General features: G+C 43.1%; 3 protein-coding genes across 9 annotated transcripts in view; 1 reads left to right on the top strand and 2 right to left on the bottom strand.

Annotated features, from left to right (window-relative positions):
- The window catches only part of GAL (galanin and GMAP prepropeptide), an 8,156-nt gene extending 4,173 nt beyond the window's left edge, over positions 1-3,983 (top strand). For all 3 annotated transcript variants that reach the window (XM_009950598.1, XM_086472298.1, XM_086472296.1), the window contains 2 exons: positions 1,552-1,629; positions 3,931-3,983. In XM_009950598.1, coding sequence (XP_009948900.1) covers positions 1,552-1,629; positions 3,931-3,983 — 131 coding nt within the window. The remainder of the gene's footprint in view (positions 1-1,551; positions 1,630-3,930) is intronic.
- Positions 3,984-39,042: 35,059 nt separating this feature from the next.
- Positions 39,043-52,855, bottom strand: TESMIN (testis expressed metallothionein like protein). The gene is made up of 12 exons (XM_009952339.2): positions 52,373-52,855; positions 50,343-50,373; positions 49,470-49,528; positions 48,008-48,166; positions 47,288-47,408; positions 45,737-45,813; positions 44,352-44,443; positions 43,639-43,710; positions 42,949-43,051; positions 41,318-41,464; positions 40,642-40,817; positions 39,043-39,235 (listed from the first exon to the last, which is right to left on the bottom strand). Exons 1-12 carry the CDS (start codon positions 52,853-52,855, stop codon positions 39,043-39,045), a joined length of 1,713 nt encoding a protein of 570 aa, XP_009950641.2.
- A 2,837-nt stretch (positions 52,856-55,692) lies between these two features.
- CPT1A (carnitine palmitoyltransferase 1A) lies at positions 55,693-89,070 on the bottom strand. 5 transcript variants are annotated; one of them, XM_086472345.1, is made up of 18 exons: positions 88,930-89,070; positions 87,683-87,822; positions 87,109-87,280; positions 83,833-83,934; positions 82,980-83,117; positions 82,040-82,117; positions 81,268-81,375; positions 80,112-80,199; positions 75,839-76,034; positions 74,529-74,717; positions 73,393-73,498; positions 71,444-71,560; positions 70,412-70,576; positions 68,285-68,419; positions 64,395-64,547; positions 61,717-61,821; positions 60,033-60,125; positions 55,693-58,780 (listed from the first exon to the last, which is right to left on the bottom strand). In XM_086472345.1, exons 1-18 carry the CDS (start codon positions 89,068-89,070, stop codon positions 58,694-58,696), a joined length of 2,313 nt encoding a protein of 770 aa, XP_086328471.1. In that variant the 3' UTR covers positions 55,693-58,693. The 5 variants fall into 5 exon arrangements, with proteins under 5 accessions (XP_086328471.1, XP_086328467.1, XP_086328469.1 ...); XM_086472341.1 differs by lacking the exon at positions 60,033-60,125; XM_086472343.1 differs by lacking the exon at positions 64,395-64,547.
- Positions 89,071-144,179: the final 55,109 nt, after the last annotated feature.

Here is a 144,179-nt window from a genome sequence, read left to right as displayed (position 1 = left end):
AATCCATGCAAAGGACTGCACTTGCTCCTTGAAGGAATGCTGCAAAATTGGCAAGTTCTCCAGATAACCTAGGACTTGCAAGCTGTATCTGTTACATAACACTGGGTCCAGGGGAAAAAAAGTCTATGAGCATAATCAGAAAAATCTTTAAATTCCAAGAGCATCACTGTCTCTTTACTAGAGTGTGCAAGTAACTGCCTATTCAGAATTAAGATCAATAGCAGAGCATATAGAAATATGTATGTACAATATGCTGAAGTCACTAAAGAAAAGTATTTATCCAATAAATATTACATTTGTAATAAAATCTGGGTCAATACACTACTAATATAATAATGATTAGTCATAAGAGAAATCCATACCAGCTTAGGAGGGAATAAAAATTAAATTAAGGAAAACTGCAAATACAAATATTATCAATATAAGTAATAAAAGCATGTTTGTCAGTTCAAAGACTGGAAGACAGGACTTTCAGATGCATTCTTAAATGCTGACTTTCTTTATGCCAGAAACCCCTGTGTCCCTTACAACTCCCCATCGATGTTTTTTTTTAGTTGTGCCACAGAGCTCAGTCTGCCTTCTGACCTGTTTGTCCCTGGAGGCCTAGATCTTCTCTTCTATTGTGGAAAAACTCCACCAACACTTACCTGCTGCAAAGTCAGTCTTCCAGGATATTTTCTGAGATTAAACACATCCCCTATGATACCATTAAGTGACAGTATTCTCAGTGATGTAATAATGGACTGTCAGTCAGATACTGGTACCCATCTGTTCTGTTGGCAGAGAACTAAAACTTGGGGAAATTACCTACCATTTGTTCTCTACTATCTCTAATATAGAACAGTTCTCCATCCTGTTGATAAAAAGCAAGATGTCCCCCTTTTTCTTTTCTTTTTTTTTTTTTTAATAGACACAGAGAGCGCACTTCTCAACCTCCCAAGTGCACTAACAAGCTCCCAGGGAGGTTGATAAATTGGGCCATTTACAAAGCATCAGGAGGCCTATTTCCCCCAGATCAAAGAGGAGTGTATCGTATTAGATACACATGCAAAATGTGCCTTTCTGAGCTTTTAGTGAAGTCCACGACCTAGCTTTTGGGCTACAAATCGCTTCTGTATCACTTGAGTGGCTTATTGGGAGCAAAGTCAGACTACATGAAGAACTCTACTGTTTTGCAAAGCTGATGAATTTGTTTGCAGAACTTACCTTTCCCTTCAATCTGGTGGACACAAAGGAGAGAGTTGAGAACAGGTAACTCTTTTCTGCAACAGAACTCCTAAGGCCTTAAAGACCACAACCACTGAGGTGTCAAAGCATCTCTTGTGCAGCACTAGCATGCAAGGCTGGGCAATTTGGATTCTGGGAGCTTCAGTTGCCTACCTTAAGGTGGCTTTGCTCTTCATGAAATGAGGTTTTCCATTAATGATTTTAAGGAAAAAGAAATTTCAAGTAGCTTTTTTTTTCACAGAACTCATAAACCTAGACACAATTTCACATAAAATAGATCTTTATACCATGTTAATATTAAATAACAATCACCTTGTTTTATAGGGAGTCTTGGAAGACCGCTGGCTGATGAAAACATTGTGCGCACAGTAATTGAATTTTTGACGTACTTGCATCTTAAAGGTTAGTGAATACCACTTCAGTCTTTCACGCTGCCTGGTGTGAAGTTTACTGTGCAGACAAGACTACCCTTGAATGTAAAAGGCCGCTGCCAATTTGAGTGTGCAAGACCTCGAACATCATCTCTGGCTGGGGAGAGGAACTGTCAATTCCATCTTAGTGCACACAGGAACAGGCCTGGTTTAGAGAGTGCAGGCAGTCCTGCCAGACTGCAGGTCACTGAGTATCCGGCACAGCAGGGTTCTCATACTGTTTGATTACTCTGGGCACTGTGGAAATAATAACAGCTGCTACTAAAATTGTGTGGATCCAGCTTTAGAAGAGTTGAAACATCAGATTACATCGGAGTTAGTATAAAACAATTCAATAACAAATTAAAATAAGACCTGAGTTTAATGTCAAGAAAAGTTGGTTGAAATTCTGAAACACTTGTTAGTGACAGAAGAAATACATCTCCCTTTCTGCATGTGTTCAACAATAAAGTCACATCATCAAATTGCAACAACACTAAGCTCAAAATGCTGCTAGTAAAAATTCTGTGGGGTCTCAAAATGGTGACCACAATTGTAAAGCTGAGCTTACATCTGGTTCTATAAGAACGGTAACTATATTATAGCATTTGGTGAAGAAGAAATCTGTCTGCTTCTCAGTTTTTATTAGTTTTGCTTTTGAAAAACCGCCACAATTCTGAGCTTTTAAAAACCTTCTTTAATCAGCCCTTCTAGAAGTGTCTACAAAATGTTTAAAACTATAGTAGTTTTATAATAATGTGAAGAAAACAACAGGAAGGAATAAACTTATTTTTACTACAGATGTTTGAGAAATCCTCTGTCTCAGCACGCAGCTTAATAAATCTGTGACTTCTGTATTCTTACCTTTGTGTACAATAAATTATAAGCAATTTTGTGGCAAGTCTACGCTGTAGAATAGTAACAAAGGACTGTGTGTTACATTTATATTTTAGTTTCATTATTAAAAGAGACTTTCAAGATCTGTTCATTTTCTGTGTATCTAGGAAACAAAATTCTAGACCTCTGGCATAATTATCTAAATCATTTGTATCCACCCTAGCAAAATGATTCTCACTACTGAAAATATCAACCCAATGTTTACTGAATCAACTTTGCATTTGAAACAAAACTCTTTATGGTTAGGGGCCTGAGATAATTCAAAGTAGATTATTAGCATGTGTATTTACTGTGGACAAAGCAGTGGCTTGTTTGTTGTGCCACTGTGAAGAAGGAGGAGCCCTAAGCACTCCTTTACCCTGCTGTGTGAGCCTGGGAAGTAAAACCAGTACCTGGATACAGCAGAAAGGCTGTGAAACACGTTGAGCTCCAGCATGCCCTCCCTGAGCAGGCTAAGAAAATAAAATGCATCTCCTAGAAATACAAATTACTTCTTCCCCGGGACTGATGAGAAAAAAATGCTGTATTGTAACTCTAACAATTCCGTGTTTGGGATAGTGATGACAAACAGCTGTTTTTATTCAGAAAAGATGGTATTATCATCTGTCCTCCTAAACCCAGGAATCTCCAGATCATATGAAATAGCTTTTCCCTGAGATAGTTCTTGAGTTCCCAGGTTTCAAGAGACACGATGTTATCGTATTATCCCTTAACCAGATTTATTGGCACAAACTTTTACACAAAATCAGAATTGTAGCTTCAGGAGGTAAAAAACAGACATTATTACGGTACACACACTTTAACATTTTTGCTCCAGTGAAACTTTTTTACATTAAATATACTGCTTTAGATATGTTCCTTTGAGGGGACTGGGGAAACTCCCACTCATGGGATTCAGGTTCAGGGAATGGTTATTCAGATTAGCCTTATGTTTCGATCTGCAAGATAAAGTGAAAACTTTAACCGGTAATCTTGGCACTAACTGAAAGTGGCCTTTGGTGCTCTGTCTTGAAAATTGCTCCCTCCAGCTTTAAAGGCTTCCCATGTAGGGCAGGCTGTAAGATGGCAGCCATCATTGGATAATTTTAAAACTTTTGAGATGCTGGGATCCAGCAATATCAATTAACATTATAAAATTGATACAATTTCATTGTCATTCTGTCACTGCTGTTTCTAAAAAGGTGAAATTATAGCAGGAAGATATTATTAATATTCAAAAGAAAAAACAAAACGTTTATAAATTAAAATATCAAAAGCTCCAGGATTTGCCTCTTGTAGTTAAGAAAAGAAAAATCTAAAAGTGTATACTACTAAATTTGGATGTTGTTACTTAATTGCTAAGATTAACATGCATGCATACTTACGTACTAATTTTTTTTTTTTTTCTTTTTTGCAGAGGTGGGAGCGCTTGACAAACTACCTTCATCAGAGGAAACAAATCAGTCTTGAAGAAGAATGCATTTTTATTTTGTGGTAGTGTGGATTTAGAGTGAACTCCAACCAAAAGGTCCAAATGATCTGAAGATGAGAAGTATTGTTTGCATTAATCTGATAAATGCATTCTGCCCTTTATTTGTTTGTTTGTAGGTTTTTTTGTTTGCCTTTTTTTTCCCTCTCCTGTGATGTCATAGTGTAAAATTTTGCCTTGGTAAAAATTTTCAGTAGGTAAATGATAAAATAAAAATAAAGAGCAACTGCATTGTTCCATTTTAAAGTTAAATACATACCAGCACACAATATGTCATGTACAAAGCCCAAGTTAAATGGTAAGATTACACTGCACTTGTACTCTGCTAAACTACAGTAAAATAAAACATAAATAGCACATATTGGGTACTTCAGCTAACAGAAAAAGAACAGTGACTTCAAGCTGCTGCCTCGCAGAGCCTTTTATGTCACAAAGACTGTACTTCTGTGCTTCATGGAAGCCTTACTTCTCGCTCATGTTTTCATAGATGTAAAATAAACTCATGTTCAGTTGAAATGTCATATTATAAGCCTCTAATACACCTGCCCATTGCCTGAAGCATACCTTCACCCACATTTAACTGTTCTGTAGGTAACAGGTTTACACAAATGCTGCGTGTAGGATTCCTGTTCCTATGTTGTCAAGACTACTGGATCTGTAGTCTTTAATGAAGAAACTCTCCTGCCCACTCCAAGATTAAAAAAGTATTTTATTTTAGGAGATGCGTTAGTCTGAGTCCAGCAAAACACTTGAATATGTGCTTAACCCCCATGAAAGAGCTTTGATGTACTGGGACCTGAATGCCAGGCCCGTACACAACAAATGTTGTACCGAGAATGACAAAAGGTTTGAGAGGATACAGCATCTGAGAGAGGCTTTTCACATTTGGGTGACTTTCACTCCCTACAGGCGCAATGAAGTATCATCCTTTCAAAAGGCTGCTGCACACTAGAGTGCGCAGACTGACAGCAATTCTGCAGAACATTACAACAGAGTATCTGTTCCGCTTTCAGCACAGCAGAATACCCTCCAATGCCAAGCCACTGGTGCTGAAGTTGAACCCATAAGGTTATCTCACCTTGTCAATCAGCCTCTGCTCTTCCTCTGATAATCATTCAGCCCCTGATCTCATGTCTGGTGGTCGCTTCCTGAAGTGTACAAAGTACATTTTTTATCAGCTCCAAAGAGCTTTTGAGCAAGCCCTTCAGACAATGGTTTACTGTTTGATTTTTTTTTTGAAAGCATAATAAAAAAGCATACACTGTTGGTATACATGCTGCTGGTTCAACATTATTTGGTAAATTTATGGGCTTCCAAAAGCTGCGAAAAAAATGAATAAAGTGAAATTTAACTTCTGTACATTAGTAGAGTTCAGTAATTCCAAACTCTCATTTTCACCAGTAATGTGCACGTTTCCCATCCCAGACTTGAAAGAAAGCTCACAAAAACCAAGAGGCATTCGTTTCACCTACTTCCCTGGACCTTGGTTCCTTGACTGCCAAGAACCAGTGTCCATTTCCTGAACTCAGCCACGAGCCATCTTTTTGTGGCAGAGCAGACAAATCTGTGATCAAATGAAAAGAACATAACCTTAGCCTTGAATTTCTTTCCTTTTGAAATAGGATATCGAGTTTAAAATTAGAAAACAGTTACTACTTAAATCAAATTAGCATACTGTGAGCTCATTAAAGATGGAGTGATCTTATTGGAATATTTGTTTGAAATTCTGACATTTGGGATTATTTGAAATACTGAAAAACTCATAGGATCAAGTTCCTTGGAAGACTTTCACACCACTGTCTGAGCACGGAGGCTACAAGTTCTTACTCATTGAGCTGCACTGCTCTATGCATGTATTATAAAAATGACAAAGGCTCGTTGTAATTTAACTACCTGAAGCAGTCCACGTACTTTCACTTAATAATTACTGCATTCAAACCCATACTGGTAATATCCCAAAATACAGAGAGAGGTAAAATTTTCAGACTGTTCCTTCATCCTTTACAGCTCTTATCTTTGCAAAATCAAAGAGGCAAAAAAACCCAATAAACGGGCATTCTTCTGGATCAATTTCAGTAGTGTTATCACTTAATTAACTTTCTTATTTTATTTAAAGCTGGTCTTACATCTCAGATCTAAATTTTTCAGATATTTGAACTAACATCTCCAAAATCAGCCTCTCAGGCAAATGCCTGATAAAAGATGGCCTTAAAACTACAATTTGAAAGTAATTAGTTTCAACAGAACAAAGAGACAATAAAAAAAGTGACAAGTTTCAGTACAAAATTAAAAAAAAAAATCCCTAACCATGTCCTCCTCATTCATTTGCTCATTTGCATACATTGTATTCCACTTTTGTGTAGGATTAGATCAAACACATATCTGCACTAAAGACAAAAACCAAAGTCTAGAAAAGTGACTAAAACTTGGTTATAATGTTTGCCAGTGATATGAAATTACCCAACAAGCAAATTTAACTGACAATGAGCAGAAGGTTTGCATGATGCTCCTTGACTGGAAAATAAAATGGCAGATGAAATTATATGCTGATGCAAGCAATGTAACATACACAGAGAAAAACAATTCTAATTTTGCATACACGTAATGATGGTCTGAATTATCTCTGGAAAAATAGCTTAGACTCATGCTTAGAGATGTCCTCTAAAAACATCATTTTTAAACCACAGCAGCAGTTAGAAAGGCAAATGGAATGTTAGGAATTATAATGAAAGTAGCCAAAACCAAAGCAGAAAACATCATTATGCTGCCATTTCCAACTTTGTCATCAGCTGCATTTCTAGTCAGCTTATCGCAAAAAAAAAAAAAAAAAAAAGCGCACTGTAGAACCAGAAAAGCTATAGACAAAAGTGACGGATATATTCAGCATCAGGGAACAACTTTTGTACAGAGAGAGACTAAATAGGTCGTGACTTTGGCTAGAGAAAGAGGCCGATAAGAAGAGAGATGACAGACTCTCAAACGTCATGGCAAAAGTGGTTAGTGAATTCACTTCTTGTAACACAGCCTTTAATGATTACCTGATAAAATGACCAAGTAACATTTTTAAACCCCACCCCCAGTAAAAGGAGTCCTTTTCCATAGATCTCATGATGCAGTTGTGGCACTGACAGGCATAGGGCACTGTGGAGGCCACAGGTTCTGAGTTGAAGCGGTTCTATTCACGGAAGAAAAGTCCTTCAAGGTCCAAATGAAACAGTACCTCAAAAAGGCTAATTAAATTGTTTCTTAGCATAAATCACACCCATGTGTGCACAGAGCCATAAACCAGCCCTTAGAACTTGGTCCATAATTCAGGAATTAATTAAACAAGGCCTCTTCCTCTGCACAGCATCTGATGCCAACTTACAAAAGAAACATGGAAATTGCACATTTTTGGCTAAAAGTGCTGAAGAGAGGAATACTACCTGTAACCAAAAAGATACCATTTTATACAGTGCTTTGCCTGTCAGGCAGTCTCCCTAAGACTTGTTTAAATGCAGATCAGCTCAGTGGGACTCTCTGGTGGCACGCTGACATAAAGCAGTATATCTGGCCTCGGAAGTCGTTAGGCACCTGACGGGACATGTGTATTTTCCCACCTGCCTACTCATGGAAAGGTCAGGCTGCAAAATTAGCATAAAGAAATTAGGTAGGACTCAGGATACTGAGGATGCTTGATGAGCTTGATACTGGGGTTGACATAATTCTGCTCTCATGTTTAATGTTACCATAGTGCAAACCAAACTACAGCCATTTTTGCCTGCCTTAGAGCATTGACTTCCTAACGTAACGGAGAGCCTTGGTGTGAGTTAGTTTATAACAGATTCTGACAATTTCTGTTGTTCTTTTTCTGTTTCAATATGAGACTATTTGTGAAGAAACACATAGAAGAAAACAACTCAGAGAAAAAGTGATGAAAGTATTTTAAAATATTTCAGAATATGTAATAAAAAAAGCAACGACTTAGAAACGGACACCAGGAAATACTTTGTAATTTGTCCAGGATAAAAGTTACCTCGGGAGATTTCTAAGGCAGATATGAGGATTAAAAGCAAGTTTAGAGCTGAGTGTCGTTTGCAGAACAAATGATTTTTCACCAATAAATTACATTAACAGACCGCTATTTTGTTCTGTAATTTATTTTTAAATCCATGCAAACAATAATTCTGGTACTTAATTTTGTGAGGACTAAGAATGACATGAGCCAGTCATAGAAAACTGCACATCACTGATTGCCCTGCTGCTCTGGTTCAGTAGCTGGGAGTACAAATGTCGGTTGCTGAGATTTTTAACACCTCGGAGCACAGGCTGTTTGTCAGTTCATGTGCAACGCTCAGCGCCCCCACAAACGAGCTTTAAAAAGACAGAGCTCAACTGCAGAGGAGAATTATTTTCTCTCCTTGCTTGTAAAGCACTGTATTATTCCCAAATACTTAATGAAATTCCCTTGAAATACAACTCATATATGTTCCATCATCTGTGGTATTTCTAACTGAATTGATCACAGATTTTCCACTAAGTTAGTACATATAAATGATACAGTCTTTCTGAGAGCAGGGAGACATGAGTGTCATATGGAATGTCTGTCTGAGTGAAAATTCTAAAATACCAAAAAACTATCTTAGATCAGGATAAAATGTCACCATTCAGTTTGCAAAATGGGGTGGTTTTTTGCCTTTGGTAGAGTTTCTAAAGTAAATGTTGATTATTTATCACTTACAAACACTAAAATAATTAATTCAGGATTGATAGCTTCTAAATTTCCTTTTCAGAATGTTTATAAGATCATGTTTCCTTGAAATGATCCTATTTAATTAAAAAATATTCTATCAGAAAATAATTGATCTGATTTGTGAACAGCATGGCTATTGTTTACATTCATCAATATTAAAGGTGGCATTTTCTGACAAGGTTTAGAGCTGCGGTTCTGATTATTTACATCAACACAAGTTCCTGTGTCATATTTGGAGAACATTCTTTGCTTACTATTTATTTAGATACTAATGTAGGGGCATCACACTCTACTCCCCTAAGGTCTTTCTTCATTTCATAGGGTTGTACTGTCCCTCTTGAACAGGATATAGGTCGATAGTAGATTAAGGAACCATCAGTGTTCTGGTGGTTTTCCCCTCTACTGTTCTCTGCAGCTGTTCAACCCCTACTCAAAGTCGTCTCCAAAGTTTTGTGTGAGAATTTTATGCACCTTTTCTGAAAATCAGTGTTTGGGGACACCTGTATTGGGTAACTTCTTTTAGGACTCTTCACAGGAGCTTTAGACACTTGAACTGAAGAGGGCAGACGACCTTCTGCTCTGTGCTAGCTGGAGAGCGAGACCTGCCTCTGAACCCAGAGTGATCCTTTAAATTAGGCATCGCGGTTTGCTTCTTCAAAATAAGCAGAATGAGCCCAGGCCCAAAGACTTAGAGAACGAGTAGGAGCAGACAGGAAAAATAACCATGTTTTTACAGCTAAGTGTTACTTTTTTGCACCACTTTTCAAAACACAGTTTTGCAAATTGTGCCTGCTTGGTTTTCATGCTGGTTACCTGCTTGGTCCCTGTTTAGAAATACAGCTCTTCGAAGACAACATATGAGGGCCAAATCCTAACCTATGAAACTCAATATAGTGGTACTGATGATCTTGAAAGTAGGTTTATTTGTATCAGTTAAGACCTGACTTTATCCGGTGCAGCATTATAAAAAAAATTCATTTTAATAAATCTCAGATCTTATGCTGAATATGATTTCAGAAATGAAAGCTATAGTCACCCTCATTCCATCAACAATACTCCTCCTTCCCACGTGCTGCAAAGCACATTGTTCACGAAATCCTTCTGTTACTTTGGGCCTTCAGAACCATCTACTGATTCTAGCCATTAAATAAATGATCCCGTGTCTGTGTATTGTTTAGAAACAACCCCGCATCTGTGAAATCTTGATTAATTTTATGTCGCTCAAACTAGATAATACTTTTCTTTTTTTTCCAAATAGTTACATTTTTTTCTGCCTTTTGGTCCCTTTTCGTTTGAATTCCTTTTTCAGTGTACATTACAGGCACCATTTTATCTCTCACCACAGCCCCCAAACATCTGTTTCCAAAACTCAGTTTGATTAAAAATAATAGTTTTGTGGTGTTAATCATTATTTTGTTATTCTTCTCCCCACTCTGGCTATCTATCAACATAAACCATGGTAATTACCAATTGTATTGTGACAGTGTTGACAAGCCAGATATTCCTGGCTGGGTAAAGGGAAGAAGATGTAACAGATTTTTTCCTTCTATGACCTGTACTAGGTATTATGCATATGCATTATCCTTCGCCTCAGCCAAATAGGATGGATGTTTTTCTTTGTGGGGAAAAAAAAATAATCCTTTTTACCACACTACCTTTTGTGAATTCAGAGTGGAATTACATACGTGGACAGACTTGAGGTGTATTTTTCAGAAAAAATGAAGCAGTAAAGGATTCTATTCTCCTGTTTTCAAAAGTGATGTAAGGACAGGTTTTTGGAGGCATCAATTTATTTTGAGATGAAAACCACGCTTGACTGGATTTATGGGAGCATGCAAGGAGGTCAGGTGTTGAACTACCAATAAGATTTGAAATTTTAATTGTTTATATGCAATCTGAACCATTATTAAAGCAAGAACTTGTGTACAAGTTATAAAATCGAACTTGATACTAATCTGAATCTTAGGATGTTAAAATACATTCTAAAACCTGATCCTTTATAGGTGAAAGCCTGGAGAACATTACTAACTTATGCTATCAAATGCTGGTCTTTGTTACTATTGGTTTACAGACATCTAAACACAAACATGACGTTTGCCAGCAAATAAAATGATCTCACCAACATCACAAGGCCAAAAAACTGCCAGCAAATTGTCAAGGTAAATCCACAACAATGTTATGCTCTGACAGTGCCAGGGTCCCTGCAGCTGAAACGTGACAGAGGCTTGGCCAGATGGAGTTTATGATGCAGACATCACGTACGTTTCCTTAGTAAGGTTGTAAGAATTTGGCACCACAATGCTTAAAATTGTGCTAGAAATTTGGACTTATATCTCTTTCTGCAAACTGTACCCTTAAGCTATGCAATCTGGGAAAATGTGTTCCAGAAAGCCTAATTCAGTTTAGAATTAATAATACTAAAATCACATAAAAACTTAAAAACATGACAAAAGCCAGAAAACTCTGTAGGCACAACCCTGTATATGTGAACTCTTAATCATTACCTGCTATCACAGCACTTCCCTTCCGAGCTCCCTGGTGCCACTTCCCAGCAAAATCACAACCAGAGAGGACATGTACTGTATTTTCCTGAGATTGTTTTCTATTCAGTTGTGCCAGCCCTGAATTCGTATCAGGAATTAGGGTTCTAATTCAGCCATGAATTGCGTAAGCAAACTCAATAGCATTGCAGTGTACAGAACTTTAAAACTTTTGATGACTGCATTGTATTTGTTGACTTTCTAAATTTGGAAACACTAACTGTAAAAGAGCTTGGTAGAACAGAATTATAGAATACTATAAAATCTCAAGTTGGAAGGGACCCATAAGGATCATCAAGTCCAACTCCCTGCTCTACTCGCAGGACTACTGAAAACTAAACCATACAACTAAGAGCATTGTCCAGACACTCTTAGATCTCTGACAGGTTTGATGCCCTGACTGCTTTCCTGGGGACCCTGTTCCAGTGGCCAACCAACCTCTCAGTGAAGAACCTTTTCCAAATGTCCAGTCCGAACCTCTCATAATGCAGCTTCATTCCATTTCCTCATCACTGGTCACTAGACAGGGGAGATCAGCACCTGCCCCTCTGCTGTCCCCCTTGAGGAAGCTGTAGACTGCCATGAGGGCACTCCTCAGCCTTCTCTTCTCCAAGGGGAACAATCCTAGTGACTTCATCCACTCCTTATAAGTCTTGCCCTCAAGACCTTTCGTCATCTGGGAAATCTCCTCAATAGGAGAGGAGGTCATCCTGCAAAAAAAAATGCACACAGTACTTGAGGTGGGGCTGCACCAGTGTGGTGTAGAGTGGGACCCCCACCTCCCTCGGCTGGCTGGCAATGCTGTGCTTCATGCACCCCAAGGCACGGCTGGCCCTTCTGGCTGCCGGGGCACCCTGCTGACTCCTAGTCGACTTGCCATTGACCAAAACCCCCAGATCTCTTTCTGTGGGGCTGCTCTCCAGCCTCTTGTCCCCCAGTTTGTATGTAACCCCCAGGGGCAGAGTCTGGCACTTGCTCTTGTTAAATTTCATACCTTTGGTGACTGCCCAGCTCTTTAGGCTATGCAGGTCTCTCTGTAAGGCCTCTCTAACCTTGAGGGAGTCCACAGCTCCTCCTAGTTTAGGATAAGCAGCAAACTTACTTAATGTACATTCTATTCCTGTGGCCAGATCCTTTACAAAAACATTAAATTGTGGTGGCCCCAAAATTGAGCCCCGCTGGTGACTGGCTGCCAGCCTGGTTTAACCCCAGTTGTTATATAACACTTTGAGCCTGACCCATCAGCCCGTTGTTCACCCAAAGAATTATGGGCTTGTCTAGCTGTGTGCTGGACATTTTGTCCAGAGGGATACTGTGACAGACAGTTATCAAAAGCTTTGTTAAAATTCAAAAAAATCCCATGTCTGCTGGCTTCCCTTGGCCAACTAGATGGGTGACCTTGTCACCAAAGGAAACAAATTTAGTCAAACAGGGCTGTGACCTCGTGTTGGCTGTGACCAATGACTGCGTGGTCTCTCAATTGTTTTTCAGTGTCTCCCAGAATGACCATCTCCATGATTTTACCAGGCACTGAATTGAGACCGACAGGCCCGTAATGACCAGGGTCTGCCTCCTCGCCCTTCTTGAAAATTGGGGCAGCATTTGCTAGCTTTGTTGACTGAGACCTCTCCAGATTCCCCAGATCATTGAAAAATAATGGAGAGAGGTTCCGTGATAACATCAGCCAGCTCTTTCAGTACCCTGGGATGAATCCCACTGGCCCTCATTGACTTATGTGCCTCCAGCCGGAGCAGCAGATCTCAAACAAGTTCAGAGTCAGCTGGGAGTTTGTCATCCCTCCAGTCACAGCCTTCCAGGGCAGCGCTCCGGGGGTCCCAGGGCCATTCATCAGTGTTAAAGACAGAGGCAAAGAAGGCATTAAACACCTCTGCTTTGTCTGTGTCCGTATTTGTTAGGTGACCAACCTCACCAAGTAACGGATCCATGTTATCATCTCTGATCCTCTTCCTCCTTTTGCTGTTAACATATTTTAAAGAGCCCTTTTTTTTTGTCTTTCACAGTGCTGGCCAGCTTGAACTCTAATCAAGCTTTTGGCTGCATGAATTTTCTCCCTACAGTGGCAAACAGCACCTCTCTAGTCCTCCTGTGTCACCTGTCCTCCTGTGTCACCTGTCCTCCCATGTACCCTTTCCTTTTCAACCAAGTTCTAGAAGAAGATCCTGCCCAGCAAAGCAGGCCTTGCACCCTGCTTGCCTGGTGGCTTACTGCTGCTGAGCTAGAACATCAAAGGCTGGAAGGGTACAAACTGAAATGATTTGTTGATTTCTGGGAAACAACATGGATTTATACCAGTTGAACAGCCAGTCTGAAGAGATAATGTAAGAGTGGACATTTGTTCAAAAAACTGTTAAACAGGATGACTTCACGTTGCTACCCGGATTATTTGTCTCTTTTTGATTTTATTCTAAACAGAGGCAAGCTGCTACAGCTGAAATCGGAAGCTGTGCTGTGCTGCCAGGATTCAAGAATCAACAACCGTAGGTGGCCATGCCTGTGGCTTCTGGATATTTTCTTCAAAGTCGAAGCTACCATCTTTGCAGTATTTGGAAGTGTGTATCAGCAAGACCTTAATGTTATGCTGACAATTTTTTTTTTGGTGAGCAAAAGAGAAATCTTGAAGATTGATGCAGGTGTTGGAGAGGGATAGTGCAGCTACTAAAGTTGTATCTAGAAATAATTTCTGTGACGAACACAAGCACGAAAATGGCCTGTGGTAACTCTTTCATAGCTGTAGCTTTATTAATTTATACAATGATAATCTATGTAGAAATTCTAGACCTTTTTCTTTATTCGGAAGCCAGTTCTTACATGACAAGAAATTGTTCTGTCATCACATCATTTCCTAACATAAATAACAAACCAATCAAGCCAACCAATCTACCAAGGAAATGCCAGGAATTCCTCACAGAGGGATTTCTTTTCCCACTTTCAAGTCCAATAATTCTTCAGCTCTTAAAGTTGTTGGACAGGAAAGAAATGCTAGAGGTCATCTAAATCAATTTCTAGTTCACAGCAAGATCATCTGCTCATAAATCATGTCTGAACAGTGCCTGGTTTTAAGACCTGCAGTGTTAAAGTCTCCACAATCCCTCCAACAAACTAGTCAGTGAGTGCTTCACTGCCCTTTACTATTATAGAGCGTTTCCTGATGTAGAATTGAAATTTTCTTTCTGCCTTTTCTACCAAGCTCTTATTTTACTGACCATGGACACGGGAATAATTTTTCCGTTCGCTGTTGCTACTTCAGTACATTTCAAGAAAATAATTATGCCCCTCTCACAACCCTTTGGGGTTCCTTTCCTAAAGGCAAACAACAACTTGCTAATGTTGAGAGACACATGGTGCGGGTTTCCAGAAGAAACGGTTCAAGTATTTGCAGGATCAAGGATTATAGCTTTTTTTTTTTCTTTTAAAGAGATAGTTTTTATTTTAAAATAATACACAGAACATGTTAGAGTGGTTTGCTCTTAATGCTGATTTTTGCGCAGCCAGGTGAAAGAAAAGGACAACTATAAAGCAGAGCAGGCTGCCAGTTTAGAAGACTGCTGTATATTAATGTCCTGTTCTTCTGAGCATAATAATGGATGGCCAGAAGGTGGTAATAGTGCTCTACATGAAAAAGCTCAAGCTCGTTTAACTGAACAGGTTAATCAATACAAAAGTCTGATTTACCTAGAATTGCAATTACAAAGAACCGAGGTGTCTTTAGAAACAAAGAAGTGGTAACAACTGAAAAAACACAGCGTGCTGGCTAACAGAGGGAAAGGCAGTGGCTAAGTGACACATATTTACTGGAAACTGCTATTTAAAAACTGTCCTTGTATTAGCATGACAAAAAATAAGAACATCATTGGACTAGAGTCAGATAATAAAATCCACAAGAGTCTTGTGCAGTGGTTGTGTGGATGCTTTACCAAAATTTTGGTAAGAAATAATGAGGAAAAAATACTCATAATTTTTACACTGTGAATAGGGAAGATTGCAGTATAGTCCCTTCTTTGGAAACCAATCTTGTCAAGAAGTTACAGGGCAGTTTCCAAAGTAAGGCTTTCTGTTACTGTGAATCTCACATTGCAAGTAAGCTTTTTTCTAAATCCTTCATCAATGGACTGCAAAAAAATATTCCTTTATATTAATTATCTGAGGGACCTATAATATCTTGCTATCAGAGCACCAGCTTAAATACAGAAAAAGAAATTGCATAAGGAAAATAAAAATTATTCCTTTCCTGGATTTGAAAAGCATCACCCTAAGTGAATGTGATCATTATTGATGTTGAGATGGTTGTAACAGCATGGAGTTGTAAATGCTGATATCACTTGGGAGGCAATTGCCCATTTGGATGTGGGCTCCTTTGAAATGGTCAGTGCAAAATCTTGTATGTGGAGCTTTAGGGCTTGCTGTCATGACTGCTACCAGGGAAGAAATAACTGCTCGAGGACATACAACTCCCAGGTCCGTGCTGAAGCAAGATTTCAACAGAGGAATTCAACACTGAAACTGTTTTTGTATTTCATTCAAAATAAAAAAAAAAAAAAAGTACGGTACATAGCAGAGAGCAGTCACAACCCTCCAAAGTGATCAGTGAGCATTGCCTGGGGAGGAAGGCAAAAACTTGCAGCTGCTTTCTGCTTCTGTGTTTCTTACGACTTGGTCAGCTACACGCAACCAAACATTCTTTAGAGCCAAATAGCATCCTATCAACTTCTGTGCCAACTCATCTGAACAGCTCTGGGGTCCCTCTCTTTCTGAAGATGCTGAGAGCTCAGCCAACAATCCCAGGCTCCATCTGAGCAGGACAGTCTACCAGCAGCAGAATGTGGGGTTAGTGATTTGGATGAGATAGAGAAACAATGGATTTAGGCATAACATTTTACAACAGTCATACCTTTGGCATTTCTCTCTGGATTCTGCAACTTACTGTCCTCCACACTAAGGATTCCCAGGTTCACTTTTACGGACTAACAACACAGACTGACAGAAGTTCAAAGCTGAGTGTGTGCAATAAAAGGTTCAGGTTCAGGGACCCAGTCTGCACCTATCGCTCTCTGGTAACCACTGGTCTGCAAGAAGACCTGGGCATGGGGACAGATTTCAAAAGGGAAATATAGGAATATTCAAAGCATACTGAGCTAAATAAAACAAATGACCACTGATTGCATGTGCTGTTTATGACTGCAAAACAAGTTAGGACTGCTCATTGTATGTATAGAATTACAGTCACTGCTGCCATGAATAGTTGTCAGAAAAGGCAATCTTAGCACAGAGTTCAAAGAAGAACTGGGGATCAGGACGTCCTTGCTGACTCTAACAGATGATCCTGCAGGTCCCATTTGTGAATCTGGAAGCTGCATGATGGCAATCAGTGCCAGGAAATTACAAGGCGAAGATGCCAGGCTTTAGCTTTTGTTCTGAGGTCGCCCCTTTCTGGCTGTGTCTTAAGGTGTTACAAACCCTCTAATTTAGGGATTAAGACACGATGTGACTGTAGGATTCAGACAGAACACAGATCATAACTAGAGAGAACAACAAGATAAAGACCATCCTGTCTGCTTGTTCACCACAGCCTAATGTTTTAGGGACATCCTGGTGACTCCGAGTTGCCTCACTTGGAACAAGCACACTCTCTGAGAGGCCTCAAACCTGAAATGCAGGGTATCAGACATGGATCACCTGAAAATCTGATGGACCCTGCAATGGGTCTGCGTGGCAAGGGTTTGGTAGCGGGAGGGTTACATGGGTGGCTTCTGTACGAAGTTGCTAGAAGTTTCCCCTATGTCAGATATAGCCAATGCCAGCTGACTTTAAGACGGACCCACCGCTGGCCAAGGCCGAGCCCATCAGCAACAATGTGATAATGTATGTAAGAGAGTGAAAAAGTTGTTGCGCAGCAGGAATTGCAGTGAGTAAGAGGAGTGAGAATATGTGAGAGAAACATCCTGCAGACACCCAGGTCAGTGAAGAAGGGGAGAAGGAGATGCTCCAGGCACCAGAGCAGCGATTTCCCTGCGGCCTGCGGTGAAGATCACAGTGAGGCAGGTTGTCCCCCTGCAGCCCATGGGTGGTGGAGCAGATGACTGCCTACACCCCGTGGAGGGCCCCCACGCCGGAGTAGGTGGATACCTGAAGGAGGCTGTGAACCCGTGGGAAGCCTGCACCTGAGCAGGCTCCTGGCAGGACCTGTGGCCCGTGGAAAGAGAGAAGCCCACGCTGGAGCAGATTTGCTGCTGGTGACCCCGTGACGGGGGCTCATGCTGGAGCAGTCGGTTCCTGAAGGACTGCACCCCATGGAGGGGACCCATGCTGGAACAGTTCATGAAGAACTGAACTCGTGGGAAGACTCACGCTGGAGAAGTCATGGAGGACTTTCTCCCTTGAGGGGGACCCCACATTGGAGCAGGGGAAACGTGTGAGAAGTCCTCCCCCTGAGGAGGAAGAAGCAGCAGAAAACAGTGTGATGAACTGACCCCAACCCCCTTTCCCTGTTTTCCCCCTGTGCCACTGGGGAGGGAGAGAAATCGGGATCAAAGTTATGCCCGGGAAAGGAGGGAGAGGTGGGGGGAGGTGTTTTAAGATTTGGTTTTATTTCTCATTACTGCTCTCTGAGTTAATTGGTAATAAATTACATTTTCCTTTAGTCGAGTCTGTTTTGCCCGTGACGGTAGATGTTGAGTGATCTCCCTACCTTATCTCAACCTCACAAGCCTGTTGTTGGTTTTTTCCTCTCCCCTGTCCAGTTAAAGAGGGGGAGTGATAGAGTGGCTTTGGTGAGCACCTGGCATTTTGGCCAGGGTGAACACACCACAGTCTTTTTGGTGCCCAACATGTCTGCCACACAGAGCCATTACAGACCTAAAGCAGTGAAAGGCTTCTGAAGAGTCATTTTTCTGTGCTTCAAATCACACAAGGTTACTGACCCCCAAAGATATGGTAGAAGAGTGGAAGAATGACAACCGGGAATTCATCAGGAGTGAATTAAGCCAATCACAATCGGAGTTATTGGTAAAAGAGGCAGATAGGCTTAGTTACAACTGTGATTTTTTACATGTAAGGGAAGAACCATCTAGAGCAAACTCTGTTCCTGACTAAGATTTCATTCTAGTTGCTAGTGCACCTCATCCAAAGAAAAGAGAAATTAATTAGTTGTTGTTGAGTGAGATCATTAACACAGAGTTACTTTCTCTCATCTGAGGAAGAACCAACCCATCAGTTCTACATCTGCTATGGTTACCTATCCCAGCCAGGTAACACTAGGTAGTAGCCTTTGATTCAAGGCTGCTGCTTATGTCACCCACCAAGTGAAAGGGCAAAGGAAAGCAAAGCCTGAACAGCCATTTCATTCTGAAAAAAATAGTCACTCTTTGGAATTGTATTGCCATATCTCGAGGGGACACCACTTTTTCCAGATCTGTGGGTTGCTACCATTATTTTTGTTGTCTCTAGAGTTCTGGTCCTGAAGTCATATGACAATGTGAGAATTTCATCCTTTAATAATACAAAATGCTAAACTTGTGTAATCTTAGCGGTCACAAGGAAAAAAGCATACTTTCAGTGTTCAAAAGCATTAGAAAAAAATCCAATTTATATATTTTTTATTTTAAGCAAATGTATTAATTTAGAGAATCATAAATTTGGAGATTTGGGTTTGGAGAGAGTATGTCAGTCCCAGGAATAAGTCAATTGTCTGATCATGTAGGTAAATCAGCAGAAATGTGTTTCTAGAACATTGTGTATGTCTGTGGACTCTAAAGAACACATTGGTGTTGAAGCTACATGGAAAAAAGGAATTTCCAGGAGATGGAGCTGTGTTATATTCACGCAAAATAAAGGCTATGACACATGCAAAGTGACACTTCATTTCTAACCGTGCAGCTTAGCAATTATAATGTTGGGAAACACTTTTATTACTAGGTTTTACTGACTATAAATTGAAACTTGAAAAACAATATTGCAATTTAAAATTTACTTCGGACCAGTAGAAGCAACCATGTGGGAACTGGGATCTGTAATTCTCCCATTCCACTCAAACACTGCTAGCCATGGCAGACTTCACAGTATACAGTGTTGTACATCAGCTGTTCTGTCTGAAACAAAAGGAAAATCATGGATTTAAACTTCACCAGAGTGAATAATTCGTCACTTCTGAGTCCAGACTTGGAAATCATGCCCTGTGAAGTGAAGGCACTACTTGCACAATTAGAGGTTACCTCCACTAAAAGGATAAGAATCAGACCTTTTATCCTTGACCAAGCGAAGCAGAATGATTGCATCACTTGTCTGTGTGTCATGGTTTAAACTGAAACCAGGACACTGGTAACTAGCTGATTGAATCATGTGAGAAATAGTTCACTCATCTTCTAGCTGTCTAATTCATGGTGGGCTAATGAGTGCTCTTCATGCACTCTTCACCTTAAGGACTCAACTCATGAATCACTCCTTATTCATGTGGGAGTTCATTTCAGTCCGAAGAAACAGACTGTGTAATGATGTGATTTTGATGCTTGTCATCTCTTTAGAAGGTAGCAGGTCAGCAGAAAAAAAATAAAAATCACGGTACCTTGCCCCACAGCAATTTGCTTTTGTCTTGGTTAAAAGACATTCTCACTGAAGCATATAACAGGAAAGCAGCTTGTCTACTTTTTCACAAGGCTTTGTTTTTTTCTTCTCTTCTACTTAAAAAGAGCTCACATTCACTGTTTCTCTTCAATCATATTTTTCTCTCTGAGGATTTAATTATCATTCTGTAACTTTGTTGTTTCCCTTCTCCTGACCTCATTGACCCATTTAAAGATCTTGGTTTTAACCACTCTAAGGTTTACAATACCCCTTCCTCTAAAAGAGGCAACAATGCCATAGCCTTTAAGCAGGTGAACAGGGAGACGCGATATTACTATGGGGTGCCCAACACACGGATTTGAGCTCCAAGACTGATTCTCAGAGCAACGGCCTCTAGTTCTCACCAGAGCCCATTGCAGCAAGAATAAACAACTTTCAGGTAGGCCAGGGCGGATTCAGACATCAGTTCTGGGCAATGAGCACGCAGAACTGCACGGCAAGGCTAAAGGGTTTACTTTCAGAGATTGCAGAAAACACAAGCCTCTTGGTCCTCCGAGTTCAGTCCTTTGCTAATGTTGGCAATCAGTTTATGTAAATCCTTTCATACACGGCAAAATGTCAGGTGTTTCTTAATAAGACAGACTTTTTTCCTAGCACATGGAGACACTATCAGGGTAGGTAAAATCTTGTCTTGCAAAACCATCCCTTTCCAAGAGCTCTGTGGCAGGGAGCAGTGAGGGCAGGCTACCCCTCAGGGGAAACCAGCTGGGAGCTGAGGGTGGCAAGGTGACAGGCAGAGGCAGGGTAAGCCCGGGAAAGGGCATGGTCCCACCATACCTGAGCGAGAAGGGCAGGGGAGAATAGCGATGGCAACCAGGTCCAGCCAGCAGACCATATTGCCAGAGGAGCTCAGGACAAAGCAGGTCTGAGACCCAGAGAGGAAGATCATGTGTCGAAGGCAGGGTCTGTAGCAGCCAGGCACAGGTGAACAGTTACTCCTGAGCAAAGATTCCCATACCATATTTAAGATGCCTTCATCCCAAATGGCTGAATCCACAGGAGGGGTGGGGGGGTGTGCACACTGAGCGCTGACACTCTGAAACAGGCTTGCCCTCCTGTTGTTTCACAGGTCTATCCGCACTATGCAGTGCAGGGCTGTGCAGAGACACACCTGTTCCTCACAGGTGAACTCGCCCTGCTTCTCAGCCCAAAGTTTCCAGCATGCCAAGGAGCAATAAGCAGAATTAGCTATAGAATTAGCTATGCCCCCAGGATATGGCGCTGGACACAGATGAATGTAAAACCTAAACGGACAGAGGTGCCTACATATTATTCCTCACTATAGAATAGAATCATAGAATGGTTTGGGTTCAAAGGGACCTTTAGAGGCCATCTAGTCCACCCCCCCCTGCAATAAGCAGGGACATCTTCAACTACTTCAGAGCCCCGTCCATCATGACTTTGAATGTTTCCAGGGTGCGGTTTCTACCACCTCACTGGGCAGCCTGTGCCAGTGTTTCCCCACCCTCATTGTTAAAAATTCTTCCTTACATCCAGTCTAAATCTGCCTTCTTTTAGTTTAAAACCATTACCCTTTGTCTTATCACAACAGGCCCTGCTAAAAAGATTGCCCGCACCTTTCCTGGAGCCCCCTTTAAGCACTGGAAGGTCACTATAACGTCTCCCCAGAGCCTTCTCCTCTCCAGGCTGAACAACCCCGACTCTCTCAGCCTGTTCTCATGGGATTCCAGCCCCATGATCCTCTTCATGGACCTATGGCTACACATATTCCAAGATAGGCTACCTGGAAAAGGTTAAATCAAACAACAGCTCTGCAGAATTCATTCAAGATATGACATATCTGACAGACATTAAAGGGGATGTGGGTGCTCTCAGCTCTTTCCTTATAAAAGCATATACTACATAGTCAAATGCTTCATCATTCTTCTGCACAGTGAATACTGGTATTGTGTTACATTATGTTATTAGAGTTCTCATTGTCCGGAATGGTCATGACCATACAGATGTTCTGAAATAGCTAGGTCACAGAAACCAATCTAAAATTACATCTTCCTATATCGGAACTGAATTGATGTTCCTTTTGTATTCAATAAAAAAAAGACAACAAAAATCCTTTCAATCCAGCATTAAGAGTATCAAAAAAGGACTAAACTGAATAAGGCAGAAAAGAAATTATGAGTGGGTGCCGGAGAAAATCCTGCCAATTCCCTTTAACAATTAGGCTAGTATTCGTGTGTGGGGTGGATGTGAATGGGATTAAACTTTTAATAAATTATCCAAGCTATGACTGAAATGGCATTTTGGGGGCAGTAGCTACAGTTTGCTTAGGAAAAGGTGGGAAAGAAAAAAGGAGGAGCTTTTTGACTGGTTGTAACAACAGCGTATCTATGCCATCCTGAACCTCAAGAGGAGGTGAGTGGAAAGCTTGTTTAAAACATGAACAGGAAGATTGTAATGGGTCTGCATGGCAAGGGGGGGGGGGGTGTTGTTACGTGGGTGGCTTCTGTATGAAGTTCCTAGAAGTTTCCCCTATGTCAGATATAGCCAATGCCAGCTGACTTTAAGACGGACCCACCGCTGGCCAAGGCCGAGCCCATCAGCGACAGCGTTTTTCGCCTCTGTGATAATGTATTTAAGAGAGTGAAAAAGTTGTTGCACAGCAGTAATTGCAGTGAGTGAGAGGAGTGAGAATATGTAAGAGAAACATCCTGCAGACACCCAGGTCAGTGAAGAAGGGGAGAAGGAGATGTTCCAGACGCCGGAGCAGCAATTCCCCTGCAGCCTGCGGTGAAGACCACGGTGAGGCAGGCTGTCCCCCTGCAGCCCATGGGTGGTGGAGCAGATGACTGCCTACACCCCGTGGAAGACCCCCACGCCGGAGTAGGTGGATACGTGAAGGAGGCTGTGACCCCATGGGAAACCTGCACCAGAGCAGGCTCCTGGCAGGACCTGTGGCCCGTGGAAAGAGAGAAGCCCACACTGGAGCAGGTTTGCTGCTAGAGACCCCGTGAGGGGGGCTCATGCTGGAGCAGTCAGTTCCTGAAGGACTGCACCCCATGGAGGGGACCCATGCTGGAACAGTTCATGAAGAACTGAACTCGTGGGAAGACTCACGCTGGAGAAGTCATGGAGGACTTTCTCCCTTGAGGGGGACCCCACATTGGAGCAGGGGAAACGTGTGAGAAGTCCTCCCCCTGAGGAGGAAGAAGCAGCAGAAAACAGTGTGATGAACTGACCCCAACCCCCATTCCCTGTTTTCCCCCTGTGCCACTGGGGAGGGAGAGAAATCGGGATCAAAGTTAAGCCCGGGAAAGGAGGAGGGGGTGGGGGGAGGTGTTTTAAGATTTGGGTTTATTTCTCATTACTGCTCTCTGAGTTAATTGGAAATAAATTACATTTTCCTTTAGTCGAGTCTGTTTTGCCCGTGACGGTAGATGTTGAGTGATCTCCCTGTCCTTATCTCAACCCCATAAGCCTGTTGTTATTTTTTTTTTCCTCTCCTCTCTCCTGTCCAGTTAAGGAGGGGCAGTGACAGAGCGGCTTTGGTGGGCACCTGGCATTTTGGCCAGGGTCAACCCACCACAAAGATAAAACAAGCAGTGATATAATAGGATACCTATTCAAAAACCCTTGGTCAGGGAGAGGGGCTTTTCTGCAGTACCGTACTGGTGGGTTGACCCTGGCTGGCTGCTGGTGCCCACTAAGCTGCTCTGTTCTTTCCCCTTCTCATAGGACAGGAGCAGAAGGATGAGGAATTTGATCTATTTAGTCTAACTAATTGCCTGGGCATTGCAAATCTCAGCTCAGGGTTACTGCAGACCTTCAGGTCAGCTGAGCCAGGACCAGAGCCTTGCCTCTAAGTCAGCACCGCAATTCTGTAGCAAGCAGCTGCACAATTATTCCTCTGCCCAGATCCAGTTTCCCTCTTACATACACGTACACTAATTCCTGTTGCCTTGAACTAAACACTGTGTTGATGGAATAGTTTTCCTGAACTGTCTGTTTCTCTCTCTGATTTTTACTAGATGGCAGGAGATATGCTTCTGACAGTGATGGACAGTATTACAAACTTAATCTGGACTTCAGTGCATTTTTTAAAAGGAATCTTAAAAGAAAAAATATACATCATTTACCAGTATACTAGCTACAGAGAAATAACTGTTGCTTTTTATCATATTAAAAGCAAAATCCTTTTTTGCTAGTGTAAGCAGTTCTAACTCCATGGGATTATTCACACTACAGAGGATCCATTCCTTGGTTTGGTACACCAGCTGAAATCTAAGGGGAAACAGATGGAGACCAGGATTTTTCAAAGTGGTCAAAGTTATTCCATCTCTGCTGCCTGTGACAATTTGAATTATCTAAGAGCAGAACTAATCAAGCACACAGCACTGCCCTCCCTCCAAAACCACAGGTATTCTAAGAATTCAATTATTTCTTGGAAAAAAAAACACATCAGAAGTTTGGTGATTTTTCTGTAGGTCTGGAGTTGAGAAAATGCCAGCAGCAGTTTATTGCATTTGCACACCTGAAAGAACTGCAACAGGAGGAGAGCAGGGAAGAGGAGCAGCCCTGAGAAGAGAACGATGCAGTGAAGAGTGCAAGTACCACACACAGACAGTGTGAGATGACGCCAGGTGGCAGAAATTTCAGCGTTATGGCAAGTAGAACTTCTTCAGTGCTTATGACACTACCGTCCCTCTCCATGAGTACAGAGCAGAGTTCTACTGTTGGGAAGTGGCTGCTTGGAGGTGCAGCACCACTGTCTCACAATGCCACAGCACCAACTGAAGATTTCACTTTTTCTGGAGCAGGGCCACATGGGTTACATTCCCGCTATTTTAATGGGGCAAAAATCAATTTGGAGTAGTCCTAAGAAAGAGACCTGGAAGTCTTCAGCATAACCCCTAGTTCTTCAGTTGTGTCTGAGAAACATCAGAAATCTGTAGCATTATATTTACAAATTGGGTCAGCAGTTTAGGGGAAACATTCTTGTACAAGAAAGGTGATCAGGCACATATATAGTAGACATGGACTTTAAATACATGCTCCAGAATGCTCCTAGAATAGTGCTGGTAGAAGTAATCATTCCCAGAAGATTAATGGCAGAAACTAAGCTTTAAATGGGAAAGTAAAGGATGTTCGCCACGCTGGTTGAGCCAGCCCCAGAAAAGGAGTGCTTCGTATTGGTTGCACTGACTTGGCCCATAGGGCTGCTCCTGGCAGGTTAAAAGGAAACAGACCACAGCAATGGGAAAGCAATTCTCTTGTGTGGGCAACCTCTGTCTTACACCTTGGCTGCTGTTGTGGAAAGAAAGTGATGCAGTTCAGCTGGGCCCATGCAGAACGTCCAAGGCTAAGCTTTCCGTTCCTAGTACAGGACCAGCTGAGTTCATGCTTTCAAGGCTGGATCAGCAAGAACAATATTCCAGGCTTGTGAGACAGTCAGATACACGTCTGCAGAAGCTGCTGTACAGATGTAAGACCCAAATCCAACACCTGCTTATGTCAGAGAAAAGATCTTGTCCACAGTGCAGCTAGAATAGGTTATGGAAATTCATCATAGATACCAAGCACTGCTTTCTGCAGAATGCCCAGAGACATTTTTGGGTTTTTTTCTTTACTTTTAGGCTGAGTTCAGCACCAATGAACTTTCTGAGCATCAAAAGATTTACTGCCCAAAATACGGATATCAGCTGCTTTAAGTAAAACAAATATTTCCTGCTGTTTGCTGCAAACAGCTCCTAGTGTTGAACAATAATAAAAATTGTTAACTGGAAGGTTGTAAACGGATGTAATGACTGTGAATATCACAGTGTCTCTTTAAAGACCAGAAAGTGTTAAATCAGTTATATCTCATCAAAGTTAAATCTCAAAATCATGAAAGCTAAAGGCTTACTAATATGGCTCATTTTTTTTCCTTTCATTATGCATAAGAGACAATGTAAGTAAATGAAAAGCTCATAATTCCCCTTATAATTTTCATAATTGTCTGTGGGAAGCAGCAGTATTCAAAACATCAGATAAACATGTCTTTGCTGTCCTCAAAGAGCTTCTTTCCAAAACCTGTCATATGCGATGATACAATATTCATCCAACTTCACAAATTACATTCAGCTTCTCTCTGTGCCTGGGCCTATCACTGCCACATGCCAGGTTGCTAAGGAGAATGAGGTGTCTCCATGTAGACAGTCTTTGTGATTCTCACAACACAGAAGACGCCAAATATCTCCCACAACACAACATGTGCAAGTGATCACGTTATCTTTAAAAAAAATTGGACAGTAGCGTGTCTGTCCTTCACTCAGGTAATTGCCAGAAACATTAATAAGCAGATAAATATCTCAGCTGTTACTATTTCATATATTAAATGTACAGTGTTTTCTTTCTTCTCCAACTTCACTACAACAAAGCTCAGAAATCTGAACAGATATTTAATGGATGTTGTTGCTGCCAGTTTCATGAGCCTTCCTGAAAAATATGCTGGATTCCTGAATAACATCTAGAAAAAATAACAACGTCTCACAAGAAGCTGCTTCTGATCTTTTCTGTGCAAATGTTAGATTTTGTTAATTACCCACTGAAAAGCTGCCTTAGCTGCTCGCCCATCAGTGACACAGGACAGCTGCTACCTTCACGTCCATAAACCAGATCAAATTATTTACATTGCTGTGATCTGGCAAACAGTTGTGGTCTGCGTTTGCATAGGAAGGTAAGTTCCAAACATTGACCCAAGCTCTGCTCTCTCTGTGACATTGCACCATTGCTCTACTGCAGTGTTGACAACAGTTTACAGCGTTCTTTCATCAGCTCTGCATGGTTTAGTTTTTAAATTATTATGATGGGATTTTGATGCAATTCCAGCCATTGAACAGAGTCCTCGTCCCACTCCATTACAAGGGTCCTAGGCACAATGGTAACATAAATGAGTAAAAGTGAAATCCAGGTGTCCTAGTCTAAGTTTAATATTAGGATTGTAATAAATTATGATAATTTTCACCATTTCTGCCTAGTTTATAGTTGAAAGAATCACCTAGGCTCACATAGCCTGCTGTTGCTTCCTGATAAATACCAAAGAGCGCCTTGGCTCAGTTCTGCGTTCAGGGAAGTTTGCTGCCCCTGTTACCATAGATCTGCTCTATCTCCTATGCTCTAGCAAAGCAGGAACAATTACCGGACTTGATTTTTCACTATTTCTTGTAGCAGAGTCTAAGGAAACAGTGAATGACACTGCATATATACAAGATTTTTTCACCAAAAGACACCGAGCTACGTGTGAGTCAGATGTAAAGGCAGAAGCAGCGTATAGGCAAGTCCACGTATCAGACCACTGCCTTTCATAACTGACTGAAGGCAAGGGAAAGGCTTCTACTGATTTCACTGACTGGTCAATCCTGCCCCTGCATCAGAAAGGAAAATCTTTCCTTGTTGCCTGTCCCAGTACTATAACGCAGAAGAGAACATACTCAAGATGGCCCATTTGGCTATGAAAATCCACTGGCAGCGCCAATTGCAAGGACAGCTCCTGAGGGAGAAATGTTTTCAATGCTCCGTATCTCTTGTTCCAATAAAGGACACAGCTGTTCTTCATGTGCTCATACCCACTGGGAGCAAACTGAAGTCATTTGTATGTCATAAAACTGAAGAAAGCGATTCTACAAGACAGATTCCCAGTAAAACAGTGTGAAGCTCAAAAAAATTTCCTTTCCTAAATGAAGCAAACATGTTAAAACATAGAAGTGTCAAAAAAAGGATGAATGCCTACTCATTTCTACTGAAGCAAAAAAAATAAGTGTGGCGTGTACATACACACATATTCACTTCCAGTGAGGAAGCCTATTCTGTATTCACCTGCCTACCTCAAATATTCTCAGGACTTAGTAAGTGCATAATCAGGAAACCACAAAACTGGGCTTCTCAGGGTCATTCTGTGAAACCACACACGGTCAGACAGTCATGGCGCTAAACTGAAAGGTTGCTTGAAACTTCAGAACTTACCAGTCTGAAAAAATAGATCTCATAACATTTGTTTTCACTTACTTGCCATTTATAGCAGTGAGCTAGACTGTGCTCTTTACAGGGAGATTTTCTCTTGCTGCATTGGTACAACAGTCCCAAATTTGATGTGCACTGTTACTTAAACACTGCTGTGACTGGACAGTGATCAAAAATGATCAATTACACAAACTTACTCCCAGGGACAGAGGAGCAGTGCTGCATTCCACTTGATTAAAAACAGACAGCCAAACAACAAAACAGATAAATTTAAATACTAATGGTTTTGCTGCAGCTCTTCTAATTTTTCAAGTAGTAGCGCCTAACTAAGCTCTATTAACAATTCAGATATGATTACTAGACTCTGACACTGTATCAGTTCTACCTTTCCCATAATTGTATGTGCACTAACATTGACAGCTTCCAAATCATGGCAGGCCTGCAGCAATCTCTGATGATTATCATTATTGTTGTTATACTCACTGTCATCAGCGTTTCTCCTGAGGACTGCCTGTTACCGCTTTTGACAGTATGTACATCTTAATAGGCTTCTTAAAAACACACAAGAGAAAAGATATGCAATGAAACAAGGCTAGATTAATTATATGAAAATATAGAAAAAAATGTAGATTTGGACAGCTTCCTACTGAAGCTGCTTTCCATTGTCTCCAGTCCTGTTGGTGTGTAACAAAAAAATACAGCATTTTCTTCCATAATTTCTCATCTTGCAAAAAAGTTTTTTTTAAAGCTGTTACTGTGATCCCATAACATTTCTCATTTCTAGACATTTTAAAGGAGCCACTTCATTCACCATAAATATTATTAATAAATGGCAACTATATACAATATCTGTTAAGATCCTTGAATCAAAGGAATTTAGCTTAACCTGACACTTGACTTTCTCATATTCTGCTACGTTGATTGAACAACCCATATTCATTTGCTAGGCTTTACCTTTGTAATCAGAGCAATTTGGAGCACCATGTCATTCTTAGTAGTTTTGTATATCATATATTGCAAGAAATATTCCACGATTGAATATTTCTTTTCTGCTCCGGGGCCAGCAGCTTGCACTCAGCAATTCAAACATGGCACATGAATCCAACCGCAAGTAAAACCTGCAAGGAGTCCTTTGACCGTGCAACACGCATTCATCAGCCCACACCCAAACACAAACCGTCACCCACAAACGGCCCAGCAGCACCCTTTGCCTATGACTTTGGGCACCGCATAACACCTGTGAAGAGACTGGCTTGTCAGTACCTCCTCTAGACCCTTTAGGATTGAATTACTTCACTGAGCTTACAGGGAATGGCCTGCCTGTTCTTCCTCAGCTGTTCTATTAAACACCTAATATTGTATTAAAGAAAATGTGAGATGTCAGGTGTCCCTCAAAGACATGCAGAAAGGTGAAAAGTAAAACACAAATTAAATTCTATAGCATGCAGACTAATTAGTAGCTGACCTTAGTATTCAGGAGGTTTGCCGTATGAACAAACTAATACCTATTTATTTCAGCATAAAAATAAATCCATACCAGCTTCTCTGGACAATGCAGTTCAAAGAAAAATGCACCATTGGCATAATGAGTCTACCTGAAAGGCAGACGTCGACTCTTTTCAAAGTGCAGAACACAAACTCATTCACATATCTCAAATACATTTCCTCCATACTTGTTAAGGAACCTAAACACAAAAGATCTTTTTTTCACTTTATTGACTAGGGATTCTTAGCTTCAAAAAATGATTTTGTTTCCATGCTCCTTTCAGATACGAAAACTTCTCCTATGCCATATCAATAATATAATTATACCTTAATGTTTCTCTTGTTACAAAGAATTGAAGCATTGCATTGCCTTTTACCAGTTTCCCTGCTTGGACAGAATAGAGGGATGTGTTTCTAGCTACAGTAATTACTTTAATTTTGTAGGAACATAAGATTGCTGTGTAATTGGCTATTACTAATGCAATTACTCTGAAGAAATGGTTCACAAAGAGATGTGTCAGGGGTGCTTCTACATCAGCACAGATTGAAGTAATTTAATAATGAGTTATATTTGGTCTCCAAAGTGGGTAATTGCCTTGGTTTGAAAGACAGGTGTCTGCTGAGGAAGGCAGGAGCCTCCCTTGAAATGGAAAATGCAACCCCCTTCCCTCCAAATCATTATAATTTTGAAATTAAGGGGCCTTCAGGCAAAGATATGGGGAATAGGAATAACAGTTCTTTATTTTTATATATATATATATATATATATATACACACATATATCTATATAAAACAAGGCAGAAAAAAAAAAACCCTACTGGTTTAAACTGACAGAGTCAGAAAATACAACCTGACACCCTGTTAGAGTGGCAGTAGCAGTCCAATAAGATGGTGGCTGCAGTCCTCCTGAAGTGATGGATGTAGTTCTGTTGAAGCAGCGATCTTGTAAAAAGGCTCTGGTCTTCCTCGGGAGGTCCAGTGGTAGGTAGGTAGCTCTTGTCCTCTGGAACTCCAGTGGGGGGAAAAACTCCTCTGGGAATCCAGTGGAAGAAGGCTGCTAGAGTGTTCGAGATCTCAGTTTATATTTAGCATGGACTGCTTGGCTCCTTCCCCCTGGGCGAAGCATCTCACAATGGGATGGGGAGTCGTGAGGCAGTTCCTTGATGGGCCATTACCAGGAGATAGTCCAGGAGCGAGTTATCGATGGGTCATGCGATAGGGCATTGTTGTGCTCATTAACAGAAGATAGTCCAGAGGGGGGAGGCAGGGAGCACCGCCCCACCTGGTCTCAACAGCTCCTGAAGATGGTAATAGAATACTTTTGGGGCACATCTTACACTGTAACCTAGGACAGTAATACTGAATGGCAAACATACACATTATAATGAAGATTTAGGAAAGCATTATTTTTGGGTATGCTTATAGGATAGCTACTGGATTTTGCAAATTCACTCTACACCTCTTCTGTTCCCAGACGTATTAGCGGTATTTCTATGATTTATGTTATAGCAGAGGCTCCAGCTGGGATCAGGGCCCTGTTCTGATACTTACCTGCTCAGGGTCTGATATTCCTTAGTCTTTTTAAAGGCCTGACTAAGAGCTTGCTGAAGTAAATGGAGAGACTTTGGATGTGTTATGGACTAAGCCTGAAATAATAACTAGCAGACTAAAGGAAAACAAGTGGGAAGGAGGGGCCTGTCCTCCTGCTTCCAGGAGTCCTAATTCAAGAAGGTCCTTGACAACATGCTTGACTTTATTATTCAATATTCGCTCAAATATTTTCCTAAATCAAGGCCATAGAAATTCAGTGAATCTCTGAAGACTAGCCAGGAAGCATATACCAAAGCTAAGTAGTGAACTCGGGTCTCCAAAATCCCTCTTTAGCTCCTCAGCCACAAATCACATAATTTCTGTAAACAGCTCTGTGGTGTGCAATTAATTAGTAAATTTGTTAACAATTAGCGCCTCTCAAAAGGCCTGTCTGACATAGCTTAATTAGTTATTCACTGTGATTTTAAAAAAGAACTACAATGAATAAGCAACATAAAGTATGCCCCAGCAGGTTGCCACACTGCAACAGCCGGAATAAGGATTATTTGTGTGCAGTTGCCCACATGCTCTATTAACTGACTGCAAGCAGCTCTCCAGAATGAGCTGATTTACCAAATGCTTTACCCCACAAGCAGAAATACAGACAATGCCCGAAGTACCGAGCATACATAGAACTGTCACTACAACAGGTATAGTCATTCTTTTTTTCTCTTTTTTTTAATCCTGAACTGAAAAATGTAAATCAAAATCACCTAAACACACGGATTAAATGATGACACTAGAGTTAATTATCCAATATGAAATGACTGCTACCACTGTCAGTGCAGTAAAATAGAATGCAATGAATATAGTAATTTTACATCACTTTCACAGTTCATCACTTTCAATAATCCTCATTAATTGTTAAGGCTAGACCTGGCCGGGGTTAACCCAATAGGGTGTGAGAAATTGCCAGACACTGCAGACAATGGAAGGGGAAAATCAGCTGGTCAAATTTAACCTGGGGCTAAATTGATAGGGCAGTAACAGGAGAAATTTCTAGATATAAGATACTGAAAGGGAGGATCCAGAATTTCCTTTGGGTGAAGACTGAAAAGATAGTGAAAAGGCATGTATTGACTTACTGTGGTCACTGACAAGGGCTGAAACTACCAAGCAAGGATGTACCCCCACTCCCCAAACAAAAAAAAACCAAACCAAACCAAAAAACACAACCCAAAAAAACCCAACCCCAAACCCTAATAAAACTGGGAACAATGGTAAAAGTGCAAAATGGGGACAAGCTGTTTGTCTGAGAGGGAGAAAAAGGGGTACCTGCTGTATAGGTCCCTGCCTAACCCACAGAACCTGGAGCAGCACAGCAAGCAGGTAGTTCTGACCATACTCACAGGACCTCAACATACCAACAGGCTCTGCAACCTCCTCATCCCCTCCTGGGAGTTTAGCTTCCTGGGCTGGAGGCCATCTCTGACGGGGCACAGCTGCAGCCTTGGATGAGACTTGAGTGACAAATTGCTACCAGAAGCCTTGTTGGGGACCTCCCCACTTCCCTCAGGAGCTGCATTTAAGCTCAGGCCTTGCTCCTTTCTGAGCTACTTCACAGATATACCTGTGATAAGTAGAGACATGGACAATTTAAAGTGTCAAAATCCAATGCGAATTTTATTATATTAGCAAGCGAACAAGAGCAAAGGCAGCGCTGGGCGGCTGGGGAGTCTGCGCCCCGTCAACGGCTCGCGCCTTCCCGTCTCGTGTAAGCACATTATATACAGTCTCATTTCCCGTATTCGCGATGTCGCAATCAGGGCGATGTCGCAATCAGGTCGATACTCTGCGCATGTTCCTTCTGTTCCTAGGGGGTCTTTCTCTGCCTCCTGGTGGTCGTAAGGATGAAGGCTGAAGGTCTTCCTCGTTGCCCTGTGGGTGAACTTATGCAAGAATGTGATTACTCAACCCCCTCAGCTACGGGTCTTGTTTACTTTGCCGAATGTCCTTCGGTTGAGCTATCAAGCCTTGCCAGCACATAAATCTTCCATCCATACCCTCCCATACAGGTTTAATGAACAAAACACAATATGCTACCTATTACAATACCTGTGCCTGGTTATATACCCTGCTGATCCTCACTCACTGATTTGAATTACTGGTTTGACTTAGAATCATAGAATGGTTTGGGTCAGGAGGGACCTTAAAGACGATCTAGTATTATTTTCCTCATCAGTACGGACTCATCTGGCAACAAGCAGATTGTAGGATGATCTTATTACAATCACCGGCACTTTTTCCTCTTCTTGCTCAGGTACCATGCACTTCATGGGTATGGGATTTAGGCCCACAGTGTTGGATCTTCAAACCCAGTTCCTGGTTGATGACAAGCAACATCTGTGTCCAGCTTAGAAAGGACGACAGAACATCTACTTCACATTCCCCAAATGCTTCCCAGCACTTTCTTGTACATTTAGGCCATGAACTGAGAGAGTCAAAACAACACCGTGCTACAGAAAGAATCAGAAACTGAGAGCATCAACATCAAGTAGATCTTTGAATTGACAGAACAGTAAAAACCACAGATGATCCTCATGGAGGATCCTAAAAAAATTCCTTGTCTCATGTGGTTGAAAATTCTTTCATGATCCCAAAGTAAGATTGATCAATTCCAGTCTGGATATTTAAACAGGGGAAATTATTATCTCTAGGAAGGTGAACGCACACTGCCTGCATTGGGCCTCAGCAGCTGTTAGTGTTCAGCACTTAGGAGTTCTAAGAATGACATATCAAGGAGGAGAAATATTTTTCTGGGTGCCATAGGTAACTAGCAAAAGCCCTGAAGTATGAGATTCGTGCAATGGAAATACAACATAATCTGCTGTCTTTCCCTTCAAAATCCTTTGAATATGCCAACATATAGACACCCCAAGCTTTGTACCATAGTTATAATTTATTGTCTCCAGGCAATGTTTTAATTATGCAATTTTTAAAGTTCCATTTTTAAATAGTTTAGGTTCCTGGCTCACACTATCCTATGTGGAAGATTATTTCAGAACCTTACTCTTTGAATGGTTAGGGAAACTCACTTTCTATTCCAAATTTCAGTGATGTGTATCCTTTAACAGCTTCTATCCCTCTTCAATATTTATCCCCTGAATTTATTTATAAAGAGCGATACCTCCTCTCAAGCTTTTATTTGCCTAGACTAAACCAAACTCCTTTGTTCTCTCCACCTAAAGACAGATATTCCATTCCCTCATTCGTCCCAGAAGCCTTTCTGAGAACTGCATCTGTTCTAAATTAAGTTTGTCTTTCTTGAGCACAGATGACCAGAACATACACAGTATTCCAAATGAAGATTTAGCAGCATTTTATAAAACAATACAAACATTTTCCCCTCTCTACTAAAGATATCTTTTCTAATATTGCCTAGAGCAGTATTAAGCTTTTTCCTAGCTGTATGAAATGAATGAATACTGGTACCTTACAGTCACCTTTTGATTCACATTCAATTATGTTCCCCACATAATTGTTATTCTGTACCAATCCATAGCTCTACATAAGATTTCACACACCACCTTACAACATCCTTCTGCTGAACTGCACGATTACGAGCCGAGAGAGACCTCTTAGTAGTGTCTGAACTCCTGAATTTCAGAGACGACTCTGAAACAACTCTAATGTGCTGACCCCTGGTCTGTGCACTGAACATCTTGACAACAGTTTACCAAGCCTTTAGAGTACCGATATACCCACAGGTAAAAAATGAAACAGAAAAAAGACATTTGATGACAATGTTTGCTTTAAGTCACTTTGCGATTGTACCTAGCAAAATAATCTTTATCGTTAACTATTTTTAAAAGATTAATATTTCTTATTATTTTCAGGTGAGACTGACACATTGCGTTTCAAAAGGTCTTTGTGTTTTATCTGCAAGGTTAAAATGTAAGTAGTTTATGGAGTTAGGAATCCATGAGCTTGCTTGGTTTTTAACTCCTGCTTGTTTCCTCAGAAACAGGAATATCATATATTTCTGATATATCATAATTTCATATTCAGAAATTGAACAAATTATAAAATATTTTAAAAAGAAAAGTAGATCCATTAAAGAGCAGCACAACAGCTGCTATAAAGACAGCTATCCATGCTTCATCTCTTAGCTATCCTTTTCCTTTCTATTTACCGACTTGCTGGGGGCAGGGTTTCTTTTGCTAGACAAAGCAGCAGGCAATTCTGCTTAGCTCTTCTTGTTCACTTAAAGCCTTAGGAAGAAGTTCCATTCATTAGTATCTAATTTGCAAGATCTTTGTATGAAACAGAAAGGCAAAGTATCAACTTAGTTGAAAAGCTATTTTCCCCCTAATACAGTACCCACATGTTCCGATACTTTTGTTCACCACCTTTTCTGTATGCCTGTCAATCCCTTCACCTACCCAGGACAGGATTTCTGGCCCCTGTTTCACCAAGACAGTTTTCGCCTTTGTTACGGAACCAAACCTCTCTTCAGTACGAAAGGTGGGGAAAACTGATACATGCTTCTTACATGACTGTTTCGGGAAGAAATCTGTGGCTGTCTCAATGTTGTTCTCAAACAATTTCACCACTGACTGCAAAAAGCATTACTTGTAAGAGCACAAGGTTAGTTTTAGCTTTCTTTATTGCATATATAACCCTCTTTGACAGCGTTTTTCTGTTTGTTAACAGTCATAGAAATTGCTTCTGCTAGGCTTGTCTGTTACATATGTTACCAACTACTGCTTTGTGTTTACTTTTTGTTTTCTGAGTATAATTACAATCCCAGCCACCACAGAGCCTGCGAGTGTTTCTACAGACTGAGTTTATACCATCTGTAACATAAAAAATATTAAATCAAACTGGTTTTACCTCTCTATAATGAAAAAGATAATTCATTTCAGCTTTTACATCTAGAAGGGTTTTTTTAATCGCTTCAGTGCAAACTCTTATACATTCTAATGGCTTGTACTTTTTATTATCAAATTCATATTAACTTCATTTATGCCCATCTCATTTATACAACAACTCCAAAATTTATGCAGAAAATACAGAAACCTTCCCTCAAGGCTTCTTAGCTGGCACCCTAGGTGAAAGTCTCAGCATTATATATATGATGTTTATCAGAGACAGGAGCCTAGGGATGGTGCTCGAAGCTGTAGCTCATGTCTTCTTCATGCATTTCCCTCACTACACTATTTGTGTCTCCCCACTGCACTCCTACCCTGCGCTTTTGGCGGCAGAATTTTCTTATCTTTGCCACTCTAATTCAATTTAATTTCTCTGTATTCTTTCTTTTGAATTTTCCCTATGATTTTTTTTCCTTTTACTTTCCAACCTCTTGACCAGTCAAAATCTTATGCTTAATCTTCTTAATCCTTTTTTCCTCATCATTTGAGCTCCTCTCTCTTTTGGGCTTAATAACTTGCCATTGTATATTGTGGCATTGACTCCCGATGTGTGTATTCAAATTAAGATGCATATGAAGACGAGACTGTATTACACTAAATTCAGTTTTTCCCATATTCCAACATTTTGTCCTGGTTTTGGCTGGGACATTGCTGCGTTTTGGATTCAGTGTGAGAACAGTGTTGGTAATACACTGCTGTTCTGGTTGCTGCTGAGCAGCACTCACCCTAAGTCAAGGACTTCTCAGCTTCTCATGACCTGCCAGTAAGAGGGCTGGGGAGGCACAAGGAGCTGGGAGGGGACATAGCCAGGACAGCTGACCCCAGCTGGCCAACGGGATATCCCAGACTATATGATGTCATGCCCAGTACACAAATGGGGGAAAGCTGGCCAGGGATTACTGCTCAGGCATCGGTCAGTGAATGGTGAGCAACTGCATTGTGCATCACTTGTTTTGTATATTCCAATTCTTTTATTATTATTATTACCAGTATTATTATTTTCTTCCTTTTCTGTCCTATTAAACTGTCTTTGACTCAACCCACGAGTTTTACTCTTTTTTTCCCCAATTCTCTCCCCATCCCACTGTGGGGGGCAGTGAATGAGCTGTTGTGTGGGGCTTAGCTGCCAGCTGGGTTAAACCACGACACAGTCTTACAATGTTATTTATCTTTTTCTACTCCCCTCCAATAATTTTTAATTTTATTTTGCATTTCCATTCCTAATTGCTTAGGTCACTAGTCCTAACCCTAGTTTCTTGTTTACTAGTGTCAAACCTACTGAACTGCACCTCCACTGGGAATATTAGCGAGCTGATTTCTGAGATTTGATGTCGAGCCATGACTTAGTAATACAGGCTGGCTGCTTCATGCTTTGCTTCTCTATGGAGTGTCTATTGTCTCTACAGCCCTTGTGTGCTCTTCTGATTTATGACCTCATAGTAACTCTCTCTAGGGACAAATACTTTTTAAGATGATGCCTTTACGTAGGCATTAATTCCCAAACCAAGAGAAATCATCTTAGGAATTGAAAGGCCCAGGAAGAGATGAAGTGTACAGATGGTGCCACATCACTTTATGGAGCACGTTGAGAATCCATTTTCTTCTGTGACCTTCAGCAATCTCAAGTTGTTAAAAACAAAGATATAAAATGGAATCTGTCGTGGTAGGGACCGACACCGACAAAAATATATGTAAAAAAAGAAGGCAGCTTTTATTAAGTTACAAAAGGCCAAGACGGCCGAGAGAGCGCAGCAGAAAAAAACATACCCTTTTATAACCTTTCTTATCTGTCCACCAGTTCATGCACTAAGGCTGCTAAAATGATCCGCTCAGTACCTCTGTCCATTCACCTCTATTCACATACTGATTGGCTGGAGCTCCTACTGTATTTCCCACTTCATTCTCTTGTCAAATTTCTGCTCTGTGGTATTCACTTGTTTAGTCTCTTCTTGCTCAGTCTCTTATCACCTCCTCAAACCTGTTTACAACATTCTTCATCCACTTCTTTCATCTTCTCACGGGTATACTGGGATGCTGTTGAAGGCAATTCAATCTTCCTCAGTCAGGCTATCCCCGACAGCAATCCATTCACATATCAACTACCACTTACAAAAAAGCCCTCCTTCTTATCAAACAAGATTTTAAAAGAGCATGCAGTCTCACCTGCTGTCCTGGCAAGAATTTTGCATAAATCAACATGACATGGAGAATATCTTTATTTTTTAAGCATAAATGACAAAAATATCAAAGCATATATTATTAACTTAGCATAAAATGTCTAAAACCAAAGAGCATTCATTTTTTTATATAATCTATTTATTTAGATGACAAATTAAAAATTTTCTTTTCCACAAACATAGCAGCAAATAGCTTACTGCTGTTAGAGAAAATAAAATCTACTGTTATCCCAATAGTGAGAATGAAAAGAGGAACAAATGTCACAGAGAAAATGTCCACATAAGAAAAACAAATAATTTAACAAAAGCTATTCCAAGCTTCAAGGGAAACTGGATTGCAAATGTAGGATTCGGCAAATTTCAGTCCGAAATGCTATGTACATAAAAGATTTTCCCATCACAAACTCTTGTACTTTACAACGGGTGTAAAAGGGAGGTCATCTTCCTCCTATTCTTTATGAGGCTCATCTGTCTAAAAAATCCAATGTCGAACGAAGTCTGGTGTAGGGTTTTCTTCCAACAGTAAATTCCAAACCTACTGACAACATTTCTCTTTTTTCCAAAAATAGTACATCTGCAGATGCAGAAATAAGCTGCCAAAACAGAGAAGACCCAAAGCTAAACTTAGGAATTTGCCTACTACCACTGGAAATGGAATTGTTTCACAATTCAAAATAACCAAACTAAGATAGTGAATTCTTACTCAGTTTTCACTACATCTCCACTCTCATAAACAATAAAGCAATTTTAAGTTAAACTTACTTCCAACGAGAGTCTAAGTAAAGACAAGAATTGGCTCAGAAAGCCCTAACTGCAGAGAAAATCTGTTTTAGCAGAAAATATAATAAGCTCCCTGCAGTACTAAGTGACTTAGAAAAATGCTGGATGTGGTGCTGGTTTCACTTACACCAGCACAATTCAGAAAGAACTCAGCTGAAGTCAATAAAATTATTCTTATGAAAGATCAAAGTAAGATAATAAAGTAGCAAAACTGTGGAGACTATGGCAACATATCGATATTAATACTTATTTGCTTTATAATACATTGAACGTTATTCAACTTTCAGTCCTTTAGATTTGAACAGCACATGTAGGATCTGGGATACCCATCTCCCAAACTCCTCCATGATCATCTGCTCAGCTAGACAGACAGAGTAACCGCTTTTTTCTGCCTCTTCAGCTTGCACCAGGAGACAGGAACATATCCCTTTCACTTCTTCCCAAGACAGACATACAGCCAGTGGCCTGACAAGGGGAAAGAAACCAGTATGAAACAGCTCCATTTTAAATACACAAAATGATTTAAAAGACAAAGTGCAAAACTCAGGTAAGAGCTGGAATTCAGAGAGCTGAATCAGTTGCTGCACGGTTACTGTGAGCTACATCCTTGTAGGAGTTCCACTGTTGTACCCTGAATAGCTTCTACTTCTAACAGACCGCTGCGGAGATATTCTGATTTACCACATGGATGACTGTGTTCACACTGCATAATTAATCTATGCAAATGCTGCCCAACAGGTGCAGATAGAGAAAGGTTAAACGACAAGCCTCGTCCTCCATCTGTATGCGATAGTCAGATCCTGCCTCATATAAAAGGAAATGTCTTCAGAAGGCTTAGCCAGGGCCTAGGAGGTACTAGATGTTAAAGGAAACAGCACCAAGCCCCTCAGCAGCCTTAATTGGAATAAACTCTTGAAACTACTAGTCGTCGATGTCATAACTCATTCTACTATATTAATAACAAAACTTATCCCACGGTGCAATTCAAGCAAAGGCATGACCTGGCACCATCTGCTCACCCCATCAAAATACTACCAACAGCAGAAATTATTAAAATACTTTAAAAATGGATAGTCAGAAAGTATTTAAAAAATGGAATTAAGAATTTCAAGGTAATGCTTGATGCAAAGAAAATGAAGGATGCAAATTGAAAATTTTAGAGCCTGGAGTAAAGCTCCCTAAAATCACTTAAGAGGTGGTTTAACTAATTTTAATTGTTATTAACAAGTGTTTCTACTTATTAGGCAAATGACTATAAACCAACCAAAAAGACAGCTTAGGCTACAACTATGTTAGAAAGAATAAAGACACCAGGGTAGTTTGGCCATCTTAGAATATTTTGTAATCCCAATTGCCAACACAAACAAAATCGACAGGAGGTGGGCCAAAGGGAGAAGCGATGGGAAAGAAGAAGTGATATAAACATGCTTATAAACTGAACATCACAAACATATTAATAACATATTTTCTTAGTACTTATTTGTTCAAGATTTTGTTAGAAATGAATGCTTGAACATAGAACAATTTAAAAACAGAGAAACTGGAGGAAAAACATGAAGTAGCTAAAGGGGAAAAAAGTTGAGAGAATGAAATACGTGATCAATACAAAAATGACTGCGGTTTTGTAAGCAGAACTAATACATATACCCCTGAACTCTGTATCCTATATTCTTAAAGGCTAGTCATAGCCTCTCCTTTAGATATTTTGTTATTTATGGAATCAAGATGGCAAATGCTCTGTGAAGTGATTCCTTGTATATAAGCCACCTGTCATTTTGGTCATAATTTCTTACACAATTATGATAATGGTTATATGAAAAATTAATGAAGTCAGACTAATGGACTATGCACTGCTATTTCCAAATATTCACCTGTCTGTCCTCAGTTTTGGTACTACTTTGAACGCTGATGTTAAAACTCTGCTTTTTCCTTCATTATTCCCAATGTCCATGTAGCTTAGCACGTTCAACTGGTTTTTTTCATCTGGACTTTCTTCATGATTTTTGCAACCAATGCATTTGCAAATAGAGGAACACACAGTTGTAGCCTGGAAAATATAGAATACTTAGAATAAAAATTGTCTAAGTCTTAAATTAAACATATCTGAGCAACCATTGGAGCTATACCACCAAGGACTTATTCTAGATGTGCTGGTCTTGGATACTCCAAGAGCAAGCCTATTGGTATCAACACACAAGGCAGGTTTCTATCCATGGATTCTCTGTGGAGATTGATGTTCTATACATGAATGAATCACTCCTCTCAATTTGCGGATAACTTTGCAAGACAACAAAGTACCACAGATGTAAAGAAACTACCATGATTAGCAGAAAACCATTCTCATTTCTTCTGGAGCAAGGTATTGGCTAAGAACTCCTGATGCCGAAAATTTTACCTGATCAACTGACATGACAAGAAAGAGACTGTGCCTCCTATGTTCAAAAGGTTTTATGATTAAAAATGCAAAGAACAGTGATTATTTTTAGTAACTACTAGTTACAGAATATAGCAAATGTTAAGGTAGTAAGTGATGAGAGGAAAGTTCACCTGACTCCCCTCAAAGCACTCACAATAATTCTTGAGGCATCCTGAGCGCTTGCAGTTACATACTTTGTTATGGTGAGGTTTAATTTCTCCTAGTTTCCTTTTCCCACTCTTTGGTAAGAAAGCCTCTGGATTTCTATCATGACAGGTCTAAAACAAAAATTGCTAGATTATGAGAAACTCTAAGAAATGTTTTTAAACACCTGAATGACTGCGATCCAATGTTTAACAAAAAAGTTCTTACTTTCCAGTCTTGTTATTTGCGGTAGGCCCACAGATAAAGGAGTCTTCCAGGGCATGTAACAGCAAGAATCCAAAAACCCCAGAACACTAAGCTGACTTGGCTCTGCCACAGGAAGCAGCTTACCTTGTTTTTATGGAATAACCTAAATGACCCACCTACTATTCTCTTGGGGATGGTTTTCTTTCACTGCTGACGCTACCTTCACCAGAAACAAGAAGTTCTCAGTGAAGAAAGAACCATTGCATATGTAGTTACATACCTCTCAGAAGTTTTAAACGTAGCTTGTTTTATTAATGGCCCAGCACACAGACCGTTCACTGAACTCAGCATTGGACTGGAACAGCAGGTTTTAATGAGGTCCTGAGACCTCACAATACCATGGACTACATAAGACAGGCTGAGGAGGTCACGTTCTCTTTACGTACAGTATTTATGGATAGCACAGGGATGCACAGTGACCAGTGAGATCTCTCATGTGCTACAAGATGCCCCCTTCAGCAGTCAAAGCAGGGCTTAGGCACCAGCAGCCTCCTCAGCTGAACAGGCAGCTGACTGGAAACCTAGTTGTTGCGTACTGACAGCACAAACTGCTATGGCTTTGACTGGCTGCATGTGGCAAAGCTCTCACTCTAATTGGATCAACGTCTTGTACAATCCCAAAATGATGTGACTGATGCAAAAGGAGTTCTGGAGACTTGCATACAAGAAGCACAAAGCCATTAATATACCCTTAAAGCGTCAGCAGTAGAGTAAGACTTTTCATTATCACTTTAAAATTGACAGAACGTAACATACATATTAGATTGAATTATTGTGCAGATTGTGCAGTTTGATATACACACAAAAAAATAGCCCAAATGTTATCCTTTATTCCACTCATAAAATCACCCTCCAAATGTAGAAGCAACCTGCTTCTCTCTAGTGCAGGATTCAGTGTCGCTGCCAGAAGAACAAACCTCGCACTGCTGCATGGGTCAACCAGAAAGACTAACGCAGCAGCTGCAGGAGATCTGTCAATGAGAATAATAATTTGGGTAGTAATAGTTTGTTTTCCTTTGTCTGACTGTGGGATACAATAAATTTTCCTTCAAGTGAAAACATTTTCTGGAATTAGATTCGGGTTTGAATACTGCTTTCCAAGAACAAAAATTATCATTCCGTTAACACATCACTAGTTTTAATCCAAAGCATCAGCAGTTCTACAAAAGGAAGAAAAGAAATCCCTAAATTGCTTTATGTAATAATAATAATACAGAAGCAACACTCAGCTTTATTTAGGGTAAAAATAACATACTTCAAATATTGTAACTAGTGGAAAAAACAATACTGCTATATTTTTCCCACATGAAGCTGATACCAGTGTGTACTGTACTTTTTTTTCCTTTTTTACCTTAATGGCTTTAAATCTCTCAGTTTCACGAAGTTGATTGTTGTAACAATTATTGCAGTTGCAGCTGTTGCAAAAATCACCACTGGCAAAGCAATCATAGTATCTATGATTAATATGTAAAATAACATGAAAGATGAAAAGATTAACTGAATTTTAAAATTTAAATTCTACTTCTAGGCAGAATGTTCAGTTTCTACTCATGAAAAAAATGGTCCTTCCTCTGTAATTTAATCACATCCAAAACTAGACAAAGCTTCTCTCTCTCTTTCAATTTTACATTTTGTAAAATCCACCCAGGCTACCAATGAATCAAACGTTAACTATCGTGCATACATCTCTGTGCCTATTATTTATGTACGAAGGCAGAAGCAAGGCAGTGAAATGATATTTTAGTACACAGCATTCACATTCTACAGAGGATTTTCAAGATATGCTCTGAACAATTCTTCTAGCTTCTCTTCCTATTTTTCAGACCTCGGATTATATGCAATCATCTACACCTCTGCATCAAACTCCAAGCTCGTGTGACACCAGATCACAGCAACTGTGGATCTTTCTAACTCAGTATCAGATGAGTAGTTTTTGGCACATTTGTGCTGTTCATTTTAAAGCACACATTTCCTGTATGTTTGTCCTTTCATCTACGCACTGTTACGAGCATTTACTAAATGTTGACAAAACATTACTTACAATTTAAGACACTGAGATTTTGTGCAGTTACACGGTTTCTTAGACTTTGTAACCCCTGAACCAAAAGGTAAGCTAGACATGTGGAAAAAGGAAAAAAAATAGAAAAAACATACAACTACAATAAAAACTAATTATTCTATAGTTTTGAAACAATAAATACTGATTTTACTTTTTTACACCACTATTGGTACTACTTAACAAGCGTGGCCTCACTAAGTGTGTCAGAAAAAGAGAGTTAAGCAATCTGTAATCTTCCTCTATCCACCAGCTGTCACTGCCTGGGACAGGTCTGCCCTCGTCATACAGCCTGGTAACGGCTGTGTGACGGCAAAGCTCTCTCACCTTTCACACCGGGGTTGCAGCTGCTCCTTATTTAAAAATGACCTGCAATTAAATGTTATTCAAAGAATTCCATTAGTGTTAGAAGTGCAGGCTAAACACGTGCTAAACATCACAACTCAGAAAATCAAATGTTTTTCAGGTAAATGACAGCACAATTGCACTGATCCTAAGAAAATCCGAAACCATGCTGCACAGGCTTGACCGCCAGCAACCGGTACCATGACAGCCCAGACACACACACGAAGCATCCTCACAGAACCATGGGTTTGTTACAAGAGAGAAGCAGCTATGCAACATGGAAATGTCTAGGAGTCATGGCCAGTTTAAAATTTAAAAGGCATCACAGATAAAAGATGTTTCAAGCATCTTACCCCTCCAAGGTCATTTTCACTGGCCCATGCAGGTTTGATTCTAGATGGAAGGGGGCAGTGCCAGCTAGCGTCTGTAAGGGTCCGTTTTCAAACTGCTTAAGATAAAATGAATCTATCCTGTTTATGTTAACTTTTGAAAAAATACCCTTGTAAGTTAACAGAGAAAAAGTAACACAGAGAAAATGCTTCAGGGATCATCAGATTGCCAAGGTTACTGATAAAAACTCATGGAAGTAGAGAGTCATGAAAATGGCACGCATCACCTCTTGGAAACCATTCAGCATGTCAGGAATCCCATTTCTCCCGATGCAAAGAACCAAGAGCAGCTTTCAGTGCTGCAATACTGGCCACCATTTTCAGTTACTGATAATTCCAGGTTCATGTCACTTTTAATTCCAGTAGTCAATTGAAACTGGCCACTGACTTGATAGTTTACATTATGTTCAGCTGTGATATGGCATTGAATTAGTTGAAGATTAAGCAAAATTTGAAAAAAAGAATCAGCTCACAGGCCAAGAAAACACGCTGCAGATCTGTTGTCTCTTCAGACATATGATTAACAAGGGCCTCTTTATAGAGAGAGACAAGGAAAGAACAATTAGGGTTACACTGATATTACTGGTAATGGAGGGACAGTGAATAGTCGTATATCACTGTGATAGGTGATTAATCTAGCTGACTGTAGAGAAGAGGAAAACCAATGTATTTAAAGGAAGAGAAGAAATCTAGGAAACAACTGCTTTAAGATAAAGTTAGAGAAGAATTACAAGCCTGTCTACATCACTCCTCCAGAACGTTTAGATGCCAATTTGCAGACACACCGCCTCAGAGGTGAAAGACTCCCTAAGTCATTGATCGGTCTGACCCTTGCGGTTTTTATTCCCTCTTTTATGATAGCAGCTGCGATGCACAAACCACATGTTGTGTTTGTACCAACATCACATATTCACCTCACACAAATCAAAAGTTAAGAGTTATAAATTTGCAGTAATTTTTGGTACCAGCTCTGTTGGAAGTTACACACGAGAAGCCAAACATCTGCAAAGATTTTTAGTTTTCTAACCCAAAAGAGTCTTTAAAAGGTTCTCAGAAATAACATAATCTATATAATACCAAATGCAAAGTTTCGAAACTGGAATAAATTAATTTTTCTTATGGAAAGCTCTATTTTTAATTCTGGTATTTCTTCTAGAAAATGTTGTAACCAGAAACCTTTCCATGCAGAAAGTATATTGAGTGCAGAACTAATCTGTCCAAACGAGCTAAACTGTCTTTAGAAAATGCAAACAATTGTACTTCCCAACATAGACTTAACAACCCATGTTAAGAAAAGCAAAAAGAGTGTATATTGTACATAATAAGTTTAAAGGATAAAGCTTCTTTACCTCTTGCTGATTCAGAACCAGTTCACCTGGAACAGGCAAATACTGCCCCAGCACAGCTGTTCCAGGGTTGGCCACGTCTGAAAAGAAGACACTTGCCTGAAGGCAGCAGAACTACTCACAGTGTACAAAGTTTCATTTACACATAAATATTTTCTGAATTAAGCATACAGGCAAATTGGTGCCTTCAACTTCTTCTGTTAATAAAAAAAAATTACCCATGGCTGCCCGTCCTCTGTTGGCACTTTCCCCTACAGTTTAGTTTTGAATCCAAACTTACTCTATAATAAACGTTGTCAATGAAGGACCTAGAATTTGTCTCTCCAGAAATGTTTTTCTCATTGCAAAAAAAAACCCCAGGAATAAAAACCTGACCACACAAAAATAACCCTGACAGAAAAAGCCACCACCAATTTGTCAGCTAGGATTTGGAGCATAGGATGTTTTTACCCTGTGACATCAAGTACATTTAAATTCAAATGCCACAGACTTATTTTAATAAAACAAAAAAAAAGAGTCAGAACCAATTAAGTATATGTATCCTGAGTTCTTATTTCACAAATTTCCAGAGTTGTCAGGGAGCATCTGGAACAGAGGTCTTTAGCTTATGAAAAAAATGACTAAAAGCCCATGGAGAAAACCATAGCTATAAGAGAAAGAGCTTGTGTGAGTCCTGGGGAAGTACTGCACGTAAGTACACTATCATCTTAGCCTGTGCAGAAAGAAGCATTCCAGCAAATGAATGAGAATGTGCATTTTATAAAGGAACCTGCCCTTTAACTCAAATGTGCCTGGCTTATTCTTCTGATGAGTACAAGCAAACAGGCTCCACACCTGGAGCATCTGCTGAGAGACACTCACACTCCGCACCTACTGATACTGAGAGCAGCATCTGTGCTCGTATGGTGCCTCATATTAAAAGCCTCTGTTTTCATTGCCACCAAAATGCACCACTGTAATAAAATTATAATAATAAATACTTAAATGAACCACGTTAATAATGTTTGTGAGGAAGCTATATTTAGGTAAAGGAATGTTTATTTAAATCAAAACTAATCTCCACTCAAATCCTTCATTGCTGCCCAGATGAAAATGTTGCTCCACCAAAAGAGCATTAACCATGGGACTGCATTTCAAGTGCACATAATTACGTAATTACTAGTGAGACGCTCTGAATCCCATGCTGAAGTACACCATGTACAGAGCCCTGGACGCTGCTCTTTATTTATAGAGAAACAGAGCCACTCGGTGGCAAGCTGGGGTGGATGCAAATGTATGCAGGTGCTTATGCTGAATTTGCTTTGGATGGACAGTAATCTGCACATCAAAACCTCTCAGTAAATTCAACATAGCCATTATGTCATTCTTATTACACTGAAACCCCTAGCAATTTTTCAGCTACAAAATAAAGCACAATAATAACTGGTGACAGCGACATCAGCTCGGGCTCATCTGCCCCTGCTACTCCTTGAGAATGTGAACACGTGCAGCTGCACATGAACCACCTATGATGCAGTCCAACAGGCCAGGGATGATTTATCATTTTTATCGTACCTGATTGAAGAGAATTATGTTGGTTGTGATACTCGGGAATTAGATGAACTGGTTTGAGTTCTTGTGTGCCACAACTGTTTATACAGAGAATCTGAGCGCCTCCTTCCAGCTGGTAGATAACCTGGAGTGAACAACTAATCATTAGCGCTCATCTAAGAAACTGCAGTTCTGGGTATGTAGAAATAAAGTGTCTCACAAGGGCACCACTTGTCTTACAAAGCTCTGTAACCACAGATTGGAATCTCTCAAATGGATCATTATGCATTAAGATGTCTGCGTTTTGACCCTTAAGCTTAATTTATTTTTGGGAGCAGCTCCTCCACCTGGGTGATACGGATTCCCGGTTCTCTAGATGGCTCCGTGGGGCTTTGCAGAGCCTATTCCAGCTATTTACCAATGTGCCGGCTTCAGATTCAGTCCCCCAACCAGAACCTGCCATTGCAATTGTTCATGTTTTGCTCCATTTATTTAGCTTTGGATGAAGTAATCTTCACATTGTTATTTTTTTTTCAGCTGTTGAACAGAAAATAATGTTATATATAAATATCTATAAAATAGCACTATAACTAAATAAAATTTAGACTGTAAGTCCAAGGAAGGGACTGCCTTATTAATCTTGATACAGTACTAACTAAATGGGACTTCCTGACGCTAGCATGGTACAAATCAGTCAGTTTCCTTTAGCATATACTTTTGCTATCAATTGCAGGATACAATTACCACAGGGTTGGAATCATCTCTGGGTGAACATCTGGATTCCTCCGCTACACTGTGCAGTGCTAATAACTTGCAGCCAGACTCATCAACATTTGAGCTCTGAAAAATTGCTGTGTCTTGGTGATTCTTGATAACATTACTAACTCCCTCTCTTACCTCAGCCTGAAATAAAAAGCTTTAAATCTTAACAGGCATGCTTTAAAATCTACTTTGAATTCCAAGCAAATACAATAAAGTTAAAAAATTATCTGCAAAAATAATATATTGTAAAGCAAGGATTGTATTCAAATGTAATACTGAGAATACTTGATTTACTCATTGAATAGTTGATTTACTTGTCAATGGCAGAATGATTTTTGCTTATTTTTCAAGTAAAAATATTCCTGATGAATAACAATGAACAGCAACATACTTCACAGAAACAATGGCGTTCAGTGCTCCAACATCATGAAGCATCAGCTGATTTATAAACTGCCTTGGAGAGGTTAGGCAATAGTCACAGTAAATTATGCAAAATCAGAATTAATCTTGAATTACATAACTGACTGGGGATCATTGGGGTTTAGTCTAAGTCAGAAGCAGTCAGCTGAGACTGGACTGCAAATTCAGTTACACCTATAGATCACATTTATATCGTTCCAAAATGAATGTTTTTACAGTGATCAACTACTGTGTGTCACGGCATTCCATCACAGATGTGGTGCCACTTGCACTTATTGAAAACCAGTTTATCACCTATCTTACCAATCCATTAACTTTCTACAGTGTCGTCTTTGTAAAGCTACGCTGCCAGATGAAGCCCTGCCTCTCTCAGCACATGCTGTAAAACATCGACTAGACAACCTGGAAAAACCTGGCTACAAAATTCCAGTAATTTTCAGAAATTTCCCTCTCATTAAATACCTGCCTTTCTATAGTTTTATCTCGCACATATCCAAGAAACCATATTTCCAAAATTCAAGCATTTTAAGAGAATAATTAAGTTGCAAAGAACACTCCTCCATAGGCAGGGAACACTAATGTCGAAGCCAGCTTTTCACCCTCAGATCTGTCCTGTCACACACCCCGCTCTTCTGATAAAGGCTCGGGTACTCCTCAGTTGCCCGAGGGTATTTGGTGGAGTCCCGCCAGGCAGCCTGTGTTCAGCTGGCCTTAGAAGTCCCCTCCCTAACTGGACTGAACTGGGACCAGCCTAGGCAAGTGGCAGACAGGACCCAACCAGACTGGAGCCAACAGGAACGGAACCAGGTGAAAAATCCAGGCGGTATTCTCCTCCCTCTGCAAGGCAGCACTGCGGGAAATCTGTGGAGCAACATGTTCCTTTCCCGCTCTTTTGTGAACAGACCACATAGGACAGTGTTTGAAAGAACGTCTTGCCCTCTGGCCTAGAATAAATGCCATTTCAGATATTCAACACTTGGACAGGTTCTTCCAATAATAAAAAAAATCTCACATGCATACTTACTGTGTCGTCATAGACAGGAGCGCTAGTCGGAGGTAAGCCACAGGTATCACTAGAAGAGTCTAGCACATAAAATAAAGCATGTTTTGTTTACAAAAAGATCAGTGTTTTATACCAAGAACTCCTTTACAGCACCAATAAAAGGGGTTGTGATGTCATCACAGCATTGCATTCTTGTAAAAGAAATGTTTAATATTCTTTTTGAACAGACTTGCAGGGAACAACAGATTTCAGTTTGGGTCTCTTTGATGTCTTTAAAAGGTTCATTGTGCCCACTTGGTACAATTCATATCGCTCCAGGATAAGCTACCTTGTCAGACTAAATCCAGCAGCCCGTTTAACCCTGAGCAGGACTGGGAACAGCTTTTGGCCAGAACACACCCAACGCCTGCCCACAGCCTGCTGCCGGCAGCAGCGGCCCTGCGAACATCTGCCTGTCACAGCCAGCAGCCACAGGGAAACAAACCTGTTCCACTCGATCCAGAAAAGTAAGTGTGCTGCAAGGAGGAGTACCTCCTTCAGAGCCTGCCTGAGGGAACAGGGAGGTGGTATGAGAGGGAGGGGAAGTCAAAAGTAAGACTCAACTACGTGGTTGAGGCAACATGGACACACATGAACAAAGGGTGACCCATTCTCCTTTCAAACATCCTCTGTGACATGATCATTTTCGGGAAAGGCTCATACTGCAATTTGCCAAATCCAGAAATTAATTCAGTTATTTAAATCCTTCCCTAAGCTTGTAAGAGGCCAAAAAAAGTAAAATCCCCCTCAGTGACTTGGGGCACTTCCCATCCAAGCAATGGGTCCAGTTTTACAACTGCATAGTGCCTGTTTGGGTTCCTTTGAACAGATCATAACAAACACATCTGTTCTCACCTGTAACTGGTGGGATGAGTGGTCTGAACACCTAAGGAAAAGAAGGGTTTATTTATATAACTATTTTATGCATTAAATGATTAATTTTAAATGAATAAACAAAAGACTGACTTAAAGTGACCTTGAGAACTCATGTTTCCATGATATAATTAAGCACACAAATGCCGCAGCCTGTTCAGCATTACCAGATACAATTACACACCTTCAATATTATTTCTGCTTTTTCTGCTCAGCATATAGTTATGGTTCTGATCTAACGCATTTACAACTATCACAGCATCATACTTTACACCTAGCTTTGTATTCTCAAAACCAACCAAATGAACAGAAAGTGGAAGACAGACAGAAACCAACCATTTTGTAGTTTCAAATTAGAACCGAGATGACTCAAACCTGACCATTTGCTCTCTGCCTGTGTGTGCTGTGCTTTCTCTTCAGACAGACAGCAGTTTAGGAGAGTAAGCAATCAGCACAGAAACACACAATCAGCTTTATTTATTTCAACAATATTATTTATAATTGGATTAGAACTTTGTTCTAATACCTTCAGGAAACAGGGCAGATGAAGGAAACATGCAGGCTCAGTGCAGCCAACTGTATGGACACTAGGAACAGAGCCCGTCAGAAAGATTTTTTCTAAATCTCATTTTTAGCTCCTTGTCCAGAGACTAAAATTTTCATTATATTCAACTTGCCTTTGAAGAAAGCAACTGTTACATCTTAATCACATCTTTATTTTCCAGAGGCTTCCGCCAGTCTTTTGAATTTTATTAATGGTTCAAATATTGAAGGTCTCAATTACAAAAGAACTACTGATAATATCGAGCATGTGTGCAAACAACCTTCCCAGGCAGAGATATTTCTGAACCGTAACCACAACCTGAAGTCAGAAAGAGAACCAAAGCACGTCAGGTATCGGTCACGGTGGGCCTCACGCACCCCGGGGTGAAATCCCCCAGGGACGCACTGGGCTTGGCTGGGCTGCGCAGTGCCAGCAACGGTTCCCATGGCAGGAGGTGTGCTGCACAGCCAGCCTGCAGCTCCCACCCAGCTTCAGTCCGGCACCTCGGTGCCGCGCTGCAAGGGATACCCGTCCTTCATTTCAACCAAGGGATTTCTGGGAGTTTTGGGGTTTTTTTTAATGCTTTTGATTTTTGAATCCGAGAACAGTGCTGTTCGTCAATATATTTACATGGGAAAAACTGTCAGCTGGTATGCTTATTATCTCAAAGAGCTTCTCAAAGGAAATTCAGTGCCCCTCTAGAAGCGGCCGCAGCACAAACTTAAAATGCGGAGGTTTCTTCAGCTGATGTTCTACAGCTGGGTACAAGGACACATAAACACTCTGCGCAGGCGCAGCCTGCAGTGAGGGATGGATTTGGGCCTGTCAGCACCTCAGGCGGTTCCACGCTGCGCACCTTTCCAGGCAGCGACTGATCAATTCAGAAAACCCAACTTCAAACCACACAGAAAACTGCCAAACCCAGTAAGCAGTGGGAACCCCCCGCTCTCTTACAGAAGTGCTTTCCTCAAGGAGATTTAACAATACAGGCTATGCTGTACTGCTGCAACAAATTACATTTTATCTCATTTGGACTATGAATTTTAAGATGACAAGTGTGTCACCTGTGGAACTAAAGAACAAAAGTTAATACCCCATCTGTACTTTGTACAACTATCTAATAGTTGCTAATACAGATGGTAATACATAATCCCGAAGGGGTATATTTGTGACATGGTGAGATATTTTTAATGAGCAAAATAACTACCCAGCCATTTAAAAATACGGCTCATAACATGGACGAAAAAGAAGAGCAGTCAGAACCACGTGTTCGCACTGCATGCTATTTCTGGCAATATAAAACAGAAACCTATTTCTGTATTTACTACTAAGATCATAAATTTTATACTAGGGCAAACTAACTTTAAACATTATGTGGATCCCATAGAAGTTTTAATGTGACAATTCCTCACATTTAAGTCACAAATAAGCATGGATAGATAAAAATTCCTATTTCACTTAATCTTACTGGTACCATTCTGACATTTTGATTGACTGTTCCTTCTGGAGAGAACATGCTTGAAACTGGAACACGGCGATTTTTGTGCTGCATTGCTACAGAAGAAAGAAAGTGGACACCATTTGAAGGCAGATCAGGTAAATGCGTATGTTCAGCTTCTTGTGGAATATTCAGTTCCTTGTATTTTTCAAGATCCTCATCACCACAGCTGTTGTTTCCACGCAGATGTACTTCAACCTGTACTATTGTTTTTTGATTTTCAAAGGTAAGTGGATAATTGAAGTGATCTAAAAAAGTCTCTCCCACATTTACAGTGTGTAAATGATTGTCTTGACTAGATAGCAATCCTTCTTCAATGGGATTATGGATTGCTGCAGTATCCAGATTAAAGTTTTCAGAACTAACAGGACTATTTTGATTAAATATTTCTGTTACAAGTCCACTGTCTATTAATGATCTTGTATCAAGCAATATCTGATTCTCCATAGTCATGGCCAGACAGTCAAGTGGTTCGTATTTATTTTTTTCATTGAAGACGATTAGATTTTCTATTTCAGTATTCTTCTGAATAGTTTTTCTCTCTAGAAGTGAATGAAATCATCTTAACCAAACAACATACATACATAATACTGAAGATTAACCCCATTAACGTGTAACTGTGAGACTTCATAACACTGGGAGAGGTTGCTGGGGTTCTGAATCTGGCTTTCAGAAAATACAGGCCACCGTGCCAACACAAAAGCTGCTTTTACCGTAAGAACCCATTCTTTGTAACTTTTAAATACATCAACAGCATTCAGACTTAGAATTTCACTGCTTGGCTTTAGTAGCCAAAAACCAACCCAGTTTGTCACAGCATGCCCAGACAGCTCAAGCGACACCCTTGTGAGTCCGTGTCAGACCAAACGCCCCCGCGCTCCCCGTGTCGCCCTCACCACGGAGGGCCAACGCCAGCCCAGGCGCCTCTGCCCAGCGCCCCGCCAGGCCGCGGCCACCGGCCAAGCTCCCCCCGCGGCCACCGCTGAGTTTGGACCACGGCAGCCCGGGGAGGGCCAGGCTACCCACAACCCCGGCCGGGCTGGGGCACGGCAGCGCCCCGAGGGCTCTGCCCCCTCTAACGCCGCGCACCCAGCGCCGCCGGCCCTCCCGCCTCAGCCCGCACCACCGCACCGGTCGGCAGGGCAGAAGGGGGGGGGACCAGCCCCAGCTCCCCCGGGCCCGGCCCCAGGGACGGCGCTGCCTCTCCCGTTCACCTTGCCCCACGGCGCCCGCTCGGCCCTCAGGCGGCGCGGCGGGACGCGCACGCCGGGCCGTTAGCGGAGTGGGGCCGGCGTCACGGGGCCGCCTCCGGCCTGCACCGCCCTCCGCAGCGGCGCCCGCGAGCCGGTGCGGGTGTCGGGGGGGGGGGGGGGGGGGGGGGGTTGGTCAGGGGGCGTTTGACGTGCGGTTTGCCCGGGAAATCCTCTCGCGTCACGAGGGGCCGGGACTTCACCAGGGTCCCGGTGCGGGGCGGGAGGTCGCGGTCACAACGCGCCGGAGAGCGCGGCCCCGCGCTGGGAGGCCACGGCTAGGGCAGCGCGTCTCACACGGGGCTCCCCCCTGAGGGTCCGACCGAGGGCCGCAGGGGCGGTCAAGGGCCTGAAGCGCCTCTGCTCGGAGGAAGGGCTGAGCCAGCCAGGACCGCGAGGCAGCCAGAGACAGAGGCCATGGGCATAAACTGGGACACCGCAGTGTGTCAGGTAGATCAGGGAAGAAACTTTTTCACAGGCACAGGTTGCCCAGGGAGGTGGTGGAGTCTCCACCCTTGGAGATACTCAAAAGCCACCTGGCCCTGGCCAACTCCAGCAGCCCCTTCCACCCTCAACTGGTCCAGCTGCTGCTCTTGGAGCCCTTTCTACACCTCACCACATAACTCCTAGAATTGTCAAACCGGGGCCATAAAGATGTCAAAAGTTTGAAAACACTCCAAACGTACCAAGTCATGACCTAGGAGCCTTTGAGATAACAGATGGATTCAGTGAAAGCAGAAACTGAACTTGAACTTTTAGTTTCATATATGAACATCTCCATTTTTAGGAAATTTTTTGTGCTAAGAAAACCAACACAGCATCTAAAACTACCCAAAACAATTTCAAGCTACCTTTCATCCATAATGTGCCATACAATTACTCCAAGAAGAAACCAGAATCAATTTTTCCTTATGCTCCTTATCCTCCACGCCACCAGCCCCAGGTCTGAAGCCATGAAAGTTAGGGAAAAACAAAGCAAAACCAAAGAAAACCCACACTTTCTCCTCCCCTCTCAAAGGTTTCATTTAACAGCTGAATTTTTTGTTTTAGTGCTTCCCAACAGGAGTTCATTAATCTCAGGCAGAGTTGATTAATCCCACACATCATGTACAACTACAGCAACATTTTCTGAGTGTAAGATGCATCTTCTACTCGCCACCCTTAAAAACAGGCAAAAAAATAAGTCAGCAGTTTCTGTGCCTAGAAAGTGTCTGTAGAACATCAGACTGAACATACAAATGTACAGCTTCAGTATCCAGCCTTGGTGGGAGATGTCTGAAATGCAACCAGGAACTAACAGTATCCAAGAGATAAAGCGTGCAACTGAAGTGCTGTCTTCCTTTCATGGAGCAAAGGCTGCAACAGCCAGAAAGGGAGCAAGCCAACTGACTGTGAAAATGGTCTGTCACACAAAACTAGTTGGTAGGGTGGGCGTGGGGGGTGTTGTTGGTGTTTTGTTTAATTAAAAACAAACAAACAACAACAACAAAACAAACAGCAATTCAAAAATCCTTTCCAACTGTCTTAAAAGTAGTCCCTAGCTTTAATGCAATTTCAAAGGCATTTTCAGGTACTGGAAGCCTTCAGTAAAGCAAATAACATTTAAACCATGTCAACTTTCTGTGCCTGAACTAGTTCTCCCCTGATGCACCATTTCTCTTCTATGGATTATTCACTCTAAAGACCAAACAGTGCTATCCACTGGCTTGCAGAGAGACCATTCCACAGAAACATTCCAGCAGCTATTTGTATCATTTAAAAAAAAAAAAAAAAGCTCATCCACAGTAAGACTTATGTTGTTTCTTCTTTCTATGGAAGCAGAAAAGCTGTTCATTAACACATTCCCTGTTAACTAGGAAGACATGTATAAATCACTGCTAAAACAAACTGAATAGTCTGCTACTACCACTCCTAACTGGATTTAATAGCAATGATTTCACACGTCCAGAAACAGTAGCAAGGGAGCTGGGAAGAAGATACACAAGATATTAAACACTGTACTAAGCAGTGGTAATTGTGAAATTTTATTTTATTTTTTGAAGTCACAGAAGAGGGTAGAAAATAGAGACAAAGTGTTGGATGCAAGTAGCCAGTCATAGATGTAGATTAGTTGAACAAGATAGAAAACCACTAGCTTAAATTAATATATTTGATATGAGAAAACAATTGCTACAAAGGCCAAATTAGAACCAATATTTTCAGGGTAAGGCACACACACTTCCTTAGTCCCTCAAAAAACCCCAATCCTTAAAAGAATATTTTGTTTGGAACGGTGTTAATCCGGGACAATGGTGGCCTCTAAATGCACTTGATGATCTCCTAATTTCTTGCATGAAATAGCTGCAATAAGAAATTTGGAAAATGTACACTGGACATACTCCACCAAGTCCTATTTCACGAACAGATCAATTTATTATCACCCAACCTGACTTGTACCACCTCCTCAACCCTAATGCTGAGCTCTCAAATCACTAACCGAGAACAGGCGGTCCAAGGTTTTAGTAACAAATTAATAGTTTTTCTGGAATATGAACTTTTACTTTATAGCAAAGTACACTGCACTAGAAGGTTCATTCAAATCTAGGTAACATCAGTTACATTCCTATGGCTTTTGAGCAAAAGAGCAAGCAGTTTTACTGTACGTACACAACACTGAACATCAAGACTTAAATTATTTATTAATAACCTATATTCACTGTGGATTTCTAAGATTTACATTCAAAAAGTATATTTTATTTACATGCTGTTGACATTTTAAAGAAAATGAAATAAAATATTATCTGTTTCAGAATTATGGTCTACCCCAAATTAAAAAAAGATACATTTAACACCACAAAAATGTCTAAAACATACAATAAAAAACAGCTTTCTGCGGCAATTGTATCTACTCTCTACGAATGTAAAATTGCATTGATAACTGCACTAACTACAATTAGACTTGCAACATTTAAAACCTGAGAGTCAAATCTAAAGTTGGTTTTTTGTTTGTTTGGGTTTTTTTCTCTTTAAAGAAAGTCTTACAAGCTAATATGCCCTAATGTTAATTTAAGCACAAATTGATCAGTGGTCAACAAAAAATCAAAACAGTGCATTATTTTTGCAGCTCCAAAAGAACAGATCACTATAAAATTGTTGCAGTCATTTGATGAATGCCAGGCCTGCCAGCCAGCCACGGCAAGGCTTGTTTCAAAGCGTCCTTTCCCACACAAAGGATTGTGCCCTAATCAAATAATGAGCCAAATAATTGGCCAATTCCTGTGAGAGGGTTCCTGCATTTACGTATTTGCTTAGGTATGCATCTGGGATCTTGGAGGTTTCCCACCTCACACAAACATGTGCAGGTGTTTTAATAGCTAGATCAGAGTAAAAAAAAATAAAACAACATGAAGAGGCATAGAAAGTTAGAAATACTGGCCAGAAAACATTCAAAGTCTAATGAGAAGTTTTGTATAAACCCCAAAGGCCTTTTAAAATCAGCACAGCTCTGGAGCAGCTTTCACTGTGTTACTAAACATCATGTGCCTTCTATTTAAAAAACACCACCACTACAACCTTTGTGCTACCAGGTACACTTTAACACAATGCAGGACGTAAAGAGCAGCCACACCTCTAAAGCCTGGGGAAGAGAAGCATCGCGCACAAAGTTACGCCATTTTGTAGCAGCCATTTAATTTCTGCACTTGGAAACATTCTGCTCCTTTTTATGTGAAACAGATTTCCCCTCCCTCCTTATATCCTTCAGAAACTGCTCTTGGACAAGAGCACCTCCCAGGAGGGGTCCGAGAAGGCCAGGATTTTCCCATTCTGGAGCTATTTTCCATGGCTTTTAACAGCCTGCCTTTCCCACGCAGAGGGCTGGCCATACTGCAGTGATCCTTCCAGGCTGAAAGCAGATGAACAGCAGTTGCTCAGTCTCTGCGGGCAGCCTTGCTTCGTAGGCTGCCCAACAGGTTGCTTTAACTACACTGACATTCCCCAGGTCTCAAACTCCTGTCTCAAATGACCACCAATACCACTCACCAAAATAAACACATGTGTATCGGTAGCTCAAAGTTACTCCTGCATTTCGTAGGGACTGATCTTTGCCATTTAAGATGGGAGCATTTCATTAGAGCTTTAAACCTAACTGCACCATAGGGCAATATATTCAAGTCTACTCATGCCACATCAATCTAAGTTATAATTTGAAAAATAGATCTGCATTACTACTGCTTCACCTTCACCGCTGTGACAATGTAAAACCAACTCCCAGCTTTCTTCCTGGCTTGGGGAATCTTTCTTTTTGAAGGCACTCGCATGAACAAGCTCAGAGGTCCATTTATTTATACGGAAATAAAATCAATGATGTGGCAAACCTGCTTGTAAGTAATAAGAAAAATGTGCTATCTGCTAATGAGGTGACACATTTCACCACCCAATGTAGCACCACCCAATGTTTTTTTTCCCCAAAACAAAAAAAAAAATTCTACAACTTGGTATGTTAGTGGGTTATAACAGGGATTTTTTTTTTTTAATGTTTTACAGAAATTACCTTTAAAAAACAAACCCAAAAGCCCAATGAACGTAAACGGCCAGAAGTGTTGCCATTCATTGACATAAAGCAGAAGATACATTTAAGAGCATTTTGCTATTTGTACATAGCAAATCAAACTTTATCTAGTATTTAAGACTGTGTGTTTTATCTCTCTGATTCTGGAATACAAGTAGACTAATTTTAAGTAAAAAAAGAGCAAGTGTATACAAATTAAGAAAAAACTGCAGGAGTTAGAATATATATGACTTCATGCAATGATACTGTACTTCATCCCTAGAAACATTCAAGATTTCAAAAGTCATCCTTTGTGGAAATAAACTCTTCCAAACTACTGAAAAAAAAAATAATAGTGAAGCACTCAATACACTTCTAAGGTTTTCAGAGGTGATCAAGAAGATGATGACTCAGTTTCCTCACCAGCTACTGCTTGACAAACCTCAGTCTCATTCACTGCGCAGAAGAGTTCTCACCCAGCAACAGGAGCTCACTTGGCACCAGTAAGGCAAATCACTTGGTACAGTTTTTACTAAGGTTAAATAAACCCATGATTTCAACCATTGCTTTTTGGATGTTTTTTCCAAAACGGTGAGAATCCTTTAAAAGAAAAACAAACAAAAAACAAACCCAAAGACTTGTACTGTCAATCAACAGTTATCTTTTAGGCAAAACAAGGAACCTTTTAATATCTTGTAATCTTGGAGCTTATGGAATTAGAGCATGTATTTTACCATAAGACGGGGAATTTAAAACACAAGAAATCTAATGCTATACAAATTAATCCAGGTTTGTGCTATTAAAATTAACATTTTGTATTTGAGTTCCTATCAGAATCCTGAATAATTTGCCATTGAAAAAATTACATAAAGTATTAAAAATCACAATTATTTAAGTGTAAACGAACTATGAACTTGTTATGTTTATTCTAAGTGTCAGATAAATGGTACAAGGAAGAAATTAAGATTACAAATATAAATTATTAGCTACATTACAGGAACTACTACAAAAGACCCTACTAATATCAAGGCCATGCATGTGAAATGCGTCCTTTTCTGCATGGACCTTTGACTTGATTAGTAAGTAAAAAAATACAGGGAAATTTAAAGTACAAGCTAACAGGCATCTGAAGAACTAGTCGAACCATGAAAAAACAAAGTTGTATCGCCTAATCTTTAATGATTAACCAAAGGCACCAAGATCTCTTGGACAAGTTAAGGTCAAAAGCGGAAAACTAGTTCAGCTATATAACCCTGAACAAACTCAACATGTTTACCAAAAGTCATAGAAATCTAAAGGAGACTGGTGAATTGAAGCTCACTCAAAACAGGCCTCCACAACAGCAGGATAGCTCATAGATGGCATCTACTACATTCTAATAATGGGCATTATTCTAATAAATTTTTGATTTAATTATGTTTCTCAAGCACAGACTCCAACTTATGGCCCAGCATACATTTTACCCTGTCTTTACAGCTGCAGCCAGAGACAAATCAAAGCAAAAGTGTAATAACAAAAACCAGGAGACACCCATCTTACTGTTCATGGGACAAGTCATTTTACATGAGTTCCAGGGAACTACACATGTGTAAAGATGACCTTGGGCCCGTGCTTTCTTTATGCTTGAAAGCACAAGTGAAATAGAATATGGTTTCCTTGGTTCATAAAGCTATTCAATTTATAGAAGTGAAGACAAAAAAAGCCCCCAGCAAAACAGCATATGTTGAGAAAGAAACAACACAACAACTGTATGTTGCAAGTCTTATTAATTTCTTTTCTAGACTGAGAAAACAGTTTTATAAGCAGGTATCAGAACAGATTTATTAAGCCATAGGAAAGGACTAACTCTTACCGTCTCAGAACATGATATTTTGCTGGAGACATGGAAATGGATGGAATTTTCATCCAAGATAATATAAGAAACACCATAACCATCATCAGCCACCTAGGGGAAGAAAGAAGAGAAAAACAAGTTCTAAACTCTTTCTTTTTCCTTCCATTCTTAAGTTATCTTGTATATAATTACACAGTTCTTACTGTGCAGTTTTTAAAAATCAGTTGTAATTTCTCCTCAACCAAATATTAAGCTTCCACATTTAATGCACCATTTCTGAAGACTGAATTCCACTCAAGGAATTCTAGTCTCACCTGAAGTGCATGGAATTAACATTTTCTGAATATATTTCTGTAATATTTCCCAGCTTTAGTTGTTTTGAAATAGAATGCTTGTTCACAGACCTTCTCCTATCAAGGTCTGGTCCTAAGCAGCTATACAGCTTCACTGCTTCAGCAGAAAGAAACGAAATAGTTCAGTTGTACACCTAAACACCCTGTTTCATGGGACCGCTCTGCAGATGTAAACAAATACAGTACATAAATACAGAGTACACAAACCCTGTATTATGAAAACTTGCCCAAAGGAAACATCATCCGACTCCACAGCAAAGAGACATTTCTAAACACCTGTATCATGAGCAGAGCTCTGGTCCGATTTCAACATGAGCAGCATTAACTGTCCCAAGTTTCAGTCTGATATTATATTTAGAGTGTGCCCAGTAACCACAGACTATCCTGCTGCCACCCTCCTTCCTCTCTTTCCTAAATCAAAGGATACTAACTTTACGATCTGCTGAAGCAAGCCAGTTTCTCATGAATGAGCAGCATTGCAATAGCTAGGCTTCCTTGATGTTGCAATTTAAACCCATTTTAACTTCAAGAACTACTAAAAGATGAAACTTTAATAAATAAAACAAAACCCCACAAAAAACAAGTTCCAGCTTGACCAACCAGCCATAATACACTGCACTCATCATCCTAGTTTCTGTGTGGTAGAGCAGTCCTGTGATCCCTCTTATTGTTCTTTCAATAGAAATACTTTTTTGAAAACAGATTAATCTAGTCTATAGCCCCACAAAATCTGCTTAACAGATCTTGTTAACAGCATCATCATCAATGGCCACATTCAAATCCCAGTAAAATACTACAGCAAGTCAGAAGCTTGTAAAACCTCTAATTTTACACTAGTTTCTTGAAAGTCTACAGCAGCTGTAGAATGTGGTTTGATTCTTTACTTAGCCACTATTCACACTAAGGAGGGCAACCAGAACAATGCCAGTAGCTTAATTTGGAGGAAAGCATGAACACATTTTTTAATTAATCAGAAAATATAAAGAACAAGTATAGTTACTTTTGCAAACCCCAACCTTAAAATCTAGTTTAAGAAGGCATTTGATACTACAATAATAGCCTTATGTACAGAAGCTCTGGGTACAGGTGATGTGATAAAATCCTCCACTTTGTCAGATCTCTCTGCCACAGAGCCCTGTACCACATGTGATAATTGCGCACTTCCTTAAGTAATCCATTCTTTTAGTGGGATATGAGAAAAAGGTGATGGAGATTTTTCTAAGCCACATTCACATCACAGGCATTAGATACATGCATTTAAAAGCAGGTATTATAGATCTGAAAGTTTTAGACTGGCACATTCAAAATAAAAATGTTTCTAAAGGGGTATTTGTATTTAGCAAACAGACCGGTCCAAATCCTCCACCACAGGATAACATCTCGGGGTTCTTCTTCAGGTCAATGTGTTGCTGTGGCGTCTGACTTGTTGACAGCCTCCAAGGCTCTGACAAAACCTTTATTAGACATGAAAGAGATGCAAACAAGTATAACACACTGTTTAAGAACATGCAACTTTCTCAAAACCTAGTCAAGATAAGTCAGAAAGCACTCAAAGCAGTATTGAGAATAACTCCAGTTCCTATTTCAATAGAATGAACAATTAAGGAGGTTAAAAGAAACAGCTAAACTTGTCCTGATATGCATAGGCTTGCCAATGTGATGCCCATCTACAAGAAGGGCTGGAAGGAGGATCCAAGGAACTACAGGACCATCAGCATGACCTCAGTGCCAGGGAAGGTTATGGAATGGTTCATCTTGAGGGCACTCGCATGGCAGGTACAGGACAACCAGGGACTCAGGCCCAGCCAGCATGGGTTCATGAAGGGCAGGTCCCGCTTAATCAACCTGATCTCCTTCTATGACCAGGTGACCACCTAGTTGGTGAGGGGAAGGCTGTGGATATCATTTACCTGGACTTTAGTAAAGCTTTTGACACTGTCTCCCACAGCATTCTCCTAAGAAAGCTGGCGGCTCATAGCCTAGACAGCTGTACAGTAAACTGGGTTAAAAAGTGGCTGGATAGACAAGCACAGAGAGTGGTGGTGAATGGAGTTCAATCCAGCTGGCAGCTGGTCACAAGGGGTGTCCCCCAGGGATCAGGTACTGGGACCAGTCTTGTTTAACATCTTTATTGATGAGCTGGATGAGGAGATCGAGCGCCCCCTCCATAAGTTTGCAGATGACACTAAATTGGGTGGGAGTGTTGATCTGCTTGAGGGCAGGAAGGCTCTGCAGAGGGATCTGGACATGCTGGACCGATGAGCTGAGGCCAATTGCAGGAGGTTCAACAAGGCCAAGTGCCAAGTCCTGCCCTTGGGTCACAACAACCCCAGCAGCGCTACAGGCTGGGGAGGAGTGGCTGGGAAGCTGCCCAGCAGAAAAGGCCCTGGGGGTGCTGACTGACAGACGGCTGAACATGAGCCAGCCATGTGCCCAGGTGGCCAAGGTGGCCAATGGCATCCTGGCCTGTATCAGGAATGGTGTGGCCAGCGGGAGCCAGGGAGGTGATCGTGCCCCCGTACTGGGCCCTGGTGAGGCCACACCTCGAATGCTGGGTCCGGTTTTGGGCCCTGGTGAGGCCACACCTCGAATGCTGGGTCCGGTTTTGGGCCCTGGTGAGGCCACACCTCGAATGCTGGGTCCGGTTTTGGGCCCTTCACTGCAAGACAGACATCGAAGTGCTGGAGCGTGTCCAGAGAAGGGCAGCAAAGCTGGTGAAGGGTCTGGAGAACAGGTCTGGTGAGGAGTGGCTGAGGGAGCTGGGGTGGTTTAGTCTGGAGAAGAGGAGGCTGAGGGGAGACCTCATTGCTCTCTACAACTGCCTGAAAGGAGGCTGTAGTGAGGTGGGGGTTGGTCTCTTCTCCCAGGTAACTAATGACAGGACAAGAGGTAATGGCCTCAAGCTGTGCCCGGGGAGGTTTAGATTGGACATGAGGAAAGATTTCTTTACTGAAAGAGTAGTCAAACATTGGAACAGGCCGCCCAGTGAAGTGGTGGCGTCACCATCCCTGGAGGTGTTAAAAAAATGTGTAGATATGGCATTTCGGGACATGGTTTAATGGGCATGGCGGTACTAGGTCAACGGTTGGACTAGACTACCTCAGAGGTCTCTTCCAACCTAATGATTCTATGAAACCATTAACACATGAGGTTATGCTGTCAGTTCCTCAAAAGACAGCAGAAGTTCTTTCAACAGAAATGCTGTTTCAACAGATTAATCTGGTCTATAGCCTGGTAAATTCTGCATAACTGGTCTTGTTAACAACAAGATCGTTAATGTCCATATTCAAATCCCAGTAAGACACTACATCAAGTTAAAAGCTTGTAAAATCCCTAATATATATGTATCTTGAAAGTCTGGAAGCTATAGAAAACTGTTTTCTTCTCAACTAGGCCACTACTCACATTTAGGAGGATAAGCAGACAAATGTGAGTAGCTTAATCTGGCAGCAAGCACCAACACATTTTTTATTAATCAGGAAAACAGGAACAAGTGCAATATAATTACTTTCATAAAACCCAACCTTAAAATCTAGTTTAAGTAATAAAGCATTTGTCACAGTAATAAATGGTGACATTAATGTTCCGCATTAAAAAACCAAATCACAATATACAGCTCCTTTAACTCACAGTAACTTAAAGTGATTTTGTCAGAGTTGCAAAATAATATTCTTGAAAGAAAACACAGAGCCTCTTGTGTTGCCTTGAAAACATGTAAAACCCACAAGCAAACAGTATATTATATTTGTTTTGTAATACTGACTATATCTTTCTTGCAATCCTTAACAACACACATTACTCTACAAAGCTCACAGGAAGCACTATTATAGGTCTATTAATAAGCGTACATATAAAGCAGAACAAAATGAACTTGTACTCTTACCAGCAGAGGTTCAGAAATGTTAGCTAAACTCTTACTTTTTTTCTTAGAAAAAACAGAGTTCTACAAGTACGTAAGCAGAGAGGACAAACCACTAAGTAAACAAAGGATTATTTACTTTAATAGTTATCAATAAAAGTCACTTACTTCCTTCAGGAAAGGAGAGTCTACAGCAAGGTACTTGGACACGACATAAAGGCAGAACAGATGGCGGTCAATGCCAGCACCAGTCATGGCGAGACGATACAAGAGCTGATGTTTGGCAGCAGCAAGCCGAAAGAACTTCAGCTTATTTTCATTCTAACAGTAGAAAAAAAGATGAAGAAAAATCCGTTAAGTGAACTGGATTGAGGATGGCGGTGCAGAAACTAAGTTACAGCAATGGCTCTCAAGCCTAGAGCACCTCGGGTTCAAGCACAAGACAATGCATGCAACTAGCCCCAAACACTAGTAGCCTCTGGCTTTTCAACCTCATGTGTTCCATTTCAGCTGACACATTACAGCTGGTAAGAGTTGACACTTGCTAAACTCAACATAATGAAAACAAATTTGTACCTCCAGTATGATCTAAACCCAGACCCAGACATGATTACAACTCAAGCTCCCTATGCTATTGTGTATTTAGTTTCTAGAGACACTGGTCTTAAAAAATTAAAAAAGCAAAAAAGAGCAAATCTCAGCATGATTTAAGAAAAGCTGGAACTGCAACAGCTATTATAGAAGGCAGACTGACCACACTGAAGGTATTGGGTCCATGAATGCTGGTCATTTTTTAAGAGCTCAGGAGCAGGCAATTCCCAAGTGTTGGAAGTCAAGCAAGCGGGGCTGAAGGCCTGCTTGGCTGGGCAGGATCTTCTTCTAGAACTTGGGAGGAAAATAAAATGGTATGGACATTGTAAGCAAGGACAGGTGACATGGGAGGACTACAGAGGTGCTGTTCACCACTCCAAGGAGAAAATTTGTGTGGCCAAAGTTTGACTAGAGTTCAAGCCAGCCACTACTAAGGACAACAAAAAGGGCTCCTCACCATCTCGCAAGCAGGGACACAGACAAAGCAGAGGCATTCAATGCCTTCTTTGCCTCTATCCTTAACTCTCATGACTGGCCCTGGGACCCCTGGAGCGCTGCCCTGGAAGGCTGTGACTGGGGAGATGACAAACTCGCAGCCAACTCAGAACTTGTTTGAGACTTGCTGCTCCGGCTGGAGGCACATAAGTCAATGAGGGCCAGTGGGATTCATCCCAGGGTACTGAAAGAGCTGGCTGATGTTATCACGGAACCTCTCTCCATTATTTTTCAATGGTCTGAGGAATCTGGAGAGGTCTCAGTCAACAAAGCTAGCAAATGCTGCCCCAATTTTCAAGAAGGGCAAGGAGGCAGACCCTGGTCATTACGGGCCTGTCAGTCTCAATTCAGTGCCTGGTAAAATCATGGAGATGGTCATTCTGGGAGACACTGAAAAACAACTGAGAGACCACGCAGTCACTGGTTACAGCCAACATGGGTTCACGAGGGGACAGCCCTATTTAACTAAATTTGTTTCCTTTGGTGACAAGGTCACCCATCTAGCTGGCCAAGGGAAGCCAGTGGACATGGGATTTTTTGAATTTTAACAAAGCTTTTGATAACTGTCTGTCACAGTATCCTTCTGGACAAAATGTCCAGCACACAGCTAGACAAGCCCATACTACATTGACTGAATAAGGGGCTGACAGGTCAGGCGTGGAGTTGTGACAAATGGTGTTACACTAGGCTGGCAGCCAGTCACCAGTGGGGCTCCTCAGGGCTCAATTTTGGGGCCACTGCTCTTTAAAGTTGCTATAGAGGATCTGGCTGCAGGAGTCGAATGCACATACACAGTATCACTAGCCAGTCGAGGGAGGCGACTGTCCCACTCTACACCACACTGGTCCAGCCCCACCCTGTGTACTGTGTGCAGTTTTGGGCACCTCAATAGAACACGAGGACGACCTCCTCTCCTATTGAGGAGATTTCCAAGATGATGAAAGGTCTCAAGGGTAAGACTTATGAGGAGCGGCTGAGGTCACTTGGATTTTTCAGCTTGGAGAAGAGACGGCTGAGGGGTGCCCTCATGGCAGTCTACAGTTACCTCAAGGGGGGCAGCAGAGGGACAGGTGCTGATCTCCCCTGTCTGGTGACCAGCGATAGGACACAAGGAAATGGAATGAAGCTGCGTTATGGGAGGTTCAGACTAGACATTAGGAAAAGCTTCTTCACTGAGATAGTGGTCAGCCACTGGAACAGGGTCCCCAGGGCACCAAGCCTGTCAGTGTTCAAGGAGAGTCTAGATGATGCTCTTAGTCATATGGTTTAGTTTTGTGCAGTCCTGCCAGGAGCAGGGAGTTGGACTCAATGATCCTTATGGGTCCCTTCCAACTGGAGACATTCTATGACTCTGTGAACATTGCATAAATGTTGCAAGTGCTGAAAGAAAGTGGTTTTGTAATTCTGTTGTAACATTCTGTTACAATTCTATAATGTGGAATGCAGCACACCGAGTACATGGCAACCTGTCACTTATTTCCAGCATCACTGCATTTTACACCTCTGATCTGGGACACAGTGAGCAGCCTATTTCTGTCCAGCATGAGAAACTAATAAATCACTTGTCATGCTAAGCAGGCCTACCACTGGCATTCAGGAGTAAAGTTTTGTGGATAGTCCATGGAGGATACAACTGCTCAGGAAAAAAAAAAAAAAAATCTAAGGAAAAACCCAGAGAAAAATAGAAGGAAGCAGTAAAGGCAGACAACTCTTTTTAAAATAGTATATAAATGCATATAATAAAATTTTCATAATACATAAAACTAAAAATTGCATTATGAGTGCAGAATTACTCTGCTCTGTGGCTGATCATTCCAGGTGAAGGGTAGTAACGAGTCAACAAGTCTGAAAGAATCATGTTTGCAGTAGTTATAACAAAAAGTGAACAGAATGAAGTCTGCTACATCTTGCCACATACAGGGCTACCTTATTCCTTTAACAAAAATGCAGACGTTAACTGCAGAGATGCAACAGCAATTAATTCTGACATTAAGACGATGACATGTGGCCAGCAGATGGAGGGAGCTGATCCTGCCCCTCTACGCTGCCCTCATGAGACCCCATCTGGAGTGCTGCCTCCAGCTCTGGGGCCCCCAACACAACACAGACATGGAGCTGCTGGAGCGAGTCCAGAGCAGGGCTACCAAGATGGGCAGAGGGTTGGAACACCTTTCCTGCGTGGGCAGGCTGAGAGAGCTGGGGTTGTTCAGCCTGAGAAAGAGAAGGCTCCAGGGAGACCTTATAGCAGCCTTCCAGTACCTGCAGGGGCCTACAAGAAGGCTGGGGAGGGACATTTTCCCAAGGGCCTGCAGTGACAGGACGAGGGCTAATGGTGGGAAGCTGGGAGAGGGCAGACTCAGACTAGATCCAAGGAAGAAGTTCTTCACCCTGAGGGTGGTGAGACACTGGAATAGGTTGCCTAAGGAAGCTGTGGATGCTCCATCCCTGGCAGCGCTCAAGGCCAGGTTGGATGGAGCCTTGAGCAACCTAGTTTGGTGGAAGATGTCCCTGCCACGGCAGGGGGGCTGGAACAGATGACTTTTGAGGTCCCTTCCAATCCAAACCATTCTATGATTCTATGACGACTATGTCAAAAATTACTTTCTACACACAGGGTAGTTGTACAGTAGCTGTGCCCTACAGTTATGTATGATAGGTTGACACAGCTGGATTTCCAGACTGTTTGGGTTTTACAAGTCCTCAAAATTTCACAAGTCATCTCAGTTTTCTAGAGTTCAGGAACTGTAAGAAATGGCATATTTGGCTAAGTTACTGCCATTCTCTTTTGGTATAACCTTGAATTTCTGCCACATTGACAGAAAAGGTGGACAGTTACCTTATGCTACACTTCCTTCCTGAAAAACAAAGGCATCACTCTAAGTGTTTAAAAACTATTTGGGAACTTATACAGATATCTAGCAATAACTCATGTGCCTTATGCATTGTGTAAGGTAACAACACCACGAACTTACACTTTCCATTGGGTCTTCCATGGTTCGAACAAAATTACACGATTCAACAGTGCATGAACGGACAGTTTCGGTCCTGCCTTCTCTGAACAAGCGTGTCATAGAGGCTTCATACGTTAAAGAAAATTTTCCCATGTCCTTAAAAAGGGAAAAATAACTTAAAAGGTTTAGCAAGACTTAGCCCCTCTTTCTTAATCAACAGTTCAAGGTAAGCACACAGGATATGAATCACTCCACAAATTAAACTCAACATTAAGTTTTCAGTAGCTCACCATCAGCAGTCTTACCTAAAGATAACAAATGCAAAAAATAACATTAGTAGTATGATTTGATAAACAGTAGTAGAACAGTTGAACTAGCAAGGACTACCCTCTCTGTTTTACATTCAATTTTCTTCAGTTTATAACAGAAGCTGATCTAAAGGGCATCAAAATACAAATAAAGGCTGTGCGATGAATAGATTGAGAGCAGCCCTGCAGAGCAGGAATGGGGGTGCTGGTGGATGAAAAGCTGGACATAAGCCAGCAATGTGCACTTGCAGCCCAGAAAGCCAACTGTATCCTGGGCTGCATCCAGAGCAGCGTGGCCAGCAGGTTGAGGGAGAGGATTCTGCCCCTCTGCTCTGCTCTGGTGAGACCCCAGCTGCAGGGCTGCCTCCAGCTCTGGGACCCCCAGCACAAGACAGACAAGAAGCTGTTGGAGCAGGTCCAGAGGAGGCCACAAAGATGCTCAGGGGGCTGGTGCACCTCTCCCACGAGGACAGGCTGAGAGAGTTGGGGTTGTTCAGCCTGGAGAAGGCTCCAGAAGACCTTATTGTCGCCTTCCAGTGCTGAAAGGGGGCTACAGGAAAGGTGGGGAGGGACTCTTGATCAGATAGGGTGGTGACAGGACCAGGGATAACAGTTTCAAACTGAAAGAGGGGAGATTTAGATTAGATATTAGGAAGAAATTCTTCCCTGTGAGGGTGGCGAGGCACTGGCACAGGTTGCCCAGAGAAGCTGTGGCTGCCCCCTCCCTGGCAGTGCTCAAGGCCAGGCTGGATAGGGCTTGGAGCAACCTGGTCTGGTAGGAGGTGTCCCTGCCCACGGCAGGGGGGTTGGAACCAGGTGGTCCCTTAAGGTCCCTTCCAACCCAAACCATTCTGCGATTCTATGATCCAAAAGCCTATTTGAGAGTTCAGTGGGTTCCTAATTAACACAGCTGTGGTAAGTAATAGAGAAAACTAACATCCTTAGAAGTATTTTCAGTTACAAGTTTAACAGCATGGAGACACATGCCAGTGTGGGGATTTTCAGTAACGTGAGAAGTGAAAGCAGTCTGCAAAATCCAGGAAATACGGCTTCCGTATTTCCTGTAGATCTGCACACTGATTAAAAGTGGTCAAATGATAGAAGTTATCTAACACTTGTTAGCAACTCTACCTGTCTAAAATATACATCAGAACAGATCATGAAAGTCTGTTCAGTTTTAGATTAAGAGGAAAAATGTTCAAAATAAAAAGAGAGATGCATGGATAAGCAAACTATTTACCAGGTAACTACATTAAACAATGGTAAGAAAGACTGTAAGTGGTGATAACAGCCAGGAAATCTGGATGCTTTGAAAAGCCATTTGGAATTACTTAAAAAAAAGAGAGACACAACTAGAAAGCAAAATGAAAAACATGCATGTTGCTACACTGCTGTTTTCTGAAAGCACATTACAAGAAAGGTGAACTAATGGAAGATGACACAGGCAGGCATTTCTGTTAATCCTGTCACGGACTGTCCAAGACTACTGAGTTAAGGGCAACTCCAAACTAAAAGGTGATTATACCATTGTTTAGATTATGCCCACAGCTACTACACATTTCATACCTACTTCTTTCAAGTCCAGAATGCCTAGGGATAGACCAACTAAGCAGAGGAGCAAGACTTGCACGAGTGTCAATACACTAACCTTTGGACAATTAATTTCCAGTTAGTAATCTGTTGAGGGTTTGTACCAATATCTGTTGAACGTCTTTAATATCCTTGCACAAGCAGTGCAAGATTACTCTGAAGTACTTCACACAATCACATATTTTAAACTCAAACATGCTGTATACCAAATTTAATGAGATTCTGTAAGCTAGAAGCAGTCTGTTCTTACCCGATAGTGAGCAAGCTGCAGGGCAAGTTGCACGAAGGCATCAGGGCTGGTTTTTGCTTTCTTTATTAGTCCCTTCCCAAAAGTATCGAAGAAAAATGAGTAGAAGTCCACATCATCTGCTAGAGCTACGGCAGTGCTCAGAGACCTCTCAATCACTTCTTGACACTAAAATAAACAAACAAATATCTACATGCACATATGTGTACATGCATGCATTCGATGGCCTTTGAGAGAACTGTTGAAAAAGTCCAAGTATTTTTAATTGATCTAAGAAATGCTATCATTATGTGTGCCAGGAACATCATTCTCCAAATAATCTCCTTTTGGAGAAAGAGAAGCTATCTTTGCCAGAAAGAATTCAAAAAGCTAATTAAGTTAAGCCAATACACATCCAGAGTCCAAAAACTACACTTTAAGAAAAACACAAGCATTAAGCCTGTTGCAATTGCTAGAACATAAGAGAACAACCCTCAGAGACAGAATGGCAACAGTTGTGTGGCTTCCAATCTGCCATACGTGCTTAAACATAGCACGAAACATTACCTTTTTATTAAAATTAAAACCCAGGATAGGTGGTGGCAGTTTGTCTTGAACTCATGCAAAAAACCCCACCAAATCTTATTTGCCATGTATACAGAATTTTGAACACACAAAAAAAGACAGCTGATCTCAAGAAACTACCACACAAGAGCACTTGTTGTGATTAAGTGTAATGAAACCCCAGCAACTTGAACATAATTTAATACAGTTACTATTTAAAACAGGTGTCCACATATTTTTGACATGTTGCCAACCAAGAAAGTTTCTAATAAAAAACTGGCATTTCCTGGCCAGAATATTTAAAGAGTGATGTTAAAACCCCCTAATATCTTTTTAAGTGCACTGAGTAACGTCCACACATGAAATACACCTCTTACAGGACTCAAAGGAATTCAAAGTAAATTTATAGGGTTATCAGTAATTACTTAAACGATCTGACTGCTGAGGAAAAGAGGAACTTCTTCCTCAGACCACGAGCTGTTTTGTACTTACTTCTTCTGGAATTTCCCACTGTAGTTTGGTAGGAACAGGAATATTTTGATTGGTGTCTCCTTTGCAATGCCCATCTTCTGAATAGCCCAGTTCAAGATACTCCGTTGCCATGACATGCTGCAAGGAATGACACTCTTCAGAACCACCGCGCAGGACATGCTGCTGTGGAACTTCGATCAGGTTGTGAAACCCATATAACGCATTTTCAGTACACAGTGAAACATCATCCATTCCCAAATAGTCAAATCAGCTGCCAGTGAAGCCCTCCATCTTACCTCTTATTTTAAGGTACTTTCACTTCTGCTCTGAGTGGAAAGAATACCAGATACACCTACTCAATTACACTGGTGCATTTTGTCAGATGCTGCTGAATTAATCCAAAAGTTTCAGTTAAAAACCCAACTCAAACTTACCAGTAGGAAAAAAAAAAAAAAAACAGTCTTAGAGTCTTAGATTTCACAACCTTTGTTCAATTTAGATCCTAGAAAATTTCTGCAGATTTGTTATCTGTCAAAACTTGTTCATCAAGAAACAGTTTATTTCAGAGTAAGTGCATATCCCTGCAAGGATTTAGTAATTTTAACATTTGCATCCCATTCAACACTGCAGTTTATTTTATATGTGCACAACTAGAACTCTTGGGTGGGGAAACAAGAGTGTTTCCAAGATGAATACTTGAACAAGACCAAAAAGGCTCTGTCTTATGAGATTTCAAACAACATCCTAATTTAAAAAAAAAAATTAAAAAAAATTAAAATACAGAGTTATCAACAGATTTGAATCTGCTCAATATAGAAAGAAAAAGCTCGACAAAGAACTATTGCACGTTCTACATACATATTTCTAATCTCTTCTTTTAACTGAGTTTTCTCACTTAGTGGTCAGAACATGCCAACTATGAAATGAAGCTTAATCCATTCTATTCTAAAAACAGGCAATCTATAAAGAGCTAACTACAGGTAACTTTTTAGGAAATGAAATCCTACTTAAGTTTATTCTAGTCATCTTAATTCTCCTCAGAAAATGAACCAACTAATAGCAAGTACAGAGATATGAACTACAGCATGTAACACCATTCGTTAGAAGAAAAGCTCAGTAACTCTCTTCCACTGAGCTAGACTAGACTGCACTGTCAAGTCAATCTTGAATCACTGGCCTTCTTTCTTCCCTGGTCAGAGAATGCAATGAGGATTTTTGTTCTTACACACATGGAAATGCTCATATAATAAAATTAGGAAATTGCGCAAATTGCTTTCAGGTCTGACTGGTGCCCCAAGCAAACACATAAAGCAGAATTAGCCAATGGTTATGAAATAGTTTTGAGTGACTGAGTCACAGAACTGTCTATGGGTTTATATTTCAAAAAGAAAAAAAAAAAAAATCAAACAGGATTCCAAGTAATAAACTAAGCTCACGGGGAACAGACCTGACAAAAAGTATGTTTATTCCATTCATTGCAAATCAATACAAGAGACAATTTAATCAGAGTATTGATCTGCAGCTCATCAAACACTGGCTTAGAGGAAAAGTTAAACCCTGTACCATTTCTTTAAATTTTGAAAGGAAGTGTGGGATTTTTATAGCACAAGAAAACCTAAGTGCTTCAGAAGCACGGATATACACAAAATACAATGCCATACCAAAGAGGCAACAATCTGCTGATTTAGAATGTTATAAACAAGTTAGATGGGAAGCTGTACCACTTTTCCATGAAGACATCCATGCTCATTAAAATGCAACAAAGACTTTAAATTAAAGGACAGCAATCTTATCTTTTAAGCAAGGGTGGGTTTTTTTCCCCAAGTTCTGCAGTTGCTGTAAACACAGGCCCATAATCACTCATCTGCAACATGGATGCAGGGGATCGAAGTTAACTGCTGATCTCCGGGACGGTTGCATGGACCACATCACACTACCTTCTGCATTAATTTTCTGCACTGAACACCTACCTCCCACAAGTGTCCAACAATAGGAGCATCTGCCCAGGAGTGCTCTGCATTCAGACCCATTCTGCCATTTTTGAATACTATAAGACTGAAAGTTTTATCAAACCACCTACAAAAGAAATCAAGATCTTATGGGTTTGTACATTTGAAAAGCATTTTTCTACTGCAATTTCATCACCTCTCTCAAAAATTCACATTCAAATGTTCAATGGTTCTTGGCTTGCTTTTTTAAAATAATAGTTTATTTAGATAGACGTACATTTGAGCCTCATGAAGTTCAACAAGGCCAAGTGCAAGGTCCTGCACCTGGGTCAGGGCAATTCCTGGTACCAGTAGACCAGGGGATGAGTGGATTGAGCAGCCCTGCAGAGAAGGACTTGAGGTACCAGTGGATGAAAATTTGGACATAAGCCATCAATGTGTGCCCACAGCCCAGAAAGCCAACTGTATCCTGGGCTGCATAAGCAGCAGTGCGGCCAGCAGGCCCACGGAGATGATCTTCCCCCTCTATCTGCTCTGGTGAGACCCCACCCGGAGTGCTGTCTCCAGCTCTGGGGTCCTCAGTACAAGACAGACACAGATCCGTTAAGAGCAGGTCCAGGGGAGGCCACAAAAGTGACCAAAGGGATGGAACACCTCTCCCACGAGGAACGGCTGACAGAGTTGGGGTTCAGCCTGGAGAAGAGAAGGGTCTGGGACACCTTCTTATGGCCTTTCAATATATAAAGGGAGCTTATAAGAGAAACTGAGAAAGACTTATTACCACGGCCTGTAGTGGCAGGACAAGGGGCAACAGCTATAAACCGAAAGAGGGTAGATTTACCATAAGGAAGAATTTTTTTTTTTTTTTTTTACAATGAGGGCGATGAGACACAGCAACAGGTTGCCCAGAGAAGCTGCGGATGCCCCATCACTGGAAGTGTCCAAGGTCAGGTTGGACGGGGCTTTGAGCAATCTGAAAGATGTCCCTGCCTGTGGAAAGGGGGATAGACTAGATGATCTCTCAAAGTCCCTTCCAAACCAAACCCTTCTGTGATTCTATGAAATTTATCAGCTTAAAATCACTAATTCATACATTAGCCACATGAATTGGTGAAACTCTAAATAGTGAAGGTGTTTGCCACACAGTCAATACGTACCTGTCATAACATCTGCCATGTATTAAGGATTTTGCATATGCATCCAGTGACCTCACTGGATCTTCTTTCCTGTACCCCTGCTCAAGGTCATCCAATGTCACAAAAAAGGCTGCTTTTTCAACAGCATCTAAGGACTGTTTGTTCTTTCCACGGCTAAAATAAGCCTGTCGAGCTTTAGCCCATGGTACTCTGCAAAAAGAATTTGGTTTATAGCCAGATTACATGAATTTGTCAATGTTTTATCACCCTTAAGATCAAAATGATACATTCCTCCTACTTTTATCAAATTTGAAGCAATGACTTTCATTGCATTTAAACTATATCAGCAGTGAAGACTTCCAGAAAAATACACATACAATGTAATCCTAGGAACCAATTCAGCATACTATTACATGTGTGTGAAGCTTAATCCTCAGAAATTCAACATTTCTGCCGCACACAATACATATAGCATAATCATCAACGTTTATAACTTAATAAAAGAAAATATCTATTATACAGAAGAAGAAAATAGTAATAATAATGAAAACAATCAACAGACGTTAATATCCATTGTTGTAACACCTAAACCTAATTGCCTATAGAAAGTTCCATGGTAAATGCCTGAAACAGATCTGAAGTTAAATAAGTCCTGAACAATGCAATTTCTGTACGGTTGCAGCACATTTATTTATAAAATTATGTGGTTTTCCCAATGAAAAAATATTTCAGTTTGTTTTAAAGCAGAAAGTGAGAAAGAGGAAAGACTCCTAGTAAGACATTCAAATCCAGGGCTCTTTCTCTCCCTTGTCCACAAATAACTAGACAGATCAAACTAAGCTTGTCGCAATTTAATTGAATTCAGCGATCTGGCACCTAGAACCAATGGAGTACATACTGCGGTATTTTCTAGGTGCAAGTCATGAGTATGAAGTAATAGCTACTGCATTCACAGTCTCAATCTTAATTTTTAAGATATTCTTTAAAATGCCAGTGAACCCCAGAGCAGATATAAAACTCAAGTAATTCAACAGGTGTAATAACATAAAGCTTCCAGTTACCACTCTTATGATAACCACAATTAAATCAAACTTCTCCAGCTAAGTACAGGTAACTTGTACACAGGGTTGCCACTGCCAAATTACTTTGAACTCCATACAGCTACCAGTGACTCAGGAGCTGTTACATGCTAGCCATACACAAAATCTGCAATCAAGGTATAAGCAAGTGACTGTAGACCATTCCAAAATTCCAAAGCCAACATTCAATTAATGTGTTATGCAACTATTTCTAAACATTAAAGTTAATTTTAAAAATAATAACCACCATACCTATCTCCTGCAGTAAGAGCTGCTAGTTTCTCTTCACCAGCCTGAGGCTCTGATTCATCATCAAGAATTCTTTGCATCTGCTGTTCAATTTCTCGGGGTTTCAGCAGTCTGCCATCATGGTACAGCCACACTTTGAAGTAACGCCCCTTATGATACACAACAATGTGTTTGCTGTCTTTCACATGCTGAAGAGTATCTAGAATTGCAATCACTCATGTGAAAACAACTCATGTGAAGTCTCAAAACACTAATGCACTAAATAATACCAAATATCTACTGCATGCACTATCAGTTAGCTACAGCTTACTTATTTTAACAAAGTAATAAATAGTGTGGAATAAACCACTCCATGTTATTTCAGCATACAGATTCCTGCAGGAAACAGTCAAATACCCAGACCTGATAATCATTTGTATGTATAAGCATCACCAATTTCCACACTGGATGCCAATATTAAGCAACTAAATCTGTATTTCTGTGTCCGCACTAGTAGTGTGGTCTCATTAAGTGGTCAGCAAAAGAGCACCCTAGATGAAGCTGACGAAAGTTACTTTTAAGTCATCTGCATTCAAGTGCTGGACAACTCACGGTACAATCTGTGGGGAGTCTTGGAGAGCTCAAGTTTAGTATCATAAGCTTTTGTTCACATTTATCCTGGCAGATGCAGGGGGAATTCTCCATCTATGGCAAGAAGTGTAGTGCTACAGAAGCCAGTGAAGCAGAAACCTAGGTCACAAATTTTTCCTCACTGTATTATTTATATCGCTGAATTGGGATAAGCCTGAACTTCATAATGAACGCACTGAACGTACAGATGAAGGTTTCTACAGCAGCCAGGAAAAGTCTTCAGCTGATGAAAACTGTTAACTGAATTCCCTCACTACTCCAGAGAATGTTACATTCCTACGACTCTGAAAAGGCCCATTACTGAGAGTGCAGAAAGATGATGTCAAAAATGAGGGCTGAGCCTAAAAGTCATGATTCTACACTTCGGGTGCTCGGAGCTGTCTACAGTTTTGGTGGGTATGGTCCATCTGGTGCGTATGCTTCCACCAGGAGCAGTTTTATGCTAATCACAGCTTTAGCCACCCACTTGGCATTTCTGTCAAAGACAGGGCACCTGTGACAGAAGCGCTAGCATTGGCAGAAGCACCACTCCAACTGTCAGGTACATTAATACAATGGGCTGTGAACTGAGAAGAAACCCCATGGAGGGGGAAAGAAACAGCAAAGCCATCAGCTAGTGAGGTAACTTTTTCTGTAACCCCAACTCAAGTCAGGTCACCCCAAGTATGTGTCTCATGTACATGGTGTGTCCATACAAAAAAAAAAAAAAGACAACAACCTCTTGAGTGTAAAAAGCAAAAATGAGATCATTAGTCATCTACATCAACATCTCATTTCACAATAACCGGTGAGCCCTGGCAATTACCTTACTTATGGGCCTAAATACAGATTTATGCACCTGGAGTACAGAGTTATTGTAGTACAAAAAAAATCCTTTCCTTTCTCTTGCCAGTCTAAGTAGTCATGTATGTACATCTGACGATACATGTAACATGCTGCATGGGCTTCCTATAGAAAAAATGGGAATGGAGAGACATAAAGGCTCTTCCCTGCTTAAAAGCAGCAGTTCACTCCATAGTGTGTTTTGGTAAGACACACAAAGATTAAACAACTGCTCAGGTGGCAGGATAAAGTGTTCATTAAGATTTTACCACTCCTTAGCATGAAAACATGCCACAACTTTTTTAAAAATATGCTGCTCCTGTAGGAACTGTAACATACATAAAATAGTTCAAATGTAATTGAAATCAGGGGGCAAGAAATCAAGCTACTCATGAGAATCTGGGAAAAATGTCATTATAACTCACTTATCATACAGAATGACAAAAGTTCTTTTTCCTCTAGAAAACTGAAAGAGTAAAATAGGAAGTATGAAGTGCTTGGGAAGAAAAGAAGGTAATTTTGTGATTGTGACTGTCCTTTAATTTGAAAGACTTTAAGCAGGAGAAACTGAGAAGAACCATTAAGACACACAGGATGTACTTCGATCAGGAGTTATAATTAGAATGGGCCACTTGTACACTTGTACGCAAAACTCATTTCAGACTCCATCATGTCAGAGAGACCATCGAAGCTAAATGCAAACAGTCCATACCTTATATTTTACTGAGGCCAGGGAAGGGGCAAGGGTAGTGCTTTCAGTACATGAAGCAGTCTAAAAAAACAACAGCTCATACACTACGGGTGTCTAATAGATATTTCAAAGCTTGCTAGTTTACTTAAGCTAGTTCACAATTAGGAAGCAATCACATCAGCGATACGTTTCTCTCCATTTTGCAGATAAAGGATGCTGAGGCATAGTTGAGATAACTCCTCAATAATCTACCAAGGACCAGCAGCAGAACTGAGACTAAAATCCTCACCCAACACATGCACCTACTGCTTTATCCACTACCCAATGCCACTTCCCCCCTTACCCAATCATACAGTAAAGCAAATGCCAGACCTCCAGCAGTGAAGAGTAGGCACATCCATTTGTCTACTTAGAAACTCTTTATGGTTTTTCTGTAGTTGAGTGGGACTAACATGCTCAAAGGCAGCTTGAAATGCAAGTTACAGATCTCAAAGTAAAAAAAAAAAAAAAAATCGTGTCTTCAAGTGACAGCCCATATGCCCATTCCCGATGGACATGACTGAACAATAACCCCTTGCATTCCAAATTCCCAGAAATTGTCCTCTGCACCAATCATGACTATCACGATAACACTGCCAAATACTGTATTTCATTCTGGTGCTGCCACAATGATGTAGTGTTGGATAAAACATGAGAACTCAGTTCTAAGAGACTCTTTGGCATATAACTGAATCAGAGAAACCTAGATATAGCTTAAGCTTTTGTAGAGAACACAGGAACATCAGAACTGCTGTGAAATTATTAGTTTGCTTCACAAACAACGAGAAAATGGGTAGCAACGTTTTCTTTCACCTGTTGGCTACAAGTATTAGTATTTCTAGATGCAATCTGCTTCCTTTTACAAGTGACAAAACTCAGCAAAAAAAACCCAAAACAAGAAAAAAGCCACCATATATAGATCATAAAAACCAGCTTGAGCCTGGAAAGTTTAGGATAAGCTGATGGAGATCTTTGGAGGCTACCCTGGGGAGAAACCCATGATGAACATTTAGGGATACATTATGTTTAGAAAAATAACGCCATAATGAGAAGTTCATCCTCAGATCCTGGACAATGTATTGACCATCAAAAAGATATATCTCAACACAAAAATATCATAACAACAAACAATTTGTCAAAGGTTTGTCATTGACTAGAGTGTAATGCTTTTACGTCTATAGGCAGTGTTAATGAATGCATGGAACGAGAGCATACGCACACCTACAGTGAGAAAGCATACATGAACTGTCACAGATGCAATCAGGTTTTTTGACTGAGCTAACACGATTGCTTGTGATCATCCTTAGTGTCCCACAATAAATAGAGGTTGCAGGAACAGAGTCAGGTGAAAATGACCCTGCTGTAAGTCAACAGCCTCTCTATTCAACATTAAAATGTGAAAACTTAAGTTACTCACAGTTTAGGATAATCAGACCATTGCTGGGAGTTAGGGCAGAGCAGCAACCAACAAAACCCAGAGTATAGATTTTCTTAATGTGTTACAGGAAGTTTTGGATGCAGTCTTTATTACAGGTGATTTCACTTCACTGATGTCTTACAGTGCTTACAAAAGGTCAAGGTTACAGTGGCACTGGAAACCTTGATAGGACTAAGATTGTCCCTGCCCCTAAACCAGGCAAAAACTACTGTTGAACATATATTCATACTGAGAAGAATACAATTGGATGTTGTCAGGAATCACAAGCTGAAAGGAGAAAGCGAAAGTCAAGCAAGCAAAGGATTTAAAATGGTTGAGATATGAGAACACAACTTCTAAAAGATAAACATGTAGATATCAAAGGATCCTGAAAGACTAGAATGGAGAAAAGTAAAGGTTATTTATAAATTAAAAACAGAGGGCAGACAGTTTACTGAAGTTTTTAATTTAAGTAAAAGAAACAAAGAACACTGAAGAAGTTTCAAAATCACCCTAAAAGAAAACACATCCATGCACTCCAACAGCAATTCATTACTTCCTGAGCATCAGAACACAGTATTGCTTCTCGCGTTTGGAACAAACAGGATTTTAGCAGAAAATACATCAAAACCTGAATTCCACCAAGATGTTTATTCTCCTTGGCTGGCCCTGCTTACCTGATTCCTGTCCTGGGATACGGGAGGTATTAAACATCCGTTCCCACTGAGCTGAGCAGAGTGGAACTGTAGACCCCATCAGAAGAATCTGTGCCACAAATGTACATTAAAATGTAATTTTGTAAATACAATTAGCAAATTATAAAGGAAAAAAAGAAACAAGATCTGGTTAAAGACAGGGTGTAGAACAGGAAGGTTTATAATACATGAATTCAGGGTTGTTTTTTCCTCCCCACCCTGTTCATTGTCTTTCCTTGAACTACATGTGGAAGAAAACACTGACATTCCAGTAGCCGTATTTTCTTCCCTCCTATCAGCTCACCGTTCAGGAAAGCTGTATTTTTCCCCCTCCTATCAGCTCACCCCTTCAGGAAGGACAACTGAAGCTAGCTAGCATCTGAAATACAAAGAGTTCTCAATGGCTGGTCCGGATGCAAAGCTTACACATACAGCAAGCATTACCCCTGAATTTCTTCTTTTAAAAGCTATTTCCAGCTGTGTAGGAACAAAAGCTTGTATTTCTCAGATTTGTAGCTACACACAACTAATCAAATCCCTGCCATGACTTTCAACAAAACAACTTAATTGTTTCCACAATACTTGTTTGCTACAACACAGCTGAGAGAACAGAAATTCAGAGTGGGATTCACCTTACTATCTCTGCTACCCAGAAATTAGTGCAACACAGGATTTTACCATCATCTGTACTTAGGCTGCCACTGGCCCAATCTTGGCTTCAAGATCCAGTCCTTCACCCCAGCCACCCCTTGTGCTCACACTACATGATACCACGGACTTTTCAGAGTTCAGTGGCTCGAAAGTATCACCAAATGCTTAGCGCACACCAATAACATCTGTTATACAGAACATTTAACATATGCAAGTACAAGCCTCTATTTGTCTTTTGGGCAAATCCATATCTTTATTCCAACATTGCAATTAGTCAGCATGCCAGAATCCCGATTTTTGATAGTTAGTAGTTTCTGCCCATGTGCAATTCAAGTAATAACCCAAGATGTTTGGGACCAATTTATCCCCATTTTACATGTAGTTCTTACACTAAGACATTCCTCTCCTCTCCCATTCTGAAAATTGATCAGCTTCTTACAGACTGGGCTGGAAAAAGATCAAGACACATTTAAACTGATATACATACTGGCTTGATTTCTTGTCTATCCAGTTTTTTCCGATAGAGCAGGATAGCATGGATAACATTACCAGCTCTGGCTGCCTGCAGGGTTGTGGGAGATAAATAAAGGAAATCCTGCAAAGTACATAAGAATAGTAAGTCAATGATTATCAACTATATTTAAAAGAAATACTGATAGTACTTCTCATCCACATTCTGGTGTTTATTCTGGTCAATATAGAAAACACTTGAAAAACATACAAAGTGCACTAGTGCAGTGAGTTCATCACTTCAAACTTAAATTTCTTCAACAGTTATAATCTGCTTCAACCACACTGGTCCTAAAATATACATGATAGCTGTTACTCATCCAGTAGAAGAGACAATGCTACTTAAAACTTGAATCCCAGACTAGCATATTTCCTCTTTTTGCTTATAATTTTAGCATCTTTTACAATTTTACTTCCCATCCAGATATTTGCAAATACGAGCACACGCCTCGTTGAGTTGTTACCCATGAAGTTTTACAGGGAGCTTTTTAAAGACTGCTTGTGCAGTCAGCACAGACCTATGTCATTACTGCACGAGTTTGCCTAAGTGGCAGATGTGGTAAGTTTATTCTTAAGATAGCATTGTACTCGAAGACATTGGCTGCAGGTTATACTAGAAGAAAGAAAACCAAATGTCACACACTCAGCAGCAATAGATTTCTAAACAGAAAGACATCACGAAATAAGATCCCTGGCAGAAATTTTACAGTGCTTCTTTGACACATAAGGTGTTTATAGTATTTACCTACCATTGCAAAATAGTTACTGTTAACCATAATTGGTCCACGTCCTCTAAGGTAGATATATTCTTCCCACCAATCACTAACCTGCAGCAGGAAGGAAAACAAAAGCAGTAAAATCTCATGATCTCCACAGTTCGTGTCTTCTCTGTTAATGACTCCATAACACATTCCACACAGAAGCACGAAGGAAACTGCTAGCTTGCCCCTCTACTTAAAGACAAACAAAGACACCCTAGCTTGTGTTAAACTTTAGGGAAAACAGCAAAAAAGGGGCAAGAGAATGAAATGAAATTCAGCTGTAGCTCTCTGATAAGCTTCTGAAGAAGTCATCACCTTCAGATAACACTTAAAAATATATCAGATCTCCTGAAGGTTTTGCAGCCCTTGACAGGACAGCTTAGGCTACTGAGTACAGCTAGATGTTAGATAATACATCAGGAAGGAATTATATTACAGTTCTCATTAAGATGTTGGTGTTTGCGTTTTCTTTTTGGTAAGAAAAACACCGAAAAAACCCACAACTTGTTACAATTCTTTATTTCTCTTCCATATGCTTTAGCTGCTCTCTGTGAAAACACTTGTCCTAAATCAGTCTTCTAAACTCCCTGGGTAACTACACTCATTGTTGAATTATCACACTTAAGCAAATAAACAGACTTCAAAAGCAATCACAACAGCAAAAGCTAAGTCACCTGCTCCAGAATAACAAGCACGAAATGCGAATTCATTCTTTCAAGGTCCATTCACCACACTGTTTGGTTACCAAATCACACAAATTATTTCTGGGCAAATCAGCCCATCTTCAACACACTTTACAAAAACATTAGGCAGTTTTGATTGCCTGCTTTTACATTTAAGAAAGAATAACAGTTAAACCAAAAAAGGCAACAGGGAACAAATTAAGTTATGTCATTTGAACAATTGAGCCTCCTATTTATCCACTCACATAGTTTGTAGCCCACCAGGATTTCAGCTTCAAATACCACTGAAGCCTTGGTCCTAAATTAAATGCAAAATCTTTGGCAAGACCCTCCATTCTTCTGAACTCTTCATCATCCATAAGCGGTCGAACTGATTCCAGATACTTAGAACACAGGAAAAGAATCAGCACCAGTAAAGTAACTAATACATAGCTTCTGCCCATTCACACACAAAACATTTGAACAGTAGACAAAGATCATCCAGACTCAATTCATACAGTCGCAAATACTATGTTGTTACAATAAAAGTGTACACTCTTCTAAATATCTGTCTGCAAAATACAAAAGTGAGCTCTTTTCCCAGATATTTGTTAGCAAATCACAAGTGGAAAAGGTTACTTTTCTAAAGATACATTTTCCACTCAAAAGGGGAAGACATACTGCTTCTGTATCAGGCAAGAGACTTTTTTGGTCTCTGAAAAAAAAAAAAATAATCAAACCTTCAGTTTCTATGACATTCTGCCCTACTTACACACTTTGTTATAAGGTTTTGTGGCATAAAACGCATGTTTGTGTGTTCAAGCTGTGGAAGATAACAAATCCAATACGTTTCAAAAGCCCTGGAAATCACACTTTGTTGCACAGTCCTACATCAACAGGCATCCCATCATCCAATATGAATTATGCCAGCTTCAAATTGTCACTAGTTTCACTGGTTTGTCATAGCCTTCATTTTAATTTCTATGCAGAAGCTCTAATCCATTATACCATATTAATACCACCATGCAATACTTTTATAAGACATGGCAAAAAGCCCACAAGGGCATCTAAATACGGACTCAGTGCTACTGAAGAAAACGAATTAATGAATGTACACACCCTATTGACTGTGTCTTTAACAGCTGGAACTGGCAATCGTGGTAATGATGTCTGGAAACTGTATAACATGGGCTTACGTCCAGAGAAGAGCTTTACAAGCGCCTGAAGACAGACAAAAACAAAATACACACCTCAAATTATTAGGGTCAACAAAAGAAAAGTGACAGACTAATAAAGTGCAATGTAACTCAGAGTTCTTGTCACTGGTAAATTATACCATACTAAGTTTAGCAAACGATCATATTTATCACTGTTTCACAGATACAAGAGGCACTGATAGAAACTTTCTAAAGATGAAACATGTCAGTGGAAGAGAAAGACTGTCATCATCATTCCTGACCTCCCAGTCTTCTGGTCTTTAGGCAATACTGTCATTTATGAATGGCACACCTTGATCTCAACAAAAAATAGACACAGAGTTACTTAGCACTTCTTTTCTTCATCCATTTCCCTCTGGAAAGATTAAAAAACCCCAAGTCTACCAGTTGATCTTTTACCATGCAGTAAATACTACAAAAATATCTATATTGTGCTTCAAAACAGGAATCATTATCAGCCCGTCACTCAGCTAAGGATCCTAGATAACTATAGCCACCTTCAAAAATAATAATTATGCTTTAGAATCACAGTTTAATATTTTCTAAAGTCACAGCTCAACATCAACAATAGTATTGATGTTACAGCGAGTTTCTTCAAACATGAGTCTGTCTCAGGTAGCCTACTGCATGATCCGAACACACCAAATTGTGCAAGCATGCCAGTGTTATACTCCGTGCTGGTGTTACAAAAAAACAACAAAACAAAAAAGCCACAGATGACAGTTCCCATCTTAGCTTCAGATATTCCAGCAGCTCCTGTTTTCCACAGCAGGCTGAAGCAGCATTTCTGTCTGCAACTAATTCTTGGCTGTGACATGCACTAGGCTGAAAGTCTAGATCATGCAACTCTTAGGCTGCACATGCAGAATTTTAGCATTATCACTATTTCAGCATGAAAGTAAGGTCAAGTATTGCACCAACAATCCAGTGCAATGTTTTCTGTCAAGGTCCAATTTTAGTCTGATGTACAGCACTGTATGTTGTATACAGGCCAACAGACTACAGACCAAAGAAAACAGGGGATGTAATTTCACTGCTAAATTCCTAGAACTTCCCCTTGGTATCATGCCCTCAAGTGAAGAACTACTTGTAAAATGTAGAGTTCCCTGCCTCCCTCAATTTCCTTGATCAGCACAGCTAGAGAAGGCTGGTTTAGGCAGCATAAAACTATTAAGAATTGCAGAGTATTACCAGCCACAAAGACCCCCTGCAAATGGATCTGTATCTGAAAGTTGTCAGATGTACATGGATGCACCACAGTGATCAGCCTGATGAAATCTAGCTGTGCTTCATGACAAGATAAATTTGAAGCCAGATGAGAAATAAAAGCTAAGCTTTTCATAAGAAAATCTAGTTCCATACTTGGAGACAATTTTATTCCACAACTCTTAAGCCAGGAAAAGCTGAAACTTTTCTTCAGACAGGAAGAACCTGCTCAAGAGCAAACACATTTCACAGTTTTTTCTCTAAGTAAACCTGTAGCAGAGAATTTGTAACAGTTTGAGACTATTGAAGTGATCTGAAAGACACATACTTAATTACATCTCCGATTTCATACGCAGACACTGCAAATAATCTCACTCTAGCACGCGCTGCATCTGTTCACAGATTATTTTTTAAAACTGCAATTAATACTTGGATTTTCCCCCTAATTCTGGTACAGGAAATTTTTACTTTAGAAGATGAAATATGTTAATTAAAAGCGCTACTGGACTTCCAACCAGCCTGAAAAATCACTTTGTACTGTGACTGAAATCAGAGTTCAGGGTTTTGATTTGCAGGACTATTTGAACAGAACACAGTATATTCATGACACCATTTTTCATGCTGTCACTCAGCATGAAAAACAGCTAAGAAAAAAAAGCCACAACAGGAAAACCCCTCTGGAACATCACACAGTATTAAAGGACAATAAAATCTAGACAGCTAAGGTAGTTGGTACTGTTTTACTAAGGAAAACAGTCTTCTCTTTTGCTGGGACTAGCTAAAGAAAGACTAGGGTATTCAAATAGAACTTCACGTTAAGTATAGATTAAACACTGTTGGGCATACACCTTTACAGTGTTCTGTATTTTAAAACATATAATACACAACAAAATACATAGGCAACATATAATGGACAAAAATTTATAAATACAATAGGCAACAGCACTGTAAGTAGCATCACAGTTCGTACATTTGAGGTTGATAAGGCAATATTAACAGCTTTAAAACATCCATCTGGTAGGACATGCTGAAAACCCAGACAGCTACAGCTTCAAGCAATGGACAGGACGCCTTACCATTCAGAGCCTGTACTGTACAAATTCGAGTCATGCGGCTCCTGATACCACTTCCAGGAGAAACTAGCAATCAGAAATTCCATTTGTAACAAATGAACATTAAATTCTACTTTAGTGTACCATTCTGAATACCTGTTCTTGAACATATTTCATAATAAATCATGACATGTTGTTAGTCTAACACATCAGCTAATTTTTGAGGCTGTAGACACTAGTTTTATCATAGTCCTGGCAAAAGTGAGTTGAAAGAATTAAGTCCAAGTACCAAAACCCCACTTCATCTTTTGGAGCACCTGTGTGTACATTTCCTCACTTTACACCTATCACATCCTTTAAGGATCCTTTTCCAAAGCACCACAATAATCAATGGCAGCAAGATCACCCTCTCCTTATGTGAAAACTGCACAAGCTACCTACCTTATACTTTTTCTCCAACTCGTTTTGGAGGCAGACCACTAAATCAATTGAAAGGACAGTCAGTATTTTCTTCAAGCGTAAGACTAATTTTAGAATGGATGACTAGAAATCCTAACATTTCAATAAATAATTAGAGTAGCACTTTCTGGGGAGGACAAAATTCTCTGGTGCTGCAGCCCAAGTTCTTTAAGCTGTACTTGCACATAGAGGAAAAAGTAGGTATTTAAGTCACATAGTCCCAAGGTGCTGGCAAATGTAGAAGTTATTCTTGAAGTGTTTACTCTTCCTTCTACAAGGCCATCCTGGGCAACTTAATTATAGCATCAGAAGGATGACAGTAATTAGCAAAAATATCTACCTAACAGCTTCCTGTCCCATGATGCAGAAAACACAAGCAACGAAAAACCTACAAAATTTTAGGGCTTTGAATACAGATCAAGTAGAAGTTAAGATGAAACAGCAAGAGAATATATCCTTACCATCCAAATCTTGGTGCCTGCAGAAAGTTTGCCATGTTCAGCGAACATCCAACCATGATAGGAAAGCAGCATTTTGAGGGAGTAGCGCATTGTGACAATAAGGGCAACCCAAAGCCCTGTGCCAAAAAGTATTCCACTGACGATGTTCTGTGTTTGGTTTGACATATAGCCACTACGTAAAACAAAAGCCAGCACGAGCCAGTTAATGTCAGTTGAAGTTCTGCAGAGAAGCTAGAATTGCAAACCTAAGTCTAATGGCACCACAGGCAGGCGTTACACAAGCTTCACACCTGTTTAGCCCTTTTTCATAAACTCCTTTCCAAACATCCTTTCAGGCAGCAAGATCAGAGGCCACAGAAGTTGCCAAGTGTGCTTCCCAAATAGTCAGCAAACAATGCAGTAATACTGGTATAACCACCTACCTGTTTCATACCCTCACACCTCCACTTACTTGGCTTAGTCAGCCAAAACACACTGCTCAAAAACTGGTATACTTTAACAGGATTAGCTTTAAGAGTAGGTACAAATAAAACTGATTTCCTTTAGAGGAACAGTAACTTTTCAGTCTACTTACGTTGTATCAAGTGTTCGGTTGATTTTAGCTATTATTCCTAAAGAAGGATCAATTTTGGCATACATTGTTGACATCACACCCACCACTACAATAAGCCAGCTAGATGGGCTAGCAGGATAAACGCCAGTGATAATTCCATTCTGGAAAGAAAAGCCTTCATATAATTTTTTCATACCAAAGTGGTTGACTTCATATTACCATGGAAAGAAACAAACAAACAAACAAAAAATCAAACACATTTAAGTCACTTAGTTTTAAACAAGAAGATTATCCAGCATTTTCTTACATATGCTTAAACTCAGGAGTAGGGAATGGATTAAGTTTGACTGCTACAGAAAATTGTCACAATTACATCAAGAATTAAAGGAACTTCTAAGTTCTTTTGTGGACAACACTGATCCTGCTGCAAGTTTTACTAAAAATACTGGAATTAGCAAACAACCATGGAACAAACGACACTTCAGTAATTCTCACTTACACTGAGCTAGGCTTCTCTAGGTGAATACATGGCAAAAATATTCGACTGAACAAGACACTGAAAAGCAGAGTTAAGTCTGGGGTTTTTTGTATCATTCACACAGTCCTTCTTATAACTTTATACAAAGATTTTAAGACTCCCGTTAAAAATACATTTTTGAAAGTGATGCTGAAGATATGCTGTGGCTTATCTAGTTTGCTACTAGTAAAATGGATACTCACCATTTACGATCCCATTAATACAACTAAACTCACAATGATCTACATCAGATACCTCACCAGAAGCATTATTCTTAGCATAACTCCTACTAGTTCAGGTAACTTTTTGAAAACAGCAAACGTTCTCCTTAATTTGAAAATAGAATTTTGGCCAAGAGTACATAAAATCAAGAGAGTAGTCTTGTACCTCTAAGTGATATGACTCTAAAAATTACCAGTTATTGCTTATGCTAAACGATTACATAGTTACACGAAGTATTATGAAGATAATGAAATAAATTAAAGCTATTGTTAATTTCGACATCTGTTTCATCTTGCTTCCATAGAATAAATCAAAAAGATGTACCCTTTCAGTCTTTACAGCATCACCCAGTGCTACCTTCCTCAGTATCCCTAAAACCCACACAAGTCTTTCACAATAACGAACTTTATTTGCCATAAAGGCAAAAAAACCAAACAAACAAAAAAATCAAGTTTTGCTTAAAATTTCAATAAATCTCTAAAACATTAAACAATCCTCAAGTTTGGGGGACCTGACTAATGTAAAATACCTTGAATCTGATGAACTTTTTCTTCCAGGAATGCACACCAGATAGGTAAATTTGTTTGAGTGCCTCATGGCTCATTCGCAGGTCAATCCCATCTGGAGTTACTGTAAATTGAAAAGCTACTGCTTGATGAGCTTCTGCCATTTTCAGAGTTCTGTCAAAGAGCACAGTTAAAAAATTATTTCCTTTTTGTTTAAAGGAACCAGGAGTTACTCCATTTCTAGCAAGATACCTTCTACACAGTAATTTTGGGAAATATTTCAAGACAGTACTTGCCTCTTCCTCACAGGCTATGCTTGCACTTCAGTCTGTGTGTCCAGTATGTTAATCAAGGCACCTCTTAACCGCAACAGCTGAAAACGGAAGCAAAACACTCTCGTGTGACTCAGGCCTTTTGGCAGGATTGCCACAAGCTGAATATCACGCATACATGCAACATATAAAAATCCAGAGCAGAGCAGAAAATTTAAGCCATAATATTTAGAAAAAGCACATTGCAGGTACATAGCATCTCACCCTAATGACAAAGAAGATTGTTTTAAAATGATAAAACATTTTCTGAAAAGATATTAAAGTCTTCACCTCAGCTAGCAAAACAAAGCTGCTTCTGGCCATATCTTCCTCTGAAATCTTTTCTATCTCTCAATTTCAAGCAGACTGGTCACAACAGTAAGACACTATAGCCCCTGTGGTTCTGAGTTCTGAATGGTAAATAGCTGCAAAATCAAAACTATGCAGAGTTGAGGAAGCCAGATCACAATTGTCAAAAAACGACCTTCACAAACAAATCTGAAATTAAGAGGAAATTTAATTGAACTGCAGCTCAGTTTAACTACCCAAACGAGTATCAGCAATGGTGCCAATACAGACAAAAGATCATCATAACGGGCAGGCATAACAGGCTCAAGCAAAAACCACTGGAAGTTAAAACAGAAATGTAACTGTGATTGTTTACATATTTATGTATCAACTCTGTCTGAGGATACACCCAAGCCAAATTGAACTGTATGCTCTCATTTACCACCTCATCTTCATAGCTTGCTTCTTTCTGTAACCAGCACTTCTACATAAATACCCTGGAAGCTGCCCCTACTAACCATTAATTTAGACCAATGTTATTTAAACACTTACAATCAGAACACAGATTTCTGCAGACAGACTCTGTGTATAACATTGAAATGGTCCCAACTACATATTCCCAAGGAGACCATCGTGACTCAAAGTCTTTTGTCCATACTCATTCATTAGCTTACTAAAACTTCTGTGCATAATCCTAACAACAACATCCTCCTAGAAGCATGGCAAAAAGGTAGAGAAATCCACAATCCCATCTGCATGTCAGGATTCAAGGGCAAGTTTCAGTTTCACATTTTTACTGGTACAACACACAAGTGTGGCACCAGCATTTAAGGTGGCACCCGCATTTCTATTTAAGCAAAATCGAAAGAAAGAGCAACTACATCATGCCTTTTGAATCCTAAAGGCTGAAATTTACATTTCTTTTGCAAACCTGAAGCTTAGGCTTTAATTAAACTTCAATTCTTGTAGACTTTCATACCCTGCTGAACCACATGCGAGGGCTAACCATTTAGCTGGGCACTTCAAAAGCAGTTTATTATGACTGCACTGCTGCTCCTCTAGTCTGTAAATACTGTGTCAAAGTCTTCTGGAGCACAAAGAGGGGTTGCATGATGTATGATTAGACAACTAGGTAATGTAAGCACTGGGAATGCTGCAGTAATAGCAGGCTTAGGAAATAAATACACAATATAGGAGAAAAGGAGCATTAGGCAGAGATGAACAAGATAAATGCTGCTGTGCAGCATCCAGTAAGGTTGCTGACCCATGGGTAGTGTCTGTTTGAGATATTTAAAGTGCCTGTCCCTAGACCAGCCCTCAATGATCAGCCTCTGCAGTACAACTACTACAGTGGCTTGATGGCAATTCACAGATCTCCCAAATCCAACAGCCACAGCTCAAGTTTTAGAGACTTAGTCCTGGGTGAATCAGGCTCCTGGGTTTCTAGAAGGGTTGCTAAAGCTCACAGTGTCAGGCAGATAGCATGCAATTTGCTCTGTGCATGTACAGTGTCTGATTAGGACAACAAAGAAACCAAATCAGCTTTGGACACCAGTTTCAAAGCCTTTAAGATAAGCCCTGTATGCTCTAGTAACAACTGCAATTTGTAGTATTTAATGACTCCGTCAGCAGTAACTGCTTATTCACAGGGGCCGTGCTGCAGGCAGGTATCAGGAAGCCAGTCAGCTCTCTGTTCATTCACTTAAATTGTGCACCACCAGTTCGACATTGAGACCAAAACTGCAAGACAGCAATAAGAGACAGGCAGCAGTAACACACGGTATGCCCTGGGCTCCAGAGGGTTTGCAAATGGGGAAAGCACTCAACGTTACAAATTCATTGTATATTTAGCAGAACTATTAAGACCGGGATGAAAACACCCCCATACAACAAACCAAATCCTACTCCCATACAGAGCACCTGGCACCTGGATTTGTCTCAAGAAGGACCAGCAGGCTCTCCAGTTCACTCACAGACCTGGGCTGCCAGTGACCTAGGTATAGATCAACCCACTGCTGCTGCCCTGCTGCCACTTCTCAGCCTGGGAATTCGTAACTGCCACCCTATTTCTGAGAGAGAATTTCAGGAACCCTTCCCTTTCTAGGCACGTGCATTCCTACTGTCCAAGGCAGGAAAAGATCACAATTAGTGTTAATCAAACAGTCAACCTGATACTTCAATGAATTAAAATGTAGCACGATCACAAAATTAAATAAGCCACAATAAGCAAAAATACTTATTTTTCCCGAATGAAGATATATTAGTGCAGCCAGAACTGATCCCGAAACGAGTGAACGAGCGTCGGAAACCACAGGCCGGTCGCAGGGCTGTACTGCCTGGCCCCGGGGCGGGGAACAGCCGAGCGCTTGTGCCCTGCCGCCCCCCCCCCCCCCCCCCCCCCCCGCCTCTGACCCAGAGCCCCGGCCTTTACGGCCGCTCTGAACTACAGGGCCGGGCAACAACGCCCCTCTGCGCCCCTCTCCGGCCGCCAGCTAGCCCCGCCCGGGCCGGTCCCCCGCTGCGCGCCCCCGCGCCGGCGCCCGCTACCGCCGCGCCAAGTAAGGGAAAGGGCAGGGCCGGCGGCGCATGCGTGGGCCCGCGCGGGCCTCGCCAGCGGCAGCGCCCGCGGCGAGCGACGCCGGAGGAGCCGCCTCGGGCCCCGGGCACTCCGGCGGGCGAGACCCGCCGCACAGCACGCCCCCCCGCCCGAGCGCCGCGAACAGCATCTCCGGCCTTCCTCGGCAGTTTGGCCGAGTCTTGGCGGGGGTGGGGGAGAAAGAATGTACAATGATTTCCGAAAGTAATCCGACAGGGCTGTTCTCTCGCCTTTCAGCGTTCTCTCACAATATTAACGTATCCTAAACCACACATTTGCCTCTTAAAACCTGGGAGCTTTTTTTGGTTTGGTTGCTCGGTGGGTTTTCTTGCTTTTAAAGGAGAACGCTGCCTGTTCCTTGTTCTTGCCTGGTTCTACCTCAACTCAAACACGCTGCAACAGCTGCAGATGTTTCTCCTCTTCCCTTTTCAAACCTCTGCCTGCGCCAATCTAAACTTACCACAATTTTTTCCACTATTACAAGTAAGTGCTGCAAGGTTGGATGTACTTTTAGGCCAAGAGAACACACAGCACACCAGAAGACCTAAGCCCTGGTAAATGTCTGCAAAACCTATGCTGCTGTGCCTACAGCCTCCTCAGGCTGCTGGTTTTGCAGTTCCAGGAGATTCACACAACACAGGCCGTGGTTTAACTCGCACACTGCTCACAGGCCTTACAATTTCAGGTTGCAGACACCGAACAGACAACTTTATGAAAGGCTCACATGTTCCTACGGCCATGGAAAGGGACAAGGGCCTCAGCACTGGAAAATCTGAAGCTAAGACATATCCCACATCCAGGATGCTTCCACTTAGGCATGCAAAAAGTCACTTGTGGTTAGAAATGGCTCTCTGAAGCACATAACACAGAACACAATGTCTAAAAGACACTGCAAGAATTACCATATGCATCTTAAAAAGCACCAAGCCATGACACAAAAGTTCAATTTGTTACCGTACGTTGCACAAAACAAGGTGCTAATTCCTGAAGCAGTTACTTTTAGAAGTGCTCTCTGTTTCTGTAGATTTCATAAGCTATACATGGATAAAATGATACTGCTAAAAAAAAAAAAAAAAGAGTAAATTCACCACTCCGCCTCAAAAAAAGCAGTTCCTCTGTTTCAAGGGGAAATCCATGTTGCTCCTTAGCTGAGAGCTCATCTTAGCCACTTGCTCCCCATACACTGCTTGGCTCATGCAATCCAGCCCCACCCCACCCCCGTTCCTATTCCTCTTGGAATAGAGAAAACTCTCCCATTTCTCCTTGGCAGGAGTCCAAACAGCCACTGGAAAAAGACATCTCTAAGCATAGTTTTCACATCTATAGCTCCTTCTCCTCCAAAGGAAGCAAGTTCACAAATGCAGACGAAAATGGAGAGAAGCCTTATTCCCATGACTCGGAATAGCTAACACCAAAGACAATTTCATGACTCCCACTTGCAAGCTACCTCAACTAGTCTGAGACTCTTCTCGCAGATTTTTGACTTCATTTTACAGATTACCTTTCATACACAGGGCATACACCCATCAGTAACCAAAGCCCACAAAACAATTCTCTCCCATTATTCTACTTTGACAATCAAAGGTTGACAGTTTTCTTGGGAAAAACAGCGACTGCTGCACACAGTTTCTCCGAGCACACTGCTGCATACCACCCTACGCAGGTTTCACACTGTCAGAGCCCCCAAAGAGACACCTTTGGCCCCCAAACCACAGGCTCTCCACAGACAGTGGGCAGCCTTGCTGCATTATGTGTTGCTGTGCTAAGAGCTAGAACATGCTGTGCCTTGCTGTGTGGTGGCAGTTCTGAATTCAGCAGCACCTGGAAGCCCTCACAACTTCCTGCAGATGCAAGGTACCACCAACAAAGCAATGAGAAGCATCTTATCACATAGGTAGCATCTTCTGATTCTTGCCAAGTTCCTACTAGCAACCTTAAAAGTAAAAAGACCAACAAAAAAAACCAAATCACACACACCAACCAGAAACCTGACCTTGAAGAATTCTTTGCTCCTTTGTTAAAATAATCTTAGAACTTCAAAATTTAGCTTATCACTCAGGTTTCAAATAGGAATAGAGACTGGCAAGGAGAAAAGAGTGATACTGAATCATTTACAATTACAGTTAAGGAATTTTTCAAGAGGGAAAGTGGACAGAGATATTAGTTGAAAGCACATTAAACCAAATTTAATTAGGAAACATCCTTAGAACTATATTTGTATTTCCATTTAAAGCTAGACACCTTGAACTCAGAAGGTCTTGGGAAACCAATCAAGTGCCCCAATGTCTTTGTTCCCAAAACAGTTGATTTCAAAGAGAAAAGGGTGTGTGTGCAGAATTCCATTTCTATCATCATGCAAAGCAGTAAAGAGTTACAAGTAGACTGTAACAAGCAGCCATACAAAACAGGAAAAAAATCTGGAACTCTCAAGTTCTCTTAAAAGACTTCAACTCTGAAACTTGTTTAAATATTGAAAACATTGAAGAAGTTCTCTCCAGTATTTTATTGTCTACACATCAGTTCTCCCCCTTCAGGAGATGAGCTTGCTACAGCTTTTGTAAGAAGACAAACATCTAAAAAGTTTAATTTCTATGTTCATTTGTTAACATATTTTGTCACTTTAGGGTAGATCACGGAATTCCAAGAGTCTGAGGACAGACTTAATGAAATCAGAGCCAGTATTAAAACACTAGAACACCTGCCCTGTGTTTGTGCTGAGACATCGATCAACCATTTTCTCTCATCTAAACATCTTAAACAAGCTATTACTGTAGAAATTGGCATTTTCTACTCTCCTAGAAAGCCAAAACTATGAATGCATTTTGTTTTATACAAATCAATGAATGATTGTTTATGCTCAAATCTCTTGAATTCATAACAGATACTAAACCAAAAGCAAGAGAATTCCAAGCACAGAGATGTCCATCCAAATCTCTTCATGTGTTATTCCAGACTTCTCTTCAGATTTCTGTTACTGAGGCTGCCATCAGTCCAGGCCTTCAGGACCACCTACGCAAAGTAATTCAGACCACCCTATGGCAGCTGACCTCGCCTAGGTAGTGTGCTTGCAATGAAATCCCAGCTAGTGAAGCACAGCAAAGCCACTGCCAACATCCTAAAATAACTTGCTGGCATGTTAGTTTACTTCCACACTTTGCAACCAACTACAGTTTAACAGCATTTGATCTACTGATCTACACAGCAATCCCAGAAGGGATACGATCTATGGATAGTCAAGGTTGCTTGAGTTTTTTTGGTTTTGTTGAACAGGACTCCCGCAAACAAGGTTCTCCAAAACCAAAAAATGTATAAACTACTTACATCAAGCAGCAGGACATAAAGGGTTAGAGTCTTCCGAAACTTTTTTTAAGTGTAGCTGTCTAACATTCATCAAGTACATCTGAATTCTGCAGAGGTTCTGCAGTCTATCAATTTGACACCCTACCAGATGTTTAATGCGAAAGTAGTAGCTGTCAAACCTATATAAAAGGTTGAAGACAGCAAAAAAACAAAGGAAAAAAAAGAACCAAACCGCAGATGAATTTACAAGTACAGGGACTGAAACTGGGAGTAGTGGCTGATAGAGCAGAGGATTTCACTGTGTCTTGGTTTGAAAGACAGGTGTCTGCGGAGGAAGGCAGGAGCCTCCCTTGAAATGGAAAATGCAACCCCCTTCCCTCCAAATTATTATAATTTTGAAATTAACAGGCCTTCAGGCAAAGATATGGGGAATAGGAATAACAGTTCTTTACTAATATATAACACAAGGCAGGGAAAAAAAAAAACAACCCACTGGTTTACACTGACAGAGTCAGAAAATACAACCTGACACCCTGTTAGGGTGGCAGTAGCAGTCCGATAAGATGGTGGCTGCAGTCCTCCTGAAGCGATGGATGTAGTTCTGTTGAAGCAGCGATCTTGTAACAGGGTCTGGTCTTCCTCCGAAGGTCCAGTGGTAGGTAGGTAGCTCTTGTCCTCTGGAACTCCAGTGAGGGGGGGAAAACTCCTCTGGGAATCCAGTGGAAGAAGGCTGCTAGAGTGTTCGAAATCTCAGTTTTCATTTGGCATGGACTGCTTGGCTCCTTCCCCCTGGGCGGAGCATCTCACAATGGGATGGGGAGTCGTGAGGCAGTTCCTTGATGGGCCATTACCAGGAGATAGTCCAGGAGCAAGTTATCGATGGGTCAGGTGATAAGGCATTGTTGTGCCCATTAACAGAAGATAGTCCAGAGGGGGGAGGCAGGGAGCACCACCCCACCTGGACTCAACAGCTCCTGAAGATGGTAATACTTTTTTTTTTTTTTCTTTTTTCTTTTGGCACATTTTACACTGTAACCTAGAACACACTGCCATCCAGATGGACCTCGACTGGCTGGAGAAGTGGTCAGGCTGAAACCTTACTCAGAGCAACAGAGAAGTGCAAGGCCCGGTGCCCAGGGAGGAGGAAGCCCAGACACCAGTGCATGCCAGCGACTGACTGGCTGGAAATCAACAGCAGGCTTCACGCAAGCCAGCAAGGCGCCCTTGCAGCAGAGGTGGCCAACAGAACCCTGGGGTGCATTAGGAGGAGTGTTGCCACGAGGCTGAGGAAGGGGACTCTTCCCTTCTGCTCAGCGCTAGCGAGGCCCCATCTTGAATACTGCGTCCAGTTCTGGGCTCCCCAGTAAAAGAGAGAAAGGAAACTACTGGAGAGAGTCCAGTAAAGAGCCACTAAGAGCATTAAGGGCTTGAAGCATCAATCCTGGTGTAATAAGTAACATATTGTGCTTTGTTCATTAAACCTGTATGGGAAAGTATGGATGGAAGATTTATGTGCCCGCAAGGCTTGATAGCCCAACCGAAGGACATTCTTGCATAAGTCAACAGGACCCGTAGCTGAGGGGGTTGAGTAGTCACATTCTTGCGTAAGTCCACCCACAGGGCAACGAGGAAGACCTTCAGCCTTCATCCTTAGGATCACCAGGAGGCAGAGAAAGACCCCCCCAGCAACAGAAGGAACATGCGCAGAGTATCGACCTGATTGCGACATCACGAATGCAGGAAATGAGACTGTATATAATGTGCTTACACGAGGCGGGAAGTTGCGAGCCGTTGGTGGAGCGCAGACTCCCCGGCCGCCCAGCGCTGCCTTTGCTCTTGTTCGCTTGCTAATATAATAAAATTCGCATTGGATTTTGACACTTTAAATTGTCCGTGTCTCTACCTATCACAATTTGGTGCCGTGACTCGGATCGCGACTAGATTGTGGCCTGCAGCTGCACTGGGGAGGCGCCCCGCCATCTGGCGGCCCCTGCAGCCCTCAGGTCGCTTCTGTCTCGACCGAAGAACCTAAATTGAACACTGAGCAAAGGAGAACCGGTAACCCTGTAATCTTTGTGCACGAAGCTCCGAACGAAGACGCAGGACGCGTGAGTATAGGCCGGGAATCCGTTCGGTTTGGGTTGGGTATCCTGGGGCACGGTGTATGAGACGTCCTGCCAGGGCGAAGTGAGTGTGGACCCTCTAGTAGTGCGTTTCTCATAGCCCGCGAGGGAGTGAGCCACAAACGAGGGGAGCAGTTGGGGTGTGTGTGAGTGCCTCAGAAGATGGGACAAAGGAAAAGCAAGCCCTTTGAGCCCACGGGAGAGGGGCCCCATGTGAAATTGCCCCAAATACCGCCCGATAGTCCCCTAGGGCTGATGTTGAAACACTGGGATAACTTTCCCTCTAGGCAGGGAAAGGATAAGGTAAAAATGATCCATTATTGCATAGAGGTCTGGGGCGGAAAACAGATTCGAGGAGACCATCTGTATTGGCCTGTTTTTGGATCATTTGAGGATTGGATATGTCAGGCGCTAAACATTTATGTTAACTCAAAGGAACCATTTAATTTGGAAGAAAGTGAATATGCCAGTCTGTGGATGGTGGCAGACACTAGGGTAAATTTATACCCTTTAAAAGAAAAGGGGGGTGGCTACCGAGGGAGGAAGAATAGAGAGGAAGAATTAATAAAGCTTTCAAGGAATATCAAGAAGCAGATGAGTCACCCACTAAATGGTTAGAGAGACTACGAAAGAGTCTCCAAATGTATTCCAGTCTGAATGTAGACACTCAGGAGGGGCAGGCCCTGCTGAAAATGCAATTTGTAGCAAATGCATGGGAAGATACTAGAAGAAAAATTGAGAAGATAGATGATTGGCAGAACAGAGGTTTGGATGAGTTATTGAGGGAGGCACAGAAGGTGTTTGTCAGAAGGGAAGACGAGAGGTTTAAGAAGCAGGCAAGGTTGATGGTAGCAGTGGCTCGGGAAGGACAGCGTGGGGGTGGGATTACAAGACGGACCCAAGACCTGGGGTGGAAGGAACAAGGAGAAAGGACGTGGAGTGTTATTATTGTAGGAAGAAGGGTCATATGAGAAGGGAATGCAGAAAGCAGCTGCAAGATGAGAAAATATTCAAGGAGGATTAGGGGTGTCAGGGGCTCCATTTGCTGGGGGCTAGACATAAAACCGAGCCCTTGATAAAAATTAAAATAGGTCCCCAGCAACAGGAAATCGAGTTCCTTGTGGACTCCGGGGCCGAGAGGTCCACAGTACAAGAGTTACCCCGGGGATGTCACTTGTCCCCGGAGACAATGCAAGTAATTGGAGCAAAAGGAGAGCCTTTCGGGGTTCCAGTAATAAAAGACATTCTTTTTGAAACAAAATCTAAATTTGGGGTGGGATCCCTATTGTTGGTCCCAGAAGCAGATTATAACCTACTGGGACAAAATATAATCATCACACTGGACATTAATTTGGAAGTTAAAAATAATGAGTTACAAGTAAAATTATGTCCCCTTAGAAGTGAGGATGAAGTAAAAATTAACCCCGAGGTTTGGTACACTCCGGAGACAGTGGGCAAATTAAATATCCCACCCTTCACTGTAACTACCAAGGATCCGGAAATTCCAATAAAAATAAAACAATACCCAATCTCACGAGAAGGCAGGATGGGGTTGAAACCAGAGATTGAAAGATTAATTAAACCAAGGCTACTGGAACCATGCATGTCTCCCTTCAATACACCCATCTTACCCGTAAAGAAAACTGATGGGTCCTATAGATTAGTCCATGACCTACGGGAAATTAACAAAAGAACACTTGCAAGGTTCCCAGTTGTGGCAAATACTCAGCCAGCTGGGACCTAAAAGTAAAGAGACCTTACTAACCCCATAGTGGGAAGGGCCTTGTCCTGTTTTACTTACTACAGAAACCTCTATACGAACAGCTAAAAGAGGGTGAACTCACGCCAGCCAAATCAAAGGACCCGTAAAGAATCAACAGTGGCAAGTGACCAGTGTACCCGGGGACCTAAAAATAAAATTTCAAAGGACCTGAATGAACACCTTTAAAATTGAATATAGTGAGAATCCAATTCTGACTGAAGATGGGCATGTAGATGCTGAAATCAAGTGTGGTATATTAACTGTTACCCATTCGTGTGCTTTGTGTGTAAGGTGTGTCGGGAACGGTAGTGGGCCCATTGCTGAAACGGAAGACCCCCAAGGGGCGTCTGCCAAATCTGCTGGGAGTGAGAAAGAGAACTTACAGAATTGGCACTAAAATTAAAAGAATCACAGGGAGAGATTATTCCCAAATCAAGGGAATGGTGGGAGATATTTGCTAAGGGAATCCGGCCCGAAAATTATTGTTACCATTCGAACGAACCGATTCCTTTTGTCGTTGAAATAGTAAGAGGGCAGTGCCGGAAGTTCCTGAAAGGGGTGAAGTGCAATGCACCCCAAGTTAAAGATACCAATTGGAATTCGTACATCCTGAGGCAAGCTGCTAAAGTAAGCACTAGCCCTCCTGAAGAATACCCCTGCTGCCGAGAAGATGGTACCCCTCGTGGCTCGAAGCAACCGAGTCGACGAGCAAGGCAGAGGAGTAAAAAAACTGTGGAGGAACAAACCCAACGATTGGGACTGCAAAGCAGTGCTTGAGATACTGCCTCAAGGATGGTAGCGAAAAGGCGAAGCCCTGGAGTGCAAACGACAAAAATCGGGTACGGGTATCAAATTGGGGTAGGAATAAGCAATTGGTATATTACAAAAACCACCACTTTTCCCGATACGTATTTATAGGGGCAATCTGGGTAGTATTATGCGTCCCTGTCTGTGAGCCATATGCACACCAACCTTTTAAATGGACATTATCCAGATGGGAAGATCAAGCCATAGTGCAAACAGTAACTGCTCCCGGGTCTCCCAGTTTCACCCCCACATTGTGCCAACTGGTACCGATACAACCCTGTTTACCGGGGATCTCCCTCCGCGTCCGGAGGAAATTGTAAGTTTCCGATTGGAGTCCCCATGTTATCTTTATAAATATCACGCAGCCCAATGACTCGGGGTGGGTAACTGGAAAGACTTGGGGAATTCGTTATTGGGAGTCAGGAACGGATAGAGGGGGACTGATAAAAAGGAGGCCATTCCAAATGATCCTGAACCAATTGGACCAAATTCCATACTCGCACACGAACAAACTCTGGGACCTACAAATGATACTGAAATTAGCAATGACACCCAGTTTACTAGTAAGAATACTCACTCTAGTATAACTATCCCAGAAGAAGATTTAGGAGGGAATACCTTATGGAAAGTGATGCAAGCAAGCTACCAAATATTGAATAAAACTAACCCACAAATGACCAGCTCCTGTTGGCTGTGTTATGGCATTAGACCGCCCTTTTACAAGGCTGTGGGAATTACATCTAAGGCCAAGCGTGTAAATGGGACGAACCCTGAATCATGATTTAACCATTCTCCTTGGCTTACTACTTTATTGTCAACATTGGCAGGACCATTAATACTGCTCACTTTAGCGCTTGCATTCGGACCTTGTATTTTTAATAAAGTTATCGCGATAGTTAAGAACCATTTAGAAGCCGCTCACCTGATTCTTGTTCGAGCGAAGTACAAATTGGTACCCGATGAGCCCGATTTAGCAGAAACCCTTGTCTTGAGTGCTCAAGAGCTACAAGAGCTACAACGGTTCAATGAACAAAATAATGGACAAAAGAAAAAGGGGGGATTGTAATAAGTAACATATTGTGCTTTGTTCATTAAACCTGTATGGGAAGGTATGGATGGAAGATTTATGTGCCCGCAAGGCTTGATAGCCCAACCGAAGGACATTCTTGCATAAGTCAACAGGACCCGTAGCTGAGGGGGTTGAGTAGTCACATTCTTGCGTAAGTCCACCCACAGGGCAACGAGGAAGACCTTCAGCCTTCATCCTTAGGATCACCAGGAGGCAGAGAAAGACCCCCCCAGCAACAGAAGGAACATGCGCAGAGTATCGACCTGATTGCGACATCACGAATGCAGGAAATGAGACTGTATATAATGTGCTTACACAAGGCGGGAAGTTGCGAGCCGTTGGCGGAGCGCAGACTCCCCGGCCGCCCAGCGCTGCCTTTGCTCTTGTTCGCTTGCTAATATAATAAAATTCGCATTGGATTTTGACACTTTAAATTGTCCATGTCTCTACCTATCACACTGGGATGAGTTTTTATACAGTTTTAACTTTATACCTAGCAGAGATGCTTTATGAAATTTAATGTAGCAGTTTTCATAATAGATCTGCTTCAAAACATAAACTTACTTTAGAACACTAAGGCCTGAACAAGAAATCCTGTGCTTCAAGTGCTTTAAATGAACAGCACACCTTGGAAGTCAAACTGGTAGTAGTAGTCAAGCATTCAAAAAGAGCAAGTTCTCTGCAACTGACAAAAACATACCATTAGTTTGGAGGATAAAAGCAGCTGAATTTTGCATGAACTTTTCACACAATGATTCATCTGAATTTTTCCACGTTATTCCAGTAGCTTTGCCCTCACTAAAAAGCACCAGTGTGTCATTATACAAGGGTTTTAAATCTATTTTGGTATTTTAAACACCACTACATCGTCCAGTGCGAGTCTGCTAGTCTTAAGGCAGCACGTAGATTTCTGGAGCTGACCTTAAGTGCCACATACACTGCAGTGATACAGTGGGAAAGAGTACAAATGCCTAATAAAAACAAGCGCTTTGAATTTAATGTAAGTACCGATCTAGAGGAAACACTGACTGTTCCTATGAAATCAAGAAAGTCTGTATTATCCATCATAAAACTGACATGACTTCAGTGAAGTGTTTCCACGGAGTTGGCTAGAAAAGTGATAGTTTTGGACTCTAAAGTAGATGCTGCACTGCAGCATCCAGCACTGACTCAGTAACTCAAGGCCCTATCAGCTCTTATGCGAGTGACTGCCTCCTTATCACTGACATAAATACCAAAACTCTGCCCTCATGCCAGAGGATCAGTTAAGCAAGACAGCTAACCAGAGGCTGCCAAAAGGATGGCAAAACCACTTTCACTCTTGTGCATCTGGTTCTCCCTTGATGCACAGTGATCAAAGTTAAAACTAAAGAAAAAACCTTCAGTTTAACAAAAATCCAAACAAAGAAGAGAGTTGTCTAGAGTTTTATGCCTTTCAATGGAAATTCAGCTTTTGATCTATAGAAACCTTCAGTAAACAGTATAAAATATACAGCTGAAACACTTAAACATATCACCAAAAAGACTGGCTGGTCTCTCTTGTAGCTGTTTCTTGGATATTCTACTAGCTAGCCCCACCTTCTTGCAGCGTACACTACACTCATGCAAAAAGGTAACAAGATACCATAGCCTCCGAAAGAGTAAAGAGCTTATTCATAGTTCCTGTGATGTGCCGCAAGGCACTGACTTCTGAACTTAGTCTAAAGATTAACCAGACACTGTTATTCACTCGAGAATTTCTATTTCTAAATAGCTTCCTCCATCATGCTTCAGCCTATAAAGAGTGATACTTGCTGCTTTCAAGTCTTACCAAGAACTCACCTACCTTACAATGATTAATCATATTCTAAAGGCACAAAATCATTAAGAGAAATCTGAGAAGTGAAGTCAAATCATTTCTGTGCAATAAATAGTCATGTGGATTAAATGCACTCAACAGGCCTTCTCAGGTGAACCTAATGAGTACGGCACAGAAATAAAAGAGAAACCAAAGAATCACTCTCCTTTAAAACTTGCATTAACATAGCATTCAATCAGTTATCACTAGATCTGACGAAAACAAAGTTAAACTGACAGGTTCTCTCATGCCACTTTAGTTGTGACTGATATACACTAAAACCAGTTGAAGCCTCCTAAAAGTTGAATCTGTTGGTTACGTGGCAGTTCTCTCTCACAGAGTCTCCAAAGGAAAGTTACTATGCCATGGATGAAGTGGCTTAAGTCACCTGAGAAGAGACAGAAGCCTCTCCTCCAACAGCCATTATTTGACACAGAAATTGCCAGTTCTCATCTGTAGTTGTTGCTATCAGTGGCTCCCATCCTTCACACCCTCAACTACAGCTGACAGCTGTGGTCCCTTGGAATTGCAAATGCCTTCAAGGATTTCTCATACCTAAAAAGTGAACAAATGCTGTGGTTCAAGCCAAGGTGGAGAACCACATATTTGCCCAAGTACAACACTGGGACCTATTGCAAACCTCACCCACAGCAGACAGTTCAAAACCAGAACAGCTAAGGAGTTCCAATAACTTGCTGTCCCGCTGAAACCCACCAGCTTGTGCCCCAGCCTCAGCAGTTTTCCAAGCTCACTCATGGGTGATACTAGCTATCCTCTGCAAGCATCTCCTTCGGAATCTTGGCCCACTTTTTTACCCCCTTCCCAAGTGGTAAACTGGAGCAATGGGCATATCTGAAGGGAAGAGATAATAACAAACAGACCAATGAATGAATCGTAAACATACCTGAACAGCTGTCGTCTTAGAAGTGGGCTTGAGATCTATTGGTCACACAGAATTCTCCTGTCCTGCAAGCCCAGGGCAGCTGGGTCTGGAACCGGTCAGGAGACACTGTGAGGCAGGCTCATTCCAACGCTGCTAGCTCCTAACACATTACACCACAGCAATGGCAAACAGTTGGTTGTAGCTCTGAAATAGAAAGGCAAGAAAAACAGTTTGAGCTTTGATTCACACACAGCTTTCAACTGCTCAGAGGGACCGGATCAGACCAGAACCGTTTTAGAAAAACTGATGGCAACGCAGAGAGCAATCACCACTAGCAGTTCTGAAACACTGTTTTCCAGTACCCTGGATGAATGTATTATCTGGATCAAACCAGCTTCATTTAACAGGTCTGAGATGGTGAGGAACTGTGGAGTGAAAGAAAGTTCATATCCCACTCACTCAGCCACTTCAAGGGCTCAAACTGGTGATAAGCCGGTCGATCTCAGGGGCTAGACTCCAACGCTAGTTTCAGTTTTCATTTGAGACATTCAAGTGTTTGCCTGCAGGCTTTAAACTCCCCTTACAGTCGATGCAGAAGCCATCAAGATTTCTTAGAGGGATGTTCACAGAAGAGACTGTTTTCACTGGCATTTCCAGAAGAAAAGCCACAGACAGCAAGTTATCTTCTCGCCTGACCAAAGTGGAGACAGTCAGGCAAAACAGTAGAGGAGACTGGCTGTAGCAGACAATGTGCTAGTTAACTAGGTTACCATGAAGGAATATTAATCCCTACAGTTTCTGGATCATACGGCCTCTCTCCTCTGCCCAGATAGCAAGCTCCTATAAATATGGTTCCAAAATGTACAGGTTCACAAAAAAAAACCCACCAGTGACATGCTCCACAACAGTAATAATCAAAAAAGAAACTGTTACAACTCTCATATTATTTTTTCCCCCTCAATACAGAGTAGGATACATCACACTGCTCCTAGACCTTGCAGCTTATTCCAGTCTTTGTGGCAGTACTGTACACACCCCAGCAAGCTGGCTCCTCTGACCTTCCAGAAATTCAGAATAATCTTGCTGAGTAAGAGATAAGCACACAAAACTGAAACACTGTACAGTTATCATACCATGCAGGAACCTCCCCCACCCCCACAAAACTAGGCTCTGCAGCCAGGTACTTCTTGTTCTAACATTGCTGTAAAAGGCACACCTGGGCATTCAGATGGTGATTTTTGTCCCTTCTCCCACCCTTTGCACTGCTGAGCTTCTACACTCACACAGTAAAGTAGCATTACGGCCTTCTCTAGAACAACAAGTACTTCTGGAGTGGCAGGACTTTTAAGAGACATGCAAGATGTCCGATTTTAGGACTTTGGAGGTCTTAGAAGATGGACAGCAATGCTGGGTGACCCAGGGCAAGCTGAGCGGACTGCTCTTGTGGCACTTCAATGATTATTTACTGCACAAGATCGAAAGACCCGAATAAGATGTTTCAGCCCACATAAGGTTGAAAGACCGAAGAACCAGTTCCAAACATTTCACAAATCCTCAAATTGACCATTCAAAGTAAAGTTAATCCAGACTGGCGGGGGGGGGGGGGGGGGTGGGGCGGGGAAGGATGCATTTCAGTCATTTAGATCTTGTTTTTCTAGCGTGCGGAGCTCAGGACTGTGAGACAGCGTGCTGCGCGGCAAGAACAATGGCTTTGGCATCTATAAAACCCACACAGTTTTGGGTTCGCTGTGGTTGTTTTCGACACCAGCCTTCACTCCGGGCACCTTTCACGGCAGGCTACCCAAAGGCGGTCACGCCGGGCACTCAGCCTCACCTCCCCCCGGCCCCGTCCCGGTGCGCCCGCAGCGGTCGCTGGTCCCACCCGGGGCGGGGGGGGGGGGGGCGGCGGGCCAGGCCCGGCCCCGCGGGAGCCCCCCCGCTCCGCTCACGTGACCGCAGCCGAGAAGTGGGGGAAAGGTCGCGCCTCCGCAGCGCCGCGCAGGCCCAGCCCATCCCACCCCCGCACGCGCCGGGGTGGCTCCGCCTCCGGGTCGGCGCAGCCGGCGCGAGGGGCAGCGCCCAGCTCCTGCGGGGTCGGCTCCGCTCCCCCGCGCCGAGAGGTCACCGCGGCTGGTCCTGAGACCCGGAACAGCGTTTCCTCCCTGGAAGGAGCCCTCGAATCAAGGCTGCAACACCCCGGCATTTCGGAGGCCCTCAGAGCGGCTTGTCCTTCAGTGACGGCGATGGCAGAGCCCAACACCCGTGCTATCGCGTCAAATGACACTTCCTAAACTAACAGGGTGCCACCCGCAACAGCACCTGTGCTGCTGTAAACTGTAATTATTAGTTATGTCCTGCTTACAGCGAGAGAAGGACCTGCCAATTAGCACGATACTTTTTTTTTTTATATAACATCCATTCGCAATGGTCAGAAAGCCCCTAACAGAGCTTGCAGAGCTCGAGATCCCGCCTTGCGCTGTTCTCCTTCCCAAAAAGGTGCTGCCTGTTACAGTCCATCAGCACTAGTACAGCTCTGTTACAGCTTAACCCATATTTTAGGACGACTTTTCTATTTAAACCAGAAAACATAACACAAAACATGAAAGTCGGGCAAAAACGAGGCAAGAAAATGGAGTTCGGAGATGCCGCAAAAAACCTCAGCCGACCCTTCCCAACCAGCCTAACCATCACTGCCATCCCGCGCACCTGCCGCGCCGTGACCAGACGCGCACGGGCAGAAGCGATGCCTTCTCGGAGTCGTCCGCAGCGACCGCGGGCCGCACCACCGGCGCACGGGCCGGGCTCCCTCCCCCTCACGCACACTTGCAGACTCCACTGACGCCCCCCGCCTGCGCGCTCCTACGGAGCCGGAGCCCGTCTCGACGGGTCCCAGCGGCCCCACGGGTCGCCCGTGTCACCTTCGCCTCCGTGACGCCGCTCGCCCCCGCTCACGTATCTGCGGCGGTATCGCGCGCGCCCTCCGGGCCAGGGCAGACGCCCGCAGGAGGCTGAGAGTACCCCGCCTCTCCGGGGCGCCCCCGCCCGCCCCCACCGCCCCGCTGCGTCCGCACCCTTCCTGCAGCGAGGACGAGCCCGGCCAAGCAGCCGGCGCCCGGCCAAGCAGCCGGCGCCCGGCGCGCTCCCGCATTTACCGCCGAACTTTACGCCCGCCGCAGCGAGAACAACCACAGGCTGGAGCAGACCGACCGAGCGAGCCCACCCGCCTGCAGCCCCAAGGACGGCGGGGCGCTGCGGGCGCGTCCCGGCTGGGGGGGCGGCACGGCCTGCCGCTGCCCACCTGCCCCGCTCCACCGGGACCGCCGCAACCCGCCGCCTGCCGAGCTGAGCCGCGCCGGGCAAGCCGGTGGTCGAGGACCCGGCGGTCGAGGACCCGCCGCCGCCGCCCCCCCCCATCCCATCCCATCCCATCCCATCCCATCCCATCCCATCCCATCCCATCCCATCCCATCCCATCCCATCCCATCCCATCCCCCGGGGCCCGCTGCCGGCGATCGCCCCTTCCCCTCCCGCCCCGGGAACGGCGGTTACCGGGCTCAGGCGGGGCGGGCCGGGCTGCGGCGAGCGGCGGCACGAGCAAGAACCAAGTGAGGCGGCAACCGCTTCCTCATCGCCGACCGTTCCCCCATTGGCTGCCGGCGGCAGAGGGGCGGGCCCAGGACGGGACGGGGGAAGGGAGGAAGTGCAGGGCGCGACCCCCCGCGGAGGCGGGAAGGGAGGTGGGCACCGATAGGCGGGGGAGGGGCGGGGTGGGCTGTGTGATTGGCGAGGAACCCGGGGCGGGGCCGAAGAGCGGCCCCGCGGGACCTGAGGGGAAGGCGGGGCGGGCGCTGAAGTGGCGGGCGCTATCCCGGGGAAGGGAGCTCCAGAGATCTCGAGGAGACACCCCGCGGGCGTAAATGTGTTTGGGAAAAGGTGCGCCCCGGGGAGGCTCGGCGTGTGGGGGACCCTTGTGTCCGTGCTGCGGGGGGCTGGCCGCGAACGCGGGGGACCACGAACGGCTCTCGGTCCGGGCCGCGCCAGTATGGGAGCGCAGGGCACGGCTGTCCCGTGGGTTCCTGGGTGCGGCTGAGGGCTGGGTATTGGAGCAAGCGCGCTGTTGGTGGGGCTGTGAAGCTGTTTCCGAGGGAAGGTGTTGCCTTGTAGAATATTGACAAGTCTACTTCTATTGTACTTGTAGAGTATTAGAATTAGTCGTGTGATCACTTAAAATTAGGTTGAATTGAAACTTCTTTTGCTTTGCTTAGCACGAATGACTGGAGTGCTGAGGCCTTAGGCTGCAAACTGTAACTGAACTTCAGCTGGATATTTGCTTAGTAAAATGGAGAAGTACCTGGAGCCTTGTGCAACAAGGTAAACTGCACCAAACCTATAGTTCAAGGAAAAGACCTTTAAGAAACAGAGTAACTCTTCCATCTGAAGCCAACAGAAAACAGACAAGATCCAGGCATATAAGTTTGGAGGATGGTAAAACTCCAGGAACAGATAGAGTTCAAAAGATGTCACTCCAATTCTAGAGGGAAAGCAGCTACTAAACAAGCTGCTTGGGCAAAAAATCAGTGCATTTCGCATGGACAGGTGCGTGAACACCTCGTGTAATAGATTGTGAGGCCTTAAAAGACACAGGGAAACAACAGAGGGGTGCCCCTCTCTGGAGGCACCCAGCTTGAGCTGAAATAAACTGGTTCTGTGGCAGAACCAAGGGTTCGAGCTTTTCTTTACAGTCAGGGGCTAAGGCTGGATCCAGCCGCACCCAGACTCCTCTCTGAGAGGAAGCTTAGAAAGCAAAGGGGATCCGATCTGAGCCTCGTGGCTCAGCAGGATGGTCTTCCTGGGCTCTTCTGTAGCAGAAGGTGGGGGCTACCAACAGCTCCCGCTCCTGGTTCCTTCTGTGTGAAACCTTTGCTGGAGGCTCTCTCGCGGACCTGGGCTCTTGCTAGAGTGAGACGGCAGGGCCGGGAGATCCTTCAAAGGCAGCACAAGCACGGAAGCCCCATGTTGATGGGGCTCTGTAGGGGCTGCCAAGGGAAGGTGCTGAAGCAGCAGCTCTCAGTCCTGGCCCCTTTGGTGTGGGAGATCTAAGCTGGAGGTTTGGGGTGCAGCAAGGGAGCCAAGGTGGCCTCCCTGGGAAGGACCAGCCAGCCCACTCGGCTTCAGCAGATGTGGGGATCTGAAGGAAACAAGTGCACTCAGTACACCTCAGCAAAAGTCACTGCATTCTTTAAAAAACGCGAAATTGTGACAGAAACGAAAGCACCCGTGTCAATCTCAGGGTGGAATGGCACTCAGTTTGAAATGGGTACTTTTAAATTTGGAGTGGGTCACTGTCAAGAGCTCAGAGCTTGAATATCTGATGTTCTGTTTCATTTCAGTACGATAAGAGCAGTAGACTGCTCTGTCCCAAAAGGAGGTCAGCCTGCAATGGTGTCAGTATGGAGTCTCTTTTCTCAACTAGTATGAGTTGGGGTTCATACATTTTTCCCCTGTGGGCAGCCCCACGCAGCCCTAAGTTCCTGCCTGCTGCAGTTTCCAAGATGTGGCCGAAGGCTCTGAAGCACACAAACCTGTGACCAAATCCAGAAGCGTGGACAATACAGACTAAGCCTCTCACTTACCCTTAAGATCATGCAATGTCAATGGAAAAAACCCCATCACTTCTGGTCAGAATTTTCCCTTCTAGTGTTCTGTGCCTAATGGTGCTATTTTAAGAAGATGTTGATTCTTTCAGAAGGTAACATAAAGCCTAGGAGAAAGCAAGGGGGGGGGGAGAGAGAAAAAGAAGAGGAATTTAGATCTATTAATATTAGCAGGAGGAGAAAGAAAACAAAATAAATCACTACAAACCCACCTACACCTCCAGATTCAGCAGCACTCATATCAATGTATTTTTAGCCATAGCAGTTACAAATGTAATTTGGACAGTTACAAGAAGGTAATTAATAGCTTAAAAAGAAAAAATCATCTGGATGTTTTTCATTATGCACAAAGGTAACCTAAAATGTCTTGTTAGGTCTTTTTTTTTTTATCTTCCAGGTGCCTTTTACCTTTGAAACATTAAAAAAACCACCCCAAACAAATCTGCTTTCGCTCATTCTACCAGGAGTTTTGTGTGTGTCTTAGTCCCCAGTCAATGTTTTCGTCCACATGAAATCAGGAAGGAATCAGTCAGCTGTTAATTATTTTATTCTGCAAATAATCGTGCAAGCTGCCATGAATTGGGGAGCACCAAGCCAGAGTGCTCTACTGTGACAGGACTCTCCGTCCCCTGCAGCTAACCGTAGTGAAGACATGACCAGTACTGCATTCCAGAAGGCTGCACCGTAGCCAAACATGCCTTGGCTCTTTTTAGCTGGCAAACATACACGTTACAGTGAATCCTGTGAGCAGGCTCGAGTGGGCCTGGCACTGCCGCCTAGGGCAGGCTTCATTCACCCCTTAGCCCGCAAGGAGCAAGTTGGATTGCTCCCATGAGACCGTCCAAATCAGAACATTGGGCGTCTTTTGTTGTGGCGACATGTCCTGCTGAAGGGCTCTGTCTCCTCTGCCTCTCGTGGCTGCAGCAGTGAGCTTCTGGAGCAACCTCTTGCTGCTCAGCATAAATAGTATTTTTTCCCCCATAATTGTCATATTTTTAATTTCTAGAAAATTATGAGGATCATCAGCACAGACTACATGTGCGTGGTGCTGTAAAACCTCCCCAGTAAGTAATTCCGATCCTTGTAATCCAAAGAAATCGAAATAATCAATGACAGGCCACATTTATCTCTGCCTCAGCAGACTGAAATAACTTAATTTTGCCAGAATGGATATGTAGCTCTTGAATGAAATACATCTGGTTATCTCACCCCAGCCCTTCAAGACTTACGGCTTCTTTGTAGCAGATTTTCTAACAGTATACCTATCTTTCATTATTTTTAGTTTTGCCTATTTTTTAACAAACTTCAGTGATGACAAAGCACTATACCTTAAACCTGGATCTGGTCTGGAAATCTGGCTATCTCCAGTGTAATTTTGCGCTGTTCTGTTTTTTGAATTAATTCAGTTTTCCAAGTTGCTTAAGTCAAGCAGGCAAGCAATTCTCTTCATTGTCTTGAAACAGAATTATTCTGCTTATTGGAATTGAGTTATTCAAGACCTTCAGAGCACAAATTTATTTGGTGCAGTCTCAGGTGCTTGAGCAGATATTTTCCCAGTTTGCTTGCTTGTCACTGCAGCTTCATTTTAAACAGGACCAAGACCTTTTTTTTTTTTTTCTTTCATGTTATCTCCCATGATATCTAAAAAGGAAGGTTTCCACTTCATGGTTAGGATATAAGCACAGTAAATCAGTGTCCCACAGCAGCTCCCCACTGATAGCCTGAGTGGCAAAGCACCCCAGTAGCAAGTGAACTGAAGAACAGCCTCAAAACATGCCTGTCTGTAGACAGGTAAGTGCCCGCATGTTTGTCTGCTGGGAGCCAAGAGCAAGAGCAAAGCAGGCAGGGCTGGGCCCGCCCTGATGAGGGCACCTTCCCACGGCACCTGCGCATGGGAGCAGGACAGGTCCTGTGACACCAGCAAGGCCAGCCAGGCCATCAGACACGTCTTCAGTGACAAGGTGAGCCTGAGATGGTCAAGCTGGAACACGGAGTCAGAGTTAGGGAGTCTGGCCACGTGTCAGGCAGCTGCAAGAGGGCACCGAGGATGAGAGCCTCCGCTTAGAAGCTACTGGCAAGCGAAGCGGTGAGCCCTGCTGGGGCCTTGCAGCCCAGCTTCCCCTAACAGCTCCCGTCAAGGCCGGAGCCCTGCATCCCGTGTGTGAGCAGGCCCAGAGGCCCGGCAGCCACGGGGCCGGGCGGATGGGGGAAGATGGACGTCCTCAGGGTCCCAGCCATATGCATGGGAGCGCTGGGTGGGCTCATGGAACAGCCACCTTCACCCTGCTGTGAGGTGATGCAGGAACAGTGGAGGTCCTTACAAAATGCAGTGTCCAAAAGGGTAGAGGATTTTTTGTCAAGAACAAAATGTTGCAAAACTGTGTAGTGCGCATCACTGGCCAGTGGAAATCACTGAGTGACTTCATGTAACATGAATAATGCCCACACCTTGCCACATCCTCCTTTTCTCACATGTGCCAGACCACTACTGTCTCCCAAGCTCTTATTGCTGTGAGTCAGCCATCTCAGACGCTGTTGTTACGCTGAGTAACACCAAGATCTGCCAGCGCAGTCATGTCTCAGACTTTGATATGGCTTGATCTTTGTCCATTCTTAAATGCTTCCTCGTGAAGATACAGTAGCAATTCAACAGATATTTAAACAGAACCGAGTGACTTGCCGTGTCTTGCCCTGCTTTTTTTAACCAGACAAAATGGATACCACTAACCTCATTTGACTGAGGCACCAACAGCATTATCCTGTGGCAGTCAGACCTAGCAGAAATCATGAGGTGTGCATCTGTGATTGTAACAGCACAAAGATGTTTGGGGAAAATAAATATGCTCCTTTTCTCCTAAACAATACAATTTTTAGAACTGATTATTCACTGTTAGTATATTAGTTTTTTCTCAAGTGGGACAAGCATTTTGTTTTTAAATTCATTAAGGAATTGTAAAATGATCACTCAGAACACATCACAGGTTTTGCTTAGAGTTTATAAATGAAAATAAAACAAGCGTACCTTTCCAGGCTCTGTCAAACTATCCAGACTTTACAGTCTCCTTGGAGAGTGAACAGTTGCGTGTGCCATTGAACCACTAAGTGATATGTTACTGCTTTAGAAATGACACAGTGACAACTTTTCAGGTGGTGAACCCCCACCTAACTTCGCCAGATCTGATCTTAAGAATTCTCCGTGGCCAGGTTTATGCTCCCGGTGTCTGGTATTACTGTTTTGTACATCTGGGATAACCTTCCCTGTGGTAACATTACCTGCAGAGCGGTGACTGGGGAACCAAGTGAACACAAGCACTAATCAATATCCATGGAGAAGTGGATAGATGTAGGTCTAATACACTGCTGACCAAAATGTCCAGAAACTTAGTGGGTACCTAGGTTTTTCAGGAAAGGTTAAATTTATATCAAGTAACCATGGGTAGATGCCATTAAGATTTTCTGAAAGTGCCTGAGCACCTTTGGCAGAAGAGTCAGAAAGAAATTAAGTGACATCTGCATGCTCAAAACACCATGTTCCAAGCAGTTCACTGTCTCTCCAAGTTATTTTTAATACATATTGACCAGTAAGAGCAAAATGAATCGTACTGCCATGACCTTCAGATGAGATAGCCCTTCTGGGCAAGCTTATAGGGGATCCTCCACTCAGAAAAATAGGTCAGAGGATATTTGGTAGGAACATCCACAGCAAGTGACAAATCTGTCACACTCACAGATTTTTAGATCTCCTGGTTTTCATTTCTCTCATTCTGATGTTTCACTTCTTTTCTTTTACTTTGCATATTTATGACTTCTGGCTTTGTCCTTCACAGTCACTTTGGGTGAGAAATACGGATCTCCTGATACCATCCGAGATGTGAGAAGATGGATGACAACCCACATGTGAAGGACATTACTTACAAGCCTCACTGCATGTGCCTAAGGTTATGTTAACAGTAGCAAAATGGAGCCTGGCCAAGCTTTGAAAGGAAAGTATGTAGTTGGAAGTTTTCTAAGGCAAGGGATCAACTCAAAAATACAATACTAAAGGTCGCTGTATATTAGAAAAAGCCACCGTGAATGTTGCACTCTAATAGTGGCTGTGTTTGTGACACTCCCTAAACTCTGCAAACCTTTGAGAAAGAAACCTCTCTGGCCTGAAAACACCGTCATTTCTAGCACAGTAGAGGTTTATTTAGAGATTATTTGGAAGGTTATTTGGAGGTTTGTTTGTTCAGATTGTAGGATCTGGCAGATGCTTTTGGGAAGACACTGTTACGTCCACTTGTAAAATATTTAAAATAATTGACTGTCAATAGAAAATCTGTCACTCAAACTAACAGATGCTCACAAATTGGTAGCATAGTTTTCCTTAACAGTTTCAAATGCGAGACATAACTTAAGGGGTTTGTACTGCAGATTTTTTTCTCATTTGGCAACAGATACTGTATGTACTATTTCCTACTGCAGTCTGCTGGATGGGAGCAGAACTGTTTGTTTGTCCGTCCAGGTCTGCACGGACAATGGTATTAATTATTTGTGACTATTTGATTGATTTCTAGTGTACCAATTACATGCCTTACAGTAATTCTCAGACTGTGTCCAGAGATTGAAGGAGATTGAGCTGCTGTTTAGAGACCAAGCCTAAAACAAAGGGAGTGACTCTGCTTTAGGGACAAAGCGTATCAGCTGAATTCCTCAGTGGTATTCACAGTTCAAGTCAAGCAGAGCACATGGGAAGGCCATGCAAAAACTGATCTGTGCAGGTAGGGAGTAAGGAGGAGAAACTTCCCTTTATTTCATGTGATTTTGCCATTTTAGACAGAATGAAACATGCACAGGATAAGCCTACATGCTTCCAGCTGAATGGATTAAGATTCTCCTTCCACTTTCTTCGTAGCTTTTGAACAAATAAAATAAACCCTCAAAGCATGGCAACACTCACTAGAGCTGCTGTTGGTTACGTAGCATTGCTGTGTCAGTGTAGTCTTTTCCCTTCAAATGCCAGCAAAAAAAAAAGGTGAATGAAGCCCATCCCCACTTTGTTGCGGCATTTTCCTTGTTAATTGTCATACTCACTCAGATACGCCCTCTTTAGCGATGCGTACAGCTCTGTGAGGATGTACCCTTCCATTCTGCCTAGTGCTTTGCGGTTTTCTTGCTCTACATTTCAGACTACCTCCCAGAAAATACAGAAAATTTGGATCAGACCTACCCTGCCCCCATCAAGCTTCTTTTGGCATTTAATATCAGTGCCAGAGCTATTTCCAAACTAAACCAAAAAAAGCAGCCAGCACTGAACACCATAGACAAAGCAATCAAAGTTCCACAGTGCTACTCTTCACAAAGACTGTTGCCCAACCACTCTTTCAGGAAAGAAAAGGATATTCGAACTACGAACTACGCAAAGTCCTGAAAGAGGGCTCATTTGCATTATAAGGTTCATGCCAAAGTAAAAACTATCTGTGCTGTAGTCGGTCTCTTACCACACCAGTAGATTTCCATAAATAGGCTGCAGTATGAGCTCAATTCCATAGACCTTCTTTCAGATATATCATGCATAACCAAGAGATTTTAAGGCCCTGTAGATTTGCAGTGCATGCAGGTTCTATCTTCAGTCAAAGCTGAGTACATACATACAATTTGAATCTACCTTTGTACTGTTTCCATTGAATTTCCTTAATCTTTCTATACCTGCAGCCATAATAAAGCATAATTTATTTGCAATGTGTTTCCTTTAACTTCTCTAGTATCAGCAACTCAAGCAAAGCAGAGTGCTGAGTGGGTAAGAAGAGGGAAAGATCCTCCTGAAATTGGAGCAGGACATGAGAAAGCAAGTGTGAAGCGGCTTGGGGGTGAGCAATGTTTGCGCTGGAAGAAAAGCAGTTTAAAATCTCCCTGCATAACTCTACTGCAAGTAGGTTACTGGTGCAGCTCCTCACCTGCAGCAGTGGTGTGCAGGCTGCTGTGGGGGGCAGGTCCAGTGTGGTGTGATGCTCTGTGTGTTGTCCTTGCCACGATTGTTGGGCCTCAGCACCCTCTGCACCCTCAGCACCCGATCATCTTCCTTCTCAGCTCTTCTGGTATGCTTGTGTGCTTGTGGTGGCAGCCAATACCACAGCTCTTTTGCGGATTGATGGTGCTAATCCTTGCATAAAGATCCTTTAGTTCCTCACTCTGCCTATATGAATTCTGTTGCAGTATTCTGGCACTCGCTTTCCTCCCTTTCAGCTCCTGTTGTGCCCTGTTGCCTCTGCTGGCCCTGGTGACACTTTGAATCTTCTTGCATACTTGCTGGGAAGAGAGGAAACGTGCATGTAAAAGGCAAGCAAGCATTGTCGTAACCTCTCAAGTGGTCTCTGGGAGCATTGTGGGGGTGAGGGGGGCAGCACCGCTGTCGAAGTCGTGCCAGATACTCACAAATTGTACCCCAAATGGGCAGTACCCACAGTTACACTGAGATTTCACAACTGCCTAAGACAGCTACGAAGCAGTAGGAACATTCTGCTACCAGCCCTTGTCCTCCAAGAGTGCAGCAGCACAGTATGATGAACCAGTTAGCAGACTGTCCAATAATATTCTTTAAATACAGTGTTATAACAGATGGATCCCAACTATAATGCTCAAAGCTGTAGCTGTGAAACCAGGATCTTGGTTAATGCTCAAAAATATTTAAATTAGAAGTCCAAATCTTCACTTCATCTGCCATGGAATCTCTGACATCAGACAAGATATTTTTTTGCATTCTTTTCCCACATAAGAAACTGGCACCAACGCCAATGAAGTCAATGTCTAGTTTTTACCACTAAGGCCTTACTAGAGAGGAAAATTGCTTAAAGGCTGGAGAACTACCAAGTTACAAAGTTAGTTTGGGGGTTGTTTTACTCTGGTCTTCTGTTCCACTGTTTGTATTTGTTCTCCTCCCTGCATGAGGAAGCCTCTTCCAGAGCAAACAATTTGTCATGTTGGTCTGTCTTCCTCACTCTAATTGTCAAAATATATTGCCTTTATATTTTTGTAATTTAGTATTTCCCGAGCACGTTGAGGTGTCCACATATATAAAAGCAAAGCAAGACTGGAAAAGTGTTTTACACTTCGGTGCAGGAGGCAGTGAGGTTTCTGGTACTATATTCACATAAATATAATAAGCAGGTGAAAGATTGGCTCTGCGGGTAAATAGCTAAGAAAAGCAGCATATTATTTTTCAGTTTCTGGAGAAATTGAAGCACTTAGTCATGTTTAAGGACCTCATGTTTATCAAACCATTGTAACAAGTAATAAAAATTGTTACAGAAAGCAAAATGTTTGACTAACCTATTTACCAACATTAACTTCAGCGCCTATCAAGATGGGCAGCAGAAAGTAAACCAGGCAGTGCACATGTACTTTTGTGCTGTTTGGCTGACTCGTCGAAGTGACGTAAGCATCCAGTGGACTTTGTCCGTATTTGTGACTGAATAGTTCAATTCAGTGTAATTCTGCTCAGTTTTGTGGACATGCACCAAGCACAAATTCTACCCATATGTACCTAAACCACATGTTGAAGTCACATAGAGAGCTGAGAACAGATAAGGAAAGGTGACTGGAAGCACAGATCATCAACATATTTCACAAAGAGGTTTCCCGGGACCTAAAGAAATCTAATGTACACGACTCTGTGGACTATTTACTAACCTGTAGACAGGTCAGCTTCTTAGGTGAGCCATATCTGCCAGGACTGTCAGCCAGGGAGCGACTGTCGCAAAGCCCCATGGTCTGCCTGCTGGAGCTTTACACTCTTGTTCTCTGTGAGAATAAGTCTAGTTTGCATTTTTGCCTCGGAAGCTAATGAATTTAAGAATTGCACAGATGCCCTGCTGGATGACTAGAACACCGCCACACTTCAATACGTTCCTCCAGTTTAATGAAGGAACAGGAAGATCAAGGGAAAGATTGCTGAGAGAAGAAAGCCATCAGTATGTTGAATTATTAAAAGCATATAGGGCCGAGAAGTCTCAGTGAAATCTCTTCTTGAAGAAGAACACTGAGACTTCTCAGTCCTATATGCTTTAAATGATAATGACTATTTGATTATGGTAATATAGAAGAAATTGGCCAGAGAAGTGACTGAAATTGCACCTCTCCTTCAAAGACTATACTTTTCTGAATGATTTAAAATGAAATATATTGGAGAAAAGCAACATTGTGAAACATCACAGAGGGCAAGGAAAGACTGCTTTCTACTAAAGCCCATGAAAACAGCAAAACAGTGCTTCTCAGGGTATCTTAATGCAGGGCTAACGCTTGTAGCAGAGTGTTAGTGACTCTGCCAGTGACTGATTTTACCTGACTTTTCTAGGACAATAATATGCTTTGAATGATGAACTTGATGCAGGCAGATTATAGTTTTAGAAACAAATACATGAAAATGACTTTGTAGACAGAATACATGTTGGTAAATTACATGCTCTAGAATAATGCCATTTTAAAAAGGCCATAATAATAGGTCTCTAATAAATGTTCTTATTTTCATGAATCCTGAATTTGATTCAGGATTTCAAAGTGATCCTTACATGAAAACTTGGTGAGGTGCTGCACTGTCTCATGTGAGGTCCTTAGTGTGCAAATATCAGCTGCACATGTTATTGAACAAGCGCTTTGTGCAACATGTTCAGAACCTGAGGAAAAAATATTTCCCTCGGCAGAAAACAGGGCTTGCTGCCCTCGTGTGGCTATTGCTAAAAAAAATAAAAGGCCTTGGAAAATTTATGCTTTGGAGTTCAATCCAACATAACTACTAGGAACAGGCATTCACAAAGCACAGACTGCACATTTTTCTCATTGTGAAACTTCCTCTTCTTGCCTTTGAAGCAGCCGTGACTTGTCATACCCAACACTTGACTAGATGACCCAGCGATCTTATGTTGTCCAGCTACTCTGGGCTCTTCTAAATCTAAGGAGGTATTTCAGCTCTTCTGTTTGGAGACAGGAAGGAAATTATGGATTCCTTTTTTCATCCTTCAATTTTTGCGACTGATCTTTCGTTATTTCATAATTTTCTCAGGAGCATAGGATTACTTGCATGCAGGTCAATGTTCTTCTTAAAAACCCGGTGTGAAATGTGTTTAAATAGTTTTTGATTACTGCATTTGAGAAATTAGCTAAATGCAGAGTTTCTCTGCTCTCATACTTTTTCAGAGTGTACTTGTATTAAGCCCCTTTGAAAGTTTAAGGCTTTTGTTTGTTTGCTTGCTTTTATCTTAGTAAAAAGTGCCACACATTGCAGGCTCCTCACAGATAGCTGCAGTTCGCACCCCTCTCATGGGATTTGAGCTGGATATCACTTCCAAAGAGAAAAGTGCGCAGTTTTGCTGGATTTCCTGTGAAAGTGTGCAAAATGCATGACTATCAATGCAAATATGACTGGACTGTTTGGAGATTAGCTAACATCACTTACCTCTTACATCACTAGCTGTTGTAGAGGGGCTCCTGGCTGTACCCATCACTACTTTTCAGCAGCTCTAATAATAATAATGCAGCACAGATGAGCTTGCACAACCTCTGTTTTTTTTTCACAGGGCACATACCTTCATAATCCTCCTCTAATACCTGGCGATTACACTGATAACATTATTAGCCTGTGAGCTCATGACTGACCTTCTCACATTGTACCTGCAACCTTCAAGTGGAAATGTCACCCTCTAGTGTGAGGAGATGCTGGCATCGCACCGAGGGCCCTTACCCACCAAAGCTGTCCTTGCCTGGAGTTTCGTGTGTAGGATGCTGTCAGTGGTCCACACTCCTTACCTGAACCAGGCATGTTAAGTACAACATGTGCAGATGCACACATGGTATACGCACAGCAGTGTATGTCTAGGGTTTCCCTGACTTTACTGGGAAAATTTAGCCATGTTCTCCATTCTTGTCCCTTCCTCCCAGACACTCTTGCTGCAGTCAAGAGACAGTGCAGACATTTGAGTCTGCCTTTAAAAACAAATGGTGGGGATAAGTAGACGGAGGGAGTCTTTCTCAAACAGCCTGTCCTTTCAAAAGAAAGAAACAGGCACAAAAACACTTGTCACTCTTGCCCAAAATGGACTCTTGAACTGGACTGATTTGAGGTTTAGCAACTTATTTATTTCTCTCTCTGTAAATACTGGTGCTAGGACCTATCACCTACTCTGGTGTTTACACTCCAGCCTGCTGACAGACAAGGCGGACAAGTATCGCACAATCACATCTTGTTCAGCAGAATCCCACCAAATACCAACTAGATGTGGTGGAAGTGGTTTAACAACTGCTCAAGTTGTCCACACAAGTCAAAGGAAAAAGAAAACCACGTAACATCCTTAGTTAGTAAAAAGAGAAAGTGCCACTAGAGAAAGTGTCATTGCTGGTGCTCCAGCTCTCAGGGGCTCTCCAGGGTGGCACAGGTACCTCACATGGCCCCAGACCCTAGTCTGCACTGGTTAAGCAGGGCACCGATGGTTTCACATACAGGGGGAGTTTATGATTTCTGCCATGGAAGGAGAAAGCACAGTTTATTCAGGAGGCTAAGGGAGGAAGCCTGATAATAGACAGAAGGGAACATAAAACCAGGCCCAGCAACTCAGCTTAATGAAAATCTTCCATCACCCAGGCAGTTGCCCCAACCAAATCTGCCATCAAGACAGAGTTCATCTTGCCTCGTGGTGGCTCTCTGATACTTAGTACATTAAGTCTGATCCCAGGTCCCACTGTGAGCATTGGCAACATACCCTCTTCCAGGCAGCTGAAGCATGGCCCACAGGCATTGCCATCACTCTCTAGGGCTAGGTAAGGAGCCCGCAATGCTATCTTACACTTACATAATTAATTCTTATACACCTAAAATTAAGTGAGATGCATTCCTCCACAAATAAAGTGGTCCAGTGATATTTATTATGGCTGAACCCTGCCTGCCTGTTCCCACTGATGACCATGGTACTGTACAGTTAGCCCCGTTTCTCCCAATGTGAGTGAAGTGTTAGGCTGTTGGGGTTAGAGCTACAAATCTGGTCTTCTGACTATAATGTGTTGCATCTATATAGCAACTGGAACAATGAAACATTTGAAAAAGTGACACAAAACATTAATTTAAAAGCAAAATATTTTAGCTTAATGAAACAAGAAAGTTGCAGTGACTCATTTTATCTTCATTAAAATGACAGTGCTTCCCAAGAAATATTTGCACTTTGATGGAGCCTCCTTTGAAACCCAACCCAGTCCAGGTACTTCTTTTGGCTACAGCCACAGTGTGGCAATGCCTGGGAGCCTAGGGTGAACTTTTCAGATGACATGTTCTGTGAAAAGCATTGGCTTGCTGGGTGAAGAAGCTACAGAAAGATTTACACCCACACTGCAAGACTGCTGGTTTAGCCTGCTGAGATCCTGCCTCCAACAGCTGATTGCCTTGACTATTCCGAGTAGCTCATTCGAGCCCATCCATGTTCTTCTAGGCTGCAGCTCATGGTGCACACAGAGCCTGAAGAATCTGCAGCATTTCAGTAAAATTACTAGTTGTACTTACTGCACCTGCATCCCGGTTACATTTAAATAAACATAGTCCTGTCTGACTTTTGGGGCAGGCCCTTGACATTTGTAATGATGGATTCTCACCAAGAACAGAACCAAACTCAGGTGCAGATCCTCCCTCTTCCCAAGAGGGGTCACTACTGTGAGATGTTGAGTCCCTGGCTCCAGTTCAGTAAAGCGCTTAAATGATTTACATGTGCATTCTGTGACAGTGCTCATGTGCTTAAAGATGAACCTCCATTTTTGACGGCTCCTGGAGAGGACACCACGTCCTTAACACGCTGTGTAATGTGTAACACCAAAAGCAGCATTAACTCAAAACACTGTATTTGAACTTCTCATTTTTAAGATTTTCAGGCCTTCCATCTAAATGACAGTGCTGGACTTTCATCAATGCTCAAACAACTACATTCAGCAGTGATATTTACATTAAAGTCTGCTTTTAGGTTTTGCAGTCTAGATTGTGCCACCAGCACAGAGAATGGGACCTGGGGTTCAACTTCCAGACCACCAACCCTCCTAACAGGAGTGACAAATAAGACAGAAAGAGTAGAAGAATGTGTGATTTTGGTGCATGTCTGGTATTTGAAATACCCTTCTCTGCTACAGGCCATCAGTGGTTAATTTTCAGAAGTCATTTTGACAAAAAAATATGTATTTAAGGTACAGGGATAAGAAGTAACACGGTAAGAGGCAGCTGTGAGACGTGCAGACACAGCACCAAAGGCACCAAATTGTGCAAGAATCTCCTGTAACTGATGACTTATTAAACCAAGGTGTGCTTATGGACTACAGGTGTTGGTTAGTTATCTACTTCCTGGAAGTACTTAAGTGTTCTCAGAAATATTTAGTTCACTTTAACTGAACAAAGTTGACTATAACACAGAAGAATCCTACAGGTTAAAGAAAAACCTGGCAAGCTTTAAAAAAGGGGAGAGCAAGACTGGCATGTGAAGCGAACCACTAGAACCAGCTCTTGTGGCAGTCCTCAAGCTGTTTTAATTTATTTGCTGCATGCCTGGCATGTCTTCACAAGCAGCCCAAGCTCTTTCTGTTCAACAACCTTGTCCTAGGCAATGCTGAGCAAGGATCCTGGGCCACACAGAAAGGCACTCAGAAGCCCTGTTGCGCACAGAAAGGCAATCAGAGGCCCTGGGGTGCACAGAAAGTCATTTGGAGGAGCACAGAAAGGCATTCAGGGGTCCACGTGGTGCAAAGAAGGGCACTTAAGAGGCCCCAGGGCTGAACAGAATGGCACTTAGAGGCTGCTGGGAAGCAAAGAATGGCACTGGGAGGTCCCTGACACGCGACAGAAGGCACTTAGACACCCAAAGCTCTCACTGAGATGCACACAGCAGCCCTTGGGGCACACAGAAAGGCCCAAGGAGGCTCATGGGTCTAAATGAAAGGCATTTGGAGGCCCTGGGATCACAAAGAAAGTGACACCGAGGACTGCCACATGAACAGAAAGGTCCTTGGAGACCCCTGAACCACAAAGAAAGGCACTTGCAAACCTCAGGGATGCACTGAAACACATTCAAAGGTCCCTGGGACGCACAGAAAAGCGTACTATGGCCCCTGGACAGCAGGAGGACCCTAGGGCTGCACAGAAGGTCCTACCGAGGGGCAAAGGTGACCAGAAAGGCTCTTGAAGGGCCCTTGGCCACACAGAGAGCTCTTGACACCCCTAGAGACACTGAAAGGCATTTGAAGACTCTTGGGGTAAAACACACAATTGTCACTAGGTAGCAAATAAAGGCATACGGACACCCTTGGTCCACTCTGAAAGGCATCTAGAGAGCCCAGGGCTACATGGAAAGGCACTTGGAGGCACCTGGGCTGCAGAGGAAGGTTTGGACACACAGAAAGGAACTCAAAGGCCACTGGGGCACACAGAAAGCCACTCAGAGATCCCTGGCATGAACAAAAAGGCGCTTGGAGGCCCCAGGGTTGCACAGAAAGGCACTCAGATGCCCCAGGTCAACACACAAAGGCATTCAGAGAGTTCAGGGCCCCAGAAAAATGCTCTGGGAGAGCCCTGTGTCACACAGAACAGCAGTTAGAGGCCTTACAGCTGCCCACAAAGGCACAAGGTATCCCCAAGGCCACCCAGAAAAACACATGGAGACCCTGGCGAGCAACGAAAGGCTGAAGAAAGCCCATAGGTCTCACCAAGCAGCACTTGGAGGCTCTGGGGCTGCACAGAAAGTGATACCGAGGGGTGAAAAGTGAACAAAAGTGTACCTGGAGGTCCCTGTGCTGGGAAGAAGGGCACTCGAAGGACCCTGAGGTGCACAGGATGGCACTTGACTGCCCAAAGCTACACAGAAAGGGACACTAATGGGTGACAGAAAGGCACTCAAAGGCCCCTGGGAAGCTGAGAAAGCCACTCAGAGGTCTCTGGGGTGCACCAAAAGGCACTTGAAGGGCCTAGGGCCTCAAAGTAAGGCACTTGGAGGCCCCCAGGGTGCACAGAAAGTCACTCAGAGGCTCTGACGTGGACAAGGAAAGGTACTCATAGCCCCTGGGATGGCACAGAAAGGCACCCAGAGGCCCCTTGGTCAAGCACAAAAGCACATGGAGTCTGCTGGGCCTCACGGAAAGGCACTTGGAAGCCTCTGGAGTGCAGAGAAAGGCACCTAGAGACCATTTGGTCAAACACAAGGGCACTCAGAGGCCCCTGGCTCAAACAGAAAGACATTTAGAACTCCCCGGACAACAGAGAAAGGGACTGGGAGAACACTGGCCTGAACTTCCTGATTAACCCAGGGGTCTCATATTGCCTTTTTGTGTGGCTTGCAGGCATCTGAGTGCCTTCCTGCTTGAATCAAGGGCCTCTGTGAGTTTTGTTGTGCTGCCCAGTGACCTCTCTGTGCTGTTCTATTAGACAGAGTCCTCCAAGTTCCTTCCTGTATGGCCCAGAGACCTCCCAGTGCCTTTCTGTGCCATCCAGGGGCCTCCATGTGATTTTCTGTCTCCCAGGTGCCTCATTATCCCATTCTGTTAGAGACAGGGGCCTCTCAATGCCTTTCTGTTTGACCAAGGGGCCTCTGAATGCTTTTCTATGCAACCTGTCAGTGTCTTTCTTTGTCCCGAGGAGTCCTTCCATTGTGTTTCTGTGCACCCCAGAGGCCTCCAAGTGTCTTTTTGTTGAACCCAAGGAGCCTCTGGATGCCATTCTGTGTAACCAACATGCTTCTGTGTGCATTTTTGTGCTGCCTAGGGGGTCTCCAAGTGCCTTTCTGTGCAGACCCTTGGCTCTGTGTGTAGCACTTTCAAGTTTGTTCTCTGGGCCTCTGGGTGTTCTTCCTGCTGTCTGGGTGGCTCTGAGTGACTTTATGTGTGCAACAGGGGTCTCCGAGAGCTTTTTTTGTTGAGTGCCTTTCTGAGCACCCCAGGGACTTCCAAGTGTGTTTCTGGGTGCAACATGGGCCTCTGAGTGCCTTTCTGCTCTGCCTGGGGGCTCCAAGTACTTATGTACTCATGCATCCCAGCGCTTCCATGGGCCTCCAGTAGGAAATGCCATTTTGGATGGAGGATAGTGGAGAACAGGAAAAGGTGGAATGAGTTGTAGGGTGGCTCTGAACACAGCTGTGGGAGCCAGTCACACTGCATGATACCCCACCACCCCTCCCACAGTGTTTTGGGAATCTGAGAAAGAATTACCCCAGTGCCTCACCCCTGAGAATATTAAGCAATGTTTAGAGAAGCAAGGAGTAGGATGAGGGAGAGGGCAATGAGATCGAAGTAGTATCTGGTTATTTTTAACTTGCCTCCAGTAACAGGGGGACGCCCTAGAAAGTGGGTGAAATAACATAGGGGAATTACAAGCATGACTGGAAAATCTGGACACCTGGATGCCCTAGAAAATGACCGGAAGAAAACTGGAAAGAACTGGTTGTGCTTGGATAAACTGGAAGCCCAAGTACACTGGGATATGCTGGAGATCCAGTTACACACAGTGAGGAAGTCAGGGCATAGGGTCTGTGCAGGGCAACGGAGCCATAGTGGTCATGTACTTACTTAGCCCATGTTGGGAACTGAAGTAATCTTAAACTTGAATATAAAAATCATGTGCTTTGGTTAGCACTAGTAGCTGACTTGCTTAGGGTGAGGAGCTAGATTGCTTAAGCCTTAGGCTGCAAGCTGTAAGCCAGCAACACAGTGAACTCAGGCTGAACTTTCTTAGTCCAAGAAGAATGGCTGGTAGTTTTGCATGACTGATGTATTGTAATTTAACTAACATAATGAAATTATATGAGTAATATTAATGAAGATTTTACACTTGGCAATGTGAATTAGAGTAACCATTGCAGTCAAAGGAAAAGGAACTATAATTCTTGGAAAGAAAGAAAGAGACCATTCTGCCTGGAGTCAGCAGAAGACAGGTGAGATCTAGATGCAGACAGAACAAGAGATTATGAAACTATGTAAGAAGGTAAAGGCGCCTGCACCAAAGCTCTGATCATCGAAGAGGACAAGTAACTGCTAAACAATTTGACTGGACAGAAGACACACGTGTCTTCATGAACAGGCGCATGAACAGCCCATGTAATAGATGGTGAGGCTTTAAAACACAGGGAAATAACCGAGGGGGTCCCTCTCCAGAGGCACCCAGCTCAGGCTGACCCTGTTGCTGTACCATTCTATTAAATTACTTATTTTTAGGAGATTCAATGCCTGAGACTCTGCTTTGGGAAACCTGGGATTCGGACTGTGGTTCTTTAACAGCCCAGGGAATAGTAGGATGCAGTCAGCTGGGATATCCTATATCAAGCAATGGACTGAAGTGTCCAAGGACAGCAATGGGACAGCAATCCCTTCACGCCCTTTGGTTGTTAACAAAGCAAAGGCACCTCCTGGTGTGCTGCTGCACGTGGCAGTTCAAACCACAGAAAGCTGACACTGGCAGCCGAATCAGCAGCAGTTGTTGCCGCATGCTGAGAGGGGTGTGAGGCTTGGGAGGTCCCTGGGGGTGTCTGAGGAGGTTTCTGGGCCCTAAGCACCCTTGGACTATGTGTGTGTAGGGACCAGCTGGCAGGCAACAGGTCCCACCAGAGAGATGGGTGAGTCAGGTGATGCTGGTGGTCCTCACCGCCAGTTCGAAGCATGGGAAGCTGCATATAACTGGCCTCTAGGAAGCGCCAGAGGCCAGGAGCACCATGAGGAGGGCACAGCATTGGCCGTTTGTGTGGAAGGGCATGTGAGAAGGGTGGCACACTCTGCCAGTTGTCGAGCTGCAGCCCTGATGGTCGCCCCAACTAGCTGGTGGCTTGTTCACTAGAGACCACCCTGATCTGAGATAGGTGGTTTTCTTGTTGGTTCCGTCTTGCAGCAGGGGCTCCATCCTGCACGTTGCCATTCCCATTTCAAAGGTCGGGATCACCCTGTTGCCAGACGACATCGCCAGTCCTCTGTTCTCCACACCTTCGCATGACCTACTTCCCATTTACTAGATTGCCATTGACATATGCATTCCATAGCACCCTTGTAGGTCACATAGGAGTTAGGGTGATTGATGGTAGTGCCATTTTCTGCGGCCAATAGGACAGGCCACAATTCTACTTGTGCACTACCTTCACCCTCTTTGACTGTTTTCCTGGTGCCAATTTCTGACACTACTGCTTTATATTGCCAGGCAGATGCATCAGCTTGCTGTTTATTTAAAACACTAGTTTGGGCTCCTGTTATCAATTAAGAATTCTAAACTTATTTGCCTTGGGCCCAAGGGCATGTGTATATAAGGCTCCTTAACAGATGATCATTGGCAGGAATTCAACATGCACAGTGGGCAGTCGAAACCCCAAACCTCTGCTTCTAGTTTTTTAACTCTTTCAATTACGCTCACAGTGCCATTAAAGGGTTACGTTTCTCTTCCTGGGGGGTGCAGTTGCCTTTTGTTCCCTTTTTTTTTCCCTCTAGCAATTCCACTAGCTTCAGGATATGGATTGCCCACAAAACATCACCTGGGGTGCCCCTACTGCTAAAGCTCTTTGCTGAAGGCCATTCCTTCCTTCCAGGATCAGGTCGTAAGCCCTATTGGATCTACCTCACCTCGGGGAGGTTCAGCCTCCCTGTGGGGAGGCTGTTCGGAGTGGGGTTTTCAACTGGCTTGCTGGACCTTTCTGTTTCCATCTGTACCACCGCTTGACTCAGCCCATGCCATCTCACACCCGTCAATGAGTGTATTGAGTAGTGGCTCTGCCCAAGTCAACACATGCGCTGGAGGATTCTGAGGGTTTTGCTGATTGCGCTCCACGGCTCTCTGAATCCTTTCTCTAAGAGACTGGACATGTATTTTAAACATCTGGTAGTCCCCTGATAAGAGGTCTAAGGTGGCTGGGGTCCGCTGGCGCAGCCATAGATACCCCATGCCCCCTGCTTTCACACATTGCTTGAACACATGCGGCTTTTTGCACTCCTGCTAGCTCTGACAATCCCTTTATCTTAATAGTAATAGGTTCTCCCCTTTCTTTGGAACCTACACTGCCAGCCCAATAAGTCACCTGGGACGTTATCAACTAGTCACCCACCAACCCATCACTCAGAAACATTCCAGGACCCCAGAACTCCCCTGCCTTGTCATTGCTTAACAGTATTCAATCTGCCCCCCACCCCACTAAAGAAACTCTGTACAAATATTCAGTTTCCTCCTCAGTCTGTTCCTCATGTTCCTCCTCCACTTGTTCTTCTTCTTCCTCCTGCTCCTCCTCTTCTTCCTTGTCTTTCTCTTCTTCCTCCTTGTTCCCATTCTTTTAATATGTTCTTCATCCTGTTTGTCCTCCTTCTCCTCCTCCTGTCCACCCTCCTGTTAATTTTCCTCCTCACCTTCCTCCTTCTCCTCCTCCTCCTCTTAGAATCATTGAATCATTTTGGTGGGAAAACACCTTTAAGATCATCAGGTCCAACCATTATCCTAACACTACCATGCCCACGAATAAACCACTTCCTAAGCACCACATCTATATGTCTTTTGAACACTTCCAGGGATGGTGACTCCACCACCTCCCAGGGCAGCCTGTTCCAATGTCTAACACTCTTCCAGTAAAGAAATTTTTCCTAATATCCAATCTAAATCTCTCCTGGCACAGCTTGAGGCCATTACCTTTTGTCCTGTCATTAGTTACCTGGGAGAAGAGACCAACACCAGCCTCACTACAGCTTCCTTTTAGGTAGTTTTAGAGAGCAGTAAGGTCTCCCCTCAGCCTCCTCTTCACTAGGCTAAACAATCCCAGTTCCCACAGCCACTCCTCATAAGACCTGTTTTCCAGACCCTTCACCAGCTTCGCTGCCCTTCTCTGGACCCACTCCAGCACCTCAATGCCTTTCCTGTACTGTGGCACCCAAAACTGGACACAGTACTCAAGGTGTGGTCTCACCAGTGCTGTGTACAGGGGCACAATCAACCTCCCTACTCCTGCTGATGACACTATTTTTGATACAGGCCAGGATGCTGTTGGCCTTCTTGGCCACCTGGGCACACTGCCAGCTCATGTTCAGCCGGCTGTTGACCAGCACCCCCAGGGCCTTTTCCACCAGGCAGCTTTCCAGCCACAAGCCTGTAGCGTTACATATGGTTGTTGTGACTGAAATGCAGGACCCGGCACTTGGAGTTGTTAAACTTCATACAGTTGACCTCAGCCCATGGATTCAGCCTGTCCAGATCCCTCTGCAGAGCCTCTCTACCCTCAAGCAGATTGACACTCCCAATTAATTTTGTGTCATCTGCAAACTTACTGAGGGAGCACTCGATCCCCTCATCCAGGTCGTTGATAAAGTCATTAAACAAGACTGACCCCAATACTGAGCCCTGGGGAACACCACTTGTGACAGGTTGCCAGCTGGATTTAACTTCATTTACCACTACTCTCTGGGCTTGGCCATCCATGCAGTTTCTAACCCAGCGAAGAGTACACCTGCTCGGGAGGCGACCATTGGAGGTGACCACTGCCCTAGGTATCTGTGTATATTCTCCCATGCCCCCTACCACCCATGACCACACTGCCTGGGGACACATCCCTGTGTGATGGTCCGAAATAGTTGGTTAACTTTTGGAAAAGACAGACTCTTGAGACACACCAATATGAGTGCTCTGATTGCCAAAGATTGTCCAAGATGCTGAAGAGTCATTGTTTGTATCAAGGCAGAAAACCTCTGCCCTGCAGGAGGGGAAGGTGCCATTTGTCATTTCCTCCACAAATTAGCCCTTGGAGGGAAAGAGAGAAAAAGTGCTGCTTGGTTTTATAGACAGTGCTCTGTGTGTTGCTTCATGTCCCTGTTCTGTGATGGGGTCAGCACAACCTGTTTGGCTGCCTGGGACCTTCAAGGCTGTCCCATCCCACTCGATGGGTTTTGGGGTGGGTGAATATTTTGTATCCTCCCTTTTAAAGGTGTTTTCCTCTGCATGGCAGAGTCCCTTTGCTCGGCAAGGGTAGCGAGTTAATAACCCTCTTTGGTCAGTAGATTGGCAGCAATAACACATTTTAATGGTAATAATATTTCACAGACCGTATAAAGGTAATGTTTCACAGATCGGATAATAGTAATATTCCACAGATCAGATAACAGGTATGGCTTTCCCTAATTTTATCTAATAATATGGAGAGAGAGGAAAAAAAAGAGTAGGGAAGAAAGTAAGAAAGAAAGAAAGGAAGAAAGAAAGGAAGAAGGAAAGGAAGGAAGGAAGAAATATCACTACTCCTGGTGTTCAGCAATGTCTCGCAGGTCCTGTCTGATCTTTGGTTCTTCGGTGGTGGGTGCACACATGTGTCTTGATTATTAGTACTTTGATTGTCCCTTCCCTTAATATTCATGAGTCCTGTTCACTTTATCCTCTCCTCTTCTCGCTTTCCATGCTAATTAGGACACAGGCGCAGTATAAAACATTTTGGGGGCTCCAAGGGGGTTCCTATAGATAAGGAAATGGCCCTCCTCGAGTCCACAAACACCCCTCTTCTGCAGCATGTGTCCATTTGGGTAGGGGAGGTTGGAGAGCCACTCCAGCTGAAGCCCCCCTTTATCGGTCGCCCCAACTAAAGTTTCTGAAGGGAGAACACCGCTCCACCCTCCTGTCTCCAAGGAGGGAGCACCGCTCCACCCTCTTATCTCCAAAAAGGGAACACTGCTTCATCTTTGCAGGGCTTGTCTAGCTGGAGCAGGCTGTACTGCAAAGCTGGCTGTTTTTAGGGCTAATATATCAAACTTGCCCTGAAAAACAGGTTTTTTCAAGACACATACATAAAATCTGCAAAACAAGTTGTTTAAGGCAAAAATTCAACTGTCCTTCACAAAGGCCCATAAGGAAGGAAGATGTCGGCCTGGGACCCAGGAACCTTGAGACTGATAGGGAGGAGGAGAAGTCTTCCTAGTATGTAGGACCTTCAGGCCTGATGAGGAAGGGAATGCCACCTACACAGGTTCTGGCTCTTAATAAAGAGCAGCCTGACATAATTTCTGCTGCTGTAGAAAGTACTTCAAGCCTAGTGATGAAATTCCCATCACACCTGATGGAGCTCATCACTGATGCTAAACTGTGGCGAGGAAATTCTGAAACCTCCCACCAAATGACTCTCAGTGCTTCACGTGTCTCAGCTGCAGCAGTCGAATGCGATCAGCATGACCCTGGCTGCTGCCGCTGCTTTCAGTCACAGAGTGTGGGGAGTGTGAGGCCATGCAGAAATCTGGCATGAAAGGCTGTGCTATCTCAAAGGGAACTACTAGAAAAACACTGTGTGTGGTGGGGAAAGTTCTCGCCCAGTAGCTCTCTAAGAATTCTCTCAGGCTTCGGCGGGAGTGTGTTGGCCTTTTCTGGAAACAGATGAATTCCTAGGTAGCGACTCCTCCCAGGCAGTTTTTGAGTGTGGAGTCCTTCTGTGAAGACAGGTGAAGCCCTGGGCATACAGTGTAGTCCCAGATGCATATGGCTCATGGGCAGTTAGGTGAAGAGTTTTGTTTATGTTTGAGGCTGGTCCAAGCCATGAAGCTTGCCAGGGCTCCTCTGAGGCATTTCCAGGAGTGTGTTTGCCTCCTCTTGAGATGGATGAATTCCCATGTAGAAGCCCCAAACCCATCTACAGTAACTACCAGAAGAGCCATGTGAGAAGGTCCGTGGCCAGTACCTTCCCAGGACCTCTACCAGATCTATGGTAGTAAAGCATGAAGCTCCACAGACATTAGGGGTGCGGAGGGACAGCAAAGGCAAGGTGAGAGCTGCCAACAGCTCTCAGTCCTGGCCAATTCTGTGTGGGAATCCTAATCTTTAGATGTTCGTTATGGAGTTGAGCTCTGGCAAAGATTAGGGTTGGATGCTAAAGCAAGTGCAGAGCTCCAGAGTTGCAAAGGAAAATTGAGAGCTAAAACCACCTTTCAGTCCTGGCACCTTCTGTGTGGGAGCCTTGCTGGAGGGATTCCTCTTTTGAAACAGGCCTCTGAGGAAAGCATGAGAGAAGGATAGGGGGTAGAGCAAGCACAGAGCCCCAGTGTTGGTGGGGCTGTGAAAGGGCTGCCAAGCGAAGGCGAGGGCCAGCAACAGGTTTCCATCCTAGTACCTTCAGTGTGGAAGCTGTCACTAGACGTTACCGTTTTTGGAGCTGGGCTCCAGCAAGAGTGAAAGCATGAGGGGACTGTTAGAGCAAGCACAGGGCCCTAGTGTTGGTGGGGATGTTTAAAGGCTGCTAAGGGCAGGTGAAGACCAGCAACGGCTTTTTAACCCTGCCAGCTCTATGGCAGCCTTACCTGGAGGGGCCCTCTGCTGTTTATTACATCTGGCTAGAAGGAGACAGTAGATGACAGAAATTATTAGGTGTGAGAACAAGTGTAGAGCCCCAGTATTGACGGGGTTATGAACGGGCTGCCAAGGGAAGGTCAGTGCCAGAAGCTGCTCTCAGTCCCAGACACTTCTGTGTGGGAACCCTAGCCAGCCACTGGCTGTTTTCATGATGGGCTCTGGGGATGGTGATGATCAGGTTTCACAGCAAAGGTAAAGCAGCAGTGTTGGTGGCGCTATGATGTGGCTGCCAAGGGAAGATGATGTCCAGCAAGAGGTTTCAGTCCGGGCTACTTCCATGTGGGAGCCCTCTGGAGGCTTTGTCTTTTGGACCTGGGCTCTGTCTAGAGTAAGGCAGTAATTTAGGGAAATCATTAGGAGGAGGCACAAACACAGAAACTTGCTGTTGGTGGGGTCAGGACTGAAAGCTGTTGCTGGCCCTCACCTTCCCTCGGCAGCCTCTTCACAGTCCCAAGCACAATGGGTCTCTACAATTGCTCTAACACCTAACCATCACTGCAGCCCAGCAAGAAAATGGTTGGCCGCCAGCTAGGGCTCCCACACAGAAGCTACCAGGACAGAAAACCATTGCCAGTCATCAGCTGGCCTTTGCAGCTTATTCACAGCCCAATCAACAGCAGCGCTCTGTGCTTGTTCTGACACCTTGGGATTTTCCTCTTCTTCTTCACACTAGCTAGAGCTCAGGTCCAAAAGACAAAACCTGAAATGCCCTGAAACGTACTTGGATTCTCTACCTTCCCTCAAAGGGCACTTGGTCTCTCTTGGGCTTTTCCCAGTAACAGCAATGAGTATCACCATGAGTGCCCTGGCAAGTATTGTAGGCACTTGGATGTCCCACTGACAGGTGCACAGAGGAAGCTGAACCATCCTGGAGGACACTTGGAGTACCCCAGACAGCATGCAATGGCACTCAGTGGCCCTTGGACTTCACCAAAAACTACTGGCATGTTCCCCAGCTCTCACAAGAAGACATTTGGAGGATGCCAAACAGACGTGGAAGCCACTCATAGGAGTCTGGATAGAACACAAAGGCACTAGGAGGAATACAGGCAGCACAGAATGGCACACAGAAAGTAATTGATGGCCCACTGGTACCAGTGAAATGCACTTGGGAGATTGCAGGCTACATGAAAAGGCTGCTATTGGACCCTGGACTGCTCCAAAAGGCTCCCAGGGAACCTGAACTGCACTGAAATGCACTGAGCGGCTTCTGAATAGGAAAGGCATTCAGAGGCCACAGGCTACACGGAAAGGCCCGCTGGGGCCCCTGCATTGCACTGAAAGGCACTCAGAGGAACTTTGTCAGTACCAACAAGCACTCAGGAGTCCCTGGAGCACACAGAAAGGCACTTGGAAACTACAGTGCTGCTCTGGAGGATGCTTGAGGACCCTGGCACTACAGAATGGCACTTGGCAGGTCTGTAAAGCTACCAAAGAGTAGCTGAAGAGGCTTCAACAGCAGCAAAATTCTTTCAGAGGCTGCTGGCCACAGAAGAAGGCACCTGGGTGACCCTGGACTGTTCCAAAAGGCACCTGGAGAACCTGAACCGCACAAAAAAGCACTCAGAGGACACTGAAATTCGAAGAAAAAGACTCAGCGATGGTTTGACAATACTGACAGGCAATCGGTGGCCCCCAGAATGCACAAAAAGGCACCTGAAGGATGCAGAACTCTTCCAGAGGACACTGGGAGGACCCTGGACATGGGATGGCACTTGGCAGCCCTTTGACAGTGCTGAAAAGCACCTGGAGCTGTGGCAGGTATGCCCTCCCCAAAAAAGCCCAAACCATGGTGACTGTGGTCATGTACACCTTGGTTGAGGGATAGGAAAGTCAAGGCCCTTTGGTTGACAGACAAGGCCCTCAGTCAATGAAACGCCTCAGCTGAGAGACTTTTCTAGACTGCTGACCATATATGACCACAGATCAGATTCGATTAGGCTATAAACGGAGCCCTGTTGGAGGGCAAATTGAGCCAGTCCTCCTTGGAGCAGCAGGTCTGCAGTCAGGGACTCTCCCCTTGTTTGTCGGAGTGCTAAAAAATTTTTATTAGAATAAATCTCATTTTCAGTAACTGCCTCATCTATTTTGAGACTCTGTGACCGGAGCTTCCTCTGGACTGCACCAAAAGACTGTCCTACATTCCCCAGAAAGGCACTTGGAGGCTCTTGGGCTATGACAGTACTTACCTATTGTCCCTGGATGTGCACACGAAGACACTGAGAGTCACAGGTCACACAAAAAGGCTCCTGCGGGACCCTGGACTGTCTGAAAGGCATCTGGGGAACACAGAAAGGCATTCAGCAGTACTTTAACAGTACTGATAGGCATGCTGGAGCACACATAAATGCACTGAAAGGCACTTGGAGCCCCCAGATCCCCCAGAGCAGGACCGTGAGGATGCTGAACAGCCCCAAAGCACTCTTGGAAGAATTTAGGCAGACAGACAACACTGCTGGGCCCTTTAGTTCTGACCAGAGAGTCTGCTGTGTGCTGGTGGGGCTTCAAACTTGAGTGTAATATACAGGTCATTGACAGACATTGCTCTGGGCTAGTGTGACACATAGCCAGCAGGGTATCGATATCCACATGCTGCAAGACAAACCGAATTCACTGTTTTCTGTGATCAAAATTTTGCAGAAGATATTTAGGAATATTATCACAATGTTCCAAAATCAAGAATTTTGAAAACCCTTGACCCTTGGGCCAGGATCTCAGCAGGGACCAGTGATCACAACATCATCCACAGAGTGGATTTCCCCCACAATTTATGACGTGGGGAAATATTACAATCTTACAAACATTGGGCTACCAGCCTGTGGCAAATCACAGGGCTTTGTAGATACCCCAGGGGTAGAACCGTGAAGGTACATTGCTGACACTCTCACGGGAATGGCAGTGGCTGCTGTGATTTCTTAGCAGTTAGAATGCTACCAAAAGCATTAGCTGGATCTAACACAGCATGCCATGGCCCAGCTTTAATTTCAGTTAGCTCAGTGACAACGTCAGGCATGAGGGCAGCAAGTGGGGTAGCCTTATTTAAGAATCAGCAATCAACTGTCATTCTCCAGGACCCATCAGGGAACAATTCCAGCCTCCGCTAGCTGTCTAATTTTCTCAGCAATCTTTGCCTGTACTGCTTGGATGAGACCAGTTTGGGGGGTGGGTCCAAAACAATGGGAGCCATAACCACTTTTTCCACAATGAACGTCAAAAGAGTATTTCCCTTACCATCACGAAAGTTTTACCTTTGAACAAATAGCCTCCAACATCAACAAAATGCCTTGGCTGGCTACCTTGGTAGAGTCTGGGGCTGCTAACCTGGGAATTCATTCATCTCCTGAAAAGGCCAAAACACTCTTGCAGATGCTGGTGAGGAGTCCCAAGGAGCTACTGGGTATGCACCTGAGTCCTACAGGAAGAAAACTTTTCAAGTAAGTCCTGAGCAGGAGTCTGCAGCTGCTACCCAGGAATTTCAGCCATCTCCAGGGGAGGTCAAAACACTCCCAAGCTGCCTTGGAGGAGTCCCAGCAAGGTAGAAAGCATGGACCTGCCTCGAAAGTTGGTAAACCTCCTCATCTGGATTCCTTGGAGGAGTCTGGGGCTGCTACCTGCAAAATCCATGGTCTCCATGGGAGGCCAAAGCATTCTGGAGCTGCCTGGGAGGAGTCCGAAGGAGTTATGGGGCATGGAACTTCCCCCACCAGATACAATGCTCTTCAGGTTGCTACTTGGCAGAGGGGTCTGGGGCTGCCACCTGGGAATTCAGCTTTCTCCAGCGGAGGCCAACACACTCCTGGAGATACCTGGGAGGAGTCATGGGGAGCTATCAGATATGGACCTCCCTTCAACATGAACAAAACTCTCCAACAAAACACCTGGGAGGATTACTGGGCTCCTTCCCAAGACTTCCACCATCTCCATAGGAAGTGAATACGTGCTTGGTGATGCCTAGGAGGACTCCTGGGGAGCTGCTAGGCATGGATCCATTTCCTGGTATCGGCTGGGATAGTCAACTTTTCTTCCCAGTAGCTGGTACAGTGCTGTGTTTTGGGTTTAGTATAAGAACAATGTTGGTGACACACTGATATTTTTAGGTGTTGCTAAGTAGTGCTTACCCCAAGTCAAGGATTTTTTGGTTTTCCATGCTCTGCCAGTGAGCAGGTGCACAAGAAGCTGGAGGGATCATGGCCAGGATGGCTGACCCGAACTAGCCAAAGGGATATTCCATACCATATAATGTCATGCTCAGTATATAAACTGGGGGGATTTGGCTGGGAGGTGGGATCACTGCTTATGGACTGTGGGCATCAGTTAGCAGATGGTGAGCAACTGCATTGTGCATCAATCACCTTTTCTGGGTTTTATTTCTCTCTTTTTTCATTATATTCCTTTGTTATGATAATACTTTTTATCATTACAATTATCATTATTTAGTTTTATTTTATTTTTAGTTTAGTTACTAAACTCTTCTTACCCAAATACATGAATTTTACTTTTTTTTTGATTCTCTCCCCCACCCCATTGCGGGGAGGAGCAGTGAGCAAGCGGCTGCATGCTGCTTAGTTGCCAGCTGGGCTCAAGCCACGACAGTCCTTTTTGGCACCCAACGTGGGGCCCAAAGCACTGAGATAACGGCAGATCTGACCAGAGTGTGTTAAAACAGATTTAAGAGTTCGTTGTGTTAGTTTAATAGTCAGTGGTCACAATGTTCGTTAATTTGCTCTGAGAGCTGTTATTAGAGCTATGGGGTGTAACACCTTACTTGCTCCTTGTTAGGCTCGTTGTCAGCTCTGGAGGCTAGATCCAGGCTGGGTTCGGCTGCGCTGCGTCAGCACCGGTGAAGCCCGCGCTGGTATTTGGAGCCAGGATTGCCATCATCTCCGTGCTTCGGGTGCCATCGCCTGGAGACTCTTAATAATTACACCTTTTACGTTTTCTCCGGGGACCAACAGGCGGAGACGACACCTTCCTTCCCCTTCCCCTTCTCCGCCAGGATAACTGCAGTAGTGTTTGAGAATTTTGAAAATTTTGAGTATCTTTGGGATGTTGAAACCAACTTGGTCCTATTGCTAGGAACCAGCATGTCCCTGAATGGGTTCAGGTCTTGTTTAGGATTAAACAACCATTAAAAAAAAATACCACCCAGAGATCAATCACAGCAACTGGCACTGTGGCAACTCAGACCCAGTAACAAACACTGCAGCTACTCCAGTGCCCATGACTGCGGCTACTCAAACCCCAACGACAAGCACTGTGGCTATTCAGACCCTGGTGGTGGGTGATGCAGCTGAACCAGAGAACTAACCAGTGCCAGTATCAGTCACCTCTATGCAGAAGAAGAAATACTCAAAAAAATCAGGTCACTTAGCAAGGACTGAAGGTGAACCTGGATCATCACAAGAACAGGAGGAAGAGGCAGAACCAGAGAAAACAGCCAATCTCTATCCCTGAGCAAGCCGTGAGATATGCAAAAGCATTTCAGCCATCACCCAGGTGAGCACTTTATCACCTGGCTGCTCCGATGCTGGGGTAGTGGCACCAGTAGCTTGGAATTAGAGGGTAGGGAAGTCAAGCAGGTGAGATTGCTTTCTAGGGAAGTGGTCATTGACAAGGTGATTGAAAAAAGACACAAGCCCTCAGCCACTGGAGGCAACTTCTGTCAGGTGTGGGGGAAAGGTATCCCTTCAAGGACGACCTTACATGTCACCCAGGCAAGTGGACCACCATGGAGAGAGTTACCCAGTACCTGAGGGAATTAGTTGCGCTGGAGGTGATTTACAATGATCCTGATAACGAGCAGTTACGCACAGATCCAGATGAAGTCAAATGCACACAACCCATGTGGCAAAAGGTAAAGAGCACCATCATCATATACCAACTCATGGGCAGTAATGGACCGGAAAGACGAAGAGGGACAACCAGTGCATGAATTGGCTGGCCAACTCTGGCAATGTGAAGAAAGTCTCTCTTCCTCCCTTGTCTCGACTGTGGAGAAACCACCAGACAGGGCTGCTGAAATATGGCAAGACATTGCTGCTCAGGTAGGGAGGCCTATAGGCACCACCCCCTCATAGGCACCCCACAGACACCCCATGCAGGGCCTTCAAACGTAATAGGTGCACGATATGTAACATAACACACATGTCTTTTTTAAAGAATTCTTTGTAAGGGCATATAGAACAGAATGTGAAGCTGTAGTTTCGTGAGTTTTGACAAATTCATGAGGAGGAAATGATAACATAAGCGTTTGTTGCTATTGTTCACTTGTTAATTAAACAGAGCTGAAGTTGAAATGGAAGCAAGGATGAGCTATCTTCCCACCAAAGAGCTCATTAGGCCTAATTAGGCTTCTCGTCCCACAGCTCGTATGCTCTAGAGCAGACACCACCGCTTTCAAACGGCGTCCAGCCCTTTCACCAGGACAACCCTCAGCTCTGCCACCGCCCACCCTGCGTGTCACCGCCCGCCCGCCCTCCCCTGCTGCGCTCAAACACGGACCTCTGCTCTCCCGCCCGGCGGGGAGCGATCGGGCCTGGCGGCGTCTTGCCGCCCGCCACAGCCCAGCCCAGCCCCGCCTCAGGGCGCCAACATGGCTGCAGAGGCTGCCCGTGAGGGCCGCGGCAGCCACCGCCCCCCACCTCGCCGTGATTGGCTGCCCTGGGAACGCGGGCTGGCGAAGCGCTCGGTGATTGGTGGCTGGTCGAGGAGGCTGTTCTGGCGCTGAGGGCTACACCAGACTGCTGCCACGAGGCTGCCGTCCGTCCGTCCTCCGCGCTGAGGGGAGGCGCGGCCTGGCCTGGCCCCGGCAGGTCCCTGCTCCAGCCTCTTCCCCGGCGGTGGTGCTCTGGGGCCGGCTGGGAGGAAAGGTGCAAAAAGGAAAAAAAAAAGGGCGGGGGCGGCGCAGGTGCGGCGGTGAGGAGAGACCGAGGGGAGCCACGGGGCCGGGCAGTGGCTGGGGAGGGGAGCCGGGGCCAGGGCAGGCGAGGGGTCGCAAGGGACTTGGCGGAAAAGAGACGCGACCGCTCGGGGGCGCGTGGTCGAGGAGGGAGTTTGTGGGCGGGAGCGGCGGGTGCGGCCGTGCCGGTGGCGGGGCGGGAGGGGCGGAGCGGCCCTGGGGCGGCGGGGGGTGCGGGGCAGGCGAGCGCCTGCTGCGGTGAAAGGTCGGCCCTGCGGGGGAACGGGGGTGCGTTTGGGGAGGGTTTGTATCTGCCTGCTGTGTTTTACTGTGTGCCGGGTGCTGGGAGTGACCTGCGGGGCGGCTGGGCCACGGAGGGTGGGGGTGCGCCGTAGGGAACTTGCCTTTAGGGTTTTTTAAAGTCACGACACCCTCGTGAGTGGAAAGGAGGAGTTCTCCTGGGTGGCTGACGGTGATGAGGAACTTAACAGAAGAAAACTGAAAGCTCTGTGGTATTTGAATTCTGAGATGGCTCCAGTGGCCTTAATGTTTTTAAGTTCTGGCGGTATTGTTACTAGGAAATAGTGTTGAGAAGATGTAAAAAGTAATGTTTGTGTTCTGCAGTGTTGCAAGTGTGATGAGTCCATTTTTACGTGTTACGGGTGTGTGTAAAACGTGCAGTTTGTGGAGGGTTCTAGCATTTGGAGAAGGTTCAGGGAAAAAGACACTTTAAATGTGTCTTGGGATGTTGTCAAATACTGAATTCTTAGGCTAAAAATACCTTGTGTTGATCTGTGTGTATATTTTATAAGCAAGTAAATCAGCGTTGATCTATTAAATACGCTCTTAGTTAAATAACTACAGAATGACTGTGATTAAAGTTGGTTGTGTAACAATTTATGGCTGCTGGTTCTAGTTACCGTAAATGCTGCATGCCTAAAAGCTCTGGTACCGCCTCTGTGGGCGATGAGCTCAGTGCCACGGGGGCCAGTTGCTTCTCCTCCGGTGATTCAGCTGGTTTAGGCAGACTGTTTTGTGAGAGTCTTCTGTGAGAGCTGTTTAGAGCCATGTGTACTTTGCAGAAGGGCAGGTATGGGGGCCCATACAGCAGAATTTAAGAGCCTTCCTGGCATGTTGTCAGTGGGTGGTTTTAGTATAATCTGCCGTGTGTTCTAAAGGTTTTAACAGCCCCATCGATATCTGATGGGATAGCTAAAAGAGAATAGTTGGGCACAAAGGAAAAATGAATCCTGGAATGTTACCGGCCCTGTGTTTTCCTCTCGCTGAGGATAAATACCACTGCCCCTTCCGAAGGTTTTGTTCAGCCTTGCCAAAACCATCGGATGACAAACAGTTGCTAGAGATGATGCTAGTAGGGAGGAAGCTTTTTGAAAAAGGAGGTATCTGTGGTGTATATCGCAGTGTGAATTCTAATGTTTCAAAAATAGTCATGTGTATGTATTTAATGACAGATTTTGAAATCCTCGAATGAGTCTAAAGTATCTGTGGGAAGTTTGATACTTCATTTAAAATGTGCAGGTTTTTTCCTTGAAGTTTTGTTTTGCAGGTCCTGCAGTCACAAGACTGAAGAGAAAAATGTTCAGTGCTCAGTGTCTTCAAGTGGTGGGCTGAGGGATGAACCAGCTCGAGCTCCACCAGCAGATGTGGTGTGTTAATGTGGCATTTTCTTACATTCTCACTGTAGTGCAGCCCATGTTGTCTTCCAGTCACACGAGCAGCTATAAATATGAAGTTTTGCCCTTTTTTTTTTTTTTCCAAGTAAATCTTTCCCCAGGGCAGCAAAACTGTGGAAGATACTGATGAAGCTTTGTGCATAGCTGCTCGTAATCTCGGCCACTTAAATGATGCAGCTGAGGTGGGTGAAAATAAGTTAAATAAATAATGAAATATTAAATCCTGTCCTTGATTGAAGCTTTTTGTTAGGAGTGGTCACCCATGAAGGTGCTGTTTAAACGTGCTCTTACTGCCGTTGTTTTGACATCTCCTTTGTCCCTCAGTTGTTTGTGCTGTTCCTGTGAATATACAGCTTTAGGCTCCAGGCTGTAGCTGGGACTACAGGAGCAGTCTGTAGAGGAATATGTGGGCCTGTGCATAATTTAAAGTTAATAGGTCAATCAGTATGTTTAGCAGAACCACAGATAAGCAGTCTTTAATTAATAAGCTTGTGTTTCCTTGAATTGGGGTAACATTCAGTGTTTGTTAGTGCTCTAGCCACTCTGCTAACGTCCTGGTTTTCACGTGCCTCTTCCTGGATTTAAAGGTGGAAAAGAAATAATGTGTGCAACAGAAGTAATAGTTTTAACAGACACGATATGCAAAACATGCAAATCAAGTAATGCATTTTTATGTAAAGTGTGAAATACAGGAAGAATCCTAAAATACTGGATTCTGCTGTTAGTACCTTTTACGGAGTAACCGATGAAGTTCATCAATGATAATTATTTTATATAAACTTTAACGCTTACTGAGTGCTGTGGAAAAGCTCGCTGTTCTGTCTTTGCCATTTATTTATATTTTATGTGTGTTCTGAGACACCCAGACATTGAAATGTTTAATGATCCAAAAGCTTAAAGCCAATTCATTGTAGTAAGTGTGGCGTGAAGTGTCCTTGAAATCGTTTCCTGTTCCCTTTCTCACTTGTTCTGTCGCAGCGGCCAGTCTGTCGGTGAAGCAGAGTTATGTTAAATACCAAATTCATACACTAACAGCATCTTGTAAAACCCCACCGGTTCAGCGGCTCTGACCTAATAACTCCTGTGTGCAACTGGGGTCTTCCAACAGCTGCTCAACAGAGAGTGAGAAGTGCCCAAGCAGTGTTGCATTGCTGAGATTTTTTTGCCATAGTCCCTTCATTAAATGTCATTATAGTGACGAACCTGCTGCTTAGCCAGAGGAGGAATCTGTTTTTCTCCTTTACACTCACAACGAGGTTTAAAAACCAGTGGAGATCTTGGTATGCTCCTTCTCTGTGTGTGGTGCTATTTTAGAACCTCGGGTAAGGGAAGTGAGGCAGCGGGCCCACGGTCGAGGTGTTTCTTGCCTCATAGAGCTGAAGACTTAAGTGACGTGAGGATCCAGACAGTGGGAGCTGAGCAGGAGTTAGAGAAAATGGAGATGAACAAGCTGTAATTGGTTTGTGTCGCTCTTAAGTGATTTGATGTCACTCTTTCTGCTGGAGCGTTGATCACTGCCTTACTGTTCATTGCTTCGGTTCTGAGTTTAAAAAAATGTCATGTGAGAATAATAACGAATACTGAAATAATGAATGCATGTTTATTCAATGCTGAATGAAGTAGACGCTGAAATACTTGAAATTGCAAGTGAAGCAGGAGGGAGACAGCTGCAGAGGCTGCAGATAGAAGGTTTGACGAGCTTGTGACTTCTCTCCTTGCAAGGCAGCAGTCTGGTCTGGGGGGTGGGGGGGTGGGTTATTTTTTAACAAGAAGTTACTTCTAATTTGGATAAAAGAATCCTAAATAAAATTTCAGGCTTCCTTGTAGCAGTATTTCATAATACCTGTCTTGAATTTTTGTGCAATATTTTTGCCCTTCCATAGTGGCATCTTAGAGCTGGTTTGCATGGTTGGAAACCACGACCTTATGCAGCCTCTGCTCTTTAAAAACAGAAAAAACTTAGTCTTAGTGATGTCAGTTTTCTGAAATAGCTCACTTTTGAGGGCTGTTAGTGGCCGATTCATTTAATAGCAAGAATAGCTTTTTCAAAAACTGACTTTCTGCCAGTTTTCAAGCTGATGGAAGCCCAAGGACAATTTATTTCATCGTTTTCAAAGTAGTTGTATCTTCAGATTTGGGGCGGGGGGGTGTCCAGGGTTAGGATTCCAGAGGAGCCTTTGTGAGGGGGATCTGCTGTCTTCATAGACTGAACTCTAAAATCCACCTCTTCACTTTTCAGGTGGATGTGTAAGAAGATACCAGGAGGCTTGAATGGAAGAGTGCGTTAAACTTTTAATGAAAAAGTTTTTCCAAAGGAAGTGTTTTTCAGTGAGAAATCTTTAACTTTGGTGCTTCCTCCAATTCTGAAGTGGGTTTTCCATGCTTTCTGCTTTTTCCTGTTTGAGGAAAATAGTATTTCTGGGTGAGATGTGTCCCCTGTGTATTGTGCTGTAACTGGCAATCGTGTGCCATAGTTGAAGTTTGACTCTGTGCAGCTGAGGTCTGGTAAGTGCTGAAAAGTGACGTTTTGGCTACAGGAAAAGGCCGTTGTGTGCAGAGTTAGCAGAGAGCATCAGCAACTACCATGCTGGCATTGCAAGAGCTAAGGAAGTCATTGAAGAGAAGCAAAAGCGCTTGGCTGATGTCATTAGCATTGCAGAGGAATGAAAAATTATGCCTTCCCTAAGAACCTATTGTGAGTTACGTTCTTGCACTGTGAAATAATTTATTTTCAGTGAATATATTCAAATGTGGATTGGAAGTTTCTGTGATCTGTCTTTCAGTTTGCTGATTTCAATGCTGAGGTTTTTTGCAGTCGTGTATTCTTACCTCTGCTACACACACAGACACCCAGTTTGTGTTTGGTCTTGCTCACCAGTGAGGGTCTGGTGACTGACCTGGGACAAAAAAGCTGGTCCTTGCCTTGAAGAGCTTGCTATCTGGAACAGCCAGCGGAGGGGAGGGCAAGGCACCGGTGACACGGTACTGATCAGGGAACGGGCAGTGTTTTCAGCACTTTTGAAGTCTCTCAAGCCTTTCCCATTCCAGAACTCCCCAACTTTCTCACTGAACTACTGCAGAGTTAATGGTAGTGCTCTCCTGATCCTCTTGATCCCAGGCTGTCACTTCCATCCTTCCTCCCCGTCATTTGTACCTGCTGTTCACAGAAAGCCCCACTCCCTGCCGTGCCCTGGCAGACCAAAGGGCTGTCCTGGGCAGTCTCCTGTCTCTGCCAGCAGAGGGGAAAAGGTACTTGGAGGAAGAATGTAAGAGCCTGGGCATTTAGTGAGTGTGGGAATTGGTAGGTTAAGGATTTTGTAATTGGTGGGATACATCAGGGTCGTACACTGAATAAACATCACCTCATTCTGTCGTGAGCTTGTGTAACACTTCCTTGAATGTCTTCACAGTGCTTGTGGCAGAGTGTGTGTGTAGATACGTATGTTATATGTATGTATTCGTATGCAGTGGCAGTGAGTTCCACGTTTTCATATTTCAAATGAGGTGTATATGAAATAAGTCCCTCTCTTTTTTTCTACCCAGGCTACCAGGTTATTTCTGTTGGAGCCTTTGTGGTCCTTGTGTTGAGAAAAATAATGAATAACTGGTCTTGTCATTCTTTGCAGCAGTGTGGTTTTTAGACTCTTGTGTTCCCTGCCTCCCGTTGTCACTTTCCATATGAAGAAACTCAGTCTTTCTCATCTAACCCAGGAAAGACGTCTGATCCCTTCTTTCTTCT

This window comes from Leptosomus discolor, chromosome 12 (assembly GCF_034619465.1).
Source record: "Leptosomus discolor isolate bLepDis1 chromosome 12, bLepDis1.hap2, whole genome shotgun sequence".
Lineage (NCBI taxonomy): Eukaryota > Metazoa > Chordata > Aves > Leptosomiformes > Leptosomidae > Leptosomus > Leptosomus discolor.
This window is presented reverse-complemented; position numbering and strand designations above follow the sequence as displayed.

Coding starts and splice junctions, on each gene's coding strand:
- CPT1A (XM_086472345.1), bottom strand. CDS start 89,070: ATGGCAGAAGCTCATCAAGCAGTAGCTTTTCAATTTACAGTAACTCCA. Junction 87,281..87,682: donor AACCGAACACTTGATACAAC/GTAAGTAGACTG, acceptor TGTTTTACGTAG/TGGCTATATGTCAAACCAAA. Junction 76,035..80,111: donor TATCCCAGGACAGGAATCAG/GTAAGCAGGGCC, acceptor TTGCAATTCTAG/ATACTCTTCAGCATGTGAAA.
- TESMIN (XM_009952339.2), bottom strand. CDS start 52,855: ATGACTATGGAGAATCAGATATTGCTTGATACAAGATCATTAATAGAC. Junction 48,167..49,469: donor CTCCTGTCTATGACGACACA/GTAAGTATGCAT, acceptor TTTTTATTTCAG/GCTGAGGTAAGAGAGGGAGT. Junction 43,711..44,351: donor GTGAAAATGACCTTGGAGGG/GTAAGATGCTTG, acceptor CCACATGTCTAG/CTTACCTTTTGGTTCAGGGG.